Genomic DNA, 143,424 nt, shown 5'->3' with positions numbered 1-143,424 from the left:
CCGTGTCCTGCTTTTGGGTCTGCTTCAAAATTATGCCAGCGTACCCAGCCGTGACAGTTGTACCTCTGTCCTGACCCATCCTTACATACTAATGAGGATTTGAACAAAAAAACTTCACATTTCAGACCTGTTCCACTGATTTCCGTCCAGTTCTTGCGTAATTTCCATTCGTGAGCCTTTTCTCACTGTTTCCCTTCTTTAAGAACAGCTTTATTAATTCCACCAAGACCATTTCTGATGAGGCTTCAGTTGACAGTATATGGACTGAAGGACCAGATTCCTCTCTCAGGTCTTTGCAGGATTTTTTTTGTATTTCTTAAGGACATGACTTTGACATACTGTTCATCTGCTGAAGATATTTTTTATTTTTTTAGGCCTCACATTTCTTCACATGCTGAGAGATACAAAGTTTTCAGCTAACACCTCTTTGAGAATCACCGTGTTGGTGTAATAATGCTGTTACGCCATTATCTTTGGTGTTTTTCATAAGCAATTAACAAACATCAGTCTGGCTCCTTGGGATCAAAATGTAAAGAAATGAGGGGTGGCTCAAGACTTTTCTTTCCATCTTTTGTTCGCATCCATTTTGAACTCTTCCTGAACTGGTTTATATCAGTTATATTATTAGTATTGGCGTTAGTAAGTCATTGCGTTTCAAAGAAACCTCGATTAGCGTGACCGTAGAGTGCTCCAAAAGTCTCTCCTGCTAAAACCTGCTGATTGAAAAGAAATGAAATATGTTCTGCTTTAAAAATTATCTCAACAGTAAAGAGGTACTCCGACCTGACAGATGGCCCAGCGTGAACTGAACCTTCAGACAGGGGTCACTTGCTCAGCCAGAGCTGTAGTGGCACCGCATGGTTAGTACTGACCAATCAGAGTTTACCAAGTATGAAATTAAAAAGTCACAGTGGCTGCTTTTCGTTGTGATTTCCAGTTTCAGGGAAATTATGTTGGATAAGAGCTTTGTAAGGATAAAAAGAGGAGAAAAGGAACAGGAAAATCCTTGTGGAGGAACACAACTTTGTTTTAATCACTTCAGTCCTGATGCATTTAGTCACTGAAAAAGTCCCAAGTGATGCAAATGGTTACCAAAACCAAACTCTCTGCCTGCTGTTTTCTCCCACAAGGAGTCCAAACTGCTTTAAAGGCAAGGAAGGGCAGGAAGTATTAGAAATTATATGTAATAAAAGATAAAACGGGCGATTGTGGCTCAAGAGTTGGGAGTTCGCCTTGTAATCGGAAGGTTGCCGGTTCGAGCCCCGGCTTGGACAGTCTCGGTCGTTGTGTCCTTGGGCAAAACACTTCACCCGTTGCCTACTGGTGGTGGTCAGAAGGCCCGGTGGCGCCAGTGTCCGGCAGCCTCGCCTCTGTGTGGCTACAATGTAGCTTGCCATCACCAGTGTGTGAATGGGTGGATAACTGGATGTGTAAAGTTCTTTGGGGCCCTTAGGGACTAGAAAAACACTATACAAATACAGGCCATTTACCATTTATAAAAGTGAACCTGACGGCAGATGTGCATGTGTAGCACTTTTACACGTGATAATCTTCATGAAAATCCTGATGAGGGAAACAGCTGACCTCGAACAGCTGATGACAGGAAGTGGAGCTCTGCAATCGTCTTCATGCTGTTGTGCAGTCAGAGCAGTGATTTGTCAGTTGTATTACACTCGGGTTCGTATTCAGTTGTTTTTAGCTGTCATTACCCAGACTGCACTGCAGCAGAAGCAACAGTGGTAACCAATGAGTGAAAGGAGGCTTGTTACAGTTTATATAAGATTTATGAGGCTGATGTTACAAAGCTGCACAAAGGTGGTTCATCTTAACGTCTGCATCACAAATGAAACTAAGAGAGATCTGCAAAGTGTTCAGAAAACTGCAAGTGACAGTCTCTGCCTTTTTCAGTTTGAGGTGTTCAGAAAACAGCAGCTGAGATTTTATTCATCCCAGCAATGTGTGTGTGTGTGTGTGTGTGTGTTTTCACGTCTCCTGCCCCCTGGTGGTCACATGAGGCTTTTACAGCAGCACCATCCACATCAGGTAAGCAACATCACACACACACACACACACACACACACACATCTTTTATGGGGGGCGTCAGCTTTAATAATGTCTGTTTTCTGATTAATGCAACAGTTTTACATTTTTACCCCATCAGTGTAAAAATGTAAGTGTCTGAAGAAGGAACTCCTTTAACATCGAACATCTTTTTAGGGTGACGCGGACGTAAAGTTTGTGTATATATAGCTTTTCATAGACACAAAAGTCAAAAGTGCTGTACAACAATAAAAACAATTAATTTCAATGGAGAACAATTTTAAAACAGAATATAAATGAATAAAAACAGAACATCAGCAGAAGGCCTGACTAAACAGTTTTTTAAAAATTCTCCACAGAGTCAGCTAAATGGAGCAGTAGTGGTAAACAAGTCATTCATGGCTCCTGCACATGTTAACATTTTAAATAAATGTTTTTTCTCTTATTTTGAAAAATTGCAATCATTCCAAAAAGAGCTGCTGTTTTTATCAGCATATCCTTTTTCCTCTCAGGTTTAAACAGTTATCATGTCGTACTTCTTCACTTAATAAAGATCCTGAGTATGTCTAATTTTATCTTTTTTTTTAAGTTTCCTGCTTCATTTTATGTATTTATTTCTGTGATGTGTCTGATTTCGCCTAAAGGTTCAACGACATAAAGAAACCAAAATGAAAAAACAAACAAACAGCCACACTTCGGAGCAAGGTCAGGTTTACAGCAGACAGAGAGTTTTAATTTGAAAAGCCTTCAGGTCGTGTTCACAGACAAAGTGCAGAAAAGAAAAACAATGTTTTCATTATTTATCTGTCATACATGTCAGGATGACTTATTTATTTTCTGCTGATCATTTATTGATGAAACACGAGTTGATGGATCGGAGCGTGGGGAGGCGTAGGGGTTCGTGATACAATAATTATTCTCCTCCTCAGACAAAGAGCAGCAAACTGATGGCATTTTTTTTGCAGGTGACTTCCTGCTAATATCCTTAAAGTCATTGGATATATTACTGTAAATTCACCCTTCCTCGGACTGGAGAAGTGAATGAGGTGGTTGATAGGCTCACATTAGCATCAATCCCAGTTTCCCAGAAAGACAAACGGAAAAAACTTCCCAGAACATTTTCTGTCTCATCCAGTTGTGGCATTTCCAGATGTTTCCACATATAAATAATCAAACATCCACAGCTGTAAATGTGAATCTAAATGCTGTTTCTCTTGGGAAAAAACACCAATAAAACTTTATTTGTATTTCACCTTCAAGCCAAAGTACACTAAACCTACATCAGGAGAGTGACTCGATTTATGAGGGAAGAAAATATTTTCCCGGATGGATTATGTGTGAGACAAACAAAACAATAATTCACTTTGTGAATTTTGGCGTAAACCAGAAAGAGTAATAACATGCTACATTAGCAGCTAATGCTAGGTAGTTGCAGATACCTGCTAATTAGTGCTCAGGACCGTCCAGTTAAAATCCTAGAGTTTCACTGTTGGATGATTTCTTTGTACAATAAACTGCACAGCAGCAGTGTTACTGGTCAGATAAATCACAAACAGAGGTCCCTTTAAGGAACTCCAATTAATATTAGCTGAGGTGAAGCCTAGCAAAAAGCTAGCCGCTAAATCTACATGTCACTCAGAGGCCACGCCCCTAAAAACACAAACTTTAAACCTTTATACAGGCTGGAGACATGGGCTGTCTCCCAATTCAGGGTCTGCAGCCTTAAAGTATGCAGCCTCAACGATCCTCAAGGGCCGCGCACTCAAAGACGGCTAAGGCCGGAAGTGCGAGGCTTGTGAAATGGGACGGTCTAGCCTCCGTTGCGCTGATACTGTTGTTTGTCAATAAAGTTAAAAAAAAAAGAAAGCCTCGGTTGCACTGCCCAGGTTGCCTAGCAACCATGATACTAACCACTGGAAACGTGTCATACAGCTTTGTTTGACAGAAATGAAGGAGAAAATCTTGTTCATTTGTTTGTTTCTTTCTACATGAGCTTTGATCATTCTCTGTAGGATTAAGGTCAGCTATTGAACGGCGTATATTTTAAAGTAAAGGCTTTAAAACCAAGTTAGTACAAACGTCACTAATGTCACATAACTTTGCCGACATGTGGCCAACAGTAATGTTTAATGTTCTTCGTTATTAAACATTTGCACATAAATAAGTGACATAATATTCAGTACTTATGTTAAGGTTCAAAATTGAGGAGGGAGAGTACAAACCACCCTTGGTCCAGAAGGTCTTGGTCAAACAATGATTTTTAATGAATACACACGTGTGGGAAGACACTCTGTACGCCAACAGCAAGTAGTCTTCAACTTAATCAAAGCATGAACAGATATTTTATAGCATCAGGGTTTGATTTACTGACGCCCCTTCATGCGTCACAGATACATTTTATACATAGATCAGATCAACACCACAATGACTTTTAACCCAGAAGATCATCTTCTATTTTCATGGCTGGTACTTTCCGTTCTTGTCTTAAAGTGAATTGTTCCTCTTTCTTGCCGAGACATGACTAATCTCTCCCCTAAATAAATCTAACTCATGTGTGTGTGTGTGTTGACCTCACATGCTCTTTGTGTCACCTCTTCACCTACTAACTGTCTGTGTCTCGTCCTCAAATGCTCTTTCTCAATTCACCTGTTGCACTTCTGACCTTTCACCAGACCAGAGGCTCACTGAGACTATATGTATGTCTTCTACTAAATAAATGTTTTAACCAAGAACCTCTACTTAAACCTTAATATGAAATGACCTGATATATAAGTGTTTTGTAAGCATGTATTGCAATTCCTTCTATGGCTCCAAGTCACTTGCACAATAGATTGTCCGGACATCGCGCCGAACAAAGCTTCCAACCCCCAATTAATTGACCAAGCTCCAACTCTTTAATAAGCACAGATATGCATTGTGTATAAAATAGTTATAACTGCATCTGAAATACAAAATTAACATCATCATAAACATCTTAAGGCCATCTTAAAGCTATCTGTTACATTGTTAAAGCCTCGTCTTAGCCTGCTGCTCAAAATAACTTCCTGCTTCTGCAAACTCTCTGCAAGCCTGTTTCCTGTCAGCCTGTGACTTTTAGCCTTTCTGAAAGACACACACTGTTCAACCCCTGAATGCAATATAAACTCCAGATTATATTATTAATGCAATGGTAATAATGATGATTATTTAACAATAGCAGTAAAATAATTTCCCTGCTCCACACTTACTTTTCACAGTTTACTTTTCGGCCGCTCCGCTTCTGCCGTCTGCGGCAGAATTCTCCACACCGACTGCCGCTCTATGAATTGTGGGATATATGGGACCACGAAGTCTACACTGCCACAGCCTTAAAATTCAGGGAAATGAAAGACGCATTTCATAATCGGCCTTGAAATGCGGCCTTTAAGGCTGCAGACCCTGAATTGGGAGACAGCCATGTAGACTTAACATGAAGTCTGTGGGGACTGACTCACTGCTGGAGCCTCTTGTGGACATTAGAGGAACTGCAGGCTGTGTGTGGCATTACAGCGTTGGCTTTGTGTTCAGGTAGAGGACGTCTCTGTATTAGCAGCATATTGGGGGGAGGATGGGCGGGCGTAGCAGCTGCACCTCTCTTGGTGTGGTGAAGGAAAAGGTCACCTTATCCAACGTCTGTCTGCTGCAGGTGTTTTTTGTCCTCTTCAACTTCCCGTAGCTGTCGTCCGTGTCAACAGGAGGTGACCTCAGCGGGAGGCGGAGCTCTGACCTGAGCTTCTCCGACCTTTTTCACTCTGAACTTTTTAATCCAAGAGGTTCAGTGCGGGACAGGAGGGTCTGCGTTGGGCCAGAGTTGAGGCCTTTGTATCATGAAGTGAACCTTTTAATTAGACCAAAGTGACACGCAGCATGTGTGAAACCATGTTATAATAAAGGAGCTGAAGTTAGCTGACTGTAAGCGACGGCAGCTGCAGATGTTTCAGTGTGATTAAAGCAGTGACAGACAGATGTTAGCTCCAGCAGCAGCAGCAATATCAGGCTGAATAGATAATAAAGCGACTGTATTTTTAAAGACACATTAGTCTGAAAGTGTCTCTGATGTTTGTCTCAAGGTCACATTATAATGGATGAACATCAGCTTCCTGAGGGATTGTGACAGATCCGCTGTTCATCCTTCACCTCATATGACAGCTTGTTCGCACAAGTCAGACTCTCAAACTCTACAACTCATCAGAGACTCGCAACCACAAAGAGACCGAGAGACGACCTCAAAGGGAGAAAAAAGGTAAAAAACGGGACACAAAGGGACCACAAGGAGATATAACAAGGCACCAGTTACATAAGCAACTACAAAAAAAAAAATACACAAACACACACAGGCATAAAATAATCACACGATGAGACAGAACAACAATGCAACAATTCTTTTACAGATTAAAGGTTTTCACACTGGATGAGTGGATTCAGCTTATTTCTGATCTGTTAATTAAAAGCTCCGAGTGTTTGCCACGCTGACGTGTTAGATGTGAATCCGCAGTGAAAATGATCCTCTGCACAGTCGCGTGAATTTAAGTATGTAATGACTAGTTTAAAATAATAAATTCGCTGTAAATTGCATGAATCTTCATGTACAGAGTGCCTGTTTCACACCTTTTATGATGAAATCCAAACATATTTAATGATGACGTGTTCACCTGTGGTGTTAATTAAAGCCTAATTCTCGGCCACTTTAATGTGAAATAACTTTAAAACTGTAACTGCTGCTTCAGTCCCAACACTCATGAGTCACCTGCTTCCTGTGATTGGCTAATGGGGTTCACCTATGAGCAATGACCAATCAGCCCACTCGTAGTATAAAAGCAGGGAGAAACTGCAGCCTTGAGGTTGTTTCTGATTGGGAGTTAAGTTAATGGTCATTAAATCTCTTGGTTGATTACGGTCTCGGGGTTTAATTCCCATTGGCCCGCAGCTCAACAGCACAGCATTAAATTTACATTTACAGAATAACACATGTTAAAAGTAATCAGACAACACTCGATCTGAGAGACAAAGTCTAATGTACACAAACGTTAAAGAAACGTAAAGATCTTTGGACATAATCTTGGAAACGACACTAAAGAAAACACATCATGAAGTAATCCTCATAAAAATTGGCATTACAAAACTAGGAAAGGCAGTGAATTTGTTTTTAAGCAACATTTAATAAAAATATAATTTTTCAAAAACTATTTTCTTTTGCTAAATATTTTTTTATAAAGCATTTACAGAGAAATGAAAAGTACATTTTATCAAATACATGGCTTTCTTTTATAAAGTGCAAGATTTTTTTATACGAGTAAAGATACTGTCAGAAGAAAGCAAAGACATTTCTACATTTAACAAAAGCTAATACGGTTTTATAAAAAGTAAGAAACTTTTTTTTCCCACTTAAAAAAAAAGAGAAAAACACAATGAACCCACTTTACGTTCTACAAGCTGCTCTACAGTTTTCTAAGATGGTCATTGGTCCGATCTGAGCAGGACCCTGAAAACTTATTGGATAAAGATTGAACATGTGCGAGTGAAGCGCTTTGACCAAGGTGTTTCTTTCTGACTTTTTCCCCACTCATTGTTTTTGTCTATTGTTGAAACAAAAAGTCTTTAACAAATATGAAAAATGTTTAAAAAACAATGCCGCTAAGGTCTAAATGCAAAAAAAACCCACCCTGGAAAACGTAAAAAATCTCAAACAGGCTGTCTGGGGAGCAACAATAGTCGGCTCAAGGCTTTTTATATTATGAGGTAAAGACGCTACAGTAATTTCGGTGTATGAATGAGGGGTTGTGACGCTCGGGTTAATCCTGCTGTCGCCCACACATTGGACTTCCTGTGAGGACGTTAACCTTCACCCCCATCATGTCCTGGCCTCTGTTATTTGGTCCACCTAAGACAGTCTGGGGACTAAGACGAAGAGCGAGAGTGCACCTTCAAAGCGTGGTGGAAGTGTCCTTTAATCAGTACGAAGAGAAACGACCTGTGAAATCGTCTGATTGCTGCTGCTGCTCTGATTCATTAGCGAAAGTCCCTGCTGACCCATGGCCAGTGAAGTACACACTCTTTAATGTGTACACCAGGCAGTAACACTGCAATGACAACCACAGAACGGGTGCACTCTGGGAAATGGAGGCTTCAGTATCTCCAACTGCTGATAATGTTTGGATCATTTGTTTTAATCTAGCATCAAGAAAATGCTGCAGTTCCTCCAACGTCCACTGGAGCTCCAGCAGTGACTCAGGCCCCATAGACTCTCATGTTAAAATGTATAATAGCAGAAATAAACATATTTACAGCCTGATACAGAAAATGTTTGGGTCTTTCTAATTTCCCCCCTTTATAACAACTGTACGAGGGAAATGTGGATTTTTTTTCCAAATTTGTTGATCAAGCTGGATGCAAAACTCCACAAACCAATATTTGACATCAGTTTCTTTGGGAAACGTTCTGTCGCAGAAGATTTGCAATCTTGACAAGGTTCTCAGACTCAAGAAGGAGGTCCTGGGCTCTCAAACGCTAAAATAACATGAAAACATGCTGGATCGATCACTAAGGAGGTTTGTGATTTCCTCAGATCCTACCATTGTTGAGGAGACTCCAGGTTTATGTGGGGGTGCCAGACTTGGAAAGAATTCCCTCGATCTTTTGAAATTATGCTGGATTAGTAACTGAGGAAGTTCATGAGGTTCTACAGGAAGTGAGATGCTGGAAGAGGGTCCTTGGACGACGTCCTGTAAATTCTGTTAATTACGTTTTTGCCAGCTTTCTCTTAAAATGTTTTAGGGTTTTGTGTATGTAAAATAGCAAATTGAATTGTTGTAGTTTACATATATTAAACATTCAGGCAAAAACAGGATTTTAATGTAATCGTAGGAATAATCTTTTCTTTGGCCTCTGAGATATAACCCTCTGCTCTGTAGAGGTAACGGTGTGTTCAAGGACAGCTCTGAAGGTCAGAGCCACATCATTAACAGACTTCATGTGATCACATTAATGTTCACACTGTGACAATGAACACACAAACTGCAGACAGAAACATCTCGTGATTCCATGTGGGTTTGGGGATCATGTGAAGTGCTTGAAATGAGAATCATCTTTAGCAGCTTCACTGACCTTTAATTGAGGTATGCGCACACATACAAAGAACTGGGCTCCAGTTTTTCCTTTGGTATAGAGTAAAAAGATGTTTTAGTAAATTATGGAATAAATAAGCAGTGGATAAATGGGTACTATATATACAGTATATACATAAGTTGTTTAAAGGCTTGAAAATCATTCGGACATCCTGGAAAATACTCCAGGAGGGTCAGGAGACCTTTCAGGGCTGCCTGTCAGAGTCAATTTCTTTCCATCAGCAACAGAAATACAGTCAAAGAATCTAATGGTTTATGATGACAAACCCATGTGCTTTAAAAATGTAAATGTAGTCCTGGAAAAATGTTTTGAGGTCCTTGGTTTTGATTTAGAAATCATGCAGAGTCCTGTGGTTTTATTAGAGATCCTTGAAATGATGATGTGTTTAGTGGGCTTTATTTCTAAGCTAATGTTAGCTGGGGTTACTCGTTGATACATGACATTGAGAATAAACATCCCATCTAACAAAGGTCTTGTTGTTTGAGTTGTGTCAAACTATTTCATAGATTAATAAAATACAATCCTCAGAGGAGGATTAAGGGTCCTTTGGGAGGTCACTGAGGAGCTGAGGATACTTCCTGTGTGTTGTTCAGTGAACACACACAAACACACACAAGCACACACACACCTTTGTTCTTCCATCTGTGTGAGGATCATGGATTACCTGTGCATGTGTGAACCTTGAAACAGCTCTTTGAAGGCCTAAGGACCAGAGACAGAGCATATACACACACACACACACACACACACACACACACACACACACACACACACACACACACACACACACACACACACAGAGATCTCCCTAAAGCAGGCTGGTTGCTGTTGATCAGCTTCTGATGCAGATCACTCTCTCTGTGTTTCTGTGGTGGGTAGGTGGCGGTGCTGGGGGGCACTGGGGGGTGGTGGGGTGGGTGTTGGGGGTGTAAAGTGAAAGAGAAAACTGCCTCTTGTCTTTTCCAGTTTGGGGCGTCCAGATGGGAAGTCATTTTTTATTCGTCTTGAGGCGGCTCTTCACATCTGTCGGCCCAGATGCTTAATGAATACAGAAGCAGGCCGAGCTGTCGCCTCATTAATACTGCAGCGGCGCGGGGAGCCCGGCCGGCCCGGCTGCCTCGTACCGCCGCCGCCCACCGCGTCCCGCTGCGGCACCGGAGCAGAACGCATCACCGCAACAGTGTCCTCGGGGCCCGACGCCGCCAGCTGGCGCCTCGCAGGAACAAAGCTGCGGCGCTCAGTCGGTCCGACGCCCCTCTGTGTTGTCACTTAAAGTCTTTATTGGTATTAATTGATGCGATCGTGGCGACACCTCCCCTCGCCGCAGCCTCGAACAGGTGAAAGAGCTCCGCCTACTCCTCAAGGTGATGCCCCCTCAAACCTCCTGTTGATAGGCGCTGCCTCTGATTGACAGGTGCAGTCTGAAGTGGGGACTCTTCAGGTGAGAGCAAAGGTGTGAAATGTATAATGAACAAGATTAAACATCAAAGACCAGAACAAAGTGTTAAATAAAGGTCATGACAACAGCTACAGGAGACACGCTTCGTTAAACACACAAACAGGAAGGTAATCAAACTTGAAAACATCACACACTGTAATCAAAATAGTCCTGACAAATATATATATGTACCTGTCCTTTATGTCTCATTGGAGCTACTTTGCTCTCCAGAAAGAAGAAAACTGAAAGTAAGATTCACATTTTCTCCTTTTGCTTTTTCTGTGGTGAAATCAATATTAGTTCTTCTGCACTGAACAACTTTTGCAGATGGTCGAGGAATAAGTTCTATTTTGCTTTAAATATTATTTGCATTATTTAACAATCATTGATGTTCTAAATGTGCAGCTTTACAAACATAATCAAGGATAAGTGTGCTTAAAAAATATTGCACGTATTGTTGTTTTAAAGCTCGACGTACATAGCAAGACATGTCAGGAAGTGACAATAGACTATATGCAAGGAGTTTGATACATGTTTTATTCAGAACTTTTCCTTAATAAAGTAATTTTCTTATGTTAATTTATGACCAATCATAACTCTTGGAGTTTTAAACTTAATCACTTCGGTTTCCTTTTGATTTCCAAACACTAAATTTAAAAAACTCTGTGAAAATGACAAATATTATTAACAGAAAGTATTAAAAGTTTAAGACCCATCACTGATCCCTGGGGTACTCCAGAGGCAAAGTTTCTAAATCCCGATTATTTTGTTGTCTTAAAATGCATCAAATTTGCACAGATAAATATATCCAGGAAACATTATTTTAAGGTTTAAACCTTCAAACTTAGCTGTTGTTTAAAATTTTGCAATTATTTTTACATCATCGTTATATGGAGAGATTTGTGGGGGCCACTTGAACTTTTCTTTGGACACTATTGTTATCCCTGTGGCTTTGGTGGCACCTAGGCCTTTTAGAGATGCTGGTTCCTTTTTGTTTTTTACTTTTGTTTGACCCCTGACACTTTTGAGGAGTCCTGGGTACTTTATGACCTCTTGGATTTTTGGAACTAGGACACCTGAGACACTGGAAACATGATTCTTTGGCAGGCCATAGCCCTGGGACTTTTGTGGCTCCTTGAAAGATTTTTTTTAAAGGTCCTGAGACGTTTTGGATGCTCATGATCCCAAAAAGTATGTGACCTGTGACTTTTGGGAACCCTGGCACTTTTTTTGGCTCCTGAAATGCATTTTGACTTTTAAAGGTTCTGGTCCTTTGGCTCTTTTGGGGCCCTGAAACTCTGGAGCTCCTTAGATTCTGGGGGCTCTTTATATCACCCCCATCACAAAAGAAAGACTTGTGATGATGGGACTTTTGAAGGTCCTGCTGCTCATAGAGCTGATCTGTTGAGTCGGTTTGGGCCCCTGCATGCTGAGGGCATGATGTGGTGATTTTAAATTCATAGAGAATAAAAAGAAATGAAGCTGGAATTTAATTTCTTCACATTTACTGACCTCCACTTCCTTTCCCAGCTCCTTTTCTTCTTCTGCAGCTTTCATAAATGCTTCAATTTAAGGCCTCATTTCCTCTCATCTGCTTCTACGGTGGTTTAATATTTTGTTTTAGTCTTGATGACCGGCTGTGAAGGTCAGTGGACAGAAACCTGGACCATCTTTTCCCCCTCCCCTCTTCCACGGTCAGTGTAAGGACCATTACCTGAATCCCATTAAAGCCATGGCTTTGTCCCAAACCCTTGTAAAGACACCCCCTCCCCCCCGACTCCTCAGCTGCTGAGTGAACAGACCTTCAGAGGTGAAAACATACTTGTCACATGAATGTAAATGAAATGAAACCTCACCACGCCCTGTTCCTGTTACTCTGCCTGTCAGGCTGAAAAAAGGGCACAGATTCCTCTCGATATAGACGTCTGATTGCTTTTTCATTCCCTCAAAAGAATGGTAAAAAGAGGTGAAATTTACACTTAAAATATTTAACTAATTTTCTTTTTTCCCCTCTGAGGACTTGTGTGAGAAATCTAATCTTATTGTCTGACACATTTAGGGCAAAATATAGACGATCTGAAATGGTCGAACTGATCAACCTCCTCTAAAGGTTTCAGGCTTTTGCCATGAAAGCTCGAGCTTCTCCCTCTTCTTCATGTAAGCTGCGTTAACTTAACGAGCAGTTTGCAGCAATCACACACATTCACCTCGGAGGATGAACGCCGGAGTCTTTAATGACCCCGACTGCATTTTTTACCTGCAGAAATTATCGATTTCATCTCATGTTTGTTTGTTTGTTAATCTCGGTGTTTAATCAGCGGGCTTCTAATTAAATCCATAAAGCAATGGACCTGAAGGATTTTATTTGTTTCCGTGTTTTCTCAAGGCTGCGTGTTGGTTTGTTATTGAGTCAAACTTGCGTTGATGAAAGGAAAGAAACATCCTTCATCCGGTAAGCTGTCACAAAGACTTCTTTACATTTTAAATAAATGCTTTAAAGGATCATTCTGCTTCATTTCAGTCTGCAGCTTGTAGAGCTCAAACTGATTTTTGATACCTCAACTTTAGCATTTTTGGTTTTTGGAGCCAGGAGTGACCATATTTGGATGAGTGGGTGCCACCAGTGGTGGTTATCAGTTCACATTCTAATCTTGACACATAATCTGTAGCTGTCCACAAACTTTTGTCCAGAGGTTGACTGAGAGTCGAGTCTCTGAGCTGGTTTTAAATCAGCGGCCCTGATCTGAACAGAGCTGCTGTAAAACATGTCTGCAGACATTAAAGATGTCTGACATCAGAGTTCACATCTGGAATCACATGCTGCATGCCTAACACATCTGGACTTCCTTGTCGCCGTAATCAGAAACATTTGTCAGCTCGTCCCGACTCACAGAAACGGTTTAAAAAAATCTCTCCTTTCTTTTAACAATATTTTAAATATATAATATATATATAATATATCAGTCAAAGCATGGTGAACTGCATCATGGCGTCGCCTCCTCTGTTGCCCTGTTAGGTACAAGGTGTCCTGTAGCGTTGGTGTTCTGATGTTCCCACGGTAGATCATTTACAGATGCGTGATTTGATGTTTCCTTCAGTATGACCTGAAATGAGTCACTAAGCCCACAAACTCATCAGGAAAGTGTTTACAGAGGTTAAAGCCAAGGGGCGTTTTCCCATAGACTTCTATGGGACAGGAAGTCCATAGAAGCTATCGCCCCCTGGTGGCTTTGAGACAGAGTTTTAGATAGATTTTTCAAAGAACAGGATGCGATCAGAGTGGATGGAGCATATTGAATCTTTTCAGCATTTTAGAGGCTCAAGTGTAAATATATATCATCTCCTCTTGGTCAACAAACCAATGTTCTGTACTGACAGAAGATGGCGCTAAACATGTTTTTGAAACTTTAAGCACTTATTTTTTCAATCGGGTCATCTGACTGCTGTATTATTGCAGTGTCTTTAGCTTAGTAACATCAAGCACCTTGAGATGAATGGTGTTGAGATTTGGTGCTATAAAAAAACAAAAACAAAACTACTGAATTGGACCTAAAATAAGAGGTCTTTTAATTTAAATTGACTTATCGTCTTAAAGCACCTTAAAGTACTTTAAGTACTTAAGCAAAGTAATTACACTTTTGAAGATGAGATCAATTGTTTTTTTGTTTCTATGTTTGTTTGTTTCTGTCTCACCCAATTATACAGTATCCAGTGTATTGGATGGATGGCTGGATGGGCAAGCCTGAGATGAACCTAGCAGAAATCCTGAGATCTGAAGCAGAAAACTGTCAAACTGGTGCATTAAGAAACCACCAGTACGTAGGAACTAAAGCATCCATGTGATCCAGCTCCAGGAGGCCTCTGGCCCTGCTGCTGGGACCTCCTGGTGACCCCTCGGACCGCACGTTGAGAACCAGCTGCGGCTCCAGTGATGCAGGAAGAAGCGCAGGAGCGATTTGTTTGAAAGATGGCCGACAGCCTCTTCAGAGAGACGGCCGGCGTTCTGGGCAAACGAGCGCTGTCACATATTTCACGCGGCCGCGCGCTCATTAAAGTCGAAGGCGCTCGCCGCGGTAATTGTTTTAATTTATTTGTTTATGGCGAAGACAGAGGGGACGGGCACATGGCACTTTGCTGCTTTATTGGGAACATATGGAAGACATTTATCACCATTTGCAGCGATCGGCCTAAATGATTTTATTAACTAATTTGTAACTTTACACTTTTTTAATCAAACACATGCTGCGTGCTGTAATGTTCTGATAATGCTCCGGGGCTTTGTAAAGAGAGTGCACGCAGCCACAGGGAAATAAAAAGAGAGGAGAGGAAGGAGAGATGAAATGAAAGTGTGGAGGTTTGGGAGGAGGCGGGAGAGGGGAGGGGAGGAGTGTTGGACTGATGATGGAGATGATTGTGAGCTGAGCTGCAGTGCGCGGCACTCTACTCTCAGCTACTTAGGACGTCTGTTTACCTGAAGTCAGTGAAGCGGTGTCTTTCTGCTGCGGCGAGCACGCTTTTCCTCAGTTATTTGTGGCCCTACAGGGTCTGAAATGCCGCCACAGTGGGCCTGAACAGTACCAGGACCGAAGTGAAGCGGTCCCCGAGGAGGCTCTAGGGGGTTTCCCTGAGTCAGGTGGTGCAGCCAGGCGAAGCTCCACCCACCCTTCCTCCATAACTGCTGCTCACAGGTTTAACAGCATCACAGGGACAAAGTTCAGGCTGCTGCAGAGTTCACAGATCAGCTGATCACCTAGTCCAGACATCCTGAGAATGGACAGACACGGAAATTCAAAATAAACAAACTTTATTTCAAACTGTTAACGTGTAACATCGAGATAGAAAAGTATCCAAAAAGAAAGGAGACACTTTAAATCGTGCGGTTACATCCAGTGGCTCCTTTTTCCTAATCCAAATGAAAAATGACAAAAAGAGATCAAGAAAAGTTAGAGAAAAGAGCAGCTGACGTTTGTCTTTGTTTACGTAAGTAAGAAATGTTTCACTGGGTAGAATCTGTAGATCAGCGTGAATTAAATGTCTTTATTCTTTAAAACAACGTTTTTTACACCAAATAGAGTCAGACTTTCTTCTAGTCAGTGTTACTCATTTAACTAAACTGACACAATAAAACTGGAAAATAAAATGAAACAAAAACTCAAAATCAAATAAAGATTGATCAGAAAGGATGAAACTACAAACATGAGTTAAAATGACTCCTCTCTCATTACACATTTCATGAACCTGACTTTAGGTTTGTGTATACAGAACAAGGCCTGCAGTTTTCAAGAAGTGCTCCCGGTTGTCGGTTTGATTCCTGGAGCTGCCTGATGACCTCTGAACCTGAGGTAGAAATGGCGTGAATGAATGCCTGTGTCTGTTGTGATATGAGGCGGCATGACGACACGTTTAGACTTCTAAATGAGTCGACATCTCAGACAAATCTTCCACCATCTGCACCTCCCCCTCTCCTCCTCCTTCTACATGGGCACAACGTGACATCCACCTCCTCTCCTGCCACAACACGTCAGTGATGCCTTATTTGTCACCTGCCTCTTTAAATAAAGCAGCTGACACGCTGTCCGCAGCTTCTTCGTCACCTTTTCCTGTTAACTACTTTGCTGCGGCTCATCCCGCTCTCACGTCTCCTAAATAAAACAAAACGAGTGACAGCTCCTTGTCCCGCAGCAACCCCACCACGAACATCTGGATGCAAACAAGAGCATCACAAACACACAGCCGCTCCTACATAAAAGACGAAGCCAACTGCCGTCCTGGAGTGAGCGAGAGCCGCGTGACACGGCAGCAGCGTCTCTCCCATTAAGGCCCTAAAGAGTAGGACATCAAACCGGGTGGAGGTGGCGCCGCGGCGGGAGCCAGGATCATCACATTTTAATAGGACATGTGGCGTTTCTGCCCCCCTCTCCGGGCCAAATGGCAATCCTGAATTCTGCCCAGCTGTCGAGCTACAAATGGCCTGCAATTATCTCCATGCCTCGACCGGTGAGCTCAGGCGTTGTCGTTTCACAGACATGCTGAGAGGTCATACAAGGGGTCATCAACACTTAGAGGTCATCAACACTTAGAGGTCATCAACACTGAAGGGTCACCAACACTGAGAGGTCACCAACAGTGAGAGGTCACCAACAGTGAGAGGTCACCAACACTTAGAGGTCACAAACACTGAGAGGTCACCAACAGTGAGAGGTCACCAACACTGAGAGGTCACCAACACTGAGAGGTCACAAACACTGAGAGGTCACCAACACTGAAGGGTCACCAACACTGAGAGGTCACCAACAGTGAGAGGTCACCAACACTGAGAGGTCACCAACACTGAGAGGTCACAAACACTGAGAGGTCACCAACACTGAAGGGTCACCAACACTGAGAGGTCGCCAACACTTAGGGGTCACCAACACTGAAAGGGCACCAACACTGAGAGGTCACCAACACTAAGAGGTCACCAACACTGAAAGGGCACCAACACTGAGAGGTCACCAACACTGAGAGGTCACCAACACCGAAGGGTCACCATCACTTAGAGGTCACCAACACTGAGAGGTCACCAACACTGAAGGGTCACCATCACTTAGAGGTCACCAACACTGAAAGGGCACCAACACTGAGAGGTCACCAACACTTAGAGGTCACCAACACTGAGAGGTCACCAACACTGAGAAGTCACCAACACTGAAAGGGCACCAACACTGAGAGGTCACCAACACTGAAAGGGCACCAACACTGAGAGGTCACCAACACTAATGGGTCACCAACACTGAAGGGTCACCAACACTGAGAGGTCACTAACACTGAAGGGTCACCATCACTTAGAGGTCACCAACACTGAGAAGTCACCAACACTGAGAGGTCACCAACACTGAAGGGTCACCAACACTGAAGGGTCACCAACACTGAGAAGTCACCAACATGGAGAGGTCACCAACACTGAGAGGTCACCAACACTGAAGGGTCACCAACACTGAGAGGTCGCCAACACTTAGGGGTCACCAACACTGAAGGGTCACCAACACTGAGAGGTCACCAACACTGAGAGGTCACCAACACTGAGAGGTCACCAACACTAAGAGGTCGCCAACACTTAGGGGTCACCAACACTGAGAGGTCACCAACACTGAGAGGTCACCAACACTGAAAGGGCACCAACACTGAGAGGTCACCAACACTGAGAGGTCACCAACACCGAAGGGTCACCATCACTTAGAGGTCACCAACACTGAGAGGTCACCAACACTGAAGGGTCACCATCACTTAGAGGTCACCAACACTGAAAGGGCACCAACACTGAGAGGTCACCAACACTTAGAGGTCACCAACACTGAGAGGTCACCAACACTGAAGGGTCACCAACACAGAGAGGTCACCAACACTGAAAGGGCACCAACACTGAGAGGTCACCAACACTAATGGGTCACCAACACTGAAGGGTCACCAACACTGAGAGGTCACTAACACTGAAGGGTCACCATCACTTAGAGGTCACCAACACTGAGAGGTCACCAACACTGAAGGGTCACCAACACTGAGAAGTCACCAACATGGAGAGGTCACAACCACTGAAGGGTCACCAACACTGAGAGGTCACCAACACTGAGAGGTCACCAACACTTAGAGGTCACCAACACTGAAGGGTCACCAACACTGAGAGGTCACCAACACTGAAGGGTCACCAGCACTGAGAGGTCACCAACACTGAGAAGTCACCAACACTTAGAGGTCACAAACACTGAGAGGTCACCAACACTGAAGGGTCACCAACACTGAGAGGTCACCAACAGTGAGAGGTCACCAACACTGAGAGGTCACCAACACTGAAGGGTCACCAACACTGAGAGGTCGCCAACACTTAGGGGTCACCAACACTGAATGGTCACCAACACTGAGAGGTCACCAACACTGAAAGGGCACCAACACTGAGAGGTCACCAACACTGAAAGGGCACCAACACTGAGAGGTCACCAACACTGAGAGGTCACCAACACCGAAGGGTCACCATCACTTAGAGGTCACCAACACTGAGAGGTCACCAACACTGAAGGGTCACCATCACTTAGAGGTCACCAACACTGAAAGGGCACCAACACTGAGAGGTCACCAACACTTAGAGGTCACCAACACTGAGAGGTCACCAACACTGAAGGGTCACCAACACAGAGAGGTCACCAACACTGAAAGGGCACCAACACTGAGAGGTCACCAACACTAATGGGTCACCAACACTGAAGGGTCACCAACACTGAGAGGTCACTAACACTGAAGGGTCACCATCACTTAGAGGTCACCAACACTGAGAAGTCACCAACACTGAAGGGTCACCAACACTGAGAAGTCACCAACACGGAGAGGTCACAACCACTGAAGGGTCACCAACACTGAGAGGTCACCAACACTTAGAGGTCACCAACACTGAGAGGTCACCAACACTGAGAGGTCACCAACACTGAAGGGTCACCAGCACTGAGAGGTCACCAACACTGAGAAGTCACCAACACTGAAGGGTCACCAGCACTGAGAGGTCACCAACACTGAAGGGTCACCAACACTGAGAGGTCACCAACACTGAGAGGTCACCAACACTGAAGGGTCACCAGCACTGAGAGGTCACCAACACTGAAGGGTCACCAGCACTGAGAGGTCACCAACACTGAGAGGTCACCAACACTGAGAGGTCACCAACACTTAGAGGTCACCAATACTCAGAGGTCATTAGCCAAAATGCAAACCTTGGGGCTGGAACATGATGATGTTATTTTAGCTTCATTAGTCAGAAAAAGAGTTCAGAAGCTCCCCGGGAATCTGTCTGGTTTTAAGTTTCCTTCAGTTCCACAGTGATCCGTGGAGGTTCATCAGAATGTCAATTTGCTGATGACAAACAGAAGCTGCCCAGTTTGAATTCTTGATTTTTATGATGTAAACACTTTAAAGCTAAATAAAAATGGAGCTCCAAGGATCATAGTTACCGTTTTACCGATGTTTCAGGTTAGGTCAGTGTAAAAAAGCCAAGCATGTTAATAGACAACCTTTTTTTCCTTGCAGCTCTGTTTTGGTGCGGGATAATGGCTCAGAGTGACGCCTCTCTGAGAACAAGCTCCGAGCTGAGCGACGCTGTTTTTCCTGACATGAAGCCAAATGCTCCATTTTTCACGCAGAAGTGACTCTCTCCTCCCGCTGCCAGGGACAGCAGTGAGCACCGTAATGGATGTTTGCTGAAGATGTTTCTGCTTCGTATTGCTGCCGAAACACGGCTTCAGGCAGGCCTGGATCCATTCAGGATGGCTTGATTGTGCAATCACATCTAATTAGGTGAAATGGAGTTTGGTTCGGGGCCAAGGTCAACACCAACGGCAGGTTTTAGTGTTTAGTGGCTATCATACATTTCTGCTGGCGCTGTAAATCTCCGACTGAATGGAGCGTGCTAATCCATAACACTGCAGCTGGAGGCCAGTAATTTACTGACTTCATCACAGGAAGCAGTGGGAGGCCTGCAGTTTAACCAGAGAAGGTGTGGGAAACGTGGAAAACCATCATTGTTTCCTCTCACAGAAACACAGAGCTGCGAAATTCCTGCCAGTTTATGGAGCTGAAACATTTCCTGCTTCGTCTTCCCCAGAAGGAATGAGAGTTTAAAACTTTAACTTTTCTCATGTTAAATCAAACGTTTCACTGAGAAATACGCTGAAAACTACATTACCCATCAGACTTAGAGCTCCCACCTGTCCTGTGCATGCACACATGTATATAATAACTGAACTGTCTGTGCTGCTCACAAGAATTCTTTATTAGTTTATTAATGATTTCCTGAAAACTGAAAACTCAATTATGTTTGTGCCAAATTGCAACAACAGTTGAGCAAGTAATTGGTGACAGTGAGAAGGAAAAACTCCCCTTTAACAGGAAGAAACCTCGGCAGAACCAAGCTGAGAGGAGGGCAGCCATCTGCCATGAATGTTTGGGGGTGTTCGTATGTAATAAAATAAGAAATACTTTATTTGTCACAAATGCTGGGAAATTACTGTGTTAGAGTAACCAAAAGAGAAAAGCGAGTTTGCTCAGTAGGATAAAATAGAACATGAGAGAACAAAATAAATTGCAAAAGTATAAAATCACAGTGAAGAAGGAGGTCATTTAAATAGAAAATACAAAAGAGTGAAATGCTCCATGTATCACACATATGATACCGTAATACTAACTGAACAGATTTTAATCACAACTTTTTTTCTTGTTCAAAGGCTTCTTATTGTCCTGTATGTTATACTGTAAATAACCATCTTCTTTCTCTTCTTCACCATCTTGTGCTCGTCTGTTGCTTTGGATGGTTGACCGCAAATATTTAAACTCGTCCACCTTCACTACTCCTCACATATTCACCTTTCCACCTGTCTCCCTCTGACTGCTTCTAGTGACTTTCATTCCTCTTCTCTCCAGAGCACACCTCATCCTGCTCCCTACTACACACAGATCACATTGTTCAACTCTACCCTCCCACCTTTCCTTCTCTCTCATTGCCTGCGACTATGCCATCCCCCTTTCCTCTTATTTGGCTTCGGCCAACAGTAGCACAGTTTCCACTGGCGCTCTGTTATATCAACGGAGGTGGTCGTTGTTAAACTGGAGCCTGACCGATCCGGTATGGAAATGTCATTTTTGGTGATTCCTCGTAGCTGGGTTACCAGGTGCCATGGAGTGTAAGCCAGGAATATCTGCCCAGTGTGTTAGCTTAAGCTTCAGAAGAACTTCAGAACTTCATTTATGCAGTGCGTTGCAGGCTTTCACTGTGGAAGGACAGTTTCTGTTTGGCTTAATTTAACACGAGCACGCACTGTCGGTAGGCTGATAGTCGCTCTACATGAAAACTGAGATGAGAATGCAGGAATATATCAAAAATCTGAAGTTCACCTCAGAAAAACATAATGGAGTGTTGATTAAAGTGTGCAGATGTGATTTCCTGATTCAAACAGCTGCTCTGTGACATCATTCCCGGTCTCTCCGTGAGCCTCATAATGAACTCCAGTGTTTCTACATAACGCCGCGAGCCGCTGTCCGCTGCTTTGACAGCTTTCCGTTGCTGAGGATGTTCTTCCTCTTCTTGTTGGACTAATTTAGACGTCCATCATCCTCGGCGGGAGCATGCTCACCTCTCCGCGTAGATTACTTTAATATTATCTGCTTCACTCCGGGGACCAACACACTGTAATCGCTGCCTCCAAATAATTTGTTTTCCACCACAGCTCCCCTGTTTCCATCCTCCTGTCCAGCTACAGATTAATATTCATAACACAATCCAGCAGGTTAAAGCACCAAGCAAAGACAAGTTTCTATATGAAGCTTCTTTAATCTGATTAAAGAGCTTTCTGGGAGTTATCTGCTCTTCAATATGAAGGATTCATTTATGACTGTTGTTGGAGCTTCACATTTTATCCATCAGAAATCTGGACACCTGAAGATGGGACATGGTCTGATGATTGAATCAGCAGCATGAATCCACAGAGTAGCAGACATGACTTTTGGGATTAAGGTGCCCAAGAAATGGATTTATTTAATGTACGATAAATTGAGTTTATATTGAAGTTTTGACAGATCGCACTGATTAAACACAGCCTTCTGTGTTTGTTTGAGAATCTTCCATTTGAGCATCTGGGAAATCTTTTCTTGACTTGGTGATTATCCAGACTGACCATGTTGCCCATTAAAATCAGCAAAAGGTTGCAAACCTGTGTTACATGTACAGTATTCACTCAACATTATCATGGTTTAAATTGTTTGAAAGATTTCTGATAAACAGAAAAGTAAACAGTAAAATGTTTTTGTAGCACCAAAAACAAAAAAAATCAAACACGACCAAACGTGTTAGTTTATAAATTTTTATTTTTTAAATATTAGAAAAAGAGGGAATGCATCAGAGAAACACGCTTCTGTTGTTGTTGTTGAGGACATGCTGAAGTTTTCTGCTGGTAGAGCTGCTTTTCCTAATGCTGTTAGCTGCTAATGCTGACTTACAGATGCTAAGGCTTAGGGAATAAAGGTTGACTCTTATCAGCTATTTGGGGACAGTGGTTTTCATTTCTTTGGTGAAGGGAACGATAAAACACAGGTATGTTTCTTCATATTTTGAGTCTGATGGTGCAAATGTAACTGTTCCTCCATGACGCATGAATACCAACTTCTGTTCACCTCCACCTCTGGCGTACTACAACCTGATTAGTTGGCAGGGAGATGTCCCACCCACTGTATTAAAAGATAGTGGAGAAACATGTCGGCTTCTGCAGAACAGCATCTGCTTGTGTTTTTAATACTTATTACTTATAAGTTCATAAGATTGCGTCGATTTGTTGGAAGACATAATAGTAACAATGACATAAAAATATTGTTTTGTTTTATTTTTTTTCTATTGAATAACCTCAAAAATATTGACGTACCTTTAATCTTAGTGTCCACACTGAAATCTGAGCTATTCTTTCCTGCAGCATTCAAACATTTGGAGCGATGCTTTATAAAAAGAGGCCCGGGATATTGATCCACATTTGGGGTGTTTGAAGAGGAGCAGAACCTCAGAGGAAGGTTATAAAGCCCAGTTGTCTGGCTTCGTCCCGTACTTGTTTCTGATTATTTTCCTCCTCCAGCTCTTTGACCTCTGAGCTCTTCTACTTCTTCTTCTTCTCCCACCGGTTTCCTCGCTGACCTCCATCCTGCTGTGTATTAACATCGCTGCCTGTGGCGGCACTCTTACACGTGAAGCCATGTTTGTTTAAAGAGTAAAGTGCTGTGTGTCATTAGGGGTGTGGATGTTGATGTTCAGTATAATTTCTCAAACAGCCTCCAACGCCGCTGCTCCCTTTTGCCTGATGTCGGAGGAGGAGGAGGTCCAGCTTGGTGTCAGAGGTCAGGACTCAGAGGTCAGGATAAGATATACTTTATTTATCACAAATAAATAAAGCAAAACTGCAAGTATATTAAAAACACCCCCACCGGCACCTGCTGTCTTTTATTTAAACAGCTTGAACCACTCACTGTTTTACATTAGTTTGTGCATAAAAGAGCCCCAGAAGCTGTTAAGTGTTAAAACAACCTCTTTGTTCTCCTAACAAAATCTACACCAACTGTTGGAATTTGTCCTTTTTATTAGATTGTGAATTCATTTTGGTTTACGTTTAAATAAGAAAGCGTTCCAATACTTTGGGAACTGCCACTCTTTGTGGGCTGCAGCTTTTTGCTGGTGTGGGAGCAGAAAATAACATGAAAAATTCAGTTCTGAGGAGGAGGAGGAGGAGGTGCTCCAGTGGGTCTCTATCTTCTGCATTAAAACCTCCAAGAAGTTTTTCTCCAATAAATAAACTGTATTGTTAACTAAAGATCTACAGTCACATTCTGGCTTGCTTTTTTTTTTTTTTTTTTTTTTTTAAATAAATTCATTTCATTGCTTCTTCGTACAGTTAGCAGCAGATGAGTTCTGACCATGAATTTAGTTTGCATTTTCCATTTTTACCTCTCTATAGAAGGAAGAACCATGCGGTTAAACCTTCATTTGGACCAATTATTACATCAAAAGCAGTTTATCACACTATATATCCAACATGTTGATGAGTTGTGTGAAAACACAGGAGTGAAGTCGTAAAAGTGTAGCTCCGATTTACTGTGTTGTGAGGCAGCGGCCATTCGGGTGGATACAGTTAGCCTGTGTCATAATCCACCCGTCAGAAAAAGAAGCCATGTGCCTAACAATGCAAACTTTTAGCCTTAATACAATTGAAACAGGTGAGTTCTCCAGTCTATCCGGTCGTTAAGTCTAACGTCACTAGCTGTGTCTGGGCCTAAACTCCGCTGCAGGTTCATATATCAAACGATCACTATGGCATTACTAAGAGTTGAAAAACTGTCTAAAGTCTTTCATCTTTAATAAAATGATCAGCGTTCTGCTCTACCAGGTCTAACAATTGAGTTTAACATCCAGGCATCCATGAAAACGGAATTTATGACATTTAACGGAGTTAGAAGTTAGCAGGGAGTTAGCTCGCTAGCTTCTATCTAAATACAATATAGCATGTCCTGACTGCGGGGTTTTGGAAACAAATTAAAACGTACAGCTCTGTTATCACTTCCAGCATAAATGAAGACAGAAAACTAAACAGCAGTGACGTTTGTAGGGTTACTGAAGTTGGGCTAGCTGGTATATAATGATGTGCTACTGTAGTTACATCCTAAGGTTTTAAAAACTGAGCTTAAATAAATGATTAGCGGTAATAAAAGCCGAGGGAGGTCAACAGTGATCACTGACTGTTTTAGGAGCTTTTTGAGATTAAATAGAAGAAAATACATAACATTAAACATGTTAACAACACAAAAGCCATATTAAACGCAGACTACTTTAGACCCGGAAGTAGGATTCGTCATGTCATCACTTAACGACTGGAAAGAGACTGACTCCCGCTGGAGCCTCTGGTGGACAACAATGGAACTGCAGCTTTTAGTAGGGTGTATTTAACTGTTTTAAACACCTAAAAATCCAGGCTGGAAAAGCCTGGGTCAGTGTGAGTGAAGGCACCTGACACTGCAGGTAAATTCCCACAACACACCGATGATTTTTACTCCTCCTTCCTGTTATCTATCTAATTTTCACTCATCCACAGTTCATGTAGGAGGATGATGCAGCAGAAAGAATGAGACCAAACTTAACCTTTCTGTTTGAGCCATCAGTGAAGCCTTTCATTGATTAACAGGAAAAAGCACCTTCATAAATATTTCGCAAGACTAAAACACAGCATAAAAAATGATGACAACCAATCAGCATCGTCTGTAAAGATATGTTGCAAACACCAAGTTTAGCCCCTATCTTAGCCAGGTCATCTAAACTTTGTTCGTTTTGGCCACCTGATCTCCTGAGTGCAGGTAAACACAGATGTTTGGTGTCCATCGCAGGGTTTCTGCACACTTCCAGCTCCGTGTCTTTAAAACACTGATGGTCATTTATCCGTTTTTCTAGAAGAAGTTACAGCAGAACTAAACTCCAAATTTTGACACATCCGAACACACATCCAATGCGTGTGTGTGTGTGTGCACGCCCTGAGGCTCTCTCTGTTACCGCAGTTTGTTCGGCCCACCGAGGCCCGCTCACCTCGCAGCAACAAACAAACAAACAAACAAACAGAACTTTCCTCCGCTCGCCGTCCTGAGCCACACCACCGCAGCTGAGCAGGGATCTAGCTCCGCCCTCTCTGCGCCTGCCCCGGCCCAGCCACGTTCAATATTTGAGATGATGCGACGGGGATTCGAGCTAATTACCTCGCCAACGATCCTGACCTGTGCCGGCGGGAGAGGCTGCATTAGCATACCGTGATGCAAATGAAATGTGTCCCTGTGACTGGCTCGCCTTATCAAAAAATGATGACCCCCGGCTAATTATTAGCGAGCAGGGCCCTCGCCGGGGGAAGAGCCATTGTTCTGCTGGAGGTTTTTACATTAAAGATGGATGTCGGAGGAGAGCGTGTAGGAGGAGGAGGAGGAAACAGGCCGGTTGACTCCGGCTCTGACCTCTTAAATCTTCACCTCAGGTGTTTTTTCGCCACATCCTTTTTATCCTGCGGCATCCAAACTCTCAAGTAATGCAAGACAAGCGTGAGGCCGCGGGGCACAACAGCACCTTGGCAGCAACGAGGGATGCGACCTCGCCCGCCGCCCGCACCAGCTCCGTAATCACATCATCAAACCAGAGCAGGTAGTTAACATGAAAGCCCTCAGCCGGGGCCGCAAGAAGCGGCAGGATCGGGCATGACGTGTGTGTGTGTGTGTGTGTGTGTGTGTGTGTGTGTGTGTGTGTGTGTGTGTGTGTGCCTGCAGATGTTGGACGGCATGAACATTTAGGGAAACAAAAGCGGCGGTGAACTCTGCACAGGACGAGCGGCGGCTGCAGGGAAATGTGCCGCTGCTCGTTTAGAGGACCGCCAAACAAAGAGGAGCGCCTCCATGGCAACCGGGCCCCATCTGTTCGCTGCTAATGACCTCTCCTACTCATACACTGTTTTAATTAAACCACACACACACGCGTGCACAGAGTACCTGAGACCTCCTCCGGTTCATTGGAAACATACTGACACATTAGACGATGAAAACACGCCTTCACACGGGCGGACGGTCAGCACTCGGTCATGTGACATCTATCCAGCAGCAACTGCAGAGGTGGCGCTTTCAGCAGACTCTCCAATTGTCCATGTCAGTGGGTTTAAACGCTCCTTCAGCACCAAAAAGCCAACAAAACACAGCGAGGTTAAAAACTGCAGCGCCGATAACATTCTGCAAAGACGTCCACAGCACCAGGCTTCCTTCACAAATCTCATCATTTTAGACGAATTCAGGTCCTCTAATGTCTGCTTGACTTCACAGCAGACTAAATAAATTCACATAGATTTGTGTTTAAAGCCTTTTAGTGCCTAAAAACATATTGGTGGCCTCCTAGTGATCAACAATAGCATCAGTTTTACTACGTAGCCTCGTTCACACAGTTGGGTGTCCACGACACTTGGTGAGGTGACAACAAAACCCAGTCAGCCTTTTATGTCTGAGGGGTAAAAAGCAGAAAATCAGTGAATAAGCTGTAGGAGCACAGACAGCATCTCATCAGAGGTTCCTGGAGCAGCTGTCCCATCAGTCAGGCTGATCTACAGACGCCTCTAAAGGTGACAGAAGTGGAAGAGTTGGAATGAGAGGAGGATGAAGGTCATGAGGACTGTGAGGTCTCCGAGTGTTAATGTTGAAGCTGAGTGGATTCAGTCCGGAGTGACTCCAGACCCCCGAAGAGCCAAAAACACAATCGCAATAATTCAGCCGGAGACCTTGGGGTCGGATTTACCCCCCTCATTATTTACACGCTCGTTAGTAGTAAATGAAAACCTGCAGCGTGACGCATGAGGGCTTTATTTGTTGGGAGGACGGGGGGTGAATCTGCTCTCAGGCTGCTGCTTCCTTTACCCACATCTTAAGAGGCTTCGCTCGCCAAAATAAAACCCACATTTTCTTTTCGTTAGTCCAGATCGTGAGATACGAGCAAATAAGAAATAACACTTCAGCTCTACAGGTTCAGATGGTTCGTAATAGCTGGGAATAGTTTTATAGCCCATTTAACTCATCTTACTGACTGTTAATGTGTGTATATATTTCTGTCGTAGTTAAAGACACCTCAGCATCTTCAACATTTTTTGTGCCGTGACATTCTGGTCTCTAAAATGAAAACTTAGCAGGTGGGCTGCTTCATATAAAAACAATTAAACCTGAAAAACGGACCCCTGAGAACGAGCTGAGGTTTCTTTTATGATAACTTTATTTAACAAAGCTCTGCAGAATTGTACCGTGAGTATGTTCAGAGTTGGAGGCCTGCGAAGAACAAAGTGGACCCAGATTTGTTGTTTTCTGAGCCTTCATAATGTGAGACTTTCAGGGCTGAAAACAGATTTAAGCTCTGCAGCAAAGACTGAACCTGATTTCTGTTCAGTAAAAAATTATTTTTGCATAAAATCGGCTTTGAGCATCAGTATGATGGCTCTGCCACAGCCCTAGTAAACTTCAGCAGTTTTACCCTACATGCTTGACCTGTTTCTGATGATTTACTGGAGAAAACTACAAAAAGTGCACTCTGGGTAAACTTTCAGGGCTATGAAATAAATGCTGCATATAATTTGGAAAGATCACAATAGTCAAACCGCTTTAGATCTTGGAGAAGTTTTTAAAACTCCTTCTCAAGCTTTCATGTGACCAGTACCAAAAATATCATAAAATAATCACTTTTTAAAATCCTGATGTGTTTCTCGGCCCCCTCGTCATGATGATTGCAGGGGTTAACTTTACAGACCAGCGTCAATGCAAGTGATTATTTAATGGACATGTTTGAGTTTGATGTCTCAGGTCTTCGTTGTCTCCTTTTGCTCCTCGGGGCTCCATGAATGCCGTGGAAGGAGAAATTTTTACTTTTGGAGGACTAATTGAAAAATATCAGTTTCTGTTTCATCGGCACAATTTCGTCACACGGTAGAAGTGAGCGATCAGGTGAACTCATCCTGAAAAGAAACCAAGCTGCTGGAGTCACATTCAGGCTTTCAAACAGCTCTGAATTCACTGGCACGCCGCCATGTTAGCTGCGGATAAGTTGGCTGCTGATTGGCTGTGTGTTGGGCGAGCTGATTAGCAGGCTCTCCGGACAGTGAGGACACTGTGGTGTGTTCAGGGACTAAACAACAGAGTTAATGTTTCTGTATCGGCGCCGCGACACGACATCGTCTCCTTGACCCAGAGGCAGCGGTCTCCTCCTCCCCACCACCTCACCCGTCCTCACCCAGCTCCCACCTCGGGGTGCGTTTGGGTCTTCTGGGCCTCTCAGACCTTGACTGACTGATTAATGGACTGGACGGCAGTCAGCTGGTGAGATTACAGAAATGCCGCCTCCTCGTCTGGGGACGCCGCTGCAAAGAGAAACATCCAGCAGCCTCAGTGCCAACCCCTAGCCCCCCCCAACCTACCCAGGAATCTCAGACGTTGGGGAAATTAACGCTGGGATGGAGGAGGGGTGAAGGCAAACCGCTTGCCAAGCCATCTGAGATCTTCCTCCTCCTCTCTCTCCTTTTTCGATTTTGTTTGTGCCCGCCGCCGATTCCCCGGCCGGAGTTTTTCGGCTCAGCGTCAAATCCCCGCCGTCCTCACGGATTCTCTAGATCTCATTACAGTCAATGAGGCTGCAAAGACTTTCAGATCAAAGTGAAAGACTTCAGCCTCTGAAGGAAGCATGAGGGAAGAGGGGGTAGGTTGGAGGGAGGTGGGGGGGTTCGCGCTTGCCAAGCCATGTGAGAACCATCCAGGAACGCCAGGAGCTGAATCCGAATGCTGCTCAGTTTTCAGGTATCCAAAACATGGCGTAAAGGAGGTCCAATCCAAACCACAGCGGGGGGATTCACACAGAAGTGTTGTACTTTTCCTGCTCTACATTTATCTGACAGCTTTAGTTAGTTTACAGACTTACAGTATTGAACAGAAGCTGCGCTTTGCCTCATGATAACGGCATGACGTGCAGAGTGTTCATGCACCAGGAGTTTAACCAAATATAAGGAAGCAACGAAAAATGATGATGCCCAGGTCATTCCCACCCGTCTCCTCAGAATCAGCTTCTTGTACAGCGATAATTATTAATGATACGACACTTTGAGGTTTTGGGAGAACTTTTCCAGGATATAAACTTTGAAACACTTCAAACTGTTACACAGAACATGTGAACGCTGATGTTATTTATATATTTCACAGCCAGAAGCTGCACTCAGTGTGTGGGAATGTGGAGGTTTTAATTTACCAGCAGGAATCACAGCTATTGCAGCTAGTAGATGAATGTGCAGGTGAAAATAAGCTCTTATTCTAGCAGTCAACTATTCGACATGCTGAACTGAGCCCTGAAATTTTACCAAAGATGCACTTTTTTGAAAACATCCAGTTTTTATCCGAGCTTGAATTTATTTTTCAGCCTTGAAATTTTCACGTGGATACCGATGATGTTACGAGAGCTCAGAAATGCTGAAAGAAACCAATTTGGAAAATCTTCATTATATGAACGTAAAATTCTGCACAGCTTGATTAAATTTACTAAAGTTTAGTATATTAGAAAAATCATTTGATTCTGAGGTGGTCAGGTGGGAATGTTTATGCAGATTTGGCTGATTTTATGTAAAAAGACACTAAATGTTGTGACCCTAGACTGTGCAACAGCTTGATTGGCTCATATTATTTCTGTCTATTGATTGGCTCTTTATTGTAACAGAGGTTACACGTGTCTTACTGTCTTTATTTCTTTGGTTTACCAAATCTGACAAAAACTGTCCTCCAGGCATTCCTGAGTTTAAATGATTAACCAATCGTTAATCAGTACACCTGCTGATGGAAAGTTATTGTCCATCATTTTAGTTTCCTACAGGAAAGTGCTACCAACAGCGATTGTCAGACCACTGAGCAGCAGCATCAACGAGAAGCTTGACATCTTTCAGCTGAGGCATCTACACTGAATTCTCAAGATCCTAAATTCCTCATGTTTCAATTAAATCTATAAAGCACCAAATTACATCAACAGTTACCTCAGGGTGCTTTATTATGTAAGGTCCTAAAGACCCTACAAAAAAATTACCCCATGAGCAAGCAGATGGTGACTGTGTGAAGGAAAAACTCCCTTTTAACAGGAAGGAAAGTCAGATAATGATCACATGACCACCAAGGAGGTTCGTGGCTCAAGAGTTGGGAGTTCGCCTTGTAATCGGAAGGTTGCCGGTTCGAGCCCCGGCTTGGACAGTCTCGGTTCGTTGTGTCCTTGGGCAAGACACTTCACCCGTTGCCTACTGGTGGTGGTCAGAGAGCCCGGTGGCGCCAGTGTCTGGCAGCCTCGCCTCTGTGAGTGCGCCCCAGGGTGGCTGTGGCTACAATGTAGCTTGCCATCACCAGTGTGTGAATGTGTGTGTGAATGGGTGGATGACTGGATATGTAAAGCGCTTTGGGGTCCTTAGGGACTAGTAAAGCGCTATATAAATACAGGCCATTTACCATTTAAGAAGATGGGTCTTGTGCAAACTCCACCAGAAGAGTTCAACTGGGATCGGGGTCGTCATGTGCTCGGTCAGGGTTCAAGTCCAGCAGCTACGCAGCCACGCAGTAGTGTGATTGGTTTTAGGCAGTCACATGTTCTGATAAATAACAGAGCAACAGTTGTGAGGCGCTTCCCCTCCTGCAGGACTCTGACTGTTTGTTGGACTTCTTCTCCACGCCCGCTAATAAATAATTGACAAACCAGCGAGTTTGGTACCGTTTGCATAAACATCAGCCTCGCATGCATACATTCGCAGCTCCGTGTCAGACATAAATCCTCGGGGCTTCCTATTTTAACATATTCATTACCGTCAGCCCGGTGCTCATTTCCAAGTCGGAGGTGCTAAGCAGCCATAATGCTCGGCGCCGGATGTCCAGGGCAGGACTCCGCGGGCCTGAGCATGAATAAATTGACCGGGTCTCAGGAAAGTCGGCGCTGCGTGTTGTAATGAGGGTGAGACGATGTTGGGTGGAGATCCCTGAACCCTCGCCGTGATACACCTTATGCCACCACCTCTGATTTACGAGGACATACAGCCTTTGTTCGCCACAACGTTCAAGGGTTTATGGCCTTCTCTGCTCACCGCCATCACTGTTTAAATTAGAGTCACGTGACTCTGACAGTAGCTCACTGCTGTGTGCATTTACTGACTCTCAGTTTGGCTTCAGTGTGCGTTGGTATGCTGAGAGAGACAGCTGTTCACCAATAAACACTTTACGGGATAAATGAGGGAGCTGTTTGTGTCTCTGAATGTTTTAAACCCTCAACTCTCAGGACAAAGTCTCACTTTCACAGTAACGCTTATTTAATGAAGCCATACAAAGTTTTAGCTTCATCCTCTGAAAATCCTCTGAGGTGCTCCAAATACGTTGGGGTGGAATTAAATTTGATGCTTTTGAATTTGTGTTTTCAGCATTTTTTAGACCCTCGTAGCTTCATAAGTGCAGGAGAAATCCACATTAAAGTTTCAGAGGTAAGAAAACAAATTTAAGCTCTGTTAGTGTCACAGTTTGAAGACTGTTTCTGTTCAGTGCGTTTTTTTCTATGTAAAACCAACTTTCATGGCATATATCATAGTTTGAGCATTTTGAGTTTATTGCATTCTGGGTAAAGGCTCATATCAAATTGTGGGTTAGGTTGCTGCTCAGAACAAGTTATATTATATGAAAGGTCTCCAGGATCTTCTAGCCCCGATTCACTCTGTTATAATCTGGTGACTTTTGAGTTTTAACCCTCTTCTATCTGCTTTAAGGGTCTGTAGGTCTGATTAGTCTTCATTAAACATACTAAAATAAGGTGATTCTGAGAGGATCTGAGGAGATTTTTTCCTTCAGATTTGATTGATTTAATATCCACTGACCCTCAGTCAGCTCACATTTAGACTGGATTTGTTATAGTTCAATACTTTAAATTAGTTTTTATATTTAGTTGATTTTAATGGAGTTTTTTTTGGTTTTATTTTCAGTTTTTAAAGTTTGACTGTTTCAATTTAGTTTTTGTTGTTTAAAAAAATCTATAATATATAAGTTAGATAACATCCGATTAAAAACCTGGAATTTCACTCACCAACACTGGAGCTCAGATTTCTTCTTGGACGTTAAGCTCACAGCAGTCATATTATTGGTCAGATTAAAAATGGTCCAGAGGTCCAGTTCACTAGCAGCCACAGCTACCTTTGTCACAATTCACCTGCCAGGCAAAGAGGTCACACCCCTAATAATGCAGTTGTTATGAAGTTGCTAGTTTTTGTATCAGGCTGTTAACGTTTATTTGTGCTGTAAGGTTTTTTCCCCATGTGAGTTTACGGGGACTGACTCCCTGCTGGAGTCTCTGGTGCATGTTAGAGGAACTCCGGGTTTTAGCGCTCTATTTTTCAGCGCTGAGGTCTTCGTGAAAAATCGGATCTTTTTATTTGAAGAAAGTAAAAATAATTAAAATTTTAATAACAATTGCCGGCAAGATGGACCAATCAGAGATGTATATGAGAGTTAACAGCAGTGACTCCGTCTCCTCAGGCTAAACTCTGATAAAAGTCAAAGTGGCCTCTAAAACTCAGAGCCGGTTTGACCAAAATGCGTCAGTGTGCAGATTAAAACACAACACGGAAACGGAGCTGGGGTTGAGGGTTTCACTGTGAGCACGCTCAGCTGGATGTGTGCCAGGCTGAGTGGCTGCTAGGTGAGTGGGGGTGGGGTGGTTAGGGGTGATGATGAGGATGATGAGGATGGTGGTGTTGGGGAACCTGCAAGCGCCATGTTTGACCTTGGGCTGTACAACTGGTTAACACTTGGTGTGTCAAACAGGGACCCTCACAGTGTGTGCGTGTGTGTGTGTGTGTGTGTGTGTGTGTGTGTGTGTGTGTGTGTGTGTGAGTATGTGTGTTCGCCTCTAGATGCTGAAGCGCTAACACCCGCCTTCCTCCTCCGCCTCCTCACATTTCAGCTCTTTTGTTTTGCTTTTGTTTTGCACGATGGTGGGGCCTCCTCAGAGGCTCAAAAGAAGAAGAAGAAGAAGAAAAGGGGAGAGGTGGGTGCTGGTGGGGGTGATGGCGATGGCGGGGGTTCGGTTAGAAAACTTTTTCTCCAAATGCACGCCAACAACCCCCCCCCCCCCCCCCCCCTTCCTCTCCTCCATCCAACCCCTTCAGATCCCTGAGCGCTCCCTCTCCATCCCTGCATCCAAACCCCCACTGCACTCAGCATCTGCTCAGAGGATGAATAAATGAAGCGCTCCCTCTCCATCTCCACCCCCTGACTGACAGAGGCCCGTCTTAATTGTGGCTGAAAGCTGGCTTTTCTCCCTGCTAATTAGCAGATTGCGGCGTTAAATGATTCAAAAAGTCGGGGCTTATACGGCCGCTGCCGATCATCACTTATTCACGCGGCGAGCGGCGCTTTGTGCGAACATCGGCGCCCGAGGTAAATTAATTTACTCCAATTAGCAGCCGCTGTCAGTGCACATCACCGTCTCCCGACTTCAGGACACGTCTTTAAAAAGTAATGCTCTTATTTTGTCCTCTGGTTTTGTTACATCTGATGTTCGCTGGAGGGAAACGGGGCAAACATAAAGAGACCGCAGGAAGTCTCACTCACGCACACACACACACACACACACTAAGGGAAGAGGGCCAGCTGGGCTGCCAGCGGAGGTGGGTGGAAGAATCTGCTCCTCTGGCTGAGTCTCTGCAGGCATCTCCTGCAGGAGGAGGAGGAAGAGGGGGAGGCTGCGACACACAGCGATCAGCATCAGCATTTCACGAACATCAGACAACCGCTGCACGCTAACCTTTATTGATACTGTAAATAGAGACAGGAAACTCAGGAAGAGAGAATAACAGTCTGATGTGCAGCAGGGGTTGGTAAATGTTTGGCCCAGATGTGGCCCACATCTAAAATTTCCTTTGGTCCTGACTGAGAGCGACTCATGCAAGGTGTCAGGTGTGCTGTGACATCTGGATCAAAGGTAACCCAGCCAGCATATCCATTCACCAGCGTGAAACTCACGGTGCCATAACTGAGCCAAGAGTTATACGCACCTGTTGCTCTAACTTTGCTGCTGTCATGGTCATAGCAACAAATTCCAATTGCTCACAAGGCAGCGTCCATTAGCAGCTAGTTGACTGAAGCATGAAGCATTAAGTGTAAAAGAAATAAATTCAGTTCATTAATACATCAAAGCAAACCAAAGTACATAAGAGGTGAGTGGCATCTATCACAACAGATTGTGATTGTAGTGTCAAAGCAGTCAAACTAAATAAAACTTTATAAGCATCTTTAACACTTTTTTTTAACATTTGCATCAGTATTAGCCACGACATCAATGACTCGACATGAAAAGCAACCAGTTTTTTAACCCATATTTTTATTTCATTACAGTGTTATATACTTAAGTAGCATTAGCTAGCAGCATTGCTTACTACAGCAGATGAGTCAGCTACCCATTAAGCTACTGTAGCTAACGGTTTGTGGCTATTAAATGAGAGGGTAGCTCATGATCAAATTAAATATAGCCTAATGAGCCGTTGAAGGTGTTAAAATATAGCAGCGTTCTTTGGGGCAAGCAAGGTTGGCAGTGCTTCTTCATTAGTGTGACCATATTTTGATTTCCAAAAAAAGAGGACACTTTGCTCAGTCATGAAGAACTTGCTTAAAGAAACATAAAATCGGCTCGGGCATTTTGACTAGAGACCGGCCCACCAGGTATTATAGGAAAAACCATGAAGCCTTTGAATGAAAACAAACGCTGTTGTGACAGTGATGTACAGTCTTGTTAGTATATGTATGATTTCTATACATTTTACATCAGATGAAAACTTTGGTTGTAAGATTCCCTATTAATGCCCTGCCTGCCCCCCTGGCAGCACTTTGCTAGACCCGCCCTACTCTGCCTGGTTTACACTTAATGTCATTTACCCATACCTGAATATTGTATATTGTATAGCTTTCTTGTTAATTTGTATTGTATTTATTTAAATTTTTACTTTTTAATTATTTTATTTGCATTTTTTAATCACTCTCTTATATTTAAATGTGTTAGGTGTGGCTGTGTGCAGGCAGGAATAGGACCCAAGGTGCAGACTCCAGAGACAGATGTAAACTCAAAAACCGTTTTAATGTTAAACTCAAATATAACATAACTGGAAACAATCAAAAAAAATAAACTAATACCGGAGGACAGACAGAACACACAGCTTGGTAAACGGTAGATCGCGACACGGACACAGAGAAACACTGGGCTTAAATACACAGAGGGAGCAATCAGGGAATGGGTAACAGGAGGGAAACACAGCTGGGACAAATCAGAACTGACGAGACCAAAGAAGCGTAAACTGAACACACTGAGATAAGACACAGACCTTCAAAGTAAAACAGGAAACGCATAACACAGACTGAACAAAGACACAGGCTCATAAGCAGGCACTACAAAGGGAACAGAGACGTGGGAACAGGGCAGACACAAAACACTGACTGAACACGGGGATATAGGAACTTAAGATACACATAGACGTGAACTAGACAAGGGGATACAGCTGACAGGGGAGACAGCAGCTAGAGAAGACGGAGACATAAACTATAAAACAGAACTCAAAGAAACCAAAGACTAGAAAGTATAAATAATATAATAAACTCAAAACCCCTGGGTCAACGACCCAGGCATCCTAACAGTACCCCCCCCTTAAGGGCTGGCTTCCAGACAGCCCAAACCAAAACACCAAAATCAAAAAAAACAAAAACAACCCAACCAGGGTGGGCGGCGGGGGAAACAGGATGGAGGGCTCGAAACAAACCAAACAAGGAGCCAGAAACAACAAAACAAAAAAAAAAAAACAAAAAAAAAACAAAAAAAAAAATGCAAACACTGGAGCCCGGAAAGCAACAGAACAAAATACAGAAACAAAGTCCAAAACAACAGCACCAAGGCCCAGGCAAAGTCCAAAAGCAAACAAACAAAAAAAGCTCACGAAAGGCGCAGAGGCCCATGCAATAGTCTCAAAAAAGTTCAGGGGGGCCGGCCCGGAGGCTGATAGTCCCAGAGCCCAGAAAACAGTTCAGGAGGCCGGCCAGGCGGAAGGCACCGGTGGCGACGGAGCAGATCAGGAGGCCGGCCGGGCGGGAGGCACCGACGGCGACCGAGCAGATCAGGAGGCCGGCCGGGCGAGAGGCAGCAGCGTAGTTCAGGGGGCCGTCCATGACGGCGGCGTAGTTCAAAGGGCTGTCCATGACGGCAACGACGTCCAGTCATCGGCCGGACAGAACGTGCAGGACGAGCAGGCCGGACAGGACGTGCAGGCCGGACAGGCCGGACAGGACGTGCAGGACGTGCAGGCCGGACAGGACGTGCAGGACGAGCAGGCCGGACAGGACGTGCAGGACGAGCAGGCCGGACAGGAACAGACAGATTGGAGACCTCAGGGGCAGACAAAGCTGAACACTCGGAGACTGGACCAGGCGGAGCTGCAGAGGCCGAAGCCGGACCAGGCTGAGGCGAAGCAGGAACAGAGGCTGAGGCTGAGGCCGGACCAGGCAGAACTGCAGACTCGGAGGCCGGACCAGGCGGAACTGCAGACTCGGAGGCCGGACCAGGCGGAACTGCAGACTCGGAGGCCGAAGCCGGACCAGGCGTAGCAGAAGCCGGACCAGGCGTAGCAGAAGCCGGACCAGGCGTAGCAGAAGCCGAAGCTGGACCAGGCGTAGCCGAGGCAGAGGCTAATGGCGGCTGAAGCGGTTCCTCGGACCCTCCAGCGGAGACAGGAGGCTGAAGCGGTTCCTCGGACCCTCCAGCGGAAACAGGTGACTGAACGGGCCCCTCGGACCCTCCAGCGGAAACAGGTGACTGAACGGGCCCCTCGGACCCTCCAGCGGAAACAGGTGGCTGAACGGGCCCCTCGGATCCTCCAGCAGGAAGAGACGGCTGAAGCGGTTCCTCGGAGCCTCCAGCGGAAACAGGTGGCCGAACGGGCCCCCCCTCGGACCCTCCAGCGGAGACAGGAGGCTGAACGGGCCCCTCGGACCCTCCAGCGGGAACAGACGGCTGAAGCAGTCCCTCGGACCCTCCAGCGGAGGCAGATTGCTGGACGGATAGGAGAGGAGTGACGATGGCGTCGCTTCCTTCTAGATGAGGGAACTGAAACTGGCGGAGATACGGAGACCTCCTCCTCATCCGACCACATGGCCGCCAGGAAAAAGGCAGGCGAATGGGCAGGCGAACAAGGTCCTGGCTGGTGTGAGGAAGGAGAGGCAGTCTGAGGTAGCGACGAGGCAGGTGGTGAGTGTGTGTTGTCCTGGGGCGGCGGTGAAGAAGTGGAAGTGAAGGTAGAGAGAGCAAGCTCGCCAGCCCTGACTTGCTCCCTCCAGGCAGCTATGGAGCTGCCCAGCACAGTGTCCATAGAAAACTGAGTAAGCCGAGGGTTGCTCCGAATGATGGCATCCACAGCACTTAGCCCAACTGCCATGGTCCTCAAATCATTGGCCTGAGCAATGCGGTCAAGGAGCCTAATCATCCGCTCCATCTCAGCATCGAATCCAAAAGCTGAAGAGTCTGCAGGGTCCATGTTCTGGTCGCGATCTTCTGTTAGGTGTGGCTGTGTGCAGGCAGGAATAGGACCCAAGGTGCAGACTCCAGAGACAGATGTAAACTCAAAAACCGTTTTAATGTTAAACTCAAATATAACATAACTGGAAACAATCAAAAAAATAAACTAATACCGGAGGACAGCCAGAACACACAGCTTGGTAAACGGTAGATCACGACACGGACACAGAGAAACACTGGGCTTAAATACACAGAGGGAGCAATCAGGGAATGGGTAACAGGAGGGAAACACAGCTGGGACAAATCAGAACTGACGAGACCAAAGAAGCGTAAACTGAACACACTGAGATAAGACACAGACCTTCAAAGTAAAACAGGAAACGCATAACACAGACTGAACAAAGACACAGGCTCATAAGCAGGCACTACAAAGGGAACAGAGACGTGGGAACAGGGCAGACACAAAACACTGACTGAACACGGGGATATAGGAACTTAAGATACACATAGACGCGAACTAGACAAGGGGATACAGCTGACAGGGGAGACAGCAGCTAGAGAAGACAGAGACATAAACTATAAAACAGAACTCAAAGAAACCAAAGACTAGAAAGTATAAATAATATAATAAACTCAAAACCCCTGGGTCAACGACCCAGGCATCCTAACAAAATGTTCATTGCTATTTCATCTAGGGTTTGAGAGTAACGAAATTTCTATTCTCTGTATGTCCTGTACATGTGGCAGAATTGACAAATAAAGTTGACTTTGACTTTGACTGGTGTTGTTTGTCTCTCAGAAACAGTTCATAACTTCCCTTCAACTCATTCATGTCACCTAAAAGGTAAACCTGTTTCTCCATCACCTGTTCAGCTCTGATGGTTCAGTAAGGACATCTCCTGGTTTCATCTTCATGTTTCCCTCTCACCACATATCTAAACAGACATCATGACCAGCAGCTTTACAGCTGTGGCTCCAGCAAACATCAGCTGATACTAGAAAGTAATATTTGATAAATTCTAACAACAGCTGATCAAGCTTAAACGTGCAGCTGTTGTTTAGTGCTACATCCACTGGTTTCTTCTTTCTGGCGCAAAGTGGGCGATAAACAAACAAGAGAGCCGATCAGCTGATCATTGATCAGTTTCATGATTGAAGTAGAAACAGGAGAGGGAGGGGAGACAATGAGAGAAGAAGAGGCAGCTGTGCAGCGTAACGACAGAATAACTCCAGTTTTGTGTCTTTTCCATTCTAGCTGAAGTACGGGACAAACTTTGTTTCTTTTCAGCTCAATACGACACGCGTAATATTTTCTCTGAATACGGGACAATTCCGTTTTTTACGGGACGGTTGGCAACTCTACTAATTAACCTTATGAATAAAATGAAGTTCACTATCAGTAACATCAAAGCTTTGGGATCTTTTAAACATCATTAGGCGCGTTGGTTCTGTCTGTCCTGTCTGTGAGCGCAGAACAAGCTCACAAAGCAGCAGCTCGGGGATGAATGACGTCACACACATGAGTCCTCTGTCGGAATATAGGAAAACACGGACATTCTTATCAATCTCAAAAATACCCCCGGACGCCCCTCACAGAACGTAAAAAGAGGACATGTCCGGGGAAAAGAGGACGGTTGGTCACCCTATTCTTCATTATACTAAAAATCAGCAGCAAAACAAATCCCAGAGTTTGTCAAGATGAGAGGTCAACCTTTTTCTGGTTTTTTGCGCATACACTTTGTAGTTAAACCTAAAAGGTGATGGGAGACTCGCATGCTAGGCAAGTGTACATTGGCTCTGCTTTCACTATTCTAAGATCAGTCATAAGCCAAGATTTCTTCGGAGCTACTTTTCGCCAACAGACAAGCTTCTATGATTTATTATTGTAACAGATATGTTTTCTCTTACTGACTACTTTGGCCAACATTTGTGATGTAGAGGAGTTAGAGTACAGAAGAACTTTTTTCTGCTAAAAATAAAAGAAGTTATTCAGGTGTGACACCAGATATGAAAGAAAACCGGTTGGGATATTCAGGAACAAGCCAGGAACCACCAAGGCTCAAATCTGCCATGACCTGGAAGCTGCTGGAACACCAGCACTGTCCACATTGAAGCCAGTTTTACATCGCCATGGACTGTGAGGATGTCGACCAAGAACGAAGCTCCTGCTACAAAACTGACACATTCAAGCTTTACTGAAATGTGTGGCTGCCCACACGAACAAGCCAAATGTCTCCTGGAGAAAAGTTTGATTGTCAGACAAGACAAAGAATGTTTGGCCACAATGACAAGAGGTAAGGTTGCAGGAGTAAAGGTGATTCTTTCAAACCTTAGAACACTGTACTTGGTGTCAAGCATGGTGGTGGTAGCATCATGCTTTCGGGCTGTTTTACTGCCAGTGGTACTGGTACATTACACAAAGTGGATGGAGCAATGAAGGAGGAGGACTACCTCCAAATTCTTCAACTGATTCTTCAAGCTGCTTTTTCTGGCTTTTAAACGTCCTCGGCACACTTTTCCTCCTTTAGCTCCACGGCATGTTTTTTTTTTCTTAGCTCATGTTCCCTTGTTTTCGGTGAAGTGCAGCTCTTCACAGCTGAGAGCCGTCGCAGGCTAAATGTACTTCCTCTTCTGCTCGGCTGTATTCCATATGCTTCATCATTAAAAGTGCGGCTGCTGTAAGGAGTCATGTATAAATGTTGAATCGCAGCGGCGTGCGGTGGCACTCCAGAGACGACAGATGTTAGTGCAGAGACAATTAATTAACAAGCGAAGGAAACCCAGGGGGGACGGCGGGGACAGTTTGGACGTCATGGTCACGGAGATCTGGTTCTGATCCTGTTCTGATCGAGTGGATCCGCCTGCAGTATTTTTTCTAACTTCCAACACCACCACAACACAGACCAGATAATTTTAGATTTCAGAATTTATCAGTTAAGGGTGAAAAATAACAATATAACCTCAGACATGTGACATGGGTGTTTTGTTAGCAAATGAAAACTTAAACAAAAGAAACTTTGGTTGGATAATAAGACTTTCCACATTTTCAAATGCAATTAAATGATTAAACAGTTATAGATTTTATCTTAATAATAAATTATAATAAATAAAATAAGATATCCCTTAATGGGAACCTTAAAGTGAACTCATCATGCTCATTTCAAACTCTAATCTCTAAATAAAACTCAGCTGAACTGAGTGTCTTGATACCTGTGCTCTGTTAGAGTAGCTCTGCGTTGCCCTTTATATTTAATTATTTCTTTTACTTTCTTTTACTTCTCTGCAAAGTTTCATGACATTCAGACTGCAGACAGGTCAAGGACCCTGAAAACACTTCTGAGGAACAACTCCAATAAAGCTCACTTAAACTTTCAACATTTGCTCCCTGAATGTTCAGTGACCTCCATCACCTCCCATCCACCTCCCGTCCTCCACCATCGGACAGATGCGAGCGCTCCTGCAGTGCCGAATGCACGCTGAGCTGAGCGGAGTGTCGCTGATGGCGAGGCACATAATCGGCGTCCTGCATTACATCATAAGTAACCACAGCTGCAGGAAGTTTCAGGTCCTGACAGGAGAGGAGCCATTTATCAGAGACCACCACAGACCATGTGGACTGGATGAAGAAGGTGGCCCCACTGCTGCTCAGCATCACCTATTATTTTAACATCATGTAGCTGCACACACACACAGACACACAGTTTGTCAGGGCTCATGTTTCTGCAAAGGAAACCACATTTCCCATCAGCCCTTTTGTTCATTACCTGGTGCTTACTGTGAGTGTTTTTACCATGATTTTGATACTTTTTGTGTCATCAACATGAACAGTCACCATGTGTCACGACACATCAGCAACAGCAGACTGAGCACAGAACCATGTGCTGTATTATTAATGTTTATGTTTATTACACTCACTCAGGTGCCACACACAGACTGTATGTAATAGATGGACCTGATGAGGTCATAAGCGTGGGGTAGGCAGGATGTGGCCAAATGTGACATCTGGCCTCTGTCAGGTTTACCTGTGGCTGAGATGAAGCAGCCAGACTTACCACAAGTCAACACCTTAAGAAGGCCAAATTTAGCCCAAAATGCAGGTGTGCGTGACATCAGGGCTAAACCCTTTAACCAATAAGATGTATGCGTGCTTGTTTCTGTTCGTACCTGATAGTTAACTGATGATTAACTCATCATCCTATACATGGAATCCTGAGTGATGTTTAAGTCGTGTGATTACAGTTGAGTTTCTTGAGTAACACCTTATTTGGTGTGGATTTCTGTGCATAGGTTAGGTGGAGAGATTATAATTGTACCTGCTCTTCTCATTGTTTTTAATCTAGTCCAGCTGAAACTGCAGACAGAATGCACTTCCACAGACTTTCTTCTGATAGGCTGGCTTACACAACCAGGAGGTTTGTCCAGTAGGTGGGTGGGGCTTCTGTGCCTGAGAGGATTTATGAGCTGTGTCCACACTTGAAATTACATAGTGACCATAATAGCCACTGGAAGTGAGCGGAACTTTTCTCAACATCTAGGCGAGTGATTGGAACGACTACCAACAAGAGTGACAAATAACATTGACTGACTTTGTAGCAAATACATTAAAATAGGCAACCAAATCTTGGAATATCTGCAAGTGACTAGTCATCAGCTTCAAACTGAAGTGTGTACCTGTAACTTTGTTAACTGAAAATGTGAATTATGTTGCAGTTTATTGTATTCAGTGTTTTTTTTTCTTATTTCCATTGCCTAACAGATATCTCACCAATATCACCAAACAACTGACTTTTACCTCAACACAGACTCCAACACAAACTCCAAAAGGACAAAAACGATAAGCAGTCTGTTTATAGGACTTTGGCTTAGCTGCTAGCAAGCAAGCTAAAGTTAGCCAGCTAGCGCTATGGTGATTATCAAGCAGTTTGTCTGCGTTAGCAGGTAAGCTAACGTAAGATAATATTAGCCAGAAAAAGAACAGTATTATCTCATGAAGCCTGAAGCTGTGAATGGATAACACTGAATAATTTATTCTAATTCCTGGGCTTTATCTTGTAATGTGGCTAGCTGTTCAAATTACTTGGTCAGCTAACATTAAAAGCTATCACCAGATTGATGCAGCTAGCTGGCTAAATAACGTTAGGGCTACAAAACTGTATCTTAGTCAAAATGCTTGTTAGCTGACTACTCAGATTATTTCCATGACACTAGCTTCATTAATATTGACTTTATCCATCAGTAAATCATGTGGCACAAAGCAAAGAAGTCTAACTAACATTTACTTTTGGCAATTTATGGTAAATGGCCTGCATTTGTATAGCGCTTTACTCAGTCCCTAAGGACCCCAAAGCGCTTTACACTACATTCAGTCATTCACCCATTCACACACACATTCACACACTGGCAATGGCAAGCTACGTTGTAGCCACAGCTGCCCTGGGGCACACTGATGATTCCCTTTTTATGTGCAACTTAAAATGTGCACGAAGAGGCTCTTTATTCATTGATCAGGTGGGGAAACTTTTGGGTCAGCTGCAGGAAGTGTCATCAGGATTTTTACTGTCCCAAAGAAGCTTTTACAAATCAAAAAATCCTAATAGTTGTGATGAACTAGTGCAGATGTGTACAAAGGTTGTGTCTTTTTCGCTGTAGTGAAGCTGAGGATCGTCTGCAGCCCACATGCTGCCACCTTCAATGTAACTTGTCACTCCGAATTATCCTTCACCTCTGTGACACGCCGCAGGTTAACAGTCCAACCGTAAAGTGGCGGTGCTAATGCTCAGCAGCTGGCTGCTTTTCTGTGGTTAAATCAGAGTTTACAAGCTGGTAAGTTGAGCTAAGACAAGTGATTAATAAAGACACTGAAACAGAGTCAGAAATCAGTGTGTTTGCAGGCCCCTTGGATCTTTTTCCCAACCCAGAAATAAACATATCACATTTAATCTGTTACAAAAGTACAAATCTGCATTGTGACGCACAAACGAGCTGCTTCATTTGAGATTAAATGCAGCAAAATGAAATAAAGACTACATTTAAGCAGTTGTGTTTCCTCCACAGCCAGCTGGTGTCCGTACGGAGGCTTCGACAGCACGGAGAGGATGTGAGAAACGTGGGAAGCAGAGGGAGATCTCCCGGGACTGACAAAACAACTCCCTAACAAAGGAGATATTAACCCGAGGAGGAATCCCAATCCAGGCCGTTTGAAGCTGACAGTTAATGAGAGTCTGCAAAAATCTGTTTACAGCTCAAACTGCAGCCTGGAATTAAATATTGGACTCTGTATGTGTTTGAGTTTAACTTGACATCTTTCTTTCTTTTTTAACTGAAATGATCTAAAGTTGAAGTAAAAAAAGAAAAAACAAAGATGCTGACAATGGGGTCTGATAGTGGTGATTTAAATTTGTTCCATAGTCAGTAGTTTTGGACAGATTATCGTGACCTTGGGGGCTGGACATAAATTTGTCATGGGAGAAAAAAAAGAAGGGATAGCAGATGAGGAGAAGAAAGAAAGGAGAGGATGGGAAATAAGAAATAGGAAAATTCCAGGGGAAAGAAAATCAGGGAAGATGGAATGAAGGAAAAAGAAAGTTAGGAAAGAAACACAAAATTGGAAATGATTAAAGGTTGAAGAAAAGAAGAATACAAAGGCAGGAATTTTGTCCCGTTATAAATGATAGTAGGCATAGTTGTCTTATGGATGAATTTGAAGCAGTTTTATCTGAAACGGTTCAGATGTTTAATCTATTGCTTTCTGAGCATTGATTTGTTTGTTTTAGTGTCCCTGAACATGATTTTTTTCCTTTTAAAAGGCAAAAAACCCATAAAACTACACTTAGAAATACCCAGTTTTGAGTCTTACATGTCACAGTTTTTTACACTTAATTTGTAATAAAAAGATTTTAATTCTACAAATTAATTGTACAAATGTGTGTTCCTCACTCCTCCGTCAATCGCCACCTTACCGTGCCGATTGGTTTATGTGTCCCAATGATCGTGGAGGCTAAATTTCCCCCCAACAGAAGACTACATCACTCTTTGAAAAAACCGAAACCCAAACAGCCGTTAGTGATATTTCAGATGTGACAGCAGGAATTTTAAAGCCTCCTGAGGGACAAAAAAATTGAATTATAAAGCATTCAAATGATTGTCTTTCTTACAAACAGACTTCCCAAAAGTTGAATCAAGTCTATGTTAAACAACATCTTAAGCCTGGATTCTTTGTAATGACCAGCAGAGGGCGACACATTTGGTTGTAAAAAAAAAAGTCTGGGTGTGTAGAAATCTGTATGAAAATGGCTATCTACCTCTCTTTATTCATGAGCTCAGGATTCACTGTCTTGATGAATTTATGAGCTTAGTTCCAAATCTTCTTTAATACAGTGTGACGTTCACTTTGGCTCCATCAGTATTAAAAAGGACAATAAAACAGGCGATGATTTAAGGTGAGGCTAACCTTTGATCCAGATCTATCACTTGCTTATGACATCAGGTTTCAGAACACCAAGACAATAACTGTCAAAACATTAAGTTCAACTTAAAAAAGTCTCAAAATAAAGCGTGACTTTGCGCACCAATGTGGCGTTATCCATGTTTTTTTATTAAGTTGGTCACCAGGCTCATTCTACATATAAGCATGATTGTTTTCAGTGTAAAAGAAATGTTCAAAGCAAAACCTGCAAGTTTTTTTGTTTGTTTTGTTTACAGATCCACAGGATGTAAAAAGACAGAAATTTTTGTTATTAACTCTTTTTATTATTTTTACTTGACTCAGGCTGCTTTCCCATCCCTTCCTCAACCCTGGATGTTTTTATTCTCGTTGTATGCATTCATGTCATAACTAATAAAACAGTCTATCAGACTCTGGAAGGTGACAGAGGCAAACAGGCGGTTTGTTTGGCAGCAGGCTCGACTCCCGGCTGAATATTCATCAGCACCACCTGCCCTCCTGCATGGTTTTTAACAGCAGCTTCAAAGCCACGGCCACAGTGTATGTTGGCTTCTTGTTCAGAGGACTTTATCCCTGCTTCGTCGGCCCTCACAGCGACCTCCGGTGGCCTGAACAGCTTTGAAGGCCTTCTACACGATGGTGCAGTCGTCCTTCGCTGGCTGTCTGCAGCTCCTCTAAACGAGGTCCTCTTCCATCCAGAGAGCCATCTATCAGGATGAAACAAATGAGTCATTACGGCAGCTTTCAGAGCGTCCCGGCAAGGCTAATTCTGCTCTTCTCCTGAAACGTGTGGGAGTTTTTAATATTGTGGAGAGGAGAAGAAGGTGTCATCCTGGGACCAGTTTGGCTTTTCATCAATCTGCCATTTCCTTTTCTTTCCTTTTTTTTGGGGGGGGGGGTTGTTATTTTTCTCCCTCTCGCCTACACTGAGTGAGAAACAGCGATACAAAGACCCAGAACAAAGCGGCTTTTTTATTGTACTCCACTTAAAAAATCAGCTCTTGTTGTGCTGAAATCTCAAAGGAAACTTGGACTTGAGAGAGGTGGATGTTTTTCCAATAAAAGCTCTGGGAATATTATGAAATCTCTTTGTTATGCACGTCAAAGTTTTGCTCGTTTTTCAAAGTTAGAGCATATTTTGTAAAAGAAAAGGTTCTCATCAGCTAGTAACTTAAAAGAAACCAGATCTTGCTCCTTTAATAACAAAGTGATATCCTCTCAGTAAAGCAGGCAGACATGAAACTAAACCATTAGCTGCAAATGTAAATCATCAGTTTGTGAGCTAAAATAGCAGAAAACATTCCTGTGCAATGCTACAAACAGACAAACTGAAAAATGTGTTGACATACACAACAAATGCAAAATACATGTAGGTCACATTAGCTAATAATGCTGGCTGTTTAACCTTTTAGCAAATGTAAGTGAAAGTTTATGAGCTGAAACAGTAATAAATAATCTTAAAAATAAAACTTAGAAAACCCTAAATAATAACTGGGTTTAGCTGGTTAAACAGTTTATCAAACACTGCTTTGGTTTATATTGGCTAAGTGGTTAGTTTTGGTCCATGTTAGCTAATAGTTTGGAGGCATGTAAAAGTAAAAGCTTAGTTACTTAGCTTTTAAGTAAAGGCTTAGTTTTGATTTTTGTCAGCTAACTTCTTCACTTTTGTTTAGGTTACCTGAAAGAACATAATGGGGGTGTCCAAATTCATGGGCTGCATCCTCTTGAGGCCGCATTTGTAGGCCGATTGCATCACAGCGATGCGACAAAGGCTGTCCAAATTATTAGACTCCTCTGAATGCAGCTGACACATGCGTCCTCCTTTTCCCCGAATTAGAAGGAAGGGTCGGGTGTATCCTTCGTGGGCTTCCATATCCCAGAATTCATAGTGTGGCCTAGCCGATTACAGTTTCCAACAATGGCTAAGTTTTTAATATTACTCTTATGACTCTTTCTGGGTCACAAAATAAACTTTTAACACATTTTCAGGCGAGAAAGTAGCTGTGTAAACATCAAATATCTGTTCGGTTTATCAAGGTATCGCATATTTGCAAAAGTGCTCCGACATTTTCGGAGACATCTGCTACCCACCAGCTGGATAGCTAGCCAGGGGCTCGAGGATCACTAGAGCTGCCGAGAACGGCAAACTCTCGGCACATCATTTTCAGATCACCGTGGCCTTTCGCTATTCAGGTTAAACGTAATATATAAGTCACTTAGACAACCTAAAAATGTTATTGTTTGGCTTTTTTCAGTGTTTTGTTTGTTCGTGAGTAAATCGGTTTGGCTGAGATTAAAGTTATTAGATTAGATTAGATAAAATAAAACTGTATTAATCCCCCGGGTGGGTTCCTCCTTGGTTTTCACACAGCTGAATAAACGTCTAACAGAAAACTAATTAAACAGAAGTGTGAGATGGTCAAGAATTTACGCCAGTGTCCTGTTATATTTTAGATAGCAAGGAACAAACGGCCGAGTTTATTAAACTCCACCGAGACAGCGGTGACGCAAATCAGAAGGCTAGACCGTCCAATTCCACAGCTGTTTACTTCCAGCCTACCCGACCTTCTGAGGACCCGGCCCACGTAGACCGTGAAGGCCGGGTCCTCAGGAGGATGCAGCCCATGAATTTGGACACGACTAATCATTCCATTTCAGTTTACATTAGCTAACAGCAATGGTTTACAAGTTGTAGTTTACAGAAGTTGTAGTTTCCCACAGTTTTATTGTATAATATCAATAAGGGCTATTTAATCTATTCTACATTAGCTAATGTTTTAATTTTTCTTAATTCTCAGTTTTGGTATATTCTAGAAAACAAATAATTTGTAGTTTACTTTAGCTAACCCTTTCTTTCTTTAGTTTTGTTAGCTAACCATTATTTTCTATTTACGGTTAGCAAAAAGCTTAGATTTGTTTTTTGTTGGTTAACTAATCAGTTTTAATTTATGTTAGCTAACTTCTTATAACTTTTATATAACCTAAAAGTTTGGTTTTTGTTTACATTAGCTAACTACTAAGTTGAGGTTTATGTAAACAAGTGTTCTACTTTCAGATTTAGTTTATGTTGTTTTTTGTTTGGTAAACGCTTAGTTAATGTTTTTGTTAGTTAACTAGTTATTTTTGATTTATATTAGCTAACTGGTTTAGTAGAGGAGATTTTACACTTGTAATTTTGAGTCAGATCACAAAGGTCTGACCTGAACTTGTTAAAGGTCTCATGTTAATCTCAGCTGAAACACAGTCCACATGTCAGCTCCTCCATCTTCATTACCATAATGCCTCAGTTATCACTGTGGACCAACTAATGTTTAACAGTTTCCTTTATATTTAAAAATGCATGAATTAAAACAAATGTTTGTAGCGTGATAGGGCGAATGTCCATGTTTAAGAAAACATGTCGACACAACTGGAGAACATCAGTAACACGAGGAGGAGGAGGAGACGCTTCACTTCACCTTCCTCTGTTTCCTCTCACCGAGAGAAGGATTATAGAGTCTTATAAAGAATGACTTCCATCTGGACGGAGATGTGTGCGTGTGTTTGTGTGTGTGTGTCTTTGTGTGTGTGCGTTTGGGGATTTCTTTCCCTCTAAAACATCTGGAGAAACAATCTGCTGTAAATAAGCAGCACCGATTCACTGCCACCCGATAAATAAAAAGAGAAGAAGAAGAGGCAGCAGCCAGTTTGTGCTGAATCTACAAACACACACACACACACACACACACACACACACAGGCATACATTGTTTTCCTCATGTGCTGACAGACATGATGGATACAGACCAACACACACACATGCAGTGCTGCTGTTAGTCATGTAGTGTGTGTGCAGGCAGCAGTTTATCCACACAGAAAACACATTTCTGCCTCAGTGTTTTCCAGACGATTCTCTGTACGAACACGACATCATGTTTGTGTCTGTGTGCGTGAAGCTGAATTAAACTCGCTGGTGTGGATCCATTTCACACTGAAGCGGTGTGTGAGAGGGATGCAGGGAAAAACACCAGCAGAAACATGGAGCTGTGTCTGCTTTCAGTCACGATTCAAACATGTAGTATTTTGTCCCAGCTGTATATGAGTGCTGATCATATTAGATTTTTTTTTTTAAAGATAAAATATATGAAAATCTTTGAATTCACAATATAAAGCACCACCAAAAAATCTGATTGAGGAACGTTTGTTAATATTTTGATTTCAGAATATTCTGGTTAACATAGTGGTCTGTGTAAATTATAAGCTTCGTATAAAAGATGGAGGTATCCACTAGAGATGGACCGATCCAATATTACGTATCGGTGTCGGTCCGATACTGACCTAAATTACTGGATCGGATATCGGAGAAAAATAAAAAATGTAATCCGATCCATTAAATATCACGAAAGCACCTCACAAAACTTGCAACACGCCGTAACTCGCCTCAGAACGTTAGCACGTCGGAGCAGTATGCATCACGTGATAGAGCGGCTGTGGCATGCGGGACCTGTCGGTGGTCTGGATAGCATTTGGCGCTTCGCTAGCAACTTGGCATTTAATCTCCGACAAAGTTATCCCGAGAGAAGTAAAGCAAGTGTGTAAGTCCACCTCTGAATGTTTGTAAAGCATTCCTGCGTTAAGCTTAACAAGCGACTGCCTCTCGCTCTCCGGCTGCTACTTCAATCGTGAAACTGCTTAATGATCAGCTGATCGGCTTTTCTGTCGTGAGTCCGTGTCTCTAGTTTGCTTTTGGCCCACTTTGCACCAGAAAGAGGAAACCAGCGGCTGAACAACAGCAGCACGTTTAAGCTTGATAAGCTGTTGTTAGAATGTATTTAATATTACTTTCTACTCCAGGATCTTTTTCTACGTAGCTGACGCTGGTAACTGTGCAGGGGCGGATCTAGCAAAGTTTAGCCAGGGGGGCCGATAGGGCATGAACAGGGAAAAGGGGGCACAAAGACATACTTTTCTTTCTTATTCTCATTTAAAATGTCTAGCTTTTAATAAATAATTATCTGACACCCAAAGTTTTAATTTGATGTAAAATGAATAGAAGTCAATTACTGTATATAGTCACTATTAAGTCTAATATATATACCCTAGTAAGCTATAGTACTTTTTACTTTGGGAAGGTACCATCTGTGCAGTCTACAATTTTGTTGAAGAAAGATGTTGAATCTATTTAATATTTCTTGAAAAATAATTGATTTCTGTGCATTTTTTTCACACTTCATCAAATTAAGGTTGATTACGTCGATTAAGCATCATGAGGTGGCGCGTGAGGGGTGGTTCCCTATTTTTTATTTATTTATTTTTGTTGTTGCTGGGAGTTGGAACCCTATTAGTTAGGTTGCTTAATATTTACGCTAAGTACTCTTTAAAATACCAGAATAGGGAGGATGGTGTAGGTTTAAGTTTATTAGATTGATCAGTATTGCTGAACTATGAAATATTTTTTTTGTATACAGGTATAACAGAATAGCTTTAGTGTAGTTGTTGTTTTAAACTTGAGTATGAACTTGCAGACTTGCAAAATGCAGCAAGATATTTTAAAAAACAGTTTTGTTGATTAAAAAACACTATATCGGATTCATATCGGTATCGGCAGATGTCCAAATTTATGATATCGGTATCGGTATCGGACATAAAAAAGTGGTATCGTGCCATCTCTAGTATCCACCATCATGTCCCCTGTAGATTTGTGAAGCCTAGTTTTGAACCCTCCCCCTTTGCTTTAAGGCTGCTGTAATCTTGGTTTTCAGGAGCAGGAAGACAGTTTGATTAGCAAGCTCCATCCATAAACTGTGTGCTGATACATGCTAATTAATGCAAAGTAACATCCAAAAACAGTGCTCAGACTTGGACTTTGTGTTAGTACGATTAAAAGGACATGTTATTGATCAGATAACTGCATTAAAAATGCTCCAACAGCACAAACACAATCCAGAGGTCCAGTTCAGGGATTCCAGTGATGTTAGGATAAGCCTAGCAAACAGCTAGCAGCTACAGCCGCCAGTCAGTCAAAGAGGCCACACCCCTAATAATGCAAACTTTAAGCCTTAATAAATTGAAACAGTTATAAACACGTTTTCCACCTGTACAGGTGTTATGAAGGAGGAAGTTATCTAGACCAAAATCAGGCTGCAAACGTGTAGTTCTACTGTGACATTTTAACATGGGAATCTCTGGGGGCTGACTCACTGCTGGCGCCTCTTCTGGACATTAGAGGAACTGCAGCTTTTGGACCTGGATGTAAACTTTTCCAACATTAGCACATTTGGAGCACAACTTTAAATTCTTTATTGCAAATAAAGAAGTAAAAGCTCATGTGCTGTCATGTTTTAAATTCTTGTGACTTATTTTTGTTGTACTTTTTTGGAACCTTTTTTATATTGTATTGTTCTCAGATCTTCCTTTATTAAAACAGATATGCATTTCATGCAGGTTTTGTGTAGTTGTTGTAATTTGAGGCTTTTTTGCTTTTTATAGCAGATCTTTTTCTATTTATGCATCTCTTTTGTCCAAATGTAGAAAACTAACCTTGTGGTTATTAAAGTTATACAGAAACTTTGAATATTACTTTATTTTTTTGTTTCACACGAACTCGCCTTCTTTCTAATAAGGTGATGGAGTTAGTATGTGGAAATGGTTCCAATGAGAACTGCTCAGTTCATGATGTGAGGCTGGACATCACACTTGCACATGTATGAAAGCACGCGTGTTCACGTCCACACTCAGTCTCTTAATTCACTCCAACAGCCAGCGTGCACATTTGTGTTTCTGATTCACTGATAATCTTCAGTGTTTTTTTAAAGAGGCTGAATTAACAACACACACACACATCCATCCTCCCCCCCTCGGGCCTTTCTTGGCGCGCTTTCCCATAATTCCTCTTGTCCACACCACAAAGCGCCATCCCTCAGCAGCCTGCAGTCCATCAGAGAGAAGAGCGCCGAGCCGCCGCCGCCACCATTATGGTGAATGGTGGTTTTCTCACGGGACGCTGAGCCGGCGCTCTGAACCCGAAAACACGGAGCTGCTTGTGTTGTTGTTGTTGCGTTTGATTTGCTGCGTTCAGATCGACGATGCGCTGCACACACAGCGTGTTGGCTGCTTAGTTTGGCAGAGACGCAGGTTGTTAATTATGTTTTCCATGCCAAGCATACAATCACACGTTAATTGGAGTTGGAGCAGAGGATTGTGGGAGTGAAGTGAATGATAATGACTGCGTGGTCATCTGCATCATCATCATCATCATTGGTATGATCAGCACCCGAAAGAGCTGCCGCTGAACACTGAGAGAGGAAAGAACAACCAGACTCAGACGCTTTATTCAAGACCCTGAACATACAACATACTCACACTACACTAAATACACAACACGCTGAATCTACAATACACAACATAAAACACACTGAGGGCCAGCTTAGGACCACATCTGTGTGATACCACCATTGTGAAAATGTGCCTATTAGAGCAGAAAGTTCTGCTAACCATGAGCTCATTTATAAACAAAGTATATACGAGTATCACTGAGGACCTGAAATACACGGCGTTCAACTCTAACATGCAAAGTGAGAACTCACTGAACAGCTACAGGACAAAGTTTTGGCATCACGCTCACAGCTTTGAGCCATCCACCCGTGCCAATTACGCAACCAAACTAATAACATCTCCCCCGTCGTTCCAAATAGATCGGCACCCCAGCCACATCGGGTACAAAGCAAGGCAAGCTTTCTGTCTATAATAAATTGAGCACAATTTGCAGTAAATTTAATGCTGCAAAACTCATAAATTCATGTCTCTGTGATTCTTTTAAAGAGGCTTCTCCAAAATATCACACGCTGAAAGGGAAACTTGTACAAATACATACATTGTAAATAAGAGCTAGCTAGATAAATACTCATGTCCACTCTTTTCAGCTGTAAAGTCGACAAAGTAAATCCCAACAGTAGCTTTTAACGCCTAAATAGGCTTTCTGGGTTAGTACACACTATTAGTAAATATGTCACAATACATCTGTAACTGTGTTTCTGCTCTTTAGCGTCTCTTAGCTTAGAAAACTATTTTTTACGATCTTCCCAGTGGGCCCTGAATGCAGCAGCAGGTCTTCCTCCCATCATCACCTCGGTGTGGCGGCTGCATCAAGAGTCACCGGGCTCTGTGGCGGCGGCTGCGGTGAGGTGTGTGGCGGCAGATGGCCGACGGCCCCACAGGGAACCAAACGGCCACTTCGAGTGCCAGCCCCCGCTGAGAGGTGAGGGGTTTCCGGCACTGAGCAACAGGGGCGAGAATGAGGGTGAGCCCGGCCTCGCCTCGACATCCGTCAGGGCTCGCCGTTAATGAGGAGATGAGGGCGAGTGAGGGAGTGAGGTGAGGCTCAAAGGGGCGTCGAGGGGGAGCAAGGTGAGAGATAATAGTGATGGTGATAAATAAGAAAACAACAGGAGGCAGAGAGAAGGGATGATGCAGCAAGACGAGCAAGAGAAGAAAGTAAGAAGACCAGGCTGCACAATCCTCCCAACATGTATTTAATAAAAACCAATAAAACCTTCAAATTTTTATGATCTGTATTTCTCACCAAACCCCCAGGAACATTTTTATTTTCTCCTCCTGGACATCTCTCCTGCTTTGTTTTGTTCAGTTTGTTTGCATGTGCACCCAAACTTCCTCATTAAACACCACCTGTACACGAACAATTATAAGAGAGTGCTAGTGCTTAATTATCATACTCTCACCTTCCTTTTCATTTATTGGTATTTCTCTTCTGTGGATTTTATTGCCCCCAAAGTTCTGCTAATCTGCCCATAAAAAGCCAAAACCTAACGAATTCTCATCCCATAATGCCGTTTTGTCAGACTCTGCCTGCATCTCTGCATTAAACACAAGGTGTCTTTGCTGTATCTGTGGGAGTATCATGCTCTTGTCCAACATAATCAATGCTAGTAGGCAGGTTAAAGGGGTGGTGGAAGTTACCGAATTATTGCGGCTTCCATGGCCTTTGGACCTTCATGTTTTTCCTTTGTTTGGCTTCATTACACCTAATTTAGCCATTTAGGTTTTTTTCTTTTTCGTTTTCACACTAACAAACCCACAAAATCAGGTTTAGGAATTAGAAATTACTTGGTTATTTTTACTCAATGAAATCAAATATTGGTTATGTTTGGACTCCACATAGTACACAGTTGGGTTTTATCACGAAAAACTGCTCAGATTTAGGTACTAAAAACTAGCGTTCTTTTGGTTGAGGCTATCAATGCTACTCGATTAGCTGTAGGCACTGAAAGCCAATGTTAGGTTTAGGTGCTAAAAACAAATTGGTTAATTTTAGGCACTAACAAATATTTAATTAGGTTTTGATGCTAAAAACTTCCAAGTTAGGTCTGTGTTCTAAAAAATGCTCAAAAGGTTTACACGGTAAAACTTGCTTGGTTAGCTTTACAGGCTAAAAACAGTTGTTAACTTGACGTACTGATATCTAGCCTACTTTGTTACTACACAGCTTTAGGTGCTTAAAACTTCTCCATTAAGTTTACATATTAAGGCATGGATGGTTTTAAACTTCCTTAACCTAACCTTTACTCTGGTGTTAGTCTGTCATCAGTTAGCCGCCTGCAGCCGGTCCAAAATACTGCAGCACGGTTACTAACTGGCACACGCAGGCAAGACCACATATCCCCCATACTGGCATCATTACACTGGCTGCCAGTTAGTTTTAGAATTAATTTTAAGATTTTATTATTTGTTTTTAAGGCATTGCACGGGTTAGCACCCTCATACCTTTCTGATCTTTTAAATTGGTAGACTCCTGCAAGATCATTGAGGTCTACAGATCAAATGCTCCTGGCTGTCCCGAGGTCCAGAGGAGATCGGGCCTTTGATGTAACTGCTCCTAAAGTGTGGAATGAACTTCCCCTTCACATCAGGACCTCCCCAACATTGGACACTTTTAAAACCTGTCTGAAAACCCACTTTTATTCCTTGGCTTTAAATCAGAATGAGTTTGAATTACTTTTATTTGTCTTATATCTCACTCAAATCTTCTAATTTTATGATTCTTTTTGTTAACTCTTGTCATATCTCCCTATGTTTTCATTTCTTTCAATTATCTTAATTGTACAGCACCTTGGTCAACGGTTGTTGTTTTAAATGTGCTATATAAATAAATTTGGCTAAAAACTACTTGTGGAAATTTACATGCAACGATCTACGAGTTAGCTTTAGTTGATATAAACTACTTGGAAAGGTTTTGGTGTTTAAAATCTACTCGGTTAGCTTTGGGCGCTAAAAACGTATCAGTTAGGATTATGTTCAGATTAAGATTATGTACTTAAAGCTACACAGAATTAGATGCTATAAACTATTCTGAAAGTTTTAGGCAATAAATACTACTTGATTAGTTTAGGTCCTGAAAAGAGCACCTAAACCACTCATGTTTAGGTGCTAACAACTACTCATTGTGGTTTTGGTGCTAAAGATTCATTAGTTGAACTAATACATTTGGAATTGCGAAAAACACAAAACAGGATTTGTTCCTGATTAAAATTCTGACTGGGAACTCAGAATTTCCAAGTATGAAGTGCCAACATTTAATTTCAGCGTGAACATGTTTCCAAACAAATCATTACCAACCTTTCCTCATCTGGTCACAGTTAGGTTTCCTCCCATTGGTGGTTCTGAGAGATGACAGCAGATGAAAAATGTTTTTTGTTTTTTTTTGTTTTTTTCAGAAAGCCCAAGCTGGAGAGGCAGAAAGAAAGAGTGAGACGGCGATTAAAACCAGAGACAGAGAAATGGAGAGAAAAGAATAAAAAGAAGCTCAGAGTTCCTCTGGGTTCAACATCGAGCTCCTCAAACTTCTGCAATTTTAAACTGAGAGAAGAAAAGACAGAAAAAACTGCCTGTGATCAGGAATTAGCCTCCTCCATCCCTCCAGGATCTCTGCTCCATCATCCTTTCTCCCATCATGCCTCACCTGACAGAACATTACAGATGCATTATGGGGTCTGAGGGAGGAGGGCGAGGGGACGCAGAGCTTCATGAATATTTGATAAAACATGAGACGACCAAACAGAGGTCGTCAGGAGAGGAGGAGGGTCATCAATATTACATCAGAGCGCCACATTGACTGCCTCGCTTCACTCTTTTATTTCTGCTCTTTGTTTCATGGAAATTTAGGAAAGTTTGAAGAGAAGAAAGAGTTTATCCTCAGTACACCTCTCCGCTGCTGGAAAAAGAAAAAAAAAAGACAAAACTTTCCTCTGCAGGACTTCAGACTCCAGTACAGTTTTCCTGCATGGCTGTTTTTGCATGCAGGGTTTTGTGTTGTAGCTCCAAAAGTCATCAAATTAGAGTCAATTGTTTACTATAGTGTATAAAATTATCCTTTATTTGATCTATCATTTTTTTTAATTTTCCATGATGGTGGATTTTTTTTCTCTGTAAATGCAGATGGACTCAGCAGACAACACTGAAGTTATGAGCTGCAAAGATAATCAATAAGCAGAAGATGAGGGATGAAGCCTGTAGGGTTCAGATCTGTCACATAATTAAAGCTAACTAAGAATCAAAAGTGGGTTTCTATGGAAGCCCGTTTCCGCCACTAAAAAAAAAAAAGGATCCATAACTCGAAATTTCGAGTTATTATCTCGAAATTTCGAGTTATTATCTCGAAATTTCGACATATTAACTCGAAATTTCGACATATTAACTCGAAATTTTGAGAAAAGCAACTCAAAATTTCGAGTTAGCGCTGCCAATCAGTAATCTACGTGAATGACATCATTTCCATGTTACCCGGAAGCTGAAGCCCTCAGCTACAAATGCTACAGCTAAGCTACCGGTATTACATCCAGTCGTGAATGCACAGATTGCTGAGTGTTTTCAGCCTGGCTTCACAAATGATGAAATCCCTGTGTTATTAGCTGAATCGCATGGTGTTACTATCAGCAAACATACTTTAATTTGTTGGGATCCGTTTTTGAGTGCGCGGTCCTGCGCCATATGCTTCCGGGTAACAAGAAAGCGACCTCATTCACGTATATTTTTGATTGGCAGAGCTAACTCGAAATTTCGAGAAAATAACTCGAAATTTCGAGTTATGGATACTAGCTTTTTTTTTTTTTTTAGTGGCGGAAACGGGCTTCCATAGGTTTCACTCATACAACCATGAATGTTTAGAAGACCTGCTATGAAGACTGAGATGGAGGTGGAAGAGTTGAAGATCATCCGTCAGAGAGAGCTCAGAGTCAAAGAAAGTGGAGATGGTTTGGATATGTGCAGAGGAGGAAGAGTGGATATACCGGAGCTGCCAGGCAGGAGGAGAGGAGGAAGACCTTAGAGGAGGTTCGTGGATGTAGTGAAGGAGGTGTGACAAAGGAGGATGCCGGGATAAGAGGAGATGGCAGAAGATGACCCTGAAGGGAGCAGCTGAAAGAAGAAGAAAGATTTCCTGTTTGACGTGTAGAAGCTCAGCTCCTTAACTTTTAATACTCCATGTAAAAGTTCTGTTCTGTATGAAGATATATTTATTTTTTAAATCTGTGTGTTTTTATGTGCACTCGTTTCCCCTGATAAAATCCAACTGAAGATAAAGAAACCACTGCACTTCACAGTTGCTACAGTTCATTTTGTACCTGTTTGCAGTGTCGCTACCTTATTAAAAAGGTAAAAACCCACGACAGACTGACTATAAAAGTTGGACAGAGTACTGTGCTGTCAGCTATGTGTTTTTAAACAGGATGTGATGAACAGTTTCTCTGACTGAGAAACTGAGCATGGCAGTGACCTTTTATTGACACTGTAGCTCGTCCCCGGCTTTATCGTCTTTTTTTACTCTAGTGATGTCAAAATTTACAAAATGAAAACTATTTTTTATTTAATAAGAGTTAAAAACAGCAACTGAGACCATAAAGTCATCACTAAAACATTCACTGAAAACATTAATCAAGTGAGCAGTAGGGTCATTTTCTCATAGACTTCTATAGAATCAGACTTCTTTGATCAGCGGGTGTGTCGCCCCCTGCTGGTCATTAAAAAAGTGCAGGTTCAGGACATTTTATTAATTTTGTGCTCGTTTTGTTGGTTACGTCTCGCTTTGACATGTTCTCCAGGCCTTTAAAATCAGCTGTAGTCTGAAGTATGTTTATACCTGTATTTTCCTTTGTAAATATTATGAGTTAAATGACACTGATATAAGAGCAGGTGGCATTTTTTGATGCCTCTCATTATAAAATTATTAATAACCTTCCTGTCAGGTCAGCGCTGGCTCACCCTTGAGACTCACTGTGATTACAGTCGTCTTTGTGTTCGGAGCGTCTGTGGTCCTGCGGGACGAGCGGTGACGCTGGCGGATCTGCCGCCGTCCCGCAGAGTGTCACACTGCAAAGGGGATGATGCTGAGCTTGTTTCACGCCGGCTCAAAGTGATGAAGACGTGACTTTGATCGCGGCCCTGTTGATGAAGATCAGACTAAATAATCAGGTTGTCGAACATGGAGGAAACATGAAGCCGTGAAGGAGATCGGAGAACGCAACTTTGAACCGTGAAAGCATAGAACTCACATCATTCATGAGGTGCAGCGACCTTCGACCTCCACCCAAGTGCAGCGTCTTTAACTTTTTGAGTATGAGATGTACATTTTTTGAGAGTTTAAAAAATTTGTTATTGGGTTTGTTATAAGAAGCTCATGACAAACACTTTAAATCCAGAAAGTCCACCTTAATCCGTGTTAAGGTGGACTGATTGTTAAAAGTTGAAGCTTTTTTATGATGCAAGTTTTCATAGGGCTCATTCATTCTGTTATCTGGTATTAAAATAAAACTAACTACACTTATCAAACAGAGGGATAAGGAAACAGCTCCATCAGTCCTTTGTGACCTCCTGGAGGGCTGCAGACCTCAGTTTGGACCCCTTTGCTGGGCTCTCTGAGGCCTGATGGGTCCCAGAGGATGGATTCAGTGTAATAGTCCTCCTGAATGTAGCAGGGTTATTTAAATTGCTAATTATGATGGAACAAATAAATAAAACATGACCTTAGCGTGTTTTTATGTCGCACTGTAAAAACTTTGGGCGACAGTAAATCTGTTCGCTGATGACTCGCCTGTTGTCGGGTAGAAGCTGCTGCTGCTGGGTAAATGTCACAGTGTTTAAACAGCAGAGAATCCACTTACATTTGTATTTAATTCTGCTTTTATGTTTTGATGCAATATCATTTTTGTCATGTTACACTTTACATATCAGCACTGTTGTTCAGTATAGCGCCTCAGTGCTTAATAGCTGACATTTCAACTATGATTTTCAGTTCTTTCTTTGCCTTACATCAGGTTTTGGTTCATTATCTATATGAAAAATGCTGTTTTAGCTCCTCCCTCCTCTCAGTCAACTTCCTTCTGATTGGTTGCCCTTCTGAAACAGATTGTTTAAACATCAGGTGGGTGGGGCTTCTGTGCCTGACATCACTGATGGCATCATACAGATCCAACAGTTGAAAGCTCAGCCTTCAGACTTCACTGTTTCACTGTTTGTTTATTTTGGCTCTGTGTGACGTCATAGAGGGATTGTTTACTAAATATTGAGTTAGAAACGAGCCCTGTTCTGACTCCATTAACTGCTTGTGAACAGCTTCTTTAGTGGTTTTGCTGAACACAGTGGGATTGGAGATTCTTCTGTAGCAGCTAATAAGAGACCTCTCTAAGAGGGCCTCCTTCGATGGTGGTTTAAAGCTAGCAGATTAAAGTGAGGTATGACATTTAACAAAGTGTAGAGAGGCAGTTACAATCGTTAAAATCTTCTTAGATTAACAGTTAGAAGTGCTTTTAAAAAAGGATGGAAAGGTGGGGTCAAGGGAGGTGTGGGAGGAGCATGACTTTGCCTTGATAGTCATATTTTTGTTGCAAAATCATCGCACCTGCCAAGTTGAAATAAAATCACCTGGTCCTGCATTTACAAACTTTCAGAGAACTTGTAGCTTACCCTAAAAATATCAACAAGCACTCCCAGCTCAAAGCTCTGCCCACATGGGAAGCATTCAGCAGACATGTCAGTGACTCTCTGTGGTCTCTGGTCATCACCTCGCTGCTGGTTGCTTCTTGTGTGGACGCCCCTTCACAGTGGTTTAAAAAGACTAGAATCCAGTGTGGCTGAACCTGTCATTGAGTATGATATGACATTAAAATCAGCGGAGACCTGCATGCACAATCCGACTCCTTTCTACAGTAATGGAATCAATGAAAACAGAAAACAATCAAAGTTAGGCTGCAAATGTAGTTACTGCAGTCAAGAAACAGTCGCCATCTCTCCATTGTTTCTTAACCCACCTTGAATATCTCCGCCTTGTTCAGTCAGTTTGTTTTTATTGGTTCTCTTGGATGTCATGATTGGATCCCCTGGAGCTTAAAGGTGAAGATTAACAGGATGTTATGTCATGTAATTTCAGGTCTCTGCTCCTTACGAAGCTCATAAACGACCTTTAAGCGATAAGAACTCCTCAGATGACTTCTGATTAACATTTATTTTTACCGTGATTTAACTTTCAGGGTGAGTTCTTAGAGCACAAGGGTTGTTTGTAAGTTTGTCTAAAGTCTATTATGGTTAATTAAATTTCTTAAATCAGCTTTCTGAGGAAACCCGGTTGAACTAGCAGCGTAATCTCGTGCGGTATAACAGCGCAAACTACACTGGACAGATGCTGATGTTTTAACATGTAGTAGAGGTCCAAACATTAACGAGATTATTGCAAAAACGAGATGAATGCATGTGTCTTTGTTTTAACACGGGTCACAGTGCAGCATGATTTTTAAATTAGTTTCAGGCCATTTATTTTTATTTATTGTGAATTCTGACTCATGTGTTGCATGGTGAACCTAAATATGGGCCTGAAAGTTGTAGGTTGAGGGGGGGGGGGTTCTTCCAATTAGTTAGAAGCTCGTATAAAACAATTCTTAAACTCTTAACAAGGATGTCCAGGCAAAGTTATTGAAGTAGCACTTTCATTTTGTTTGCTGGCTTGCTTTTGTAATAGCTAAACTAAACTAATTTATTTTTATAAAATATGGATCATTGAACAGTGTTTTATGGTTTTCGGAGCAGTTTAAAAACTCGCCTCGATGTTCAGGAGCCACTTTAGCTCGAGCTGTTGTTACACAAATGCAGATTAACTTCACTGATGAATATTTTACTTTAATTTCACTTAGCAGGATTGTGTTTGAGAGAAGTGATGTGAGCTGCTCCTCCATTTTAATGACAAAACACTTGATTTAAACATTAATGCCGCTGCAGATGTATATCCAGAGGAGGGAAATGGGGCAGAAACCTGAAGGAGAGGATCTCATCAGGTTTGGACAGTAAGTGCTCCGACGAACAAAACAGCCATGCATAATGTAGAAACATCCATTTGTCATCTCTGAGTGTGACAGGGAGCAGAAACAAAGATCACCTCATTACTGTCATTATCACAGAATAAAAATCTAAAGGGAGGTTTGGAGAGGGCACAACATGGTCCCACAGTCAGCTTTAATTTTGGAGGGATTGTTCCTTTAAAAGCACCTGCTGTCAGATATGACTCCCACTAACAGAGAAGCAGGATCTTAATTATCCCCTCAGGACCAAATGTTGGACCCCATCAGCTGATTAAAGACACAAACTTCTTGTAATCAGTCAATGGACGAGTGTCTACTGGATATTTTTATCTCTTTCCATGTATGAGGCTGACTGTGGAGATTTTTCAGCTTCTTTTCTTTTACATTATAAATAAATTAAACTTCAAGTAAGCGTAAGCCTTCACTGTGGGCTCCAACATTTTCCCCTTGAATAACAGCTGAATACATCATTACACACCAAAAATAACATAAAACACTTAGAAAAGCTAAACGCTGTAATAATCACTTTATTTCAGTCGGAAAAAACAGCTTCAAGCTTTAAAACACATTAGGCTGGCAAACACCAAGCAGATGTAGCTTTAGCTCGGTAAGCTGCCTACACTGGCTAACAGCTCATTTAAGCACAACTGTTTACCTCCAGTTAGCGTTCAGTTGAAGAGAAGGACAAATATATACTTAGCTGCTGTATAATTAGAAAAAAAAAAGTTTTATCCCTGTTTACTTTATTTAAAGAATGCAAGAATATTACATAAAAAACTACTAACTATTATATTATATTATATTATATTATATTATATTATATTATATTATATTATATTATATTATATTGTATTGTATTGTATTATATTATATTATATTATATTATATTCTTTAAAAAAATACTTTCATTTGCTGAAACCGATAATGACTTAAGAAGACGAGGCTCCTGTAGAAAGGTACCTCAGAGTACTTTGCTATCAAAATTGGAATTAAAGTTCATTACAGTGTGTACTTAATTAAAGCTCTTTGTATAAATTTCCAGCAGCTGAAGGATGGCTGTTTGTCATGCTTCCACCTGGTGACAATAAACAGTTACAACATGTAACTGATGGGCTGACGGCTCTGCATGGAACCAACACACAACTAAACTACACCCGCAGCACTGCTGCACAGTGATATATATATACACAGGAAAGGATTTGTATCAAAGGAAGAATTTTTATAATAATAATAATAATAATCGTTGAAATTGTATGTGCTATCATTAAAATTATTACAGCTATTATGACTAGTATCAATACTGTTTATATCATCACCATTTCCATGAATGAAGAATTTCTTGATGTATCATTTATGTATAAATGCATATGTAGACTGGTATTAATTTAGCAGTAATGCATCCTGAAAACCTGAATATATTAAAGACAGATTTTTCCCTTTGTTTGAATGTTTGAATGCAAAGTTTTGTGACTGAAATGTTTTAAATACTGCATGTTTTATGTTACATTTACAAATTGTTACAAATTTTACAAATTACAAATTGTTCCGATTTTGTCGATTTTATCAGCAGCGCTGATAAATGAACTGATTGTGAAATTTATTGAGGTTGTGTATGAATTTATTGCGTAGTTCAAGAAGAGTATTTTACTGAGTTATTTGAAACAGTACAAATACTTATGGTACTTGCAGTACACATTCTGCTGTACTCACAGCTCTGATAGCGGCCTCAGTGATGTACAACATGTGGTCTGTGGCTCCACCTGCTGTATGACTCCTACTAATAATAACAAGTTTACTTTTATTTCAGCAATTTTTCAGTGAGATGTTTTTGTTTTTATTGTGTTTCACATATGTTGCTGAATAAAGTGTCCTTATTCTTATGATATTTGTGTCTTTAACAGTAAATTTTCTATTTTTGATTTTAAGGCAACAAAAATGAGACAGGCTCAGTTTCTTCTTTCTTTCTCTCCTTTTTACGATTCTTCCTTTTTTTTGTAAGTGTTATAATTTTCATGTATTTCTTCTCCTGGTTTGAAATCTTGAAGTGAAAGTGAAGTGAAATCTAGATTTGTCTTGGATCATTACAATACACACACATATATATATTATTATATATTATATAGTTTATTAATTCAATGTATTTAAACCAGTTATGTTATTCTGCTGTTACTATATTTATTGTATTACGTTTTTGTTTATATTTTATTTTCATTTTGATATTTTATCTTGTTAACCTTTTATTAAAATATTTTACTGTTTTATCAAAAATGTATAGATCCTTGTTTTGTTCCTTTTTAACTTGTAAAACATGTAACGTGTTTTAATATTTAAATATTTATTTATATTAATTTACCCAGTGATCATTTTATTTTTAATTGCAGTATTTTGCAATTATTTATATTTTGTAACTGTCATATATTTACTGCATTAAAACAAATTTCCTTTATTATTATTATTATTATTTTATTATTTATTTATGGTTTATTTCTTGATTTCTTTTTTAATTTAGCTTTTAAAAATGATTTTAAATTTTTGGTGTGTTTCGTTAGAGACCGCCTGGTTATCAGTATATTAGTATACATTTATTAACATCACTTTGTTTTTTTTTATCCTTTTTGTGAATAAATGTTTTTGTTATTAGTTAAATTTGTTATATTTAGTGCGAGCGTCATATGTAAAGTATATCGTGTTTTTATTTTTTTTACTGTCTGCTCTGAATCTGAATGTTGTCTTCTTCATCTGCCTCAGCTTTCCAATCCACACAGGGAGGAGGAGGAGAGGTAAACGTTTAACAAGCACACCGAAGTCTTAGATCGCCACCTTGTGGTTACACACAACAACACAACAAAAAAATTACTGCAAATGAACTTCTCTAACATAATTCCACAAATTTATCCCAAAACATTTCATTTATCTATCAGATGAGCACCAGTAGGAGAAAAAACAAGTTAAGATTTTAAGTTTGGAGGACAGAAATTGAAACTAAACAAATTAATTAAATAAACTAAAAAACAAAACAAAAACAAAGTACATTAAAAGTACTTAAAAGCAAAATGCTGAATCACTTTGGGTAGATTTGATAATATACATCATATATGATCATATACACTTTTACTGTATATAAACAGTAAACACAAGCCATAAGAATATAAAAGAATAAGTCCCTCTAACAAATAAAGTATCTCAACACATAAAATTACAACAAATTAAGCGTTCACTTTAGTAAAATATAGCAGGTCAGTAAAACACTGAGTGAAAAGGTCAGTAAAATACAATAAATATATTTCTATAGACCAGTGCTTCTCAAACAGAGGCCAAGTGGGGCAATCAAAACATGATTTGCGTCCACTAAAATTAGTTTTCTGATACTATTCAGCTTCCTTGTTTTTCATTATTTTTTAAAATAGTTAATTCAGACATTATGTGTGACATGTGTGAAAATGTTGATAAGCTATAAAGTAACTTTAGTTATTTTGATTAATTAGCATTTATTTACATCCATATTCTCTAATATTTTTATTATATACATTTTATTTAATTTCCATTAATTTTATCTCAAATGATTGTTTTGTTATTTTTATTATTACTTTATTATTTTAGTACATACATTTTTGAATGGACTGTATTTTATTACTTACATTTTTTACATCATGTCATTTTACATTTAATCTATAAATATGTCTTAATTTTATTCATTATTTATAAATTTTAGTGTTTGTTACTTTTATCTCTGAAAATATTGTATTGTATTAATTTAGATTGTACTTTAAATTAATATAATATTCAATATATATATAATATATTACTAACCTAATATATTTTTTATGAATTTTAAATTTATGTATATATTATGCATTATTTTCATGTTTATTAATGTTTTCTTTAATAAATAATTTCAAGTGTAATATATTAATATATTAGCTTATTTTATATTTTAATAATAAATGTGTTTTCCTCCAAATTTTTTTTATTTTGGTTTAATTTAATTTGACAAAATTTTTAATTGATCTATTTTGTTTCAACTTGTTTTTCCCCACCAGCAGAGGGCGAGAATGCGTCGATGTACAGACCCCTGTAAACCGAAGAAGAAGAAGAAGAAGAAGACGACGACAAAACAGCTAGGTTGCTTGCGGCTTTCAATCGTCGACTTTCTGCATCTGTTTTCGTGGAAAACGAAGCCAGCGGCAGGTCCAAGGTCCACGAGTTGTTTTTTTTGCCTGGAGCTGCGTGGATCACCTGAGAGGGGGCAGCGGTGATTTGAGGTGAGCCGCTGATTTTATTTCCTCCTCTACGTTTAGCCGCTAGCTAACTGTTAGCGGAGTTGTTTTCTACACAGGTTAGAAATTAGACGGGTTTTTTGGTTCGGTTTTGTTCGACGATGTTTCTGATTGAAACTCGGCATTTTCTTAGATCACACTTTCAGTTCGACCACAATGAAACCACTGCGCGCTGAATTTCCTAGAAGCCTCTTTCTCTGAACGTTCAACACATCTCTGATCAGAGAGGATTAATTCGGGTTACACCAATCCTGCACAAACCCTGCTCTACATTAATGAAAATTACATGCATTTTTCCCGCTCTATGGCCAACATTTTCTATGTTTCTGTGTCGCGTTATAGTTCCACCTGTAAAACACAGTCTACCTGCGTCAGTGTCTCTATATTTAAACAGCTGGTTAAACTGATACTCCCCCCCCCCCCCCCCCCCCAAATAAAAATAAAAATAAATAAATAACAAAACAAAAACAAAACACTGATAATAAAAAATGGTCAAAAGAATATGGTAGGCAGAGGAGAAACTGATGCTGCATGAGGAAGTCAGGAGTGGTTGAGAAGTGAAGGTATAAGGGCAGGATATAAATGAGGACAGCGAGATGGTTTCAAGGTGGGATTGCATCAGGGATCTGCTCTGAGCTCCTTCGTGTTTGGACAGGCTGACAGATGAGTTCAGGGAGGAGTCTCTGTTTACTTTAATGTTTACTGACGACACTGTGATCTCTAGCAAAAGTGTGGAGAGGTGAATATATGCTCTGGTGAGGAGAGCAATGAAAGTCAGTAGAAGCAAGACAGAATATATGTGTGAATGAGAGGTGGGGAGGTGGACATGTGAAGAGCAGAGAGAGTAAACGTTTAGATAGGTTTGAATATCTGGTATCATGGACATTTGCAGAGGACGGAGAGTGGATGTATCGGAGCTGCGAGGCAGGAAGAAAAGAGGAAGACGTCAGAAGATGTTCATGGATTTAATGAAGGAGGACATGGTCTGGTGTGACAGAGGAGGGTGCTGGGATAGGAGAAGATGATGGCAGATAATCTGTTGTACAGACCTCTAAAGCTAGCAGTTTAAAGAAGAACTGTGTTTATTTTTTATTAATTTCTTCTTTATTTTATTGAAGCTTAAACTAACAGCATTTAGGGATCAGCAGGATATTCTTATCACTTTTCTGGTTTTCTGTAATGTTACGTAGGGCTGTGCGATATGACCAAAATCTCATAACCTGATATAAGACATCTATCATCCCGATAACGATACAAATCACAAAATTTAAAATTTTCTGTAAATTCTGTGAATCTCGGGCAGCTCGACCTGCGTGAAGCGTTTCTAGTACCTGGAGTCGAGTGTTTTAACTGATGCATGAAACGATGCATTTTTAGACATAAGTTGTAACAGCCGCCGTTTGCTCTGTGAGTATTTATTACACCACGTTCTGCGGGGAAAAGCCTGTTCTAACGTTTGAGTCCAAGGTTTATTTTTTAGCACCTGGCGGCTCTTTTTGGCTTCTCATCCGTAAATACTCTGCATACTCTTTCACGTGATTCGGTTTATTTTGAAAAGTCTCAACAGGATCTTGAGCTTTATTGTGAAAGGTTTATGTGCAAAGTAAACCAGCGGACACGCGATGGTTTTACAGTCGTTAACAACGCATAAAGCAGGCGCTTGTCCGTCTGTAGTGTGGTTATATTAAATATAAGAGAAAGAGAGAACTTTAAGAAATTAATATAGCCACTACGGTGACCATCAAAACGATGAAAAAAATATTGCCGAAACAAACAATAGCATAAAATGAAAGAGACGTTTTTATATCGTCATCCGATATATATCGTTATATGAACAGCCGTAATTTTACGTTAACTGTGTACAACTATGGTTAAAAAGAAAAGTACACCTGCTTCAAATTCAAAGGTTTTCAGTATCAGGATGTAATGAAAATCATCTGATTCTTAGCAGGCCTTAAAATCATTTAAATACAACCTCAGATGACATATTACATGTGTCATTATTTATTTCACAAAAACCTAGACAGAAGCAGAGTGTGAAAAACAAAGTTCATCCTTACGGCTTACATGGGAATGAAGAGGGTAAGTAGCAGCCGGGTGCTGGTAATCAAACGCATTGATTAGTTGATCTTCATCGAAGCGGAATTATGGTGGTCTGGATTACTCAGGTGTGTTAACAGAACAATCTTCCCAGGAGGGGACATCCCAGCAAATTCACCTGAGCTCAGCCCGTGCAATGATCAACTACAAGAAAACCCAAGAGCTCCGTGTCAGACTACAGGCCTCAGTTAGCATGTTAAAGTTCATGACAGCACAATTAGAATAACAGGTGTGGCTTGTTTGGAAGGTTTTCCAGGAGAAAGCCTCTTCTCTCTGAGAAGAACATGGCAGCACAACATAGGTTTGCAAAGCACAATCGCCTCAAACGAGCTGTCGGCACGGTGGTGGAAGGTTCATGTTTTGGGTACCTTGCAGTCCCTGAGTGAACAGTGAACTCTTTTCTCTACTAAAGTATTCTTGAGTCAAACGTGAGACCACCTGTCCCACAGCTAAAGCTCAGCTGATGTTCAGTTGTCCAGCAGGACGGTGATCCAAAGCACAGAAGCAAATCTCCACCAGTGGCTGAAAAAGAAAATAATCCCAATGCTGCAATGGTCCACACCTCAGCCTGACTGAGATGCTGTGGGTGGGACATTCACAGAGCTGTGCATGAGTGATTGCTGCAAACCTCAATGAACTGAAGCAAGAAGAGTTTGACCAGAACTCCTCCACTGCGATAACTCAGTTATTGCTGCTGGGTTTGTCGTTTTTCACACGCTGCTTCTGCATGTCCTCATACTTAAAACCTTACATCTGACAGAGGGTGTACTTCATCTTTCACCAAAACTGTATCAGGATGAACACTTTTTATGTTTTTGTTTACATTATCAGCAATTTCCTATCATAAAGTAGCCGAGGCAGACGTGACACAATCTAGAAAATAATGTTTTTTTTCCTTCTTCACTTCCTGAGCACGTGGTGTTCACTCTTAAGTGTTTTCTCTCAGGGCAACTCGTCCTCCACCTTCACATCACCTTTTACGTCTTCTGTCTTCCCTGACACCTTCTGTCTGCAGGAAACGCCCAGAGCGTTTCTCCACAGCTCGCCATCATGTCTCAGAATTACCCGTACAGAAAGCCGCCGCCTGACACCGACCTCAGAACTGATCCCGGGCCTTACAGATCTGTGGACTACCGCCACTCCTCAGCGGACCGTGACTTTTACAGGCAGCCACAAGACTCCTTCTCTGTCTCCTCCTCCTGCCCGTCCTCGTCCAGGGGCTCTGGAGTGCTGCAGTCATCGCAGGACAATGTTCTGAGCATCCTGAGCAGCTGCGGTCTGGAGCCCAGTGATCTGGCGCTGCTAGCTGAGCTGCCCGAAGACGTCCTCACTATTGAGTCTCTGCCACACATCCTCAGACAGATCAAATGCAAGAAAGGGACCGTCAAACCTTTCCCTCCCCGGGCTCCGTCTCCCTCCTCCTCTTCCTCCTACCCTCCCAGCTCCTCCTCCTCTAGAGACTGGGACCAGCTCCATCGCACGTCGTTCCAGTACCCGCTGGACCACCTGCCACCACCACCTCCTCCCTCGGAGCAGCTCATGGATCGCTGGAATAATCCGATTACCGTGAGCTCCGGCCGAGCAGAGCTGCCACCATCGTCATCCTTATCATCGTCGTCGTTGGGGTACACGGTGGACTTCCACCGCAGGCAGGGCCCCTCTGATTATGGTAAGGCTGGTCCAGTTCCTTCTTACAGCCCAGCGAGGCGAGGAGATAGAGCGCCGTCATCTCGATTCTCTGAGGCTGGACCAGCTGATTACAGGTCATCAGCGCTGGTGACGGCTTCTCCTCTTCCTAGCGAGCACCAGTCCAAACCTCTGGCAAGCCGCCGTGACACGTCCTCCACGAGGAGCAGTCAGTCCTCGCCCTCAATGCCTACACGGAAAGAAGCTCTGGATTTCCACGGGAAGGTCCCGCCGTCGTTCCCGTACTCGTGCTCGCTGTGTGATATCACTGTACTGTCGCAGAAGGTAAGTGCACCTGTCCTCGAATCTCTCTCTGCAGTCTGTGTGGGTGGTGTGAGGGTCTACATTCAGCAACAAAGGATGATGGGAGCTGCACGTGTCCTATGAGACCGGAGTGCCACAAAGAGAGATGGTAACGGGTTTACTTCCTGTTGTTTTTAGGTTTGGATTCAGCACGTGACTGGCAGGCACCATGCAGATGGACAGCTCAGCCTCCTGCAGCAGTGAGTTTACTTCACATCAACGCCAAGTTTCTCCATCTACTGCTTGCAGGGTTTAATAACACTCTCCCATCTCCTCCACAGGTTTCCTAACTGGGACTGCCGCATGCAGACGGTCCGAAGGTCAGTGACCGAAACCACATCATCGTTCTCACGCCTCTGAACAGAGATCTGAATTTTATCAAAGTGGAAAACTTTGGCATGTCTCAAAGATGAAATGTTGTTTTTTTGATGTGAATAAATAATCAGCGAGCCAAAAAAACATGGATCAACTGAACAACGTGGATGTTAATGAACCCTGAAAAACGTTGACCAATTTACAAGGATATGACATTTAACCAAAGCGCCACATTTCAACAAACGACTGTAAAAATATTTTTTAGTAAGTTTCCCATTTTAAATTGCTCGATCTTTTAAAACTACTTCAGCCTGAAATATAAATGTCAAGTATCAATGATATAGTTCTTTAAAGAATAGGGACCCCAGCTGAGGTGGAGCAGAGGCTGCAAATGGACAGACTGGTTATTGCGTGTAAGCTTCCCACGTGGCACTGCTGGCTCTTCTTCTGTTCGTGCAAAACTCACACCGCCCTTACGCATGCTGAGGAGAGGGGCTTGCAGCAGCAGCAGCCAGCAGATTTGAATTGATTAACTTTTTGACTTGTGACCACTGAAAATGACCACCGAATTACTGTGTCCATGCTTTGAATAGTAAAAAGTAGTGCCATCTGGCGGACAAATAAAATAAAAATTTCAAATTGAAGGCGAGTGATCCAACATTAAAGAAATGCTTTGGTTGATGTCAAGATAAATGTGGGATCAGTGATTTTCAATTGAGCATTTTTTGGCTCCAGGATGAAATGTGGCCATTTTTGTGTAGCTTAGCTATTTTAAACTAATTTAAGGAACTGAGAGAACAATTCTAAAATTAAAAAAAAGAAAGACTGGCAAATATGAGCGATGTTCATTCAGCACAGCCAACTAAGTCTGGGAAAAAAATTAATAAAAAGCTGTGACCCTGCCAAAAATCAATCAATTTTTTATTTTTCTAATAATTGAAGGACGGGTTTTTGGTCCAGATGTTAGCGGTCCTGATATTGATCCAAAGCTGCTGTGATCAGCTTTTTTTTTTTTTTTATTGATAAGATGTTTGTTTTTCATTCAGTGGCTCTGTTTTTAATTTGTTTGATCGTCCTCTTTTTGTCATTTTTAGGGACGATAAATCTGAGAAGAAGAAAGATGGAGGAAAAGGCGCCCCGGCAGCTAGTCAAAGTAAGTCTGCCTCACTCGGCTGTGCCTTTGTGTTTACACGTTTAGGTTTTTCTGCTTAAACTTGTTCTTTCTGTTCGGCAGCATCGCAGTCGAATAGCAAGTGGAAGCAGAAGAAGGTAAAGAAGGTAGAGACACGTGTCTAAGATCTCGATGAGGTTCGCTTTAGCCCCTCCTGAATCAGCTGAAAGTCTTTGTGTTTGTTTCCTGTCAGAATTTGGAGAAAGGGAAGGTAGTGTGCATCAAGTTTCCGTCTCAGTCTGTCGATGAGAAATACCTCAGGAAGCTTGCAGAACCGTTCGGGAAGATCATCAAGGTCATCATGTTTCCGTCTCTGGTGAGTCTGCGAGGTTCTTCATCATCACACCGATGATATTTGCATGTTCGTTCATTTAAAGACGAGCAGCAGCTTTCTTTCTCTTTTTTGCACATGAGCATTATTAAAGTGGGTTTAAACCCTGCAGGGCTTCGTGGAGATGGGCTCGGTTGATCAGGCCAAAGACTTGGTGAAGTTTCACAGCAATTATCCTCCAACTGTGAACGGAGAGCAGCTCGTGTTCAGCGTCTCCAGCGCCTTCAACTTTCTCCAGGTAGAAGAGAAACACTTCCAGTGTCCAGTTTTTCCTGCATACGAAAAGTACAGAAAGTCCCAGTGTCAAACGTTTGGTTATTACTGAGAAAAATATCTCAGTCTGGAAAAGCTCCCGTCTCACAAACACAGCGAGAGGTGTCAACATTTATTTTTTTTTTTTTTACATGCAGGGAAATCCCTGCTTGCAGGCAGGTGGGGCTTCTGTGTTACAGCCGGGCCATATGAGAGTATTCCCTCTTTGTGACGTTGTACAGTTCAGTATTTAGAAAAACGTCTGTTTTCATTGTTGATAAAGTCTCTTCACACTTTGATGTCTCCTCAGAGCTCCCGGGTGGTGAGTTTCACGCCTGCTCCATCGGGAGAAGACGGAAAATCCGACCTGATCAATATCATCAAACGCTTCGGCCCGCCGCTCTACACCCTGTTCCTGCCATCAATGGTAAGGCTCAGCCCATTTAAAAAACTATACCGGAGAGGAAGACAGTTTCTTTGTTTTTCTTAAATAATCACTTTAAAAGACTTTAGAAAACACATACAAGGTGTTGTTTTCAGGTGTTCGTTGAGATGAAGAACGCCCCTGATGCTCAGAAGCTGGTGGATTATTATCTGTCCAACACTCTGAGGATCAACAGTGACTTGATTTGTGTCTCCTTCTCTGGAGAGTACAAGACTCTCATGTGAGTACGACCGACCCGATAGGAAGGTAACTGGCGGATTATCATCCAGGGGTGATCAGTGATAATGGTCCTGCTTTTGTCTGGTCTGTCCTGTAGGCGGGTTTCAAAAGCCAAGAGGTACGAAGAAGAAAACGAAAGTACAAAGAAGAGTACCACCAAGAGGACAAGGAGCTCAAGCCGAGACAGAACGACAGAAAATAAGAAAAGAAGGTCCAGATCCAGAGACAAGGCCAGCAAAGAGGAACGGACCAGAACAAGGTCCAGGTCCAGGGATAAATCTAAAGAAAAATCCAGCAGAGATGCCAAAACTAGATCTAGGTCCCAAGACAAGTTGGATAGAAAAAGGAAGAGCAGAACCCGGTCCAGGTCCAGAGATAAGTCCACTAGTGAGAAGCGGACCAGGACCAGGTCTAAGTCAGGGTCCAGAGAAAAAACAAAAGAAAAATCCAACAAGGAAAGCAAGAAAGGGTCCCAAGCGAAGAAGCCAGACGAATCGAGAGAAAAATCCAACAGAGACCAGAAGACCAGGTCCGCATCCAGAGACAAGTCCAGCAGAGAGACAAAAGCCAAGTCTACAACCCAAGAAAAGTCAAGCAAAGAAAGAAAAAGCAGGAGCAAATCTAGATCCGTGGAAAAATCCAGCAGAGATAAGAAATCCAGGTCTAGAGAGAGATCCAGCAACAAGTCCTCCAGACGGGACGGAGAAAAGACGGCAGAACCAGAGAAACCAGGTAAGAAAACGCAACACGATGCCAGGACCAGTCGCTCCAGACAGGCTGGTGTGAAATCTTCTTTTCTACACAGATGCAGAGTCCACATCCAAAGGACAACCGTCTCCTCTCGAAGACTCCAAACCTGAAGTTTCAAACACAGAAGAAGTGGAGGGGGAGGCAGCGTGAGTTCCTCATGTTGCTGTTTTTTGTTTTAGGTTTTTTGTTTGTTTGCAGAAAAGCCTCTGCAAGTGAAACTAGAACAGTCTTAACTAAAGATGCCACTTCAGGTTGCCTGGAGAGGAGAGCGACATCGAGGGGATGGAGGTGATTGCTGAGGATGGAGAGAATCTGGCAGATGACGATGAGGAGGCTCTGCAAGAGGAAGAGAAAAAAGAGAGTCCTAAAGAGAGAGCACCTGAAAAAGGTAGAAAATGAGAGCTGAGCTTTCACAGCAAAGCTGGCTTTAAAGGAAAACAAAGGAAATGCTTGACTTTGTTAAAAAAAAAAAACTCCCTTACAGATGAAGTAAAGGAGGTGATAGGTGGAGAGCCTGGCAATGAGGAGAAACCTGCGTCGGAGAAGGAGATAAAGAAGGAAGAGAAGGAGGAAGTAGAGGAGTCAAAGGAAGCAACAGAGACTCCTCTACAGGAGGATTTGGTAAAGACTTTTAGATGAACATGTTAGTGTGGACATATTTTAAGCTTTAAAGTGGAAAAAAGGGATTCAGTTGGAGCGATGTGCTTTTTCAGGAGGACTTCCCTGTAGACCTGGAAAACTGCATCACTCTGGATGAACTGGAAGAAGATGACTCTGACGACCAAGGTATACCTGGAAGTCTTGTGATGCTGAACACAAAACATATTGTTGTACCAGCACGTTTGGTTGACTTTTAAAGCTCACTGTTCAGTTTCTGATATTCTTCCTGTTTGATTTTGTTGCAGGTGGAGAATCAGCAGATGAGCCCAAGGTAAGTGTTACCTTTAATATAACGGCTGAGTTTTTGTCTGATATGTTGCTGATTTAACAGTTTGTTCTTTCTTTGCTTGTAGTCAACATCGAAATCCAGCAGGGTTTTTTACTTCGGCCACCTGCCACCTAATTACGCCCTCTTTGACTTCTTCCAACTGCTGCGAAATTTTGGGAAGGTGGTGCGCTATTACCTGATTGGCAATCGACGAGAGGTCAGTAAGAAAATGAGATGAGATTAAAAAATTTATTTTTTTTAGCTTTTTAAAATTTAAATACCGATTATAAATACATGATACAAAGGGAATATCTTTGTAAATGAAAATCAAATTTGATACAGTTATTAGCCTGAATACAAACTGCATAAAGGATACATTGATCATATACATCATTCATCACAGTCATTTTCATGACCTCTGTCAGCTGATAGAGGAATCCAAACTGTGTTGATTCAGCCCAGCAATAGGAATGATGATTATAATCCCTGTGCATCATCAGGCGGCTCCATCCTATTGGATAAAAAAAATAATAATATGGAAATTGATTAGCCAGCCAAGTTGGCTTGAGGCTATCTTACATTGCTGTGTTTGTGTATGTTGGCTTTGGTATTTGCTACTAGCAGTAAGAGTTATAGTAATTGCGTTGATCCTGTTTATGTTGTGACCCTTAGAGTTCAGAGTTGAGTGGATTCTTTACCTTTGGGACCATTTTCAGACTCTTTTTGTGTTTCAGGGTTTCATTGAGATGTCGAGTTCTTCAGCGGCCCTGAAAGCTGTTGAAGAGCTCGTCAGCAAACCAGCCATCCACAACTGCCCCAAACTCAAAGCCCGCATCTCCACCAAATACTACAGACTTGACAACGGGTCCGAAACCGCCTCTTCACTCTTCCTAATTTCTTTTCTGTGAACTTTTAATCATGAAATTCATACTTTACCCCTTTCTTGCAGATGGGTTGTTCACTCGGACGGCAGCAATGACAAGGACAGTCGAGGCAGGAAGCGCGAGAAACGAAGCAAATCCAAGACCTCAGACCAGGACGAGACCGACAGGAGGTCTAAAGGGAGGAAGGAGTCCCCGAAGAAGACATCAGAGAAATCAGGCAAAAAGACTCCAGAAAAAGATTCTGGGTCAAAAAAGCCTCCAGAGAAAGACTCATCAGGGAAAAAGACCCCAAAGAAAGAGTCCACATCCAAAACGTCTCCAGAAAAGGATGCCAAAAACATCTTGGAAACGAAATCCACTGGGAAAAAGACTCCAGCGAAAGATTTGCCATCTAAAAAAACTTCAGGTAAGGATTCTACAACAAAAAAGACTCAAGCGAAAAAGTCCGCATCCAGAAAGACTCTGGAAAACAAGTCTACATTCAGAGAAACTTCAGCAGAAGAGTCCAAAAAGTCTCCAAAGAGGGAATCGTTGGACAAAGAGCCTCCAGAAAAGGTCCTTAAAAACGGCCCGGAGAAGGAATCCGCAGGGAGAAAGACTCCTGAGAAAGGGTCATCGTGTGCAGAGATTCCAGACAGCGAGACGCTGGAACCAAAAGGAGCTCCTGACAATAATTCAGTGCCTCAGACAACTGTGAAGAAAGAACTAAAGAAAGAAAATACTCAACAAAATGAGGAACCAGCAGCTGATAAAGCGCCATCTGAAAAAGATTATATCAAAAAGGAAACACCACGCACATTCAAGCAGGAGGAGGAGGAAACACCAATAGACGTTTGTATGGAAGCAGGACCAAATGTGAAAGATGCAGAGAGTCCAGATCCACCAGTCTCCTCTACAGAGCCCTCAAAACCACCACCTGAACAGGTATAACTGAAAGCGAAGGTGCTGTGATCCCAGCTCAACAGAAATATTAGTTTCCCCAGGATAACATCAAAGTCTTAAATGCCATTTCACATAGTTTCAAAACGCCAAAACAAAACGGCCTTTTTAGAAACAAAATTTCTAAAAAGGCATTCCCATTGTGTTTGACAGATCTCAAATGTTGAATCAGCTGTTAAAATAGCTCCATTCATTTTATCTGCAGTTCAGTCTTAAATATGTAGTTTTGTTCAAATTGCCTCAGCCATGAAATATTTCTTATTAAAATTACCTGTGCGATGAATAGACTTTAAATGTAAATATATTGCACAGCAGTTAAAAACACAGTTAATGATGGAAAAAGATTTTTGGCCATAAATAAATGAAAATCTGCCCTGAAGTGCAGGATTAAAGCTCATGACTGATTTGTTACTTTCAGGACGCGAAGCCCCAGTTTGAACCTGCAGAGGGCGCTGCTGAACCTCAGAAACCCACCAAACCTGTTGGTAAGAAAGCCTCTGAGCTTATTTGAAATCCCATTTAGTTACAGTTTAGTTTGTTGCTTCCTGTTGCATAATAAGGAAGTTTAAACACGTGCAGCGGTGCATTCACTGTCGCTTGTTTGTTTTGTAGGGACGGAGTTCGTGCGACCGGTCGTCGGTTATTTCTGTAACCTGTGTCAGCAGATCTTCGCTGAAGAGGATGAAGCCAAACAGCAGCACTGCAGCAGCCTGTCGCATTACAGCAAATACCAGGTGGAGGGAAAAAAGGTTTTAATGTTAATTTAAATTCAGCTGAAAAATAAAAACTTAAGTCTTTGTTTGGTTTTTCAGGAGAAGACTGGGAGGGATCCGTGGACGAGCTGAACATCTGCAGAGAAATTGGTTACCTTCAGATTTTATTAATTGACTTTATCAGAGCTGAAACGGGACTGAGATCCTAAACATGATTTGATTTCTGTCTGTTCTCCACTGGACTTTGAGTTTCTGTACAAAGATTGTTTTTTAAAAAGCTTCTGCTGAAAAATCCAAAAATGTATAAATATTTAAGTTTTATGTCATGCAGAACAGCAACTGTATGTTTGAGAAAGGGTGAGATGTGACTGTAAAAAGCCACTTGCCTACATTTCTGTTAAGCTCCAGGCTCTCTCCTACTCGAGTGCTCTAGTCCTAAAAGGTGTTGATTGGTCAACCCAGAAAATTTAGAAACAAATACCAGGTTCTAGTGCTGTCAGAATATTAACTGCTCCCTGGGCTCTAATCAGTTTTTGTCCAATTGTACTCATGCCGCACCTTCACAGAAGCTATGTAATTTAAGAATCTGTGGTGTTGTCAAATAAATAATCTCACATGAACAACAGTGGTTTTATTATTTTATTTTTCTAAAACATCAACAGAAAACTCCAAAAAAAGTGAGACTTACAGTTCAACATGTCAACCCAGGAAGTCGTGACGCCGTCATAGATCAAAGACTAGTTCACGATCACACACACGATCTGTCGCTTCATTGTTTACAAACGTAACACTGATGTAGCGGTGAGACTGCGGTAAAGAGATGAAAATCGAGCCGTGACTAAATGGCACGAGACCAATGGTGACAGCACAAAACACTGGGTCTTTTATTTTGAAAATAACCAGATTTTAAGATCACGGAGGTAATCTGGAGTAAAATCACATTTTTATGTGACCTGCGTGAACTCAGGTGACGTGTAAGGAGAGTCCATCTTCAGGACGCTGTAGCTTAATCATGGGAAAGATCTGAGCAGAGGGGGAGTTGGGGTCGCCTGATGATTCTGTTGATCCGATGTTTTTAGATGAATAAAGAAAGTGATTGACAGCTGTGTAAACACCTGTACGGTATCAATTTTTTGTTTAGTTTTAAAATTGGGATCTTAAACACAGTATTCCTTTTCCTGACCGTTTAGACAGAAGAAGAACCAATAAAAGAGCTAATCAATACCTGCAGAAATGAAGCAAAAAAAAAAAAAAGGAGGCGTGGCTACAAACAGAGTCCTTCAGGGTTCAATGCCACAGAGCGGCAGCAGAAAGTCGCTCCGATGTGTGCTTCAAACGTTGCTATAGAAACAAAGATTTTTAAAAAAGTCCATCCACACTTCTGCCTCAGTTTCAGATGTTCTCACGGCGTTGTCGTCTTCACCTTCTTCTCCGCTTTGCTTTGCTCCTTCTCCAGGTATTTCTGAAAAACAAAACAAACTATAGTTTGTTTGGTGGAGCCGTGTGTCAGATGTGTGGAGCTGATTCAGGCTCAAAGGTCATGTGTGGGTGGAGCTATGAGTGGGGCGGGTTCTCACCTGGAGCTTGTCGTAGTGCGCCTGGCTGCTGCAGTGCGTCTTCTTCGCTGTGTCTTCGTTGGAGTAAAACAGGAAACAGATGCGGCAGTAAAAACCTGCTTTCACATGTTCGACACCTGCAGGAAAACAATCGTATTGATGATGACGCCTTTTTTTTTTTTTTTTAAACATAAACCAGCCAACTGCCTGGTGATCAGAAAGTGTCCTCACCAATGGGCGTGTTGGGGTCGTACGGTGGAAGCGGCATAGACGCCACGCTGGGTTTGTTCTCAGCAGGAGGAGGAGCCTCGGTCTCCCCGCTCTGATTGGTCGATGTCTCCATCTGCTCCACCAGCTCCTCCTGTTTCTCCTGAGAGGAGAGAATTTGTTTAATCCAACTGTATTTTAAGTAATCAATAATCACGCCGTTATCGGTCATTAAAGATCTTCAGAAACGACTCACGTCCTCACTGCTCCTCTCAGCAGAAACTTCAGGAACTTTCTCCGCGGCCGACTTTTCTTCCACCGCTGTCTCTTCGCTCACATCAGGGGTCTCCATTTCCTCCTCCTGCTGCTTCTCCTCCTTCTGATTCTCCACATCCTCCTTTTTCTCCTCCTCCACCTCTGGTTGGGCCTCCTCTTTAGGTTTCTTGGCCGGTGGTTCCTCGGCATCTTTCGAGAACTTTTGTGGCGAGTCGTCACTCGCTCTCTTCACGGTGTTCGGCGTTCGATGGCTGAGTGAACACAGTGAGATGAGACAGAGCGTTTAATGTGACACAAACACAAACTCCCAGCATGCACCTCAGTATGCTCTTCACCACAGCCTCAAAAACAGGACTGCAGATAAAACTGAACAGAACCTTTGGACTAACAAGGTGTGACCCTTGGTCAAAGCTTTAAAATGTGATGTTTCATCAACACTACAGAATAGTCGTCTGACCCGACAGTCAGCTGGTCCCAAGGCTTTCATAGAACCTCAACAAAGCTTATAAAACATCAGAAAGAGTTGTTTGACTTTTCACCATCGAATGTTTTTCTCAAAATTAGCAAACCAAAGAGTGAAAATCCCTGGCCGACATTAGAGGGCAGGCTCTCGGGACACTTCAACATAAAAACAGTATTTAAAGTTTAAACAAGTCAAAGTTTTCATGACTGAATTGTTTTTTAAGTTTTGTGATAATTTTTTTTGTTTCCTGCACAGTGATGACATCATGCACTCAGATGTCAGCCTGGAGATCATTCTGGAAATACAGGATTTTCCAGCAGTTAATGGCAGAAACATGTTCCAGCGACAGTTCCTGCTGCTTGTGGTAAAAGAGTGTTTCTAGATTGGTTGTAGTTTTTATTTGGTCGCCAGTCGAACAGCCGTTAGTGGTGACTCATGCACCCAGGGGCCACAGAAGACGACGATGACGCTCACCCGTGTTTCAGTTGCTTGTACTTCCTGCTCACGTAGATGGTCAGGCGCTTCCCGTTTAACTTTGGCGACTTCGCTTTATAATCGGCAGCCATCTTCTCGGCATCCTCGGCATTGTACATCTCGAGGAAACACTGAGGAAAAATGTTGGACAGTTTTAAAGCAGCAGTAATTAAACGGATTCAGTTCAGGCGTGCGGTTGCCCTGGTTCTGTACCTCTCTCCGGATCCTGTTCAGGAAGTACTTTTTGACCTTGCCAAATGGCTCGGCGAACTTCAGGATTTCCTCGTCTGTGTATTTGCTGTTGGGGAGCTGACCGATGTACACCACCTTGCTGGAACCGGACTGAACAGCAAGCAGAAAAGAAAACGTGATCAAATCAAAGAAAGGAGTGGGGGAAATTCAAAAGGTCTCAAAATTAATTCATTATAATCCTAAAGGCTGCCGTAAAACAGACGTTACTGATGCAAACTGAGCTTTATAGAACCTTAAATACACTCTGAATCAGTTAATCTAGCTCATAATCTGGATTAAGAGTATTTATATAAATCTCTTAATCCAGAGTGACCGTAGATTTATTGAGGAAGCATTGAAGCTATTTTTTTGATATGTGGAGAATTTAACTTCAGACACTTCCTAAGCAAAACTGACTATTCATCCACTGCCCTGTTGTCCATCGTTACCAACATGAAGCATACTGGGAGTAATCCTTGAAGCCCTTTTCTAAACTGGAGTAGTTGCTGTCATGTTTCAAATGTTATGAGGGAAAGAGTGTGAAATATACAGACTCTCGTGCAGAAGGTCAAACATCTCGCTTCGATGTTCACAATGTTTCAGACCTCGTCTGTATTTACAGGGATCAGAAATGACCTTAAAACTCAAGATGAGGAGTTCAGTTCCCTTAAATACTTTCTCACTCCATACTAAAAGTCTAACATGTTACAGTCAGATCATCAGCCTGCTTTTGTAGTTTAAAACTGGTTAAAAGAGACTGAGCAAATGAGTCTTCCGCTGCTTCTTTAAACAATCAACAAAATCAAGACAGTGCAAAGATGGAGGTAAGGCATTCCACAATCTGGGGTTAAAAGGAGATTGTGGGACCATTAACAGCCTTTGGCTTCTGTGGGGATATGAGATTTTGGCCATATCGCACAGCCCTACGAGAAGCTCAGAAATATACGCTGGAGATTAAAACTGGGGGCTGCCTTTATCTTCACCAGTTTTTTGGATTTTAGATGGCCGATGTTTCACGTGGTGCATTTCATTTGTTCGTGGCTCAGTTCTGTGACAGAGCAGACTCAGACACATGAATAGAGGTTTCAAACATGTCTGACAAAGTCAAACAAAGTCGCGTGGTGTAATGAAATAAAACCAGCCGAATGCTCACCTGGATGGTGGGGTAGCTCATGGAGTGACTGATCCTCACCGGCCGCCCGCACACCGACGCCGTGATGTTCCCGTTGTAGAAGTTGGCCATCGCCCGTGCTTCTTCTTCTGTGGCGAACTGAAGGAACGCCTTACAAGGGAGAGGAGACAAACAAAGAGGTGTTTAAACGGCACAGAACAAATGTCTGTAACGCGTACGCCTTAACCTTAAAAGATGCTTCACAAGTGACTGAAAGGAGCTCTCAGTTTTACTGATTTTCAAAATTAATCTCTAATTTTAAATATTTTAAATACTGTGAGTGAGTTCTGGAGTACCTCGGGTCTCAGGTCCAGCACCAGGTGTTTGACCACCTTCCCGAAAGGCTGGGCGAGTTTCAGCAGCTCGTTGAGGTACTGGTACCCTCGCCTGAAGCCGACGATGTTCACCACCCTCATACCCTGATGGGAGGAGCAAGAATTGAGGAATTCCAGTGAAACAGAGTGAATGAAAACAGGTTTCTGAACAAAAGTTATGTTGGAAATCTCAAAATGTCTGAAGCTAGCGCAATTACATACAAAAGCAAGGATATTATGGATCAAAAACCATTATTAATGCAAAATTTTCCTCTGTGTGGAGGTTTGAGCAAACACCATTATAAACATATTGATTATTATAAACTCAGAGTATTTATCAAAGTAAACGCGTCTGACGAAGCACTAAATAGAGTTAGAGTGACAGTGTGACCTCAGAGGATCAGATTTAGAGGGAGTGTCATGCAGCTGAGATGCAGTGATCCACAGAAACATGAAGTCAAATATTAAAGGTATCAGAGCGACGGCGCTCGGGTACGTACCCCTCGCCTCGTGTTGTCTGCAGAGAAGAGGAGACACAAACAGAGAGGAAGATGTGCGTTAATTTCAAACACCTTTTTGTTGATTGAAGACATCGTCCTCACATCCATGAAGGAAAATGACTTTTTTAAGGAAAAGCTGGTGCTGCAGCACATTACAGGTACAAGTGTTAACTTTGATCTCTAAATATTGATCTGATCAGGTACCGATATTGTCCGACTCTCCATGGGCTTCGTCGTTGTCTTCCTCCAGCTCGTCCAGCGTCACAAAGTCCTCCATGTTCTCTGGGAAGTCCTGCTGGAAGAGACATCATTAACACACCTGTGCCACTCCTGGATTACAGACTGAAGGACAGAGCAGGTGCATCACCTCTTCTTCGGGTAGATCTCCCTCCGCTGCCTCCGGCGCCTCCGAGCTCTCTGCCGCCTCCATGTTCGCCTCCTCTTTGCTCTCGTGCTCCTCGGCCGAAGTTTCTGTTTCTGCCGCTTCCATTTGTGGCTCTGACTCCGCCTCCTGCTTGACCTCACTCGTGTCTCCAGGTGTGTCATCAGTGACATCATCAGTAACCTGTGTGCAGTTCGGTTTAATTCCAGGAATCACTTTTGGCTTTAATATATTTTTCTTCATCTTTTTTGTTTTCTCACCTTCTCCTCCTCTTTCTTCTCCTCCTCCTCCTCCTGTCGAGCATCCTCAGACTCCTCTACCGTCAAATTCACAGACTCTGCTCCCTCTGACTCCTCCCCCTCTCCATCAGTTGCTGCCTGCTCCTCCCCATCCTCCCCTCCTTCCATCACACCTGAGACTTCCTTCTCCTCCTCCTCTTCCTCCTCCTCCTCTGGCTCTGCCTTCACTTTCTTCTCCTCTTTCTCTTCCTCCTCCTTCTTCTCCTCCTCCTTCTCCTCCCTCTTCTTGTCTTCTTTGGACCTGGAGGTGGATGATTTGGATAAGGTGGTTTTGGAGGAGGTCCTGGTTCCAGTGCCGGAGGAGGTGGAGTTGGCTTTGCCACTCTTCCTGTTCGAAGCGTCTCCTCCGCCCTTCCTTGCGTTCACACTGCGTGAAGCACAGAAGCATTAATGCATTACTGACTTAACTTTTCTTACTCAAGTTAGCTTTATTACTTATTTACTTTCTATAATTACTTTTTTTTGGTCAAATTTACTTTATTTTCTTTACTTGCTTTTTGTTAACTTAATCCAAGTTACAAAATTCTGTTAGTGTTTCCTACTGCACAGAAGAGGAAAGAGTCCTGCACCAGGTCACAGACAATGTCACGGCCATCACGCGTCTGAGGTACTCACTTGAGGGTTTTGTACTTGGTGCAGACATTGAGGCGGATCCGTCTTCCTCGGATGGTGAGGGGGTTCACAGTGTAATACTTCACCAGCATCTCTGCATCCTCTGCAGTTCCCAGCTGGATAAATGCCTGCACACATGGAAAGTCAGACTCATTTTAGCTCATGGAGGGCGTACAGGCCAATTTTGTGACCAATAAAAAAAAACAAAAAACAAAAAAAAACACACTTTCCACACTATCCACAATCACGAAAAGCAGCATTAAAAAAACATTAATGAATAACTGAATGTTAGTTAGAACTACCAGACCACATGGCTGACATGCCAGGTTTAAGCAACACTGGTGTCTGAAAAATTTTGGGGTGGTGGTCGAGGGATGAGAAGTTTGGATCCAGACAGATCCCTGCTCGACTTTTAAGGCTTCAAACTTTCCTTTTTGCTAAAGCTTAAAGTCAGCGATGGCACCAGTACCTGGTCTGTTAAGAAGAGGTGTTTCTCCACAACACCAAAGCGCTCAGCAATGGTCAGCAGCTCCTTCTTCTTCTCATCCTCGCGGGGCAGGTTGGAGAAAAAAACTACCTTGCTGGCTTGACCTTTGACCTCCCTCACAGGTCTGTCCATCAGTCGATCCATCGGTCGGTCCATCGATCGCTCGTCTTTCTGAGGGTCAAAAACGGAAACCTGTGAGGGTCTGAGTGTGTCAGAAAGCAGTGAGTTTTATTTAACCGGCGAGGGCAACATTACCTCGATGAACATGAGGGTCTGGGACAGGTAGAAGGAGATGGATTTGCCGTACAGAGATGCCGGGTGCTGTTTGTAGTAGTTCACCACATCCAGAGCTTCTTCATGAGTGCTCATCTCCAGAAAAGCCTGATGGACACAGATATTAGACTTCAGGTCTTACTGTGAAACAGGAAACAGGTCAGATCCTGTGGTTTGTGATCTTTAGGACGACGATACTGAAGCTTGGCTCGTTTCTGTAAAGTGTGAGGGCTTGGACTGAGCGATGGTCAAAGTTTTTCCTCTATACAGACTTTCTGGGGAAGTTTTTCCTTAAGTTCAAGTCACCCTTCTCTTTTTTGGTTTATTTGGTGCGCTTGTTTAAAAATCCTTCTGAAAAATCAACCCTTATTTGACCCGTTTAACTTTATGAGTTATGTGACATATTCAGCTTAATTTAAATAAAATTTGTAGTTAACATTTTGTTCTTTTTTAAACTTTGATTATATTTGATCCAGACATCATTTTTTGCCATTTATGTAGATTTTAACTTGCTGCAGTCAGTATGTTATTAACTTATACTGAATTTTAGTTTTATTTTTATTAAGCTCACTTTGTTTTATTGAAGCATATATTATTATTATTATTATTATTATTATTATTATTATTATTATTATTATTATATTACAGCATTTTATTTAAGATGCGCTAACGTGATATTTCTTTTTCTCTCCTTTTTAAAAAACATTTTGAAAATTGTTCTTCTGAGTCAGAGCAAAACACAAATACTTCAAACAACACATCAAAAAATTATTTGTATTTTCTTAAAAAGAAGAAGAAAAAAGAAAAAGTCCAGACATCTGACACATCTTCGACTGACTGACCTTCCTATGACTCATTAGTCTTCCCTTTCTGATTTATATTAAATTACATGAGTCGTCACATTTAAAATCAATCGCTACCTCCGACCCAATCCCGACAGAATCAGCTAACCTCGCAAAGCCCAGCAAAATCTTACCTTCACACAATGAATATTTCCAGTTACAGCCCTCAGAGTTCATAGGGGTGCTCAGAATTTTGCACTTTTAATTTGTGTTATTATTTTTACTTTAATTTCATGAGTACAGCTGGTTTCCACATCAAATTCATGTGAGTGTCCCAATCTAAAGCCAAAATCTGTTTGTTTTTTTGTTCCCTATGATTTTTAAAAATTATTAAAAAGGTATTTTTTCCCTTCCTCAGATTTGAAATGAATGAAGTGGAAACAGCGAGGTGAGCTGTCCTACCTTGTTCTTGAGGATGAGGTGCTCCCTCAGGCAGCCGAAGCGCTCAGCGAAGGCGAACAGGGTCTTGTTGCTGAGAGGCTTCCTGTCGTATTTCACCACCACCACCCTGCTCCTCAGCTGAGGACACGACATTTAACACTGCTGCACCGTCACTGAAGCACCACAAAGCTTTTCAAAGATATTCTGGATGACGTGAACTTTTAAACAATGTGTTTGGCACAGAGGGAGGAAATATGTTTACTGAAACCCTCTGAAATCCACAGGGTCAGAGACACAGCAGGTGACACAAGCGTTCAGACTGACCTTATTCAGACCCAGCTGTCCAGGACCTCCACCTCCACCTGACACAGAAAAACACAATGTTTAGGCCACCAATTTAGGATCTTTTAAGTGACCAAAATGACCATGCAGGGTTTTTATTTTATACAGAAATAAACTTTTTAAAGGCTCTGATTACATTAAATTAGGGTTGTGCGATATGACCAAAATATCGCAAAAACATTTCCCATCCTGATAACACTTTATATCACAAAATAGCGCATTTTCTGTAAATGCTGTGAATCTCGGGCAACTCGATTTGCGTGAAGTATACCTGGAGCACACGACGCCTGAATCTATACATTTTTAGATAGAAGCTGTAATGCCTGCCATTTTCATTGTGAGTATTTATTACATGGCGTGCTGCTGGGAAAAGCCTGTTCTAATGTTTGAGTCTAAAGATTATTTTGAGCACCTGACTTCTCTTTTTTATCTGTGATGGTTTTTGTGCCCGAACATTTTCAGAGCAATTATTTAATAAGTAATGTAAGTCAGCAAGTAAATAAAGTAAGATAAGTAAGTACAGTAACAAAAGTATAGTAAGTACACTAACCAAATTAATAAGGTAAGTATAACAAGTAAAGTAAGAAAGCTGAGTAAAGTAAGCCAAGTAGAGCAACTATAGTTTATTTATTTTACTCACTAAAGTGATCACAGTAAGTAAAGTACACTAAATACAGTGAGTACAATAAACAGTAAATGAAGTGAGAAGAGTAAAGAAAATATGGTAAAGTAAGTACAGCTAATAAAGTGAGTAAAGTCTGACAAGGAAGAAAACAAATTACAGGAAGAAAAGCAAAAGTAAAACATGTTTAGTTTTGCTACTTATCTTACTTAAATAGAGTAAGTATGTACAGTCAGTAAATAAACAGAAATAGTAAAAGTAAAGTTAAATAATGAAGTCATTAAGTAAGACAAGTAAACTAAATAAACAAAGGAGTACACTGAGTACATTGAAAAAAGTAAGCAAAGAAAGTAAAGTTAACAAAGTACAGAGAGTTAAATAAGTCAGTAAGTAAAGGACGGTAAGAGTAAAACTACATTAAAGAAAATACTGGCGGCAGCCTCTGCCACCTCTCAGCCTCCTAGTAGATGCACCTATGGTATGAATTTCAAAATCCTGCATCACCTTGTTCTCAAATTGTTCAAACCTAAGTCAAGTCCATGAGAAAAATAAGAAAGCTCTGGCTGATTCATTCAGATAAGTAAAGTAGGTAACAAAACTAGGTGTAGTAAGAAAAGAATGTGCGTAAGTAAAGAAGGTAAAGTAAGATATGTAAAACAAGTACCGCTAGTAAATGAGGGAAAATAAGAACTAGGTAAGTAAGTAAAGTAAGTACAGTATGTACAGTAAGATAAGTAAAGTAAATAAGACAGACAACTAAGTATTGAAACAAAATTAAAGATAATTTACTTAATTCCTTTAATTACATAAGTATAGTAATTAAATGAGTATATTATAATAAGCTAAAGTAACTAAATTAAATTGAGTAAAAAGACTAAGCTAAGGATGCAAGTGAAGTCAGTACATTAAATGAACAAATAAATGTTCATTATATTAAAAAAAATGATGGATTTAAAATATCACGATCGGCCCTTTAGAATTTTAAAAAATACATAAGGACAAGTTAAGACGATTTATGTCCTGGAGTGGACTAAAACCTCCAGCAATAATGATAACAGTAATAATTAGAAGAAGAAAAAGGCATCTGCATGTATCTTACCCCAGCTCGAGGACATCCCTCCCATTGGTCCTGAAGACATGGGGGCGGGACCCAGCAGCCCTGCAGACAGGTTGGGGGTCTCTGACAGACCTCCACTGGAAATAAATGAACTAGGGTGTGAGTCAGTTATCAAACATCTGGATTATTAGAACAAAATATAATATGATGTAATACAATATAAAAATTACTCAATTAGCACAAACAAGCTATAGAAGCTGCAAAGAGTCTGTGAACCCCAGAATTTGATTTTTTATGATATGATGTCTGATTCTCAACTGCAGTCTATCACAGATTTTACTTTAATTTGAAGTATTAAAGTATTTTTACTTCCAGTGTGTGAACAGACTGAAGTGTAATGTCCCCCTCAGTTGCCTGTAGCAGCATGTGGGCCGACTCTGCTAGTCCATGTCATGATTTCACTTCTGAGTGCTTCAATGACAGCACAAGCTAACTTAGAAATGCTAGTGCTATCATTGCTATCACTTAGCTTAGAAATGGAGTCCACAATTCAGTCATGATTACAGAGAGCAGCAGATGAATTATTTTCTACACTATAATTACTGTTTTGCTAACAGTATCAGTGTCTCTTACCCTCTGCCTGAGCCCATACCGGGATCCCACTCAGGATACCTAAAAGAAAAAACAAACAAACAAAAAAACATTCACACAATATTAAACATCTATTAAAGAGGGAAAGACCTCCGAGTTCAATCCAGCATAAACCAAGTAGGTGACACATCTTGACTGACTGCAGATGGTTTCAATGTTTTGGCTCACTGTTGTGTATTAAGAGCGACTCACATGTCAAGAAGCTGCCGTCTGTTTTCAGCATGGCGGAGTCCATTAATGTGTTGATTCCACTCCTACAAACACATCTAGAGAATGAGTGACGCTCAAACACTTTCATTTCCTAACATGGAACCTCTATATTAAAGGTCCAGTTCAAACAGTTATTAACCTTAAGTGGTTCATTCAGAAAAGCACCCAGGGAATTGTTTTTGTTTTGTTTTTTAAACTAAGTAAAAAATATATATATATTATCACCTGTTACTTAAAGGGTATGATAAAATGGTTCCTGTACCGTTTTAAAAATTAAAGGAGTGCTTTTTAAGATCTTTTAGAAATGACTTAAAAAAAGAAATGAAAAACAGCATTTGATGCCTTTTTTCCAAGAAAAGAAAAGGGTAATGTGGATCTTTTTGGATTCTAAACTGGCTAGACAAAACAGTAACAGTCACTGATTTTAAGGAGGTTATAAAATACCATGTGTATATTTCTCAAATCTTTAGCAAAGGCTTGGGAAATAGAACATTTTAAGACCATTTTAATTCCTTTTTTAAAAGTTCATACTTAATGCCCCAGAAGAAACCCTGACACCACAAACTAAAGAAAAACAAACACAAGACCCCAGCTGCCAAAAGTCTCACAGGTTTAAAAGCTGCCAATTCGATAAGTCCATGAATGTGTGAGGAGCTTTAAATGTTTCATGTTGGAGACACAAGGAGCAAATCAAGATCCTCCCAGGACTTTGTTAAAGCTAATGAAGTGAAAAGATCAAGTATATCAGACTGAATGTGTAACATGAACAGCTTTACCAGCTCATGTGAACAGATACTAATTATAAAAAGAGATTTTTGGTTTAATTGGATGACCGCTGGAAAGATCCAAATCTAACTGGTCAATGCTGGAGAGCTTCAGCTGAGAAAATGGAGACAGGGAACATGCTGTGAGGAGATACAACAAGGAAATTATATGAAGTAAACCGGACCTGAATCAGCGCCTGTCACTGACTGAAGGAAGACTGGAGCTCAAACAATTACAGTTAGTCCGAGAAGAAAAGAGGAAGCAGGTTGGACGTACTCACCATGGTGGAATGAACGTCAAAGTCACAAAGAGAGCACACGTGGGGGAACATGGGGGGCATGACTCCCAAGAAGTCTTGGACTTTTCCGTTTGACGGGGAGCCCATCCTCCTCTGCATAAAGACTGGCTCAGACGGGCCCATGCCGAGCCCACTGCGGTGGGAAAGCTCAGAGTATGGCCTCTCTCTGCTCCCACCTCCACCTCCACCGCTGTAATTTAAGCCATAGCCCCGGCCGGAGGAGACGTCCTGCAGGGAGCTGTACCCAAAGTCTGTGGAGGACTTGGCTGAACCTTGTCCCAGAGAAGAACCGCCCATCCTCCCCACGTGTCCCTCTTCCCAGCTTCCTCCTCGATACGCAGCATCAGAGGACATGGCCGCCCGCCGCTCTCCTGCTTCCCCCTTGCGACTCTTCAGCTGTCTGAGGATGTGTGGCAGCGTCTCCACACTGATCTCCTCCTCAGGGATTTCAGCCAGAGCGTCCAGGTCAGAGGGCGACAGCCCCAAACTGGCAAACAGCTTCATGGTGCTGCCAAGATTGCTGGTGCTGCCGCCACCGCCGCTGCCACGTCGGGACATCTGCCCGCTGCCGTCCTGGCCCTCCATGCCCATGCCCACACCCACACCCATTGGTCTGTTGGGACGCTGCTCGTTCATGTTGAAGTTCAAGGTTTCTGCAGCGGCCAGGAGCCCCCGACCCACAGCGAAGTGTTTCTGAGCACCGTCAGCCTGCGTCTTCTGAGACATGATATCAAAAAGTCTGTCCCGCTCTCTGGATTCAGCACAGAGAGCCAAGATAAAGAAGGAAACAGGCGCTGGAAAGGTCTTCAAAGATGACAGGAACTTAATGTGGTCAAAGAGAGCAGGAGCTCCTTTTCTTCTGTGGTGGCAAGTCTTATTTCTGCTGAGACACAATGAGGTAGAAAAAGCTTCAAACAAAGCCTCTCCTAAGAAAACAGGAGCCAGTGGAGGCCCTGAGCAACAGACGGAGGAGCACGACTCTGATCTTTACTGCAAAGGGAACATAGGAGGCGGTTAAAGGAGGAGAGAGAGAAAGATTCACCTCAGCCCAGCAGGAGGAACATGACCTGATGCAAACAGAGTGATGGAGACCGCCTCACTGAGGAAGAGAAACTCTGAGTCCACGAAAACATCGACAAGAGGCGAGATTACAACGAGCCTCTGAGTGAATCACAGCCTGACACAGACCAGGAGTAACATCTGTGCAGGTACAGTGAGAGGAGAAGGAAAGGTGTACCAAACACGCCTACGGGGGAGGGGCTAACAGCTAAACTAAGCTAAATGCGCTAATATCATCCATAAACACTACTCTGTTTAGCCTGACATGTTTTAACTAAAAGCATAGATAATTAAAACTAGGCGTCCAAAAGTGAGTAAAAGCAGACCGACAATGACTCAGACAAGCTGTGTAGCTAAGGTAGCTAACATTGCTAACACACGTCGCCTGCTACATGCTAACACTAGAATAGGTAAAACCCTTCAATTATCTGATATTTAACGTGCAAACTGTACATGAAGCTGTTGATATATAACGTGTATAATGAGGATTAATCTGTAGACACAGACGCTCTTACCCTTTCTCCAAAACCTTTTAGATCAGTTATTTATGAGCCTGCGTGAGAGACAACCGCACACTACGAAGTATCGCGATATTTCGTCTCAACTCACAGCGGGTTTTACTGAGGTTTCTCCGCTCTTCGCGGTTCTTTTTCTTCTTTCTAGTGCAAATAGAGGGCTCGGCAAGTTCTTCTGTCTTTATTACTAGTTAATTAAACTACTCTTATCATCAGCAAGACCGAAGAGCTGGAAGGACAGTTAGGGCTTGTGAATAAAGTTTAAACAATGGACTCTCCCCCCGTGCTCCGTTTAATGGTACGTCTCAGTACGATCACGTGTCTGAATGTAACGATCAAACAAAAGGTGTCTGTTCAGTTTGTATGAAAGGTCAAAAATCTGCAGCCAGTTTTAAATACATCATTTAAATACATCATCTTGAATGTCATCTTTTTGTAATTTTAGGATAATAAAAAGTAAGAGGAGAAAGGAAATAAATCTCCGTTCACATTTATTTTAGCTTCACAGGTTTACTTATTTCTGCTTAAACATCTTGTTTTTCTGAACAGCAGCATCAGTCAAACTAGAGGAAGGTAGTGAGGAAAACTGTTGAGAGAATGAGGTTGATTACCTGGCAGAAAATAATCCAGGTAGATGGATCACCTGATCAACCGGGTAAATTACAGTGGAAGCCCAGCCAACCACATGCTGCCTCATGCAGAAGTAAAATTTTTTGCCCTTTATGTGGTACTGAAACTGAAAATTATCAAAGAAAAACTGATGTCTTTGAAAAAAAAAAAAATCTTTTTATTATTTTTGGAACAAAAAACTACAAAAAAGCTAACCCTAAATAAATAAAAATACAAGATAAAAATGTCTATTTTAACAAAATTCTAACACATTTTATTGAGAAACCAAGAACAAAATCAAGTCCGTTTCAGACGTTAAACAAATATTCACATCTATGAGTCTTAAAAAAATAATTTATTGTTCAGATGTTAGTTTGAAAAACCAGATGTTTCAAAAATCAAAGGAAAAACCTGCACAGGCAAAATGTTTTTATACTGTTTGGTCAACATTTTGTTTTGTCTAATCAATAACATAACTAATCAATAACAGAGTCTTTGAGGCTTTAAGCCCACAGAGCAGCAGCAGGAAGTCACTCAGATGTGTGTTTCACACATGGCTAAAGAAACAAAATTAAAACCTTAAAAAAAAAATCTGACATTCACGTCTCTTCCTCAGCTTCAGGTGTTCTCAGGTCGGCAGCGCCTTCTTCTCTGCTTTGCTCTGCTCCTTCTCCAGGTGTTTCTGAAAACAAACATATGCTGTAATGTGGGCGGGGCAGTGTCGCATATGTACTTCAGGTATGTTATAATGTGGCTAGGTCTAAGGTGTATCATTATGTGGGCACCTGCAGCTTGTTGTAGTGAGCTTGGCTGCTGCAGTGCATCTTCTTCGCCGTGTCTTCGTTGGAGTAAAACAGGAAACAGATGCGGCAGTAAAACCCCGCCTTCACGTGTTCGATACCTGAAATAGTAACAATGACGATGATGACGGCGAGTTTTTTTTTTACGTGAACCTGACGATGACCTGGCGAAGCTTTCTCACCGATGGGTGTGGAGGGATCGTACAGCGGCAGGGGCAGAGACGCTGTGCTGGATTTGTTCGCAGCGACAGGAACAGCCTCTGTCTGCTCATTCTGATTAGTCGATGTCTCCATCTGCGAAAATAAAAGAGAAAAACAAAAGATTCGTCTTGTTTACCTGTTTTATTTCAAATCAAAATTTAAAAACAAAGTTTCCCCATTGTTAGCATGTTAGCAATTAGCTCAAATCTCTGGTCAGTTGATGGAAAGATGTTTAAATGAATTCGATGTCACCGAAGTCGTCTTTGATTGAACGTTTCAATAACGAGCTGTACAAACGACTCACGTCCTCGCTGTCCTTCAGCTTCTCAGCACCCAAATTTTCATCCATCACCGTCTCTTCACCACTGACTTCACAGCTCTGCACTTCCTCCTCCTTTTTCTCCTCTTCCTCTTGTTTGACCTCCTCTTTGGGCTTCTTCCCTGGAGGCTCCTCGCTGTCATGGGAGGATTTTAGTGGCGGGCTCTCGCTCGCTCTCTTCTTGGTGTTCGGCACTCTATGGCTTAATGGACAGACGTGATTGAGGGGTTCAGAGGCTTCAGCTTAAAGCAAAGTACATCCACAAGCTGTAAAAGACAGGTGTCATCTCCAGGTTTACATTTAGATAAAAGGCCTGAAGACGACTGCTGCTGTGAAGAGAAACTAATAAATCAGACTCGTGCAGCGAGCACACAAGAAGTAAAAGAAGAAACTCACCCGTGTTTGAGCTGCTTGTACTTCCTGCTCACGTAGAGGGTCAGGCGCTTCCCGCTGAATCTCAGTGGCTTCGCTTTATAATCGGCAGCCATCTTCTCTGCGTCCTCGGCATTACACATCTCGAGGAAACACTGAGGACAAGCATCAGACGGCTTTAAAGCAGCAGGAGTTATGTGGATTCAGGTCGGACGTGCATTTGTCCCAGTTCCGTACCTCTCTCCGGATCCTGTTCAGGAAGTACTTCTTGACCATCCCATATGGTTCGGCGAGCTTCAGGACCTCCTCGTCCGTGTATTTGCTGTTGGGGATCTGCCCGATGTACACCACCTTGCTGGAACCGGACTGAACAGCAAACACAGAGAAAATGAGCCCACAAAGAAGAAAACAAACACCGACTGTCCTCATACGGTCGTGTTTCTTTTATCTGACAAATGTCACAAATATCACATTTTTACTGGCCCACAATAATCTGGAACACTAATAACATCCACATCTTCTCTGATCCTGCTTCCTGTCACCGATTTCCAGTGTAAGTCACAATTCATTTTAGTTTTACTATAAACATAAAGCCCAACACAGCCAGGCATCTGCTTATGTAGCAGACCTGCTGAAACCTTAAAACAGCAGTTTGATCATCTGATCAGAATCTTTTAATTGATCCATGATCTTATTGTAAATCCAGAGCCGATCACACTTCGAGGTTGTAGCTCGTAAACATTGGAACAGCTGAATCTGGGGTTTGTTTTAAATGACTGCTCAAAGATAATTTTACTTATTTATTTTTTATATTTTAGCTTTAACCAATGACCACTGCAGTCTGGCTAAGGTGTATGTATTTAGAACATTTTAGACACAAACCTTATTCTCAGGTTTCAAATTTTGTAGAAATTAATAAATCAGATGAAAACATAACATGGAGGTTAAAAAAATTTAAATAAATCACCTGGATGGTGGGGTAGCTCATGGAGTGACTGATCTTCACCGTCCGCCCGCACACTGACGCCGTGATGTTCCCGTTGTAGAAGTTGGCCATCGCCCGTGCTTCTTCTTCTGTGGCAAACTGAAGGAACGCCTGACGAGGGAGAGGAGACAATGCGATATTCAAAAATACTTTTCAGGAAATATCCAACTACTTCAATTGGATGCAGGTTCGTTTACCACTTCTATATTTACCACTTCTCCAAATTTGCATTTGGAACATTTTTCAACTGATGTTTGAAAAAGTTGCTTTACTGGTGTGATACAAATGTCCAGGATTAAACTTTCACTTAACACTGAACAGAGTACCTCGGGTCTCAGGTCCAGCACCAGGTGTTTGACCACCTTCCCGAAAGGCTGGGCGAGTTTCAGCAGCTCGTTGAGGTACTGGTACCCTCGCCTGAAGCCGACGATGTTCACCACCCTCATACCCTGATGGGAGGAGCAAGAATTGAGGAATTCCAGTGAAACAGAGTGAATGAAAACAGGTTTCTGAACACAGATTATGTTGGAAATCTCATAAAATGTCGAAAGTAGTGCAATTTCATATAAAACTAAAGTTATTGTGAATCAAAAGTTCAATTGCAGTTGAACTTTGTCAATCTCCCCTCACTCACAAACTATTTGAACTATTCAACTTGAGGGAGTCATTAATTCACCAATGAGCTCTCCACCCTTCAGTTGTAAAACAATAGACCACAGAAAAGGTCAAAATATTTCAAATGTATTAATAAAGTGAAAAACTGAGATTCTTGAGATGCAGTGATCCACAGAAACATGAAGTCAAATATTAAAGGTATCAGAGCGACGGCGCTCGGGTACGTACCCCTCGCCTCGTGTTGTCTGCAGAGAAGAGGAGACACAAACAGAGAGGAAGATGTGCGTTAATTTCAAACACCTTTTTGTTGATTGAAGACATCGTCCTCACATCCATGAAGGAAAATGACTTTTTTAAGGAAAAGCTGGTGCTGCAGCACATTACAGGTACAAGTGTTAACTTTGATCTCTAAATATTGATCTGATCAGGTACCGATATTGTCCGACTCTCCATGGGCTTCGTCGTTGTCTTCCTCCAGCTCGTCCAGCGTCACAAAGTCCTCCATGTTCTCTGGGAAGTCCTGCTGGAAGAGACATCATTAACACACCTGTGCCACTCCTGGATTACAGACTGAAGGACAGAGCAGGTGCATCACCTCTTCTTCGGGTAGATCTCCCTCCGCTGCCTCTGGAGCCTCCGAGCTCTCTGCCGCCTCCATGTTCATCTCCCCTTTGCCCTTGTGCTCCTCGGCCAAGGTTTCTGCTTGTGGCTCTGACTCCGCCTCCTGCTTGACCTCACTCGTGTCTCCAAGTGTGTCATTAGTGACATCATCGGTAACCTGTGTGCAGTTCGGTTTAATTCCAGGAATCACTTTTGGCTTTAATATTTGTTTCAACTTTTTTGTTTTCTCACCTTCTCCTCCTCCTGTCGAGCATCCTCAGACTCCTCTACCGTCTCCTTCACAGACTCTTCTCCCTTAGGCTCGTCCTCCTTCTCCTTGCCATCAGGTACCTGCTCCTCCTTCTCCTTGCCATCAGGTACCTGCTCCTCCTTCTCCTTGCCATCAGGTACCTGCTCCTCCTTCTCCTTGCCATCAGGTACCTGCTCCTCCTTCTCCTTGCCATCAGGTACCTGCTCCTCCTTCTCCTTGCCATCAGGTACCTGCTCCTGCTCCTCCTCGCCATCAGGTACCTGCTCCTCCTTCTCCTCGCCATCAGGTACCTGATCCTGCTCCTCCTCGCCATCAGGTGCCTGCTCCTGCTCCTCCTCGCCATCAGGTGCCTGCTCCTGCTCCTCCTCGCCATCAGGTGCCTGCTCCTGCTCCTCCTCGCCATCAGGTACCTGCTCCTCCTCCTCCTCGCCATCAGGTGCCTGCTGCTCTTCTCCGTCCTCCCTTCCTTCCATCACTCCTGACACTTCCTCGTCCTCCTCCTCTGTTACCATCTTCACTTTGTCCTTCTCTTCCTTATTTTCCTGTCTGCTCCTGGAGCTGGATGAGGAGGTTTTGGAGTTGGAGGACTCGGCTCTGCCATTCTTCTGGCTCGAACTGTCTCCTCCGCCCTGTTTGTGCTTCACACTGTATGAACGAGTGTGTATGAGTTTAAGCTTCCATGTGTATCCTGACATATATACACTGTGTTAGCAGTTAGCCAGCTAACACCACCTCTCATAACGAGGTCAGAGATGATGTTCAATTTCTAACTTTTAATAAAGAGTCGGGTTTGCTCACTGGCTAATCTGGAGCTACTTCTGCTGACACCCTGCTGTTTTCAACATGACGTCTGCTATGATCTACGAAAGCTGAAATATCATGGATCAGCTGTGCTGCACCAGTTTAAAGTCTGTGACACAGAGGAACAGGAACAACCATTGGTACCCTGCATGTTTTCTTATAATTGACTTGACAGAACTTGAAAAAATGCATTCTGGGTACATTTTCACAGCTCGTATCACCACAATTTAGAGCAGGGGTGTCAAACATATGGCCTGGGGGCCAGAATCAGCCTGGCAAACACTCCAATCTGGCCCACTGGATGGCTTTGGAACATCTGGAGGAAGATCTTTAAGTGTCTTTTCATAAGTTTTGCAGCTTTAACTACTGATACAGATGCTCCCCATACCCGTCCATTTTTCTTATATTAAAATATCTCATGGATTAGATACATAGTTATGGTTCTGCACATCGGCAGAAAGGAGAGTTCTGGTCAGGTAACTGTCTTTTATGTCATTTATTTCCCACAACCTCCAGTCAAAGGGTGTATCTGTCCCTTTCACTGCATTTCATTCATGTATGTGTTTACAGTTCCTACACCATGTCATGGTAGCAGTGTCTGAAGCCGGGCACTCACTTGAGGGTTTTGTATTTGGTGCAGATGTTGAGACGAACTATTCTCCCATTGAAGACGAGGGGGTTCTCGGTGTAATGATTCACCAGCATCTCTGCGTCCTCCACAGTTGCCAGCTGAATAAACGCCTGGACACACAGACGAACACAAAAGCAGCCATCATTCAAACTTATTCACCTTATCACAGACTATACTCAGCCAAATCTGATCTCCACACTTTCTGTAGTAATGCTGGCATCACATGAGCACTCAAAGAGTAGCAGTGTTTCTTGCTCTGTCTTGATGATGGTCAATCATCCAGGTAAGTAAATCTCCAAAAGTTGATTCTGTTCATCTGGACGTAGCGTTTTGTGGGAGAAACGTTTCGTCACTCATCCAAGTGACTTCTTCAGTCTCAGCTGACTGCAGGTTTCCCCAGTCTTATAAACAGTACATTTGCATAATGACTGAAACCAGGCCACTGAGGAACAATGGGCTGGGAGGTCAGTTCCTTAATCTTAATTATGCAAATTCTCATGACCATTGATCTACAACCACTGACCAAAGCTCACTGATCAAAGACCACTGATCAATGGCCATGAGTACCATTCACAGAGAGTTGGGGAATGGCTGCAATCACAGCATTGTAAGATGGTGAAAGATGTACCCTTAGGCCCCCTCCTCGATTCAGAGATGGTTTTTCCCTTTTCACGTAAATGGCCTCCTTGACTCCGCACTCAAACCAGCGTTCCTCCCTGTCCAGGATGTGCACATCCTCATCATTGAAAGAGTATCCACTGGCCTGTAGGTGTAAATAGACTGCAGAGTCCTGACCTGACGAGGTAGCTCTTCTGTGATGTGCCATCCACTTACGTTTCGGTGTGTCAGTGTTTTGTTTTTGCGTGACTGTTATGTATTTCCTGCTTTACTTTGAAAGTCTGTGTTATCTTAGTGTGTTCAGTTTATATTTTCCCTGTCTCGTCAGTTCTAATTTGCCCCAGCTGTGTTTCCCTCCTGTGGTCCTTTTCCTGATTGCTCCCTCTATGTATTTAAACCCTGTGTTTCAGTGTGTCATGGTCGCGATCTCCCCCGTGTTGTAAATAGTTTGGTGTTTTTGTTGTAAATAAATAGTCTGTTGTAAATAGTTGTGAATGGGTTTGTTAATATTTTCGTTTGAGACACCTTCGTTTTGGGATTTTGGTGGAGGGCCTTCGTGGTTTTATTTTCCTTATTTTTATTTTCCTGCGTTGCACCCCGGTTGCCTAGGCCGGGGTGTAACATATGGGGGCTCGTCCGGGATCGCTGGAGGGTCCGAGGGCCGCTTCAGCCTCCGTCTGTCTTCGCTGGAGGGCCCGGGGACCGCTTCAGCCGTCCGCCGTCGCTGGAGGGTCCGAGGGAGGGACCGCTTCAGCTGACTGTCTTCGCTGGTGGGTCCGAGGGACCGCTCCAGCCTTCATCCGCCTTCGCTGGAGGGTCCGAGGGACCGCTCCAGCCTCCGTCTGTCTTCGCTGGAGGGTCCGTGGGACCGCTCCACACTTCATCCGCCTTCGCTGGAGGGTCCGTGGGACCGCTCCAGCCTTCATCTGCCTTCGCTGGAGAGTCCGAGGGACCGCTCCGGCCTTCGTCTGCTGGAGGGTCAGTGGGACCGCTCCAGCCTTCGTCAGCCTTCGTTTGTCTTCGCTGGAGGGTCCGAGGGACCGCTCCAGCCTTCGTCGTCTGCTGGAGGGTCAGTGGGACCGCTCCAGCCTTCATCAGCCTTCGTCCGTCTTCGCTGGAGGGTCCGTTGGAGGGACCGCTTCAGCCTTCGTCCGCCTTCGCTGGAGGGTCCGAGGCACCGCTCCGGCCTTCGTCTGCCTTTGCTGGAGGGTCCGAGGCACCGCTTCAGTCTTCGTTTGTCTTCGCTGGAGGGTCCGAGGCACCGCTCCAGACTTCATCCGTCTTCGCTGGAGGGTCCGTGGGACCGCTCCAGCCTCCACCAGCCTTCATCCGGTTTTGATCAAACATTTCACTTGGGGTTACATGTTTGATTTTTGGGTGGGGGGAAATGTTACGTTTCGGTGTGTCAGTGTTTTGTTTTTGCGTGACTGTTATGTATTTCCTGCTTTACTTTGAAAGTCTGTGTTATCTTAGTGTGTTCAGTTTATATTTTCCCTGTCTCGTCAGTTCTAATTTGCCCCAGCTGTGTTTCCCTCCTGTGGTCCTTTTCCTGATTGCTCCCTCTATGTATTTAAACCCTGTGTTTCAGTGTGTCATGGTCGCGATCTCCCCCGTGTTGTAAATAGTTTGGTGTTTTTGTTGTAAATAAATAGTCTGTTGTAAATAGTTGTGAATGGGTTTGTTAATATTTTCGTTTGAGACACCTTCGTTTTGGGATTTTGGTGGAGGGCCTTCGTGGTTTTATTTTCCTTATTTTTATTTTCCTGCGTTGCACCCCGGTTGCCTAGGCCGGGGTGTAACATGTTGTTTGGTTCCCCTGATGTATAAGGCTGTTTATAAGGCTGGGGAAACCTGCAGTCAGCTGAGACTGAAGAAGTCACTTGGATGAGTGACGAAATGTTTCTCCCTCAAAACGCTACGTCCAGATGAACAAAATCAACTTTTGGAGTTTCCTGCTCTGGTTTATTTACCCGGTCGGTTAAGAAGAGGTGTTTCTCAACCACACCGAAGCGTTCGGCGAGGGTCAGCAGCTCCTGTTTCTTCTCGTCCTCTCGGGGCAGATGGTAGAAGAAGACCACCTTGCTGCCTTGACTTTTGACCTCTTTCTCAGGTTTGTCTATCGGCCGCTCCACCCGCCGGGTCATCGGTTGGTCCCCTGGTCGGTCTACCGGCCGCTTTGTCAGTCGGTCCATCAGTCGATCCATTGGTCGCTCGTCCTTCTGCAGGTTAGAAACAGAAACTTCTGAGGATCTGAGTCTGTGGGGAAGCGGTGAGTTTTATTTAGCAAGCGAGGGGATGTTACCTCAATGAACATGAGGGTCTGGGACAGGTACAGGGTGACGGGTTTGCCGTACGACAACGGTGGATGCTGCTGGTAGTAGTTTACCACGTCCAGAGCTTCTTCATGTGTGCTCATCTCCAGAAAAGCCTGATGGTCACAAAGATTAGACTTCAATGCTGAAATTCAGTTTTCCTCAGAGAGGTTTGCTTTAAGTTTCACAACCACGTATTTAATGTTGTTATTACTGGATTATATTTAGACTTCTTTAATCCCCAGCTATCTATAGTCTCTTATCACAAGCTCAGTCTGACTCCATTTCTACCATCTTGGACTGCAGCTGGTGCCAGCAGTCCTCCTCCTGGTGTGGAGATCCTCTGTGAGTGGGTTCAGCTCAGCGAGGCTGCGAAGGAGAATGAGTACTACCAGCTGCAGTTTCAGATTGAGGAGATGAAGTTCATGTGCAGGATGAAAGAGTGTGAGGCAGCTGATTGTATTGTTCAGTTACATTTATGAAGAAGAAAGTTTAACTAATGTCTACATCTAAGTTAGAAGTAACTGAGGTGGAAACAGCGAGGTGAGTTTTCCTACCTTGTTCTTGAGGATGAGGTGCTCCCTCAGGCAGCCGAAGCGCTCAACGAGGGCGAACAGGGTCTTGTCGCTGAGAGGCTTCTTTTCATATTTCACCACCACCACCCTGCTCCTCAGCTGAGGACACGACACATAGTCTTTACTGAAACGAGCTGAGCTCTGCAGAAATGAGCTGATCCACAGGAAGACACAGCAGAGAGACAGAGGAGGTCAGACTCACCTTATTCTGTCCCAATGAACCGGAACCACGTCCTCCACCTACTCCTGACACACAAACACACCGATGTTCGCACATGACCAAAGACAGATTTCAAAAGGTGTCTGCAGCTTTCTGAGGGCACTAAACAGCTGGGTCTCTTAACCCTCACCCACTCTTTCTAATGGCTCTCTGTATTTACTGTACCTGAGCTTTTTAACCATTTTTATCCCAAAGTCAGCAAGCGTGGCACATAAATGTAACACTGAGCTCACAGGAGAACCAGACTTGATCAGTTGGAAGTTAAAGACTTGACGTCAGCTGTCTGAAACCATCTTTATGAATAAAATAGTGACTCCCCGCACAGAGAGAAAGTGACAAATGACTTAAAATAATACTAATAGTATTAATAGTGATAAAATAAGACATCTGTGGGTCCCTCACCTCCACCCCAGCTCGAGGACATCCCTGCCATTGGTCCTGAAGACATGGGGGCTGGTCCCAGCAGTCCTGCAGACAGGTTGGGGGTCTCCCAAGGACGACCACTGGAATTAAAAACATGAGATCGTCAGTTATCAGACACCTGGATTATTAACACACAACACAAAGCTTTGTTAACACCAGGCCACAGAGACAGTGTGTGAACCCTCTGGAGGCAGGAGAGTTTCTGAATCTTTATCTAATCTAATGAAGCCCATCTGACCAAACAGGAAGTTGCCTGTCAGGTGTACAGTATGCTTGCTGCTCTCTCTGCTGCTGTGGCCCATACATGACATACAATGCAAACAACAGAAAGACAAATCAGTGCAGGACAATCTGTTTGGGCACAGCTGTCAGTAATAACACTTTTCCGAGGTTAGGTCGAGGTCCTTTAGGACTCTAAATCTAACATCTCAAACACTAAATGAGGAGCTTAATGTTAGCATCTCTTACCCTCTGCCTGGGCCCATACCAGGGTCCCACTCTGGATACCTGAAAAACAACATTCAGTGTTACACATCTGATAAAGAGGAACAGACCTCAAAGGAACATTTAGTCAACAACGATGAGCTGAATGATTACAACCTCCTGCTGAGGTCAAAGAGAGATCGGTACTACGGAACAGGATTTCATCTCATTCGTGTAACTTCAGGGTTAACCTTAAATTTTCTATACTACAAAGGTCGGTTTACTTCTTACCAGGTACGTCATAAACTAATCTGACTAACGCCAGAGTCATCCCCGTCCAGCGCTGGGATTTTGGAGGGCTGCACAGGAGCAAGTTTGCGTTGGTTTGGGTACTGAAACTCTAAAAACCAACCTAATTTCTTCTGATGTGAACATGCTGTTAACAGATTTATAACTTAATCTGTTTTGGCTCACTGTTGTGTATTAAGAGCAACTCACATGTCCAGAAGATGCCGTCTGTTTTCAGCATGGCGGAGTCCATTAACGTGTTGGTTCCACTCCTACAAACACAAACAGAGCATTACTGACACTCAACAGGCCGTTTCTCCTAAAATACAACCTGTATATTAAAGGAACAGTTCACACAGTTATTAACCTTCATAGCGTCACCCAGACAATCACTTAGGACCAGATTTACTAAGAATTTAAATGCACTTCATCAGGTTTCCATTTTAAAACCAAAAATTCATGATTAAGATCTTTTTAAGACCTACAAAAACGAATAATTCATTATATTTTGTGTGCAATAATCACTATAACAGACAGTATTTGATGCTTTCTTAAGCCATCAGTGACAGTCATACAGGCAAGAAGAGCTCACCCGCATATCTTCAAACCTGCTCACTGTGTGACTTTGGTCAGTAGATTACGAACTTCCTGTTGATTTTTGGTAAATTATGTTTTTGTCAGCATTGAAAAGAACCATGTTAAAAATTTTTGCTTTAAAGCCAAAAAGTGTACATTTCTTCTCAGAGAGAATTTAAATTTCCAAATTCGAGTGATAATCGATTAAATCCTTCTTTCTCACTCCTGACATCACAAACTAAAGAAAAACAAACACAAGACCCCTGCTGCCAAAAGTCTCACAGGTTTAAAAGCCGCCAATTCGATAAGTCCATGAATGTGTGAGTGTGAAAAGATCAAGTATATCAGACTGAATGTGTAACATGAACAGCTTTACCAGCTCATGTGAACAGATACTAATTATAAAAAGAGATTTTTGGTTTAATTGGATGACCGCTGGAAAGATCCAAATCTAACTGGTCAAAGCTGGAGAGCTTCAGCTGAGAAAATGGAGACAGGGAACATGCTGTGAGGAGATACAACAAGGAAATTATATGAAGTAAACCGGACCTGAATCAGCGCCTGTCACTGACTGAAGGAAGACTGGAGCTCAAACAATTACAGTTAGTCCGAGAAGAAAAGAGGAAGCAGGTTGGACGTACTCACCATGGTGGAATGAACGTCAAAGTCACAAAGAGAACACACGTGGGGGAACATGGGGGGCATGACTCCCAAGAAGTCTTGGACTTTTCCGTTTGACGGGGAGCCCATCCTCCTCTGCATAAAGACGGGCTCAGACGGGCCCATGCCGAGCCCACTGCGGTGGGAAAGCTCAGAGTATGGCCTCTCTCTGCTCCCACCTCCACCTCCACCGCTGTAATTTAAGCCATAGCCCCGGCCGGAGGAGACGTCCTGCAGGGAGCTGTACCCAAAGTCTGTGGAGGACTTGGCTGAACCTTGTCCCAGAGAAGAACCACCCATCCTCCCCACGTGTCCCTCTTCCCAGCTTCCTCCTCGATACGCAGCATCAGAGGACATGGCCGCCCGCCGCTCTCCTGCTTCCCCCTTGCGACTCTTCAGCTGTCTGAGGATGTGTGGCAGCGTCTCCACACTGATCTCCTCCTCAGGGATTTCAGCCAGAGCGTCCAGGTCAGAGGGCGACAGCCCCAAACTGGCAAACAGCTTCATGGTGCTGCCAAGATTGCTGGTGCTGCCGCCACCGCCGCTGCCACGTCGGGGCATCTGCCCGCTGCCGTCCTGGCCCTCCATGCCCATGCCCACACCCACACCCATTGGTCTGTTGGGACGCTGCTCGTTCATGTTGAAGTTCAAGGTTTCTGCAGCGGCCAGGAGCCCCCGACCCACAGCGAAGTGTTTCTGAGCGCCGTCAGCCTGCGTCTTCTGAGACATGATATCAAAAATTCTGTCCCGCTCTCTGGATTCAGCACAGAGAGCCAAGATAAAGAAGGAAACAGGCGCTGGAAAGGTCTTCAAAGATGACAGGAACTTAATGTGGTCAAAGAGAGCAGGAGCTCCTTTTCTTCTGTGGTGGCAAGTCTTATTTCTGCTGAGACACAATGAGGTAGAAAAAGCTTCAAACAAAGCCTCTCCTAAGAAAACAGGAGCCAGTGGAGGCCCTGAGCAACAGACGGAGGAGCACGACTCTGATCTTTACTGCAAAGGGAACATAGGAGGCGGTTAAAGGAGGAGAGAGAGAAAGATTCACCTCAGCCCAGCAGGAGGAACATGACCTGATGCAAACAGAGTGATGGAGACCGCCTCACTGAGGAAGAGAAACTCTGAGTCCACGAAAACATCGACAAGAGGCGAGATTACAACGAGCCTCTGAGTGAATCACAGCCTGACGCAGACCAGGAGTAACATCTTTGCAGGTACAGTGAGAGGAGAAGGAAAGCTGCAGCAAACACGCTTTACGGGTCGAGCTAACAGCGCTATGATGTCTACGTTGTTTAACCTGACATGTTAACTAAAAGATTAAGTACGCTGTCATTAATGAGAAAAATGAAACCAAAAACGACTCAGATAAGCTGCGCAGCTAACTTTGCTAACATACATGTCCTCCTACCTGCCAACACTGGCATAGCTAACAGCCTTAAGTTATCTGATATTTAACGTGCAAACTGTGGATGAAGCTGTTAACTGTGCATTTACGTGTATAATATGATTTATCTGTAATTACAGACACTCTTACCCTTTCTCCAACACCCGATCGCAGCTGATTAGTAAATAGCACGAGACGGGTGACCAAACTACAGCATGTGAAGTATCGCGATGTTTCCTCTCCTCCTGCATCAGGCGGTGTTTTTGTTTCTGTTCGCTGCTTAAACGTTTTCTATGAAAATAGTTATTAACACAACACACACTTAGCTCCTCTATATTAATAATTTCTCTCAGGTTCTCTTATCACTATAGAGGATATGTATTTGGTTTAAAAAATGGGCTTAGGCTTGTTAAATCAGTGGATTTTATAAACTTTCGGAGGAAGGCGGGCTTTCAGAGTTTGGACTACAGTTTGGACTACAGTGCTGCATTCAAGGTCAGAAAAGGTGCCAGCACCTAACGTGATGAAAGCCCTTCTCAAATTGAAAGAATTAGATCAATTTACAAAACAAACAAATATGCTGGGTGTGAGTGGATTTCCAGATAAAAAACAACTACACAAGGACTGCTCAAACATGGACTTTCTTATCCTAGGCAGATTATAGTTGTGTAAAAGATCTACAAACATTTTACTCTACTTGTAAACCCACACAAAATAGTTATCTCACTGTTTGCTTTTTAATCCAGACAACACTGAAACCGTTCTACATAAAAGAATCACAACACCTACACCTACTGAACCTTTATACTTTGGCTGCTCCCCTTATGGGTCACCGCAACACTCGTCTCCAACCACTCCACTTCACCCAGTGTGCATGCTCTTCTTCCCCTTGTGCAATGTTTATTGCTTTAGATTGTTGACTCCAATTAATTAAACTCATCAACCTTCAACCTGAGCTCTTTTCATGTACACCTTTTCACCTGTTTCCTTCTCATTTACATGCATGTATTCTGTCTTGCTTCTACTGACTTTTACTTCTCTTCTCTCCAGAGACTACCTCTCCTCCACCTGCTCTCTGCTCTCACTGCAGTTCACAATGTCATCTGTAAACATAATAATCAACAGAGACCCATGACTGTTCTCTCGAATGGAAACTGTAGCTACATCAATTTAGAGAAATACCTAAGCTGATATTTATTCATGATGTCCAGTGATCTACTTACATTGATGACTAAATATAAAAAAAATAACAAGCTAAAGTGTAGCGTCAATTATAATGTGTATCCAGACATAAGGTTCTGTACCCAACTGTGATATTTAGTGAATGAATAAAAAAATGAAACAGAGACCCAGAGGAGATTCTTAACCTCTGGTATAAATAACGTTTACCTTATGTGGTCCTCTTGTCAGATTCCTATTTTCCGATGTTAAACCACGAGGCCCGTGAAGGCAACACGTCAACGACCAATGAGGAGCGAGCGCACGGTGACGGTTACGGTGGAGATGTAAACAAACAGAAGCAGCGCGGCCATTACAGCAACAACCGAGTTCCAGCGAGTTGACTGTTTGTCTTCTCTGTCGTCGAATAAATCACCCCCGAAGGTATTGTGCTTCATAAGAACACAGATGCCCGTCCCCCCGTGCTCCTCTAACGCGGCTGGGTGCTCGCGGTGGTGTTTTCGCGGTGATATTTTTCTGTTTCTGTTGTGTTCTCGCCAAAAATTATTCGCTAGCTGCTTGCTATTGTTGTCCGTCAGACAGCGGCCATGACAGCGAGCATTATAACGGCCGAAGCTACGTGTTTGTTCCCGCTGACCCCTGTCCCTCTCCCTCACTGTGTCCTCTGGTTCTCCTTGTAGACATGAAAGACCCGAGCATCAGCAGCGGGGGCCCGAACATGACCACCGGCACCGAGTTGATCCTCACCAGCCAGTTCAACGCCGAGGACGACCCGTTCGCCGAGTATATGTGGATGGAGAACGAGGAGGAGTTCAACAGGCAGGTGAGGAGCTGGGACGAGGATGACCTGGACTGCAAGTGAAAAAATCTGCGTTTAGGGCGGAAAAATGGTTAAAGAGTCTGAAATTAAGTTTATTATGGAGGAGGAAAAGTCATCCAAAACAAAGCAGGTTGATCTTTTCAGGTAGAACACATTTAAAGAGAAGTTATACCTCAAATCAGTAGCTACAGAAAGACTCAGTTGACTATTAAGGTGGAAATCTAATATTTGAAAAATATGTTGAAAGAGTAATTATTGCCTGAGATTACAGGCTAATTATCTTTTTATTAACTATTGTTTTATAGATACATTATGTCCAATGTAAGGTGGACTCAGATAACTTTTAAGGTGGAAATCTGTTTTTCACCTTACACCCAGAAATTGTTCTCTAAAACTTGTGTATGCAGACAAATATAGCTTTCTCCTTTAAGATTGAAATCTGTCATTTTCCAGACAGATTACACCTCAAGTCTGTATTCGTCTACTTAAAATGAAAGATCAGCATCTGCACATCTCCTCTGACTGCTTTAAGGTTTGACTTGAGGGTGATTTATTTTGGGAGTCAGACAAGGCATCTGAAAAACACTCCAAGATTAATTTTTAAGGTGGGAATAAACACATGAAGTTGCAGATTTGTTCATTTTTATATGAGCTCAGTGAGCTCTGTTTCTAAGGTGGAAATCTGCAGATTAAGATAAGTTGTACCTAAACGGTTGTTTTTAGTTGTAAGCAAAGATCAGTATTTTCAAACAGACTCAGTCAACTTCTAAGGAGGAAATCTGTTCTTTTTTTTATAGATTACACTCACGTTGCTCTAATGTGAAGCTCCCATATGCGGATAAAGCAGTATGTTATGGTGTATATTTCTGCAGACAGACTTTCCTGGTTGGAATTGGAGGTTTAAGGGAAACTACGTGTCAGAATTTTGTTGTTTTAGTCATAGTGTTGCAGTATAATTCCAATCTGCTTTGCTTGGAAGATCAGTTTCCATAGATAGACTTTTAAAGTGCAAATCTGGGGTTTATGTTACAAGAAAAAATAGCCTTAACTTGGACTTGTTTATTTGAGAAGTATCTAGAAACATATTTTTAAGGTGGTAATGTGAATTTTAAATTGTAGTTTATTGAGATTAAGAGAGATAAAGTGAAATTAGGTTGATTTGATTTGAAGGCAGGGAAAGTATCCAAAAGCATGATGGGTGACTTTTTAAAGTGGATATCTGTAATTATCTTTACAGGCTAAATCCAGAAATTGTGCTGTTGTACATCTTGTATATACAGATGACAAATCTTAAGGTAAAAATCTGGACTTCTAAGTTGAAGATAAAAAGAAACTTTGTATGTTTACGTACAAACTCAGCTGATTTTGGTTTTTAAGGTGGAAATCTGTTTGTCAAAAATTGTGATTTTTACAGCAAAAAATGTGCACTTTAAGGTGAAAGTATGATTAAATAGAATATTTCCAACACCTGTGTTGTTCAACTGAAAACAAAGGTCATTGCCTACAGATTCACGTTTTTAAGGTGGAAATCTAGGGGTTTGTTTACAGGTTAAAGGAAGGTTAACATTTGGAAATTGTGCATTCTTAAAAGTAGCTGTGATTTTAAGGTGGAAATTTACAGTTTGAAGGAAAATTACACTGAGCAGCTGAAGCCTGTGTGCACCACAAAGCAGTGGCTCCTTGAGCTGGAATTCAGGTCAGGCAGTGGCCTGATTATGCAATCAGCTGACAGCGTGTGGAGTCAGTTAACAGAGGAGTAGGTGGGAGGCGTCCGGTTGGAAATTTCCATAAGGATGTTTTGTTTGGAAAAAGGAAACAGTCTGTGGAGCTGTGTTTTAGAGAGCGTTACGTTTCACAAAGGAAGGAGGACTGCAGCTGCTGTGTTACTTTAACTCTGTTCTGTGTTAAACTCTTTTCAATGTTTCCGATTTATATTTGTAAAATCAGCCGCTCTGTTTCGAGTAGTCGTCTCGTTGTGATTGGTCAGGTGCTGCAAACCCCGCCTCTGACATGTGAACACGCTCATTGCTAGATTAGGAAAGCCTGGGCTTACTTATTGAGCTGCTAACCAGCATCATCTTAGGCAGAGAAGGAAACAAGGATAACTGGATTAGTAGAAGGGGGTGCAGAGCAGATTCACCCGAAGAACATTGTAGCATCTCTCCTTAAAGTGTTATCTGTGTGATGTTCGCTCTCAGGTTGGACGACATGTTAAAAGTTTTGGTTCTTCGTTGGTCCAACAAAAGTGTGACTGCTGCTTCTCTGCCTGTGTTTTTGGCAGGTGGAGGAGGAGCTGTGGGAGGAGGAGTTCATCGAGCGCTGTTTCCAGGAGATGCTGGATGAGGAGGAGGAGTGGGAGTGGTTCATCCCGTCCAGAGATCTCCCTTCTCAAAGCGTCAGCCAGCTGCAAGAGCAGATCAGCCTCCTGGTCCTCGATGGCGACAAAGACCTGGATGTGGTGGTGAGTTTATCACCTTTACCATTGGTTACAGAGAAAACTCGTGTTTTGGCCATAAGAATAAAAGGACACCAGAAGTATGGAACGCCAGGACTGCCATAATGAATTAATTAAATACACCATTAAATAATTAATTAAATGTGTCAATAATTAATTAAAATTGGAATTAATTAATTAAATAAATAGTTATGATATATGTAATTAATTAATTATTGACACATTTAATTAATTATTTATGTATTTCACATTTTAATTAATTATTGACACATTTAATTAATTAATTATTGACACATTTAATTAATTATTTATGTATTTCACATTTTAATTAATTATTGACACATTTAATTAATTTTTGACACATTTAATTAATTATTTAATGATATATTTATTTATTTCATTTTGGCAGTCCTGGCGCCTGGCTCTCATCACGAAATAATTTTATCTGTCAGCCTCACCCATCAAACTCAGGGGGCGGGGTTAACGCTGATCGAGTCAAAACCATTGCTTTGGCCTGGTGGCCATTGTTTCTAGCACACAACAACCGGCATGTGGAAGCTAACAGAACTGAGCTTTGAAAAACCCTGTTTGTGTGTCACCAAATACCGTTTTAATATTTTTTTAGCCGAGAATGTAGTGGTTTAATCTTCATGTGTCTGGTCGTTTTGTCAAGATACAGCCTCTTTGCAAAAGTGTTTCGATGATTTCGGAGATGTCTGCCCAGTCTCACGGCAAAGCGTGGGATAGACCCGCTCGCCTCGCAAGCAATCCCACCGAAAAAGCGCAGACCCCGGTACACAGCTGTAGTAACCCCCGCTGAGTTCTTTTACTGAGGTTATATTTATCGGTGTTTTATTTCCTGATGTTCTTATGTGTCCTACGTGTTTCAGTCGCCAATTCTGAATTATAACTAACATTAAAAACATGTTTAAGGAGGAGAGAGAGCAAATAAATCTGTTTAACATCTGATCTTTGGGTTTTTGTTCAGTAATCAGCGTGACCTGTGTATAAACACATAAAAGAGATAACGTTGGTGTTTCCGTCATGTAGTAACTGCTGGCTTTAACTGTACAAAGGTTGTTCGACACTATGAAACACATACAGACTTCATGATGTTCGGCTAATATTTTTATTGTGAATATTAATCATGAGGGTAAACGGCCCTGTACACCACGGAGCGAGGTCAGCATAGCCACGATATCCACGATATCCTCAGCTCCATGAGTTAACACAAAGTTTCCCAGCTGACTATCTAACTTCCAACTATTCCAGAGACGTGAAAATATATCAAATCAAATCACTTTTATTGTCACATCACATGTGCAGGCACACTGGCACAGCACATGCGAGTGAAATTCTTGTGTCCGAGCCCCACAAGCAACAGAGATGTGCAAACACAACAACACAAACGAGCAAAATACAAGAATGGCCAACCTGAAACTAATAAATATATGTACAATATATAATAGTGTATGCATTTCTGGATGTGTATACTAAATATTTTCCTGTGTGTGTGTGTGTGTGTGTGTGTGTGTGTGTGTGTGTGTGTGTGTATACACATTTTTACAAATTAAATAGTAAAAAAAAAAAATAATAATAATAATAATAAAATATATAAAATATACAGAGTTGAATATGTGCAAAACAAGTGGCATTTATGTACAGTGTGGAGTGCATAATGTTGAAGTTCCAGTAGTGAAGCTGAGGTGTCTATGACGTGTTCAGCAGTCTGATGGCCTGATGGAAAAAGCTGTCTCTCAGTCTGCTGGTACGGGACCGGATGCTGCAGAACCTCCTTCCTGATGGAAGCAGTCTGAACAGTTTATGGCTGGGGTGACTGGAGTCCTTGATGATCCTCCCCGCTTTCCTCAGGCAGCGCTTCCTGTAGATGTCTTGGAGGGAGGGAAGCTCACCTCCAATTATCCGTTCAGAGCACCGCACTACTCGCTGAAGAGCTTTGCAGTTGTAGGCGGTGCTGTTGCCATACCAGGTGGTGATGCATCCAGTGAGGATGCTCTCAATGGCACAGTGATAGAAGGTCCTGAGGATGCGGGGGCTCATGCCGAATCTTTTCAGTCTCCTGAGAAAGAAGAGGCGCTGCTGCGCCTTCTTCACTGTTTTGTTTGTGTGTACTGACCACGTAAGATCCTCAGCCAGATGTACTCCAAGGAACCGGAAGCTGCTCACTCTCTCCACAGCAGCGCCGTTGATGGTGATGGGGGTGTGTACTTCTCTGCACCTCCGGAAGTCCACTATCAACTCCTTTGTCTTTGCGACGTTGAGGGTGAGATGGTTGTCTTGACACCAGTGGGTCAGGGCGCTGACCTCCTCCCTGTAAGCCGTCTCATCACCGTTGGTGATAAGACCCACCACTGTAGTGTCGTCCGCAAACTTCACAATGATGTTGGAGCTGTTAGTGGCTGTGCAGTCGTAGGTGTAGAGTGAGTACAGGAGAGGGCTCAGTACACACCCCTGTGGAGCACCAGTGTTCAGTGTGATGGGGGATGAGGTGATGCTGCCCAGTCTGACCACCTGGCGTCTGTCAGACAGGAAGCTAAGGATCCAGCTGCAGAGGGAGCTGCTCAGTCCTAGATCCTGCAGTTTCCTGTCCAGCTTCGAGGGAACGATGGTATTGAATGCTGAGCTGTAATCTACAAACAGCATCCTCACATACGTGTCTCTCTTCTCCAGGTGTGACAGGGCAGTGTGTAGTGTCAGGGATATGGCATCATCAGTGGACCTGTTGTGGCGGTATGCAAACTGTAGAGGGTCCAGTGAGTCGGGTAGTGCAGAGCAGATGAAGTCTCTGACCAGCTTCTCGAAGCATTTGCTTACGATGGGGGTCAGGGCTACAGGTCGCCAGTCGTTCAATGAGGAGATGGTGGAGGATTTGGGTACAGGGACGATGGTGGCCATTTTGAAGCAGGCTGGGACTACAGACAGAGAGAGGGAAAGGTTGAAGATGTGTGTGAACACTCCAGCCAGCTGAGCCGCGCATGACTTGAGGACGCGGCCGGGAATCCCGTCCGGACCAGTAGCTTTGCGCGCGTTCACCTTCCTGAAGCACTTCCGCACATCCTCCTCAGACACAGTGTGCGCACTGACGTCATCCGCGGTGCGCACACTGTCCGGTCTCATGGTGTTCGCTGCGTCGAATCTAGCGTAGAATACGTTTAGATCCTCACACAGAGAGGCCGTGGTCTGCGGTGTGCTGGTTTTCCCTCTAAAGTCTGTGATCGTGTTTAGTCCCTGCCACATACTCCGAGGGTTGTCAAACTGTTGCTCCACCCTGTCCCTGTACTCACGTTTGGCTGCTTTGATCGTCTTCCGGAGTTGGTAATGTGCGTGTTTGTAGTCCGATGTGTTCGCGGAGGCAAAGGCGGTGCTCCGTGCCGCCAGTGCCGCGCGAACATCTCCGTTAATCCAGGGTTTTTGATTTGGGAAGGATTTAACTGTTCTGGATGGGACGACATCTTCCACGCATTTCCTGATAAATCCACAGACTGAGTCTGTGTACTCATCAATGTCTCTGGCGGCCACGTGAAACATTTCCCAGTCCGCGTGATCAAAACAGTCCCGCAGCGCAGACTCCGATTGGTCCGTCCAACAGTGCACCGCCCTCCGGGTTGGAGCTTCCTGTTTCAGCTTCTGCCTGTAGGCGGGCAGGAGCAGGATGGAGCAGTGATCTGATTGGCCGAATGGGGCGCGGGGGAGGGCTTTGTACGCATCCCGGAAAGAGGTGTAACAGTGGTCGAGTAGCCGGTTTCCACGTGTGTTAAAAAGGATGTGTTGATGGAGTTTTGGTGAGACTTTCTTCAGGTTTCCCTTATTAAAGTCTCCGGCTGTGATAAACGCTGCCTCTGGGTGTGCGGTTTCCTCACTGCTGATCGCGCTGTACAGTTCCCTGAGTGCACGGTCAGTGTCGGCTTGTGGGGGTATGTAAACAGCCGTAATAATCACTGCAACAGCCGTAATAATCACTGCATAAAGAAAAGTGTAAGAGACTCAGCAGCAGATTAGAATAACAGTTATACATTTAATAAATCACCAAATGAATCCAAGAAACGAGCAAACCTGTTCCGACAATTTGAGTTTGTATTCCCTCAGCTGCAGACTCGCTGCTGTTTAAATGTTTGAAAAGGAAGATTAGATATAAACAAACGTCAAACATAGACTCAGTCTGCCTTCACATTTGATATGAGGCCAGCACGTATAGTGGCCTCAGCAGGCTATTACTGAAATACACGTGCTATATCATAAACTATGATATAAATAGGGAGGTCCTATTAACATGTTTAGTTTTAAAGGACACCTTCCTGCCTTTAGTCTCATTCATGAGCAGTATTAGTTTTCTTCTAACATCCAGAAGTCTGCACGATGTGTTTCATAGTTTGTAACAAGCCTTTGACAGGTAAACATAACATGACCGAAAAAGCAAAAAAAAAAAAAAAAAAAAAAAAAAGAGAGAGAGAGAGAGAGAGAGAGTGTTGACATAAGAAGAGAAAATTCTCTCAATTATGGAGACAGGCAAATGGTTCATTTATGTTTGATGTGTGTTTATTCCTCCCTAAATATCGTCGGTGAAGTTCGCCATGCATGTCAGATTTTCCTGCGCATTTTTATACCTCTGCCAACAGAGAGAGAAAAAAAAAAATCACATTCTAACAGACAGCTGGTGCTTAGAATACAGTTGAATAACTATTAAAAAACAGATGATATTTAGATGATAGTTCAGTCTAACACATGTGCCAGTGAACCATTAAACGTCTGTGAAACTATGCAGTTATGAAACGTAACTTTAACCTCAGCCAAACCGATTTGCTCAGTTGTAAATAAAACAGCGAAGTAAACGTGACCCGACAGACAGAACCTGAGTGAATGAAGTCCAGCGTTTAACCACTGAGAGCTAAAACTCAGCTGAGGTTTCAAAGCTGTGTGCCGGTGATTGGACATCAGCCGCTGATAAAGCTGTTCGCCTATAAAGTGCTCTGTAAGGAAACGAGCTCCAGCAGCTCTGCGCTCGGGGAAAACACTATATTTACTTATCTTGTGCAGAAAAATGCGCTGACATTGCGTTATATCGAGCACCGGCTGCCCAGTTAAACTGTGACTATCACCAGGTAACGTAGGCGTGTTTCTTGAATTAGCAGCAGGTGTTAAACAGCTGACAGATGAGGAGGAGGATGCATGCAGGTAAACTGAGGGTCTGTTGAGCTGATCGCTGGTTTCGTGAGAAAAATGTCAGCTCGTTCTTTATGTTACAGAAGCACAGAGACACAAGACCAGGCGGAAAGAGACGATCGTTCGGTGAAAATGAGAATCTGCGAATGCAACATGTGGAACACGGAGAGTGGAATATGTAAACAAACCGGTTAACGTAACCCCCTCGGTGCACTCTGCATGCTAATTGTTAGCAGAGCTAGTGAAATCTCTGAAAACATCTGAGCACTTTTGCAAACATGTTCTATGTTGACAACCTGACCAGACATACGTCGCGACATTCGCGGCTAAAACACTGTTAAAAGTGTAGCTGGTGACAGAAAAACGGGGTATTTTAAAACTACACCACCACCATTGCTGCCTGTGATTTGATCTGCATTCTGGGATACCTGGCTGCCCCAAGTCTACACAAGCAATCGATTATCTAGGATCGACCTGTTTTGACTTACTTTGCACGGCAACCAATCAAATGTTAGAGAAGCTGCATGGGCAGCGTTAACCCCGCCCCCTGAGTTTGATGGGTGAGGCTGACAGATAAAATTATTTCATGATGAGAGCCAGGCGTCAGGACTGCCAAAATGAAATAAATAAATATATCATTAAATAATTAATTAAATGTGTCAATAATTAATTAAATGTGTCAATAATTAATTAAATGTGTCAATAATTAATTAAATGTGAAATACATAAATAATTAATTAAATGTGTCAATAATTAATTAATTAAATGTGTCAATAATTAATTAAAATGTGAAATACATAAATAATTAATTAAATGTGTCAATAATTAATTAATTACATGTGTCATAACTATTTATTTAATTAATTAATTCCAATTTTAATTAATTATTGCCACATTTAATTAATTATTTAATGGTGTATTTAATTAATTCATTATGGCAGTCCTGGCGTTCCATACAGAAGATGGCGTCCTGTCAGCTGACATTATTCCAACACATTATAAAAAAAATGTAGGATTACAGCAAATATACTCCAAAGCCAAAACATTAAAAACAACCACTAATAAAATAAAATAAAGTTTGAAAAATAGAATAAAAACTACACAAATAATTAGTATAGCCAAATGGAAAAAGACAAAGGACCTTTAATTCAGTAAAAATCTGAAACACTGAAACACGTTTAATCTGAATGTAAAGCTGAATATGATACAACAATGTGTAAAATAGTGCAATAAAAAAGGATGAAATCAATAATACAGAAAGAGCTGCTGAGTGAGACACAGCACAGTGCCTGAACGTGTCTGATAACATCTCCACACTGATTGGTTTCTCAGGTTTTTTTTCTTCCCAATTAGTTGATTATTAAATTAGTCTCTGACTGTTGACCCTCATCTGTCCAGCAGAGGTGGCTGTTTCTTTATTTTCTTCACAGAAATAACAATGACGGATTTTCTTCTTCTCTCCTTCAGGTGACCAGCAGCTTGAACCCCAATGCCAAGGAGTTCACCCCAGGCATCCAGAAACATGCCATGTGACCCGGCTAGGCTCCTCCCTCCCCCCAACCCTAGTCCGCACTGTGACATCATCACCAAGATGTCTGCTGTATTTTCCAGCTGCCACTCGACCTTCAGCCTGACGTGTTGCCAAAGTTCTGCGCTCGCATGTCTTCACAGTTACAGGTGTGTGTGTGTGTGTGTGTGTGTGTGTGTGTGTGTGTGTGTGTGTGTGTGTGTGTGTGTGTGTGTGTGTGTGTGTGTGTGTGAACTCTCTGAATGTACATCAGCTGAGAGGAGTGTTTGTATGACTCTAAATCAGAACAAACTGCTTCCTGTCTCCACTTTAATTATTATTTGGGGCACTTTTATAAAACCTGAAATCAAACTGTGTGCTTGTTTTTTTTTTTTTTGTTTTTGGTTTTTTTTTGGTTTTTTTTAAATTCGACTTCCTGTTCAGAGGGTCGCCTTCGCCGCCTCGTGGCGTCTAAAAGCACTTTTCCGGTCGTGGTTTGTTTAGCTGGCTGTTCTGCTGTTTCTTGCTCTTTTTCCCAGCATCCTTGGCGTTTCTGTCAGCTCTGACTTGTCTTCGCTCTGCTGCCTACATCAAATAACTCGTGTTGACTTTTTTTCTAAATGCACAGAAAGTACTGTATAAAAAGTCATATAAACAAAAACAATGTAAAAAAAATCTATTTTTTCTTATACTACTTGAAATAAATGTTTATGAAAGGAAAAAAAAAGTGTTTGTCTGTTAATAAAAAGCATCCACACAGCTAGGAGAGCAAAAAGGACTGGGTAAAAGTCTTGAACCACCCCAAAAGTGCAGCGATCAAGCGAAACATAAACATACATGGAGATGCAGTATATGATTTATGTAAGTATGGTCATTTATAAAGTAAGAAATATATAATTTTTTACGTTTTTTAGAATGTTCTTTAAAATTGTTAAATACTAATTTTTAAAAATAAATATACATATTTTATTTATATGCTAGACACTTGACCTCAAATAGTTCACTGAAAGTTAAAAACTTGTGTTTTAAGGGAGTTTTGCAGCTCTACCTGCAGGGGGCGACACAGTCTGCCCAGCCTGTAGGCCCTCAGCAGGGTTTCTAACCTCCTGAGCTGCTTTCTGAGCAGGAATTTAGAGCGAGGACTAATTTATCTGACAGGAAGTTCCTCCTGCTTGCTCTGCTCTCTCTTCTTCTGTGACAGAGGCACAAAGCAGCGGCGGCCATAGATCAGCCGCAGCCCCCCATTGTTGCCCGACAGGTCAGATACAGACCAGGACTGCAGCCATGCATGCTGATGAGGGTGTGTGTATCAAAGGAGGCGTGGCCTCAGGGGTGGCAGGTCACACATTCTCGCCGAGTGCTGATTGGTCAGAGGGAGATGTTGGGGAATGTGCAACAGGCACAGATGTCTGCAAAGTGCTGCGAGGTCATGACCCCTGTGTTGGTGTCAGGACGCCCAATCCCCACCCATCCATCTGCATGTGATCACCTTCAGCATCATCTCCATCGGAGCGTCCGACTGGGAGTCCTCAACAGAGGCTCATTGTTCCTCTGGTAGAAGAGGAGGAGGAGTCTGAACATCATGCTGCTTGTTCTTCACCTCCGAGACGAAGGTTCAGGTTCAGGAACCGTGGCGGTTGGGTTTGGTCAAAGAAACACCCGATGAGACCTTTTCTTACATTCGTTGGACGTGATCCTTTTCGCCGCATGGAAGGAGTGGTTCTCATTCCAGATCTGGGCCACAAAAAAGCCAAAACACGAAACAGATCAAACTTTAGTGGACCAGACTGAAACATGGTTTAAGTTACTTTTTTCATGTTACATGCTTTCCAATTACTCTTCTAGCCTTCACACACCGGACGCCTAAAATTCCTGAGAATATTTAATGCGTTAAAAATATTTTTCACCTTTTTCGGACCAATCAGGTCACTGCATTTGACAACAAGTGCACTTGAAGTTTAAAATGAGCACGAGTACTGAATACACAGAGGTGACTTTTGAGAAGTTTCTTGAAAGACTCTAGTGACGGCACATTGCGATGCTCAGTGCTCATGTTAACTCCATTTATTATCGGTCATCCTCATTCACCTAAATCATCCAATGAGCAAAAGGAAGGAAAAACAAATCTCTTTTAGGGTAAATGGGCCTAAGAAAATCTGACAACTCCAGTATAGGAAGCTACCTGCTGTGGTTTTAAAAGACGTTATTTGAAAAAAAAATTGCACCTAAACCCAAAACGAAATCAAAGCTATGCCGGAAATAAAACTTTTGCAGAGAACAGCTGTGATTGGCTCATGCAGGCACACCATCAAGCATTGATTTGGGGAGCGGTTGATTTGCTTTTCTTTGCGTGTTAATTGGTAAAACACACACTTTAAACATTGCACAGTCATGCTAATTTAACTGTGTCAAGTGAAAATCATAATCAAGATTTAAATTTAATTAATTGTGCAGCAGAAATAATACGAAAAAGTTGTTCTATCCAGTGAAACCATCTGACCGTACATCGGGGTTCAACATCAGCAGGACACTGAAGTCGTGGAGGAATTATTCTGTTTTCAGGATCAAAGAAAGAATATTTCTTCTTGCTAAACTAAGCTAATGCTAGCCTGCCTGCTAACATGGTCAAACTGTAAGATTTTATTAGGTTTTATTAGTAAAATGTTATCTTGAGTGTATGAGGGTTGGCGTAAACATTCAGAACTCCGGAACTGTTTTAGTCACTTAGCTGTCCATTGTAAGATTACTTTATCAGCTATAGTTACAACTGGATTCATCCATTTTAACTTCACATGATAAATTCAAATTCAAATTTTATTTGTCACGTACACAGTCATACACAGTACGATATGTAGTGAAATGCTTGGACAACTGCTCGTGACCTAAAGAAAACAAAAAAGGAAAAGGCTATGAATAAGATAGGAAATAAATATGAAAAATGAAAAAGGGTAAAGATAAGATTAGATAAGATAAGATAAAAAGAACTTTATTTATCCCGAGGCAAATTCTTTTGTCATACACATGCTCAATGCAGCAAGAGAGACAGAGGAGCAGAGGAATAAGATATACAATATGTACAATAGAATACAAGTATACAGTAATATACAGTAGGATAGTGCAAAATATAATATCAAATAACTGTAACAAGTAACAATATAACTATCCTGAGAAATAAATAGCTTAGCTTAGCTATCAGTGCAGATGATTCTAAAAGTGACATAGTATTGTGCAAATGGATAAAAAAATCAAAACTGTGGATTTTTTTGCCATCCATAATTAGAAATTTCAGGTTATTATCTCAAAATTTCAACATACTGACTCAAACTTTGGAGAAAACAATTTGACATTGAGAATTTATTAACACGTTTGTAAAACACTGCAATTCCTCAAATGTCCACTAGAGGCTCCAGGAGTGAGTCAGTCCACCTAGACTCCCATGCTAAAAATAATATATCACAGGTAATTGTGGGGCTAACTTAGCAGTCTGCACTCTTTTCTACTTATGGTCCCTTCTGGCTTCAGAAAAAAACCAACATGGGTGCAGCTTAAATATTCCCACTGAAGCTTCGCAAACCAAAGGGTGACGTCTGAGTGTTGGCGTGCATCTTTGAATAATGTGTGTGGTGCAGACTGGGTTTTATAAATAACCGTCAGAGCTTCGGTTTGACCCATTAGACATCTCTTTCACGTGTTTCTGTTTGATTGATGCTGGGATGCTAAATGAAGGCTTCTCTTTATGGAAACCTGCAGTCTTCACACTCTGTATTGGAGGCTCCATGATGAGTTGGTGTCCAACCCGGTGACTCTTTTCAGGTGCTGTGTTTTCTGGTCGTGACGTTGTCATGACGCCGGGCAGCCGCAGATAAATCCAAACTGCTTCCCTTTGTGGCTGTTAACGCAGAGGTAAATTATAACCCTGAGCAAACAGCCTGCAGACAAGTGAAAGGGAAGCAGCTCCCAGAATGCATCAGCAGATTGATGGAGGTGGAGGCCGCGCGGCGCTGGCGGCAGCAGCATTCATGCGCCTGATTCACGGCGGCGTTCCATTACATTAAAACCTTCCTGAACAACAAGACGGCTGTGAGGAGAGGGGAAGATATTCATAAGAGCAGACAGATGGGACAAAGGACTGTATTTGATCATGTTTGTGCGCAGAGACGTGATGGAGGAGCAGAGGAGGAAGAGGAAAAGGAGGAGTGTAAAGAGTGTTTACTGAAGCATCACTCTTCGACCTGGAGCTTCTATAAGCATAGACACAAAGGTTCTGATGCATGTTTTTAAAGAGCTTTTACAAACCGAACCCAAAGCTCACCATACATTCAGTTAATTCAGTTATTTTGAGTTTTAGCCAAAAATCTTCAAATATTACACTTTAATAATTAAAACTAGATAAACTGATTGTATCGCTAGATACTCCATAACCAGGTCATTTTCCAGTTTGTTCTTTAATAGAGAGTCTTTAATAAAGAGTCAGGTAGTGAAAAACATAAAGACAAAGCATATGCAGAAGTCGAAAATCACATCTCGCAGCCGTCCCTTCTTTATCACACATCAATCTGTTGCATGCATGTGCGAAATGGGTTTCTTCCTTCCACAATAAAAGCCCAACCTTCATACCATATATGCTTGTTTATGTTCATCGACTTAATTTGTTCCATCTTTCCTGACAGTCAGCATGACTGTGAAACTAAAATATTTAAGAGGACTGCGGAAAGACTGAAATGTATGTTAACCTGTGGAGTTAAACCAAACCTAATGAGAAGTTTTTTATTGCCTAAATCTAGCTAACTGACTGGTTTCTCATGATATTGAATTAATAATGTGGTTTAATAATAATTGTGATTTCAAACCATTGTTTTTGATGGTGCCATCTATATTGTTAATGCCTCTGCATTGTTATACCTCATCCCTTCAAATTGAGAAGTAGATAAAAATATTCCAGAGAATCGGAATTGTACTTGTCTGAGCTCATCAATTCTTTTACTAATGCCTGCAGGTGCTGGCAATGCACAATGATTCCAAACCAGCAGTGTCATATATGCACGTCTTGCAAGAGTGCCATACATTTTATGCTCAGTCTTTGTGCACCACAAGTGTTGCTACTACTGTTCCGTAACCGGGAAGCTCATCTGTGTAGATGCCTCGAACAATTTTATCTGAGTAAGAAAGCCTGAATGAAAATGAATGCCATGCAAATATTCTCTCACATTCTCTCATCATTAAGTCTCCTCCGAGTGGTCACAGCATTATGGATCATATCCAAAATCCTTAATGGGCAATATGAATGGGATTTTCACTTCCTGAGCCTCACTGTTAAGTTCTGATAATGGGGAATCAACGGCAGTGAGGGGAAGGTGACAGGAACAAATGCTGTTTCTGGCACCCAAAGCTCCACCCTCTTTTGGGGGTGTGGCGATCAGTTTGAGCATTGTATTTGTATGAGATGCAAAGTGTTAACTCATCAGGCTCTAGGGTTGGGTATTGATAAGATTTTCACGATTCCGATTCCATTTTTGATTCTGTTTAACGATTCGATTCTCTTATCGATTCTTTTTAAAAAAGGAGAACACTAAGGTCGATTAGCTTAGAACTTTGTTTTATATCTTCTCTTTGAACAAGATAGAAATTTAGGAGTAACATGGCCTTACAAACCCAACAGTGAGATCTTAAGAGATCTACAGCCTACGGCTCTTCAATGGGGTGTCACAGGGTCCCCAGCAAAAAAAAATTGTAAAATAATAAAATAAATATTCTTCTGTAGCAATAACAAAGTATAACATAAATTATTCAGTAGCAATTACACAAGAATATCCAGTAATGTCCCTGCCTACAATTAAACACATTCACTTACCGAAAATTGGGGGCATCTGCTGTGGCAAATGGGTGCAAGCCTTTGACCACAAACTTAGACACTGCTCGGTGACATTCGTCTATCCTGGCCTGAAAGGAGACGCTAACGGTAGACTGCAGCGAGAACTGCCAGCATCTGAGCCAGACTCTGTCTGTCTCTCTCATCATGGCCACCCAAATGCAGCGCACAGTAATGGCAGATTTTGTAATAAGGCCGATCGCGCTAACATAATATGCACTGTTAGTTGATTATTTACCTGCCGCATTAACGGGAGAGGACGTGCAAACGTTACCGCTGCTGCTGGGTTGTGATTCACGAGTCCGGAGCGGAATTAAAAACATGACATTCATTTGAGGTTATCGTGTGTTTTGTGAGCAAATGCTTTTGCATATTCGTAGTGTTTCCTCCCTTAAATGAAATATCTACTTTGCAAGTATTGCAAGTTGCCCTGTTGTCATCCGTTCTCGTAAAGTATAATCACACTTTTGAGCGTGTGAGCTGCTTAGGCGCCGTGCCAGATAAATGATGCTCCGCAACGTGGTGACGTCATTCGGGGTGACTGGAATCGCTAAGGGAATCGTTTGCAAAAATGGCAAACAATTCCAAGGAATTGAAACAGTGGGAACCGGTTCTCAACAAGAACCGGTTTTCGACACCCATCCCTATCAGGCTCCATTTCCAAAAATAAGCTTAATTTTTTATGTGGATAGGAATGGTTTAAGCACTGAAAGAAGCAGAAACATGGAGGAGGAGGAAACACCTTTCAGTTTTTTAACAGACATTTATCAAAAGTAATTCTGCTGCTGATAATCATATGTTCCTCACACATTTTCTTACTTTTCCCCTCTGGTTATTTTTTTTTTATCTCTACAAACATTTTTGTTCAGGTAGTGCAGAAAGAATATTTTAATAATTATTTTTAAGAAATAAGTGCAGAAATCCTGGAACAATACGAGCTTGTACATGTCACTGCTTATAAATATTTAAGTTAATTGTCGCAGATAACAGTTTGAAATATTAATCATTTCAGGAAATAAAAGTTAAAGTGAAGATACAAACTCAATATTAAGGATTTTAATCGAGAAGTTAAACGTAAACAAGCGAGGTTTGAGAGGGGGAGAAGGAGCAGGCCATATGGTTTGGAGTGCAATAACTTGAATTTGCTCCAACAAAGGAGTAATTGAGAAGGGGAGAAGGAGCTGTGAGTCTTGACTCGACAAAGCTGCGAAAACTCTCTTCTTTCAGGCTAATGAAGCTGTTGTCTGGGGGTGTGCTGCAGAGTGCAGGGGGTGGAGGAGTATGGAGGAGGTAGAGCGGCCCTGGACGTGATTTGTCATACAATCTGAATCTTTAGGAGGGCCACAGCGGAGGGAGACCTCCTCTCCATATGTCTGCTTCGTTTGCATCTGAAAGCTGCAGGGCTGAAGGCTGGGGGACGAGGAGGAGGAGGAGGGTCACACTGCTCTGTGCATCATCAGGTTTGAGGGTATGTGTGGCTCCTGTTGTTGTGTTTTTTTGTTTTGTTTCACTCAGCTGTCGAGATTCTTCTTTTTCTTTAGGAGAAAAGAAACTGCAACAGTATCAGGAAAAATCTTAAAAATGAGAGGCTCAAAATTAATCTCCCCTCACTTCGACTGCTACAACTCAAAGTCCTGAGGTTGGAAATGTGTCGTAAGAAAATTGCAATGAAAAAGTCAATAAAGCTAAAGAAAGAAGAGCCAGGAGGAAATAAAGAAATACAAGCAAGAGATCAAGGAAGAATCTAAGAAGATGAGTAAAAATTATAATTGACACCAGAAGGAAAGCAGACAGAAAATATGGAGCAGATCAACTGAAGGATGAAATAAGTGAAAACTACAGTAAAATAAACTGTTCTCTGATTCCAGCTTTTTTCTTGTGATTTTACAAAGCAAACTACATGTTTAAGAGTTCGTCCCCGTTAGCTGAACACGAGGAGACATTTATTAAAAGCACGTTTGTGGCGAATACAAAGTCAATAATGAAATTAATGACTTGTTGCAACTCTACTGCTGGTGGTTAAAGCTCTCTTGTTCTGCAGGTGGATGCATCTTTGAACTAGAAGGAAGTAGCAGTTCATGAAATAGACCTCTAATCCTACGATTTGTGTTCCTGGGAGCAAAATTTCCCGCCCTCACCCTTACACAGGCCTAGCGACTGGTCCATGACCATCTGGCAACTACTGTCATGAGGGAAACAGAGTAAAACTTCTTGAGATCATTGATCTATTGATTGCTAGCAAATTGCTAACTGTCTGTAGTTTATACGTCCACTCTATGGTGTGAAAAGCATGACGCAAACTGGAAATATAGACCATCTACTTTCAAAGTAAAAGTTGCACCCTTTGAATCATGCTGGCACAAGTTTATACTACTTTTATGCAGCGCTTTATTAAGCTGTACTACCGCTCAACGAGTAGTTAGCAAGTATTTGCAGACAAAAATGTAAAACTACAGGTAACCGTGGCAATCTGCTGTCAACTGTGGCAATCATGGTGAGGTGTTTGGTGGAGGACTGTCTTTAAAACCAATTTAACCCAGCGAGAGCCAGCAACCTCCAGGTACAACCACGAACTCCCAACCAGTAACAATGGGAATAGCCTATATGTTTCCTAGCAACCATATTGGCGAATATCTCTCAAACAAGGTGCATATGACGTCACGGGAGAAACCTTGCTGTTGGAGCCTCTAGTGGCAAATCTAGGAACTACAGTTTTGATGCTCGGTCACGTGAAAACTTTTGGCACTCCGTGTGATTTTATTTTTAATCCTTTCAGCTCTCGGTCTGAAAAATAGAAAGCAGCAGCAACAAATAAAAAACACTGATGTCGACCTTTCTCTTCGCTTTCACTCACACAGAGGTTTTGTGTTCATCTCCACAGTCGTGTGAGCAGGATTTTCTCAGCCAGAATATGTTTGTGAAGTGATAGATTTTGTTCTGCTTGTGTTACAGGATTACTCGATCAGAGTCTGAGAAGATTAGACTTTTTCTCTCCTTCAGCTCAATCACTTGTTTTTGATTCCTCTTTTGCCTCGAGAGTCCTCCAGCTTCTCTCTTCTCTGTTTTTTTGGAGGGTGTTTGGGAGTCGGGGGGGTCCTTTAGTTCATTTCTTTCTGTGTCATTTTCTCACGTGTTTCTCTTCATTGAAATTCAATCACATCTCGTGTCGCTGAGACTTAATCCTGTCAGAGCTTCACCCCGGACGGACCTCTCACTCTGCTCCCTTTCTTTCATTCACTCCTGTTTTTACTTGTATTTTCTTCTGTCTTTTTTGTTCTCCTGTCCTCATCTGTGTTCATACAGAACCTTCCCATACAAAATACAACACAAAATACAACGTACGTGTTGTTTTCTTTCTGAATCAACACAAATTCATAATAAAAAACACACTTTACATAAAACACATCATACGATAAAAATGAAAAATAAATTTAAAAAAAAACATTACTGTGATTATCGAGAGAATTTAATTTCTTAAAGACGTCAAGGATTACCATTTAGCGACATGCAGATATACAGACAGTTACAGCCAGGTTACAGCAGCCGTGTTAGTTGTTATTTTACAAAGCAAGCCTTTGTAAAACATGTTTTTTTTTAAAGAAAGAAAAGAGAAAAGTATTTTAATAATTACTGAAGTGTGCTGAAATAAAATAATCATAGTGGTCACTTTCACAGCTGTTTCCTCCCGTTAGAAGTAGATATACTTCTTTATACTGCGTACTGTGATGATCCCCTCACTGGGCGTGTTTTCATTGTACCTCTTTTTAGGTGTGTTTTGTGTGCTGCATTAATGCATTAGCAACAGCCAGCTGGGAAGTGGTCCAGGGTGAGCTGTAGAAGCTCCAGGTGTATAGCTTTAGAGGTCACTGGTCAACCCAGGTCCTCTCCACCTCTCTGCATTTCATGACTGCTGTTTAACAGGTTGTTTAAAGCTAAAAAAACCCCCTCCATATTCACACCGATGACCTTCATCCTTCAGCCTCACTCAGAAACAACATCATGCAAATCTAAACTGTGCCACCCACGTGTCCATCAGCTCTCAGCCAAAAGGATGTCAGCCGTAAAGTGTTTCCATACACTTTAACTGCAGCTCGACAAGCTGTTTGATCACTTTGAAGTGATGGAGGCTGTAAAATAAAAAACCTATCTCCACCTTGTTCTTCTTCTGCAGTCTGTTGGGGTTTAAGCTGCTCCTCCTCCTCACTGCAGGAATGCTCGGTGTGTGGTTCAGACAAGGCAGCGCAGCATCTGCATCAAAAAGACCATTTTAGAAATGACTCTGGGTTAAAAACTAGAAAATGGTACATTTATTTGGTCAAGCTGCCTCCAGGGACAATAGTGAGCTTTTACACTCTGATCCCCCTCAGTTTCCTCTTCTCATATGTATTTATTGAGCTGCAGATACCTTAGATGTTAGTTTTTTCTATCAAATTATCCAACCAAATGTCCCAGACCCTGCAGTTCCTCTATGACGCTGGATCCAAAATTGTATTAACAGAAATTTACAGCCATGTTTACATCCTGCTATGAAAAACAGATTCACCACTGTGTTGTCAAAAAGTCTTCACCCAGCGAGAACGAGCAGGATTATCCTCCTTTCTGAAACTTCGAATGACCAAAACGTGGAAAATGGACTTCATGTTTTATTCAGTGACTGAGCCCAAAAACTCATCAGGAACGTTTTACTGAGGTCAGCGCCGAGGACTGTTTTCTCCACAGACTTCTATAGGACCAAAGTCTTTCTACAGAACAGAATTAAGACACTTAGTTTCCCTTTTTAGACTTGGAAACTACATCCGTCTTTGGTCTCAGCATTACGGAGAAGGTACCAACCACAAAGAGATAACAGTCCTGTTTTAGAAACCTACAAAGAGTGTACTCAGAGGTAGGAGGTTTAGAAACTGTGTTCAGTTTGGATCTTTGTGTTTGTTTTGCTTGAACCTACTAAAAACATCTTAGTTAGGTTTACAAAAAGATGGTGTTTGGGGTTAAAACATGCCCCATCTCTGGCTTTATTAGATTATTGTTATCGTTTGAGTTTAGTCAAAGTGTTTTTTATGTTTAACAAATAAATCTTAATCTGATTTGCGATTAAACAGACTATATGTGAATCAGAAGTAAAAACTATAAAGGTGAGAGTTTCCTGTCTGCAGGGAAGAGCTGGTGTCTGGGTGGTGTTTAGCGCCCTGGAGGAAATTATAAAGTCCATGTCAGGTCAGTGACACAGACCTCTGATTTTATTTGAAGAGTTTTAATGATTTGATTTAAGAATTTCTTCTTTCTGTTTTTCACAATCATCTGTTTGTATCTCTTATTAATCGGACTTTCTTTCTTCCTTTCCTTCCTTATTGTTCTTTTCCTCTGGATCGTTTTCTTTCCTGTTTTCTGTCTTTGTTTTCTTCTTTAACTCTTTTTTTCTTTCTTCTGTTAATCGAAAGTCAAACTCTTCACTGAGGGGTTAACCTTTCTTTCTTTTGCACACCATTTTCTTCTTCTTCTTCTTAAACAGGTGCTTTTATTTCATTCAAACCCACACTTTCTTCTTTATTATTAAGTTCAATTATTTACTTTTTACCGTCACTATTTCTTAATCCTTCTTAACTCCACTTTTTCCTTTTTCCGTCCTCAGATCTTTTCTTTCAGCACTGAAGGTTCAACCTTCTTTCCTTTCTTTTCTTCCTACTTTGCAGAATTTTAAATTTCATTAAAATCATGCACCAAACTAAGCAACATGACAAATTCTGCAGAGAAAGGGATTTGTTGTACACTTACACTCCTTTTTCTTACTATTTCTTTTTGACCTGACAATATTTCATCTTCTCTCTTTTTCTCTTTTTTTTCTTTCCTTCATAAAAAAACTTCCCTGACATAAAACTAACCTCTGGAAGATTTATTTCTCTGTTGCAGTCAATTGTTTGTTTCTGAATTTCATCTCTTATTCGTCTTCATGGGTTTCTACTCATCTTACCTTTCTTTATTTCCTCTCTACTTTCCACTCCCTTTCTTTCCTTCTTTAACTCTTTCTTTCTGCATTCAACAAAATCTTCCCCCAGGGTTCATCTTTCTTTCCTTTGAAGGCTCCTTTATTTTCTTTCTCCTTAAAGAGTTTCCAACCTTAAAGCAAACATGAAGTCTATAAAATTCTGCAGACATGTCCCCTCAGAAACATTTGTTTTTAAACTTCAGTAAAATGCAGAAAACTGGATTTCTTCTTGTATTAAGCGTGCTTTATCCTCTTTGGGTGAAATAGGATTTGCTGGCTCGTTGTTGGGGCCTCACGGAGGCTTGTGCCGGCCCTGCAGCCGGGGCAGAGATGATTTGTGTGCAGCCTGGGTTTGGTTTTGTTCCTGCTGGGGCCCATTTGAATAAGAATGATGCCAATAGAGTGGCTGAGGCAGAAAGAAAGCAGCACAAAAGGCGAGAGGAGCTGAATTTGGACCAGGGACAAACCAGGAGAGGAGTGAAAAGAAGTGCAGGGCGGACAGCCACAATGGAACAATTCACCTTATAATCGCTTTGATATATTATACATGCCTGAAGACTCTAAACATTGTGTAATTATTTATAAATGAGTGTCCCCCCCCTCCTCATGCAGAAGAAAGCAGCAGAAAGACTCTGCAGGTCTCTGCTTCTCCTCCGCTGGACTGCATACTGAATAAATGGAATAATTAATGGAAAATTGTATGCCTGTCTCATAAAGATGTCTTTAAAAAACACTTAAAGAAAATTGGTCTGTATGCGCTCACGCTGGATGGGTTTACTGCTGCCTGAAGGGATGAAAAGACGGACAAAAAAGCCAGACTTCATAAGGTGAAACAGTTCAGCCGAAGCCTGACGTGTCAGATAAAAATGACCCAAAGATCGAGGTCATTTTTAACGCTTGTGTTCAGATGCTGGGGTTGTGGTTTACATTCTATTTATCTCTTACAGAAGCGTTCTAGCAGCTCTCTTAGTGATGTCTGCCGGTGAACTCTGGAGCACCTCAGGGCGCTGTTGTAGCTCCCTGTTTATTTTACATGCTGCCATTCAGAGTTTTAGAAACACTGAGGTCAGAAGTGCAAATGTTCCCCTAGCAGAGCCCCCCATCAACCAAACTCTCTATATTTTTTAAAGTGTTTAAGAAGAGAGATGATTTGATTGTATTTTGTGGAGTGTGATGCTGTCTCTGTGTCATGCTCTGAGGCCATGTTTGTAATTCTGGTGGAGACTGTAATTATTTTTGTTCACATACTTTTAGGTTTTTGGACACAAGGGTATATAATGATCTCTGGTGAAATTAAACAAACTTGAGATACACTTTTTGGTTTTATCCAAACTGACATTTATGCAGAAATCAGGTTTGATTTTTCACATTTTCCCAGTAAAGATAAAAAATATATTCTGTGACGGGAAAGAAACTTTAGTTGTTAATCTTATGTTTAAAAGCTGTTGGTGGTCCGACTTTTATTGTGAAAGGCTTCATAGTTGCACGTCTGTCGGATTTAAAGGTGAACAGTATTTTTTGTATGGCTACTGAGGTGCACAGAATGAACAGGTGCAAGTTAAACTTTGAGACGTGTTTCCTTCACGTTAAGGTAAAAAGCCGAGCACTGACGAAGACTTCCGGGTAGAAAGAACTAGTTTTCTTTGTTAGGATGAAGCTCCTTTCTCCTCCTGCTGCTCCTCTTTCTGTGTTCGTGGAACAGTAAGCAGAGGATGGATGGATGGATTGATTCTCCGAAGCGTGTCTCAGCCCGGCGGGGAGGAGGAGGTGGAGGTCTCTCTGCCTCTGCTTTCTTCTTCCACCTTTTTTCATGTTTTTGGTTTAACTCTCGTAGTGGGTTTGGTCCTTTCTGTCTCGCGGGGGGGCATTGCGTGTAGTTCGCGTGGCCGGCCGCGCGCTCTGATTGGCTGGCCGTGATTACCGGCACGCTTCTCTGTGCGGGGCGGACAAACACCGCGGGCGTCATTATGTTAATGAGCTTCTCCCGCGGCACGGGGCAGACCTGCCGCAGCATTCATCCCCTCATCCTGCGCGCTGATGCCAGGCCGGGGGGGTCACAGGGGGGGCGCGGGGGCAGGGGGCCGGTCATTGTCCTCCGCGCGCTATATAAGCGGGCTGAGGCCGGTCGTGTGCCAGGCTCACCGGCTCGCACGAGCTGATCCAGAGCAGAAAACACGCAGAGACACGCGCGCCTCTCCGAACTGACACAGACTTCAGGTGAATTCCTCTCGCGTGGATCCCTCACGCCTCCTCTCCTCGCAGTCATGGACTCGCTCTACTCCGACATCGACAGCAACAGCTGCGACTTCTTCCCGCACAGCGAAGACGAGGAGTCCCGCAGCCCGCGCTGCGCGTCCCCGCAGCCCGAGCAGCAGAAGAAGCAGCGGCGTCGCGGCCGCGCGCGCAGCGACGCCACGGTGCAGGTGGTGAAGAAGAACCGGCGCCTGAAAGCCAACGACCGCGAGCGTAATCGCATGCACAACTTGAACGACGCGCTGGACGCGCTGCGCGGCGTGCTGCCCGCATTCCCGGACGAGACGAAGCTGACGAAAATCGAGACTCTGCGGTTCGCGCACAACTACATCTGGGCGCTGTCCGAGACCATCCGCATCGCGGACCTGCAGGCGGGCAAGGCTGGAGAGCCGCCTGTGCTGCTCAGCCCGTGCCTAGCCGAGGCCCCGAGCCCGGGCAGCGATGCCTGCTCCTGGAGCTCCAGCGGCTCCTCGTCCTCGTCCTCCCCGGCCTACTGCGCCTCCAGCCCGGGCAGCCCCGCCGCGCCCGAGGACTACAGCTACCTGCGGCAGGACGCGCTGTACGGCTTCCGCAGCTTCGTGCCGGGCATCTACTGATCCATGAGCCCGGAGGTCCCGCTGGAATAAGACTGAGAGCCGCTATTTGCCTTACTCACACCTCATCACCATCGTCGTCGTGCCTCTACGTATGGACTGGAAATGAAAGGAACTGAATTTGATCTGTTTTTTTATTATTAGTTTTGGGTTTTGTAAATTTCTCCAAAAACCTTTGCACTTTCCCCTCTTCCCCCTCTCTCCCCCAGAGTCTGCAGGTTACCTCAGTCTCAGTTTTTCTGTTTTCGTGTCCGAGGTGAAAAGTCAATTTTACAATTAGTAGAGTGATTCTGCAGAAAAGAGAGCGTGGAAATCGAGTTTCAACGCTCCCACAATAGACTGAAAGGAGCTGCCCGCATTCATTATGTATTCCACACACACACACACACACACACACACACACACACACACACACACACACACACACACACACACACACACACACACACACACCCTCTCTCTGCTGTGTTTTTATTTATTCGACTCGTTTCGTTTTGTCACGTGAAATTTGTATTTTGTACATAAAGAGATTTTATTCTATTTACTTGGAGCTTTGGTGCCACTTTTCTACTAAATAATAAAGTTATAACGTTTCTATAAAACTCGCCTCTGCCTGCTTCTCCTTGATCCCGAGCCTCAGTCTGCGCAGATATGCTGCAGTAATCTGAGTTTAATCCGGGTTTAACCGCCGTGCACGGGCGCAGACAATGGCTTCAGGGATCGTGCGTGAGTTTTTCTTTTATTATAATGATAATTAATATTAATAAGATAACGGTTTGCTGAGAGCAGCAGGTGGAAGCACGTCACGCGACACGGAGATCGTTTAAAGTTTGACTGTGATGTTAATGAGGCACAAATAAAAAGCGGTGGAAGATCATAAACAAGCAAACTGCAACTAAAGGATTTAATGTGATTTAATGAGCTTTACAGATGCACCAGCCTGTTGTTCTGCGCATGTGTACAGGCGATTAGAGAGCAATTTCAAAATAAAACAATAAAATGAGACCTGGAAACGCTTCAGAATAAGAGTGTTTGTGAAATACAAAATTAAAATATAATGAAAGATATTGTGGCAGAGGAGGGAGGTGTTTAATCTTCTTCCCCCTCTTCCTCCTCTGGGAGTCACAGCAGTCTTGTTGTCTCTGCACGTTTTGAGGATCTACAGACAATCAGGGAACACCCGAGGGAGGACACAGTGCTACCAACTGCTGGAGGAGGAGAAAAGAGGAAGGAGATTCGAGTATAGAGTGACAATAATCCTCCTGCAGGAGTAATCTGACTGAGAGTCATACTGCAGGAGTCTTCTTCATTGTTTCCTTCTTCTGTTACTTCTTCTTCTCATTCTTTGTCTTCATCCTCTTACTTCTCCTCCTCTGTCACCTTCTCCTCCTTTTCTCCCTTCTCTCCCCTCTCATCTTCTACATTTCCCCCTTTTTTATTCACATCCTGCTCCTTCTCCTCTTCCTTCCATGTCTTTTTCACCTCCTCATTCTCCTCCTTCTTCCTCATCCATCCACCCCTTCATCATTTGTCCTCCTTCTTTTCCTCTTCCTCGTCAATTCATCTTTCTCCTTTTCCACCTCACTCTTTCTTCTCCTCTTCCCCTTGCACTGTCCCCTCCTCCTCATTTTTCCTTCAAATTAGCATCTTCCTCCTGACTCTTTCTCCTCTTTTACGGTTCTTCCACCTCTCCTCATTTTCCTTTGAATTCTCCTCTTTGTTTTTCACTGCTTGTTTTCCTTTCTTTTTCTCCTCCTACTGCTTCCTTTTCCTCTCCCCATCTTCCTCACACTTATCGTCCTTTATTTTCCTATCATCATTCTCCTCTTTCGCCTTTTCCTCTCCATTCTCCTTCTCTTACTCCTGCTCCTTTACTTTTCTTCCTTTACCTCCTCTGGCCTAATTTTTCTTCTTCTTCTCCTCACCCTCTCTCACCAACTCCTTGATTTCCTTTTCTTCCTCCCCCTCCTCCTTTCTCTGTACCAGCAGTTGTGTTAAATATTTTGTGGATTTGTTATAAATTTTATTTATGTATTTGTCACCGTAAACCTTGTGCCAAAGTTTTTCTCTCATGAGATTAGATTAAGTTACAGGCTGACTTTCATCTGCAGGTAAACACACTGTGATTCACACCCACAGACACAGAGATATCACAAAGCCTTTCAGTGCATACAGAGACAATTCTCAGTATCAATAATTTAATGATATAAAAACACATCTGATAAAAAAAGTTAGAAAAAGCAGAAAAGACCGGAAAGATTAAAGTTTATCCTGTTTCCGAGAGTTTCTGATCACAGACATCTCAGGACCCCCATTATTTCCTCCCGGGAACGCGATGATTGCGCGCCCCCGATGCCGACCCGCTGCATTGTTGGTGTGCGCGGGGCCGTGCGCTAATTGAGCGGGATTAACCGCCGGCGGCCCGCGTGCACCTGCAGCCCCGTAATGAGGTCCAGTAAGTTTTAATTAGATTTCTATTGTGGCCGCTGAGGATGAAGCCAAATCTGTCAACTGCCTCAGCGGCCGAGCAGGAAGCTCATTGGCTGGAAAACACACGCGCCCTGCACGCACACCAGCCCCGGACCCAGCAGGATTTTTATTATTAAAGGGAGGAACTTAAACACACACACACGCGCGCGCGCAGATGACAGACTGACCTCCCTTTTGAAGGTTTTCATCTTGCTTCAGTTTAGGGGACGCCTGTAAATACTCCAATACCCATGATCCTCAGCAGCTGTCAGGTGTACCCAGCAGTTTAATCAAGCAAGCAGGGGAGAACCACAGACTGTAAATAAAAGATGGATGCAGCCACTGTGAAGTCATCCATTGGTTTCTTGAAGCCTCAATATTAGTGGGATAAAAAATATTACATCTCACTAAAACAGGCTACGCCCCTAATAATGCAAACCTTAAGCTTTAATGCAATTTAAACAGTTGAAATATTTTTTTCCTCCTTACAGAAGTTATGAAGGCCTAAATTATCTATAAGAGACCAAACAGTTTGTGTATCAACTTTAAATATATTTATATCTGCTATAAAGTTTCTACATGGGAGTCTATGGAGACTGACTCACTGCTGGAGCCTCTGGTGGACATCAGAGGAACTGCAGCTTCACAGCTTTCAGGTTGGCTTCACCTGGTTGAAGCTTGTGTGTATCTGAAATATGTTTTAAAAAACAACTTAAATAACAAATTCGGATCACCCAGACATATGCAGACCTGGTTATATTTGAGAGACATAAGCTTTAAAAAGCTCACCCCCACATAAAAAAAAATAAACGGTTTAAAAGAAAATCCAAAACTTTTAATTTCTTGGGTCTTGTGTTGTTTCAGGACTGCTGTGATGTGACATCATTTTATGATCAGTAAAAAAATATACAATATAAAACTCTAAAAGTACATACTGGGTTTCACTCTTCATTCTCTGTTCATGTGCTTTTTCAAAAACGTTGTGTTTTACTTACAATCCATGGGATCGCGATGTCCCACACACCAAACATTTCTAAACTTCAAGAAGAATCACTTAGACTTCAGTGGGCACATGAAGCCTGGGATCAGGACTTTTCACACAGACTCCAAAGTTATACAGAGGACAGGAGGTGAGGTGGTGTGATGCCTCACAGCAGAAAGGTCCTGGCTTAGAATCCACAGGCGGGCTTTCAGTGTGGAGTTTGAATATTCTTTCCAACTTCCTCCCAAAGTCCAATGACATGAAAATCAGTCTAACTGGTGACTCTAAACTGGCCGTAGCTGTGAACGTCTGTTTTTGGGAACTGAAGCAAAGTTTGGCTACTGACATCAGACTTGATAAGCTGATAGGCCCGATTTGGGGTAGAGGGACATCAGGCCTTCAGTCGAATGGGGGGGGGATCCTGGAGGAGGACAGCAGGAAACAGGAGCTGAGCTTCTAAAGCATTCTTCCTTCCTTTTTAACTCAACGCTTCCTTCCCTTAAGAGGATTTAGCTGAAAGTCACACCCAGCGGAGGCAAATCTTAGTTTCTGTGAACTCAGCAGTTTTTTGTTACTTTATGTTTCAGTTTTTGAAAGATGGTTTAGCAAAATAAAACAGAAGATCAAAACCCTGCAGGCCTCATTATTAGTAACTACACTGAAATGCGGTGCTCAGGAGCCCATTCACTGTTACTGAAGCACACTGTGGGCCCAGAGTGGACTGGGTTTGCTGGATTGTTTTGAAATGTATCTCAAAAACAAGAAAAAATATTAAGATATTAAGACAAGATTAGTTTTCTGTCTATTAACTACTAACACCACTGATGAGATTTGTATTTAATACAACAACCTGCAAGTTCTGCAAGTTTATTCAGTTGGTTATTTACCTGGAGTTACTTGTCCAAAACTACACTAGTGAAACACTTTTATTTTGAAAGGCAGGGAAGGAAGATGCCTTTTTCCCACATGTGTTGCACAGTCTGTCCATGGAAGGTCTTTGTGACATTTTGTGAGACTGTAGCTCTGCAAGGATACGCCAAAATTAAGCCAATAGAGATGCACCAAAAGTTGCATTTCTGCTAACATCCACTAGAGGCGCTAGGAGTGAGTCAGGCCCCATAGACCCCCAAGAAATAAACATGTTTATAAACAGCCTGATACGAAACAATTTCATCCAAGTATGGTCACTTCTGGTGCTGATGTTGATGTTTAAAAAAAAAGGGTGACATCACAGTGGATGTGTTGATCTTTTTGTACTGTCTGTAATTTATACTGGACTTCAGGGTTCTACTTCCTGTCGGTACTGTCTCAGGTTGTGGTTTCAGCTTTATGGCTTTATCACCTCATTTAATATTGATCAGCAAAAGATGAAGGAGACAGAAGGCTGCCGCCCACCAGCAATCCTTGCACTGTGTATGTGTGTGTGTGTTAAAGCAAGGAAGAGAGACAACTTTATTGATTAGAGCACATGATGAATACAGTGATGCACTCAGAGCTCGGGGCTCAGCTGGGCTGGCCTGCAGGGCGCTGGCCCCCCTGTCCCCCTGCTCTCCATCTTTAACTGGTCGCTCTGCAAGTTGAAATTGTGACGGTGGAGGTGCAGGAGTCAAACTACATTGAACACACACGGGACGGTGAAATCTCCCTTTACAAAAGACAAACATAACTTTGGCTTTCCTGTAAATCTCTCAGTGGAGCGTGGACTTGAGATAAAACCATAATCTCTGAATAAAGTTGTGTTTAGTTTTAAAAACTATTGTTTGATTCTGGCTTATTTTTAAAATACATGGAATGAAAATTCTATTGATGATGATCATTGGGTCGTTGTAGAGAGATTGTATGAAAGAGAAGCATCCACTGCTGGGAGCCTGGTGGTCCCTCGTGTGGACCACCATAACTTCCAGTTCACTCTGACCTGCATTAAGAAGTGAAACTGTGGATTTGACAGAAGCCTCTTTGATTTGTGCAGGTTTGGTGCAGGACTGTTCTGATCGCCTTGTTGTCACCCCGAGGCGACAGCAGACACACAGCACTGATCCCAGGTCAGCCTATGCAGCCACCTCAAGGTCACAGTGTCACCTTTAGACAGTGACCTTCGACCTCTGGCTTTCAGCAATCTGCCCGTCAAATGTAAGAGCACAGAGAGGTGGAGAAGCTGTTGAGAACATCAGAGATGAAGAGAGGAGTCTCAGAAATGTTTCCTCCTTTAAGATGTTTTCCATTATTTAGATGGAAATACAAAACACACACACACACACACACACACACACACACACACACACACACACACACACACACACACACACACACACACACACAAAAATAAATGGACTTTTTTTTACTGGTCACATCTTTTCCACAAGTGGCAAACAGTTAAAATTAAAAACAACCAAAACAAACAGGAAAAGAGTGGTGGGTTAAATTAAGAGGTGATAAAGACCTGCTTGATTGGTTATTGTTAATTATAAAATAAAATATTTTTAAATGAAGAGAATAAAATATTGATGATAAAAGATTATTATTCAGGCTGATTATCAATAAAAGACAAAGAGTTTAATCATATGTTACCCACAGTTTATGGTTCTGATTCTTAAACATTACCCGTTATAAGTGGAGCCTCATCTGTTTCAGCCTATAGTTGAAGATTCAGCTTCTCCCTCTGTGAAGTAAAGTGAACAAATTGTACATTTAAAATCTCACAGAATGCACTAAATACTCAGTATTTGTACTATCATCCAGCATGCAGTACTTTTAAGTAAACATGTGCACTCCTGAGAACTCTCTGAGGTTGCTGCAGTAATCTAAGCTTGTCTGAGATGAACCAAGTGATAATTAACAATGAATTTAAAGAGTCTAGTCTACAACCTCAGTTTAATTCAACTTTATTTATATAGCCCCAAATCACAACAGTCGCCTCAAGGCGCTTCTTATTGTAATGTAGACACTACAATAATACAACCGAAAAATTCCCAACAATCATATGAGTATGAGCAAGCACTTGGCAATAGTGGGAAGGAAAAACTCCCTTTTAACAGGAAGAAACCTCCGGCAGAACCAGGCTCAGGGAGGGGCGCCCATCTGTCATGACCGTTGTGCTGTCCAAAAGACACACTGTGGTAGCCAGAGATTAAGAATAAGTAATAAATAAGGCAGAGCGGTGTACAAACACATAGTGAGTGAAGAAGAAACACTCAGTGCATCATGGGAATCCCCCAGCAGCCTATACTATTGTAGTATAACTAAGGGAGGACTGAAGGTCACCTGGTCCAGCCCTAACTATATGCTTTAGCAAAAAGGAAAGTTTTAAGCCTAATCTTAAAACTAGAGATAGTGTCTGTCTCCCGAATCCAAACTGGAAGCTGGTTCCAAAGAAGAGGGGCCTGAAACCCGAAGGCTCTGCCTCCCACTCTACTTTTAAATACTCTAGAAACAACAAGTAAGCCTACAGTCTAAGAGCAAAGAGCTCTAATATAAGGCCGATAAGATGGGCCCTGATGAGAGGTCTCCTGACTCATGAAGTGTGAGGTAACGACTTGTTATGGGGCTTATGTTCTCTTTTCATCTCAACAACTGTCTGTTATTTACCTGTTTACCTGTTACCTGGCCCCTCCCAGTTCCCCCCCTGCGGTGACAGTCTGTCAAACAGACCGCCATACTTAGAGGACCAATTAGACTCAGCTAAAGCTTCTGTTTTATCAACAAATCATTATCCAGCAGCAGGACAGCCGTCGGCACGCCTGCCAGACACGAGAGCTTCACCAGCAGTAAAAATCCTTCTGCTGCCGTGTCATGCTTAAAGATGCAAACAGGCAGAGAAAAATCTGTCCAACACAAGTCCCATCTCTGCCTCAGAGATCATATCATTATTCATAGATGAATATGTGAGCCAGACTCACTGAATCACTGGTCTTCATGGACCCAGGTCTGGACGAAGAGGGAACACAGTTCAAACTCTATTTATACAATACCTTTCAAACAGGACTAATGCACAAGAGCATGGGTTCAAATAAGAAAACCGTAAAGCTGGGTAAAAAAGAAAGTTTTTCAAAAATACACGAGAGAGGGTGTAACCGAAAATCCACCTCCAGGTCTGAAATGTGCAGTCGCCATAGCAGAGCCTTAAATCTGCATTCTCTTTGATGACCAGCAGGGGGCGACACCTGTAGTTCCCTAAATACTTTCCAATAAGTCTATTGGAAATTGGCCCCCAGCTCTCATGTACTGTGAAAGTAAACAGTAGCCTGATCATCAGATTTAGGCTATACTAAACATCATAAGTGTCAGAAAGGAGGATGATGCTGATTGGACAAAGACGTGTGATATAAAAGTCCTCGGCCAATGATAGTGATAACAAGAAAAACATAAACTTAGCTGATACAAGCAGCTGAAATGAGTTTCTTACAGAAGAGGATTAGAGCCACTAGAAAAAAAAGGGTTTGTCTTTTTTTTTAGAATACTAACTTTAATCTCAGAATAATCCTCCTCCCTACTTTCCTCTGTGAGCAGCTGGACCTTTGACATATAGTTGTGATGTCAGGTGTGAGGGAACAGGTGTGGGGGAAAAGGAGAGAGGATCCAAATGCAGTGCCCGGAGCTCGGTTTGGAACAGAGCACAGATTTATTATAGAGACTGAACTTAACATGAATGATTGGAATTAAACAGGAAACACACACAACACAGCAAAATCTCCAGTGTTAAATTAACACTAGAGAGTGTCTATATGGGTCCACACCTCTGAGTGTTAAATACAACACTGTTGAGTGTTAAATTAACACTTTTGACACTTTTGATTTTCTAACACTGGAAAATAACTCAAAATGTTAGAAATATTCCAGTGTTAGAAAATCAGCACTGCTCAGTGTTAGTCTTTGTTAATCTTCAAAACTGACTAGGTTACTTTTAAACATATAACACTGTCAAAAGTGTTAATTTAACACTCAACAGTGTTGTATTTAACACTCAGAGGTGTGGACCCATATAGACACTCTCTAGTGTTAATTTAACACTGGAGATTTTGCTGTGAAGGAGTTGACGGCGAGGAGGCAAGGAACTGAGAGAAACTGAAATTGGTCGTGTCCAAATTCATGGGCTGCATCCTCCTGAGGACCCGGCCTTTGCGGTCTACGTGGGCCGGGTCCGCAGAAGGTCGGGTAGGCCGGAAGTAAACGGCTGGGGAAATTGGACGGTCTAGCCTTCAGATTAGCGTCACCGCTGTCTCGGTGGAGTTTAATAAACTCAGCCGTCTGCTCCTTGCTATCTAAAATATAACAGGACACTGGCGTAAATTCTCGACCATCTCACACTTCTGTTTAATCAGTTTTCTGTTTGACGTTTAGTCAGCTGTGTAAAAACCAAGGAGGAACCCACCTGGGGGATTAATAAAGTTTTATTTTATCTAATCTAATCTAATTTAATCTCAGCCAAACCGATTTGCTCATGAACAAACAAAACACTGAAAAAAGCCCAACAATAACATTTTTAGGTTGTCTAAGTGACTTATATATTAGGTTTAACCCGAGTAGCGAAAGTTCGCGGTGATCTGAAAATGATGTGCCGAGAGTTGTGCCGTTCTCAGCGGCTTCAGTGACCCTTGAGCTCTCGGCTAGCTATCGAGCTGGTGGGTAGCAGACGTCTCCGAAAACGTTGAAGCACTTTTGCAAATATGCAATATCTTGATAAACGGAGCAGATATTTGATGTTTACACAGCTACTTTCTCGCCTGAAAATATGTTAAAAGTTTATTTTGTGACCCAGAAAGATTAGTATGAGTAATTTTAAAACTTAGTAGCGGCCGCCATTGGTGGAAACTGGAGTTTGGCTGGGCTGTGCTATGAATTCTGGGATATGGTAGGCCACGAAGGACACACCCGACCCATCCTTCAAATTCGGGGAAAAGGAGGACGCATTTGTCGGCTGCATTTGGAGGAGTCTACGAATTTGGACAGCCTTCGGCGCGTCGCTGTGATGTAATCGGTCTACAAATGCGGCCTCAGGAGGATGCAGCCCATGAATTTGGACACGACCATAGACTGGATAATGAGGAGGATCGGAAACAGATGAGAACACAGCTGGGATACATCTAACTAATGGAACAGAGGAAGTAGAACTAAACATAATGCACACAGAAAAAAAGGTTATCACAATAAAGAAGGATAAATACTAGACAATGAGGAAAAAGTCCAAAACTGAAAAAACTATGTGTCAACAACCCAGGTACAACGGTGAGAGAGATTATTTGGGATTATTCCAGTGTCCAGAGTTACAGCAGTGACAGAGGACATGACAGTTTAAACGGACACCTAATCAGTGACTGAAAGTGTTGGCAAACAGTGAGGAGCGCTGAAATTCATCCATGGAAAATTTACATTACATTGCATCAACTCTGCGTCCCAGGTGGCTGGCAGAGTTTAACGAAGTAACAAAGAAACAGGATTGCCCGATTGGCTGTTGAATCTCCACGTGTCTCCGTCTGCATTTGCTATGGAGTATAATTTCACTCCTCCAAAACTCCTCTCTGTGGTTTTGGGGATATGAGAGCTAACGTTTTTAAAAAACATTTTCTTTATTTACCGTATTACAAACACATTTAACCGAAACTGACAATCACTAATCACAAAAAGCAGACAGAAACATGCATTCAGATATTAGACAGGTCCATATCTTTGAGAAAATCCATAAATGGTTTCTAAAAGTTTCTTTTTCCGTGTCAACCACTCGGTTTGTTATTACTGTTTTTATATTTTTCCAACTTTATGCTCAATAATCATGAAACAATAATTTTGTGTGAAATTCAGATAAAATACATAAAATCAAGTGTTTATTTATTCAAACCATTAATTAATAAGGAAAATGGACTCTGCACATAATACATTGTATTTATGTAACAAAACTACATGGATAATTTACATGTAAATTAGTTAAAATAATCATTTTATCATTGCAGTCTCTGCAACCTCCCAAACATCTAAATGTTTCATTTTCAAATCTTCCTTCCATGCAAATAATTTATGTTTCAAATTTTCCACCTGAACAGAAGTAAGGAAATTGGGCTATAACTTAGTAACTGATTACTTTTAGATTCTTGTTTGGTTCTGATCTGGCTCTGATCGGGCTTTTCTGCTTCTTCTCCGAGCTGAAGTCTGAGTTTCTCTTTCACTGATCTCTCAGAGAGACAACAGTTTGGTTAATGAGCGCCTGCTCCTCAGCAGCACGCTCCCATTCAGCTCATTGTAAATTCCTCCACATTGTTCTCAATTTGTTGGCCCACTTTATGCTCTTTGTGTGACAGGACTAAAGCTCTCTCCAGTGTCCTCCTCCTCCGACACTTTTTACGGTGGAGTTCACCTCCTCCTCCTTCTCCTCAATGCCCTCAAATGCTGGAGGAAGATTTCCTGCAGTCAAAGCCTCACAGACTCCACGCTCCTTCTCTTCCTTGTCCTGATTTCTCTGGAGTTTGATCAGATCCTGGTCATCCGTAACAATGCAGGTGAGTCCTTTCACGCAAAAGCACTGCAAAAGGTTTCCATCTCACCCCAAACTCATTCAGAATGAGATGATTGTTTAAAAATATATATATGTACAATAACTTTAGTTTATTTAATTTTAAAAATCTAAATTTTAACAGAGAAGAAGAAACTGGCCCTTCAGAATTTCTGAGCCCTCATAACTTTATAAGTACAATACAATACAAATCAACTTTATTTATAGAGCACATCTGAAAAGCAATGGTATAACAAAGTGCTTAACAAAAAAGACAGAAAATAGAACATAAATATTATAAGACCATGACAACGTACCAAATATGCTAACAGGTCAATGTCACTAATACACCGGAATAGCATGAAATGCATATCAAATAAAAACATAGTAAAAGCACAAGGCCATAAAAAGATATGTATAGAAGAGAAATAGAGTAAGTCTAGAAATCAGATACAGGCATTAACTAACAGGAAAGGCAAGGTTAAATAAATAGGTTTTTAACCATGATTTAAATGATGGGATAGAATCAGACGCGTGGATAGCAATAGGAAGGTTATTCCACAAATCAGGTGTAGCCACGGTCACCTCTAGACTTCAGATCAGAAGTCTATTCAGCCTACCCCAGGGGTGTCAAACTCCAGGCCTCGAGGGCCAGTGTCCTGCAGGTTTTAGATATTACCCTGTTTCAACACACCTGAATCAAATGATCCAGCAGTGAGCCTGTGCTGTCCTGTAATTTAGCCATTTGAATCAGCTGTGTTGGGTTAAGGACACATCTAAAACATGCAGGACAACGGCCCTCGAAGCCTGGAGTTTGACACCTGTGGCCTCCCCAAACGTGCATCTTGATCCCAAATCAAACTTCTTTTCTTGTGACTCGGTAGAAAGCTTGAAACCTCTAAAACTACTTACTGCTTGTGTTAAATCTGTTAGACTTTTACTGCTTTACATAAACATTTAAGGCAGGGGTCTCCAACTCCAGACCTCAAGACCTCCAGACCTGCAGGTTTGAGATGTGTCCTTGATCCAACACAGCTGATTTAAATGGCTAAATTACAGGACAGCACAGGCTCACTGCTGGAGCCTCTGCTGGACATTGAAGAGCTGCATGTTTTGGTGCCTCAGTGTTGGCTTCACGTTTCAGACCTGGAGGTTGATTATTGGTCTGTGCTTGTGTGAAACGTTGTTTTTATCAAAATGGATCATGTTGAAACCAGAGTGAGCGGAGCATGGAAGGAGAAAGCTCGAACGCTCCATCAGCCACTCGAGGAAGAAGCTGAAGAGCATTGTTGGGAGACAACAGAGGAGAAGGAAGAGTTCGGCTTTTGTTTGTGGCGTTTCTGTGAACACAGAGAACTTTCAGAAAATGACAGGATTTCACTTCCACTTGGTTTCTCTTGACTTCCTCCATTCAGACGGTCGGCCTCCACCCTGAGGCTGCTCCGCCCTCCATTCACTCACCTGTCCGTCTGCAGCCCAGGAAGTGCACCAATCACCACTCTGTAACAACACACACACACACACACACATGCACACACACACACACACACACACACAGTTTTCCTGTGCATGTGTGGGGCCTTTTACATGATGAGTTCATGTTACACAGAGAACTTCATTTCATTTATG

General features: G+C 42.4%; 6 protein-coding genes and 2 long non-coding RNA genes across 18 annotated transcripts; 6 read left to right on the top strand and 2 right to left on the bottom strand.

Annotated features, from left to right (window-relative positions):
* The first annotated feature begins 36,494 nt into the window (after positions 1–36,494).
* LOC309716067 (uncharacterized protein) lies at positions 36,495–37,735 on the top strand. Its single transcript, XM_082549647.1, has 2 exons — positions 36,495–37,522; positions 37,679–37,735. The coding sequence occupies exon 1, from the start codon at positions 36,500–36,502 to the stop codon at positions 37,355–37,357; it is 858 nt and encodes a 285-aa protein (XP_082405773.1). The 5' UTR covers positions 36,495–36,499; the 3' UTR covers positions 37,358–37,522; positions 37,679–37,735.
* A 5,002-nt stretch (positions 37,736–42,737) lies between these two features.
* On the top strand, positions 42,738–45,114 carry LOC309720542. 2 transcript variants are annotated; one of them, XR_014280510.1, is made up of 4 exons: positions 42,738–42,927; positions 43,021–43,202; positions 43,914–44,087; positions 44,319–45,114. It is a non-coding gene; the product is annotated as an uncharacterized lncRNA (long non-coding RNA). The 2 variants fall into 2 exon arrangements; XR_014280509.1 differs by lacking the exon at positions 43,021–43,202.
* Positions 45,115–50,015: 4,901 nt separating this feature from the next.
* LOC309692294 lies at positions 50,016–56,506 on the top strand. Its single transcript, XR_014272275.1, has 3 exons — positions 50,016–50,281; positions 53,772–54,059; positions 56,417–56,506. It is a non-coding gene; the product is annotated as an uncharacterized lncRNA (long non-coding RNA).
* Positions 56,507–66,120: 9,614 nt separating this feature from the next.
* On the top strand, positions 66,121–77,982 carry LOC309691703 (uncharacterized protein). Of its 2 annotated transcripts, none has more exons than XM_082509576.1 (22): positions 66,121–66,306; positions 69,437–70,392; positions 70,549–70,610; positions 70,692–70,730; positions 71,820–71,878; positions 71,960–72,003; positions 72,090–72,212; positions 72,340–72,465; positions 72,790–72,906; positions 73,020–73,144; positions 73,241–73,875; positions 73,949–74,039; positions 74,145–74,281; positions 74,378–74,514; positions 74,607–74,679; positions 74,799–74,824; positions 74,907–75,038; positions 75,556–75,686; positions 75,771–76,629; positions 77,063–77,129; positions 77,257–77,378; positions 77,457–77,982. In XM_082509576.1, exons 2-22 carry the CDS (start codon positions 69,472–69,474, stop codon positions 77,487–77,489), a joined length of 4,059 nt encoding a protein of 1,352 aa, XP_082365702.1. In that variant the 5' UTR covers positions 66,121–66,306; positions 69,437–69,471; the 3' UTR covers positions 77,490–77,982. The 2 variants fall into 2 exon arrangements, with proteins under 2 accessions (XP_082365702.1, XP_082365703.1); XM_082509577.1 differs by having other exon boundaries at positions 66,122–66,306; positions 71,960–71,994.
* LOC309691717 (uncharacterized protein) lies at positions 77,983–105,483 on the bottom strand. 9 transcript variants are annotated; one of them, XM_082509597.1, is made up of 24 exons: positions 105,175–105,246; positions 104,689–104,846; positions 103,629–104,529; positions 102,618–102,679; positions 102,165–102,203; positions 101,676–101,776; positions 101,256–101,299; positions 101,036–101,152; positions 100,469–100,594; positions 100,137–100,385; positions 97,534–97,658; positions 96,098–96,761; positions 83,192–83,314; positions 82,917–83,114; positions 82,754–82,844; positions 82,550–82,566; positions 82,032–82,154; positions 81,718–81,846; positions 80,547–80,675; positions 80,334–80,464; positions 79,377–79,647; positions 79,145–79,283; positions 78,935–79,050; positions 77,983–78,819 (listed from the first exon to the last, which is right to left on the bottom strand). In XM_082509597.1, exons 3-24 carry the CDS (start codon positions 104,370–104,372, stop codon positions 78,760–78,762), a joined length of 3,798 nt encoding a protein of 1,265 aa, XP_082365723.1. In that variant the 5' UTR covers positions 104,373–104,529; positions 104,689–104,846; positions 105,175–105,246; the 3' UTR covers positions 77,983–78,759. The 9 variants fall into 9 exon arrangements, with proteins under 9 accessions (XP_082365723.1, XP_082365722.1, XP_082365716.1 ...); XM_082509596.1 differs by having other exon boundaries at positions 103,629–104,526; XM_082509590.1 differs by lacking the exon at positions 104,689–104,846 and having other exon boundaries at positions 105,175–105,460.
* LOC309715699 (matrin-3-like) lies at positions 83,321–91,455 on the bottom strand (the record flags this gene model as incomplete). The annotated part of the gene is made up of 11 exons (XM_082549018.1): positions 91,345–91,455; positions 89,753–90,650; positions 88,690–88,751; positions 88,480–88,518; positions 87,889–87,983; positions 86,150–86,187; positions 85,847–85,963; positions 84,585–84,710; positions 84,312–84,500; positions 83,846–83,970; positions 83,321–83,597 (listed from the first exon to the last, which is right to left on the bottom strand). Coding segments are annotated over exons 2-11 (1,812 nt in total), but the record flags the coding sequence as incomplete, so codon positions are not given.
* Positions 105,484–106,462: 979 nt separating the features above from the next.
* Positions 106,463–116,893, top strand: LOC309691775 (polyadenylate-binding protein-interacting protein 2-like). The gene is made up of 4 exons (XM_082509713.1): positions 106,463–106,626; positions 106,884–107,026; positions 109,305–109,484; positions 116,127–116,893. The coding sequence occupies exons 2-4, from the start codon at positions 106,886–106,888 to the stop codon at positions 116,190–116,192; spliced, it is 387 nt and encodes a 128-aa protein (XP_082365839.1). The 5' UTR covers positions 106,463–106,626; positions 106,884–106,885; the 3' UTR covers positions 116,193–116,893.
* Positions 116,894–130,095: 13,202 nt separating this feature from the next.
* On the top strand, positions 130,096–131,466 carry neurog1 (neurogenin 1). Its single transcript, XM_082509116.1, has one exon. The coding sequence runs from the start codon at positions 130,283–130,285 to the stop codon at positions 130,865–130,867; it is 585 nt and encodes a 194-aa protein (XP_082365242.1). The 5' UTR covers positions 130,096–130,282; the 3' UTR covers positions 130,868–131,466.
* Positions 131,467–143,424: the final 11,958 nt, after the last annotated feature.

This window comes from Aulonocara stuartgranti (genome assembly GCF_965226115.1).
Source record: "Aulonocara stuartgranti genome assembly, chromosome: 2".
Taxonomy (NCBI): Eukaryota; Metazoa; Chordata; class Actinopteri; order Cichliformes; family Cichlidae; genus Aulonocara; species Aulonocara stuartgranti.
Note: the sequence above shows the minus strand (reverse complement) of the source record. Positions and strands in the feature narration are given on the sequence as shown.

Excerpts from the sequence above, each read along its gene's own strand:
- LOC309716067 (XM_082549647.1), top strand. The coding sequence starts at position 36,500 with ATGGAGGGCTCGAAACAAACCAAACAAGGAGCCAGAAACAACAAAACA.
- LOC309691703 (XM_082509576.1), top strand. The coding sequence starts at position 69,472 with ATGTCTCAGAATTACCCGTACAGAAAGCCGCCGCCTGACACCGACCTC. Across the intron at positions 73,876-73,948 it reads GGCAGAACCAGAGAAACCAG|ATGCAGAGTCCACATCCAAA; the intron begins GTAAGAAAACGC and ends TTTTCTACACAG. Across the intron at positions 76,630-77,062 it reads CAAAACCACCACCTGAACAG|GACGCGAAGCCCCAGTTTGA; the intron begins GTATAACTGAAA and ends TGTTACTTTCAG.
- LOC309691717 (XM_082509590.1), bottom strand. The coding sequence starts at position 105,275 with ATGCAGGAGGAGAGGAAACATCGCGATACTTCACATGCTGTAGTTTGG. Across the intron at positions 102,680-103,628 it reads TTGACGTTCATTCCACCATG|GAGTGGAACCAACACGTTAA; the intron begins GTGAGTACGTCC and ends TTGTGTTTGTAG. Across the intron at positions 78,820-78,934 it reads CGCACTACGACAAGCTCCAG|AAATACCTGGAGAAGGAGCA; the intron begins GTGAGAACCCGC and ends TTTGTTTTTCAG.
- LOC309691775 (XM_082509713.1), top strand. The coding sequence starts at position 106,886 with ATGAAAGACCCGAGCATCAGCAGCGGGGGCCCGAACATGACCACCGGC. Across the intron at positions 107,027-109,304 it reads AGGAGGAGTTCAACAGGCAG|GTGGAGGAGGAGCTGTGGGA; the intron begins GTGAGGAGCTGG and ends TGTTTTTGGCAG. Across the intron at positions 109,485-116,126 it reads ACAAAGACCTGGATGTGGTG|GTGACCAGCAGCTTGAACCC; the intron begins GTGAGTTTATCA and ends TCTCTCCTTCAG.
- neurog1 (XM_082509116.1), top strand. The coding sequence starts at position 130,283 with ATGGACTCGCTCTACTCCGACATCGACAGCAACAGCTGCGACTTCTTC.